This window comes from Danio aesculapii, chromosome 19, assembly GCF_903798145.1.
Source record: "Danio aesculapii chromosome 19, fDanAes4.1, whole genome shotgun sequence".
In the NCBI taxonomy this organism is placed as follows: Eukaryota; Metazoa; Chordata; class Actinopteri; order Cypriniformes; family Danionidae; genus Danio; species Danio aesculapii.
The window spans coordinates 25811255-25955433 of record NC_079453.1 but is presented as its reverse complement, the minus strand read 5'-3'; the positions used below and the strand labels follow the sequence as shown (position 1 = coordinate 25955433).

The following is a 144179-nucleotide window of genomic DNA, read 5'->3' as shown; positions in this document are numbered from 1 at the left end:
TTGAAAATAAAGCAATATGCATGTGCCATATGTAATATCAGTGTACAGTAAAGTTTATATAAACAATTATTTAAACTGCTTTTTTAAAAACTAAATAATATTATAATATTGCACTTTTACATTGTAAGCTTCTCTGATGTTAACTTATTATTATTTATAACAAAGACAAAAAACTTAATTAAATATTTTTTTTTATGTATAGGAAAAGTCATGAAATTTCATCACTCTTAACGGATCATCATATCATTTTATCACCTTTCACTTGTTCAAATAAAAAAATTCTGATGAACACAAAATATTTTGATGAACACACTAAACTATTTTGGTCCCCACTGGCCTCCATGTATTTTTATTTACTTTATGGGGAGCATCAACTTTTTGGTTACCAACATTCTTCAAAATGTCTTTTCTTTTCAGCAGAAAAAAATAACTCAAGCAAGTTAACTAGTTATTTAAGAATAAATGGTGAGTAAAGTTTACATTTTTTTGAATGAAAGTTCTCTCTAAGTCAGGGATGGGCAAACTCGATCCTGGAGGGCCGGTGTCCCTGCATAGTTTTGCACCAACCCTTATCAAACACACCTGCTTGTAGCTTTCTAGTGATCTTGAAGACACTAATTAGGGTGTTCAGGTGTGTTTAATTAGTGTTGGAGCAAAACTCTGCAGGGACACCAGCCCTCGAAGATCGAGTTTGCCCATGCCTGCTCTACGTACACTTAAGTCACCATTTTACATTTTATTATCTGCAAATACAGATTAAGCACAATTCTGCTTTATACTTTATTATTATTAATTGCAGTAGTAGTAGTAATTATCTAAAGTCATTCAGGACCAACTGACAAAAAAAATAATCAGTTGAACTTTTTTGTACCTGAAATGCATACTATTCACTCCTCTGTAGCTGTCTTTTGTAGAACAGGTGGGGCAGTTGAAGGCGATGTCCAACTGTGAAGGTCAAACAGGATCAGGTAAACAACTACTGACATTACACTGTACCTAAAATGGCTGCTGTAATCTGTTGAAATAGTATTGACATTCATTGATAGATTAAAGCCGAAACTTACAACACCAGTAACCTCTGTGTACATGTTCTTGTAGTACTCTGAGCCCGTGTTGAGGAGCGAGTCATTGAAGATCCGGTTGTTGATCTCCATGCAGAGGGAGAAAGAGTAGAGCGGTGTGGGGTAAACCTGAGCCTCTGACTGAAGCCCCTGGATGATGTTCAAGATGCTCAGGTTCTGGGCACCTACAAACAGCACATGTTTAATTGCCGTCTTATCTACTATATAAAGTATATCATGATTCATGTTTTACAGGTTTTATGCATTTCGTTTGTATCATGAAAATGTGATGTCTCCTCCACTGTTACGTCCCAGGACATATTTGTTTTCATTTTGTATTTTCTCTCTGCTCTACTCTAGTAGGAGATAATGACCATCACCTGTTGTCAATGAAGAACTGCTCACTGATTAGAGGATGAGAAGAGCTGTAGACATTTAAGCAGCATGTCTCCTCTAGAACAGTGTGTGTGGAGGCTCTTTTGTGAGGCTTTACATTTTTCAGTTGATCTTTTAAAGCAGGGATGTCGAACTCAATTCCTGGAGGGCCGCAGCCCTGCACAGTCTAGTTCCTGCCCTGCTTCAGCACACTTAAGCTGCGGTTACACTGGGCTTTTTCTTCCATAGTCTTCCATTCATACGCACTTGAATGCGTCAGACCGGAAACGAAGGGTCATGCGTTAAGTTTCGCAGTTCGCTGCGGTGCAAAGTTCAACCTTAGTGAACTCTGACCTGCGAAATCGCATCACTTGACTGCGTGAGACCAATCGAGGATCAAAACAGGACCTCTCTGGATAGAAATTTAAAACATGGAGCAATCGCTCGCTTTTTTATGTCTAATAATCTTGTTTAATCCCGCCCCTTTTCGTAGCGCCGTACGATAGAATTTTGCACACACAAACTCTGGTGTGACCGCAGCTTTACCTGTAGGTTTCAAACGAGACTGAAAGACTTAATTAGTTTGATCAGCTGTGTTTAATTAGGGTTGTGGCCCTTCAGGAATTGAGTTTGACATCCCTGCTTTAAAGTATTATATGTTGGTTAGGAGCTTTAATTTGTTTATGTTCTTTTAATGCTGTTGTCAATCTTATGTAGTTTTTGCCTTTTTCTTTTGTTTAGTCTGTTGCGAGGTTGCTTTTAGGACCTCATTGCTGACACACACGCACACACAAACTCCACTAACATTCTGTTGCATATCTGTGTTCACCTAGACCAGGGGTGTCCAAACTCGATCCTGGAGGGCCGGTGTTCTGGAGAGTTTAGTTGAGATCCTAATCAAACACACCTGAGCCAGCTAATCAAGCTCTTACTAGATATTCTAGAAACTTTTTAGCAGGTGTGTTGAAGCTAAACTCCGCAGGACACTGGCCCTCCAGCACTGGGTTTGGACATCCCTACCCTAGACAGAATTAAGGGAACGTATAACCTCCAACAAATCTGAATGTTGAAAAATGTACTTTTCAGGTTAAAAGGTTAATTAAAAGGCATTTTTTATAGTTATTTTGAGTTTTTTTTATTTTTTAATTTTAATAAATGATGGCAATGTAATGTTTTCTGGGTGTAATATTAACAAATAAATAAGCAGTACTAATACAGAACTACCAATGTTTATATATATATATATATATATATATATATATATATATATATATATATATATATATATATATATATATATATAGTTTTAATAAAAATTTAAACATCTTAAACTAATGCTATCTCAAATTTTTAAACTAGTCATATGTTTGAGAAACGAAAAGTAAGATAAATCATAAAGCCTTTCAACCACAAAAAACATAAAAGCACAACTTAAACTCTACAAATAAATAAATAAAAATTAAATATATTAATAAAAAGCTACTGACTCAATTATATATTTTTTACATTCAATATTTAGAATTTGACAATTTCTTTTAAATGTTAGTGTTTATGTTAGTTTGTGTAGTGTTTATCTTAGTTTATGTAGTGTTTATGTTCAAATGTTTTGTTAGTTTATTTAGTTTAAGAAGTGTTTCATAAACGGTTCATTGACAATAGTCCTACAGTACAATGCTGGATTATCTATTATTTCTGGATGTCTGTTATTTAAAATGTTTATTCAAATATATACAAATGTTATTAAATGAGACATTCAGACAAACTAAAATATATATATATATATATATATATATATATATATATATATATTTATTTTTTTTTTTTTATTTTTTTTTTTCTTTTAACTAAAATTCTTCACTTTAGTTTGAATTAAACAGGTTTATCCCTTTTAATAAGGTCTTGAAATTACTTTTGTCTTACTGCCTCTTTTTAAATTTATTCATTTAATACAATTTTTATTACCTTTTTTTTTACCACGTACGGTCTGTGACAGGTTAGCATATTCTTTATCTCTTTTGAAAAGTAACATAAGAATTATTGTCACTTCTAAAATCTAGAAGTGTGAAACAAGAAAGCGGGTTTACTCTTTTTAATGATTTCCCTCATTATTTACTCATTATTAATATTTTCCGGCATTTCTGAGTTTCTGATATTTTCTATTTTTTATTTACTTGACCTATTACAATCTGTGACAGGCAAGTATATTTTTTATCATTTATGAAAATATAAATAAATTAGAAATTTCTACAATCTACCCCTGTAAAATGAGAGAAAAAAAAGAGTAAAAATGTTTTCCTAACAGTTTGTCTGCATAACATCAGTGTTTTACATGGATATTTGATTGAACAGAAAAGTCGTAATGTACCTGTTGCAGAAAACAGCAAAAAGCACAATGCTGCTCCAGTGTAATGTACCCCAATGACCTTCATCCTGAAGAAACTGGAGCTGAATTTAATTCACTGAATGAAGAAGTTATTCCTCTGGCTCAACAATGTCTGTAATACAGTCTCTTGTGTCGAGTGATCTGGTGGCAAATGAAGTAAAAAATTTGATTTGCACAGCTTTTATCCAAGGACAGACTGTCAGCTGTCAATCAAACGTGGATGAAGGCGTGGCTTTATGGAACCTAAAGTTAGTAACGTGTGATGAATCACCTTAATCTTTCTGTTTCACTTCATCCACTTTTTCATTGTTATTCAACAAGATCCATGGATTGTTTGACCTGCACGCACTACACTGAGAATTCTGCTTGCGTCAAAGTGCTATGACTAGGCTGTGTTTGACCAGGGGTTAAAGCATCTACAATAGTTTGCTGCGCCTTCACCAGAGGGATACGCATGTTACTTCACTGCACAGGATGTGTTCTCATGGAAACACAGCAAACAATACTGGTTTCAGGGGGTTTTCATGATCTCTTCTGAAACAAAAAGTTCTGGTATGGTACATATCTATTGTGGAGACATGATTAAAGATTTTATTTTACTGAAAATATTTAGTATAAACTAAAATCTCAAACAATATATATTACTTCAAATGTATATATAAAAAAAGTATTTATGTATACATTTGCATATGTGAAATATCACGTCAAATGCTGAAAAAAATATGGGAATGTAAAATGCTAAACCAAAAATTTCAACTGAGGATTGTTTTTAAGTTCCACTCTACACCTGTCGTAATTGGAATTTGTTGCCATTTTGGAAGAAACGTCAAATAATTCAGCCTGATCTCACGAGAAAACGTAAGTATTTTACGTTTTGTCAGTTTAGTGGCTAATTCGTACGAGTTCAGTTGTACGAAATTGTACGATTTTAAAAAGGAGGCGTGGCACCTAACCCCCCCTCTAAACCCAACCGTCATTGAATTAGATTGTACGAATTCATACAAATTAGCCACTAAATCAAAAAGTTACGAATTGCCGTGAGATTGTGTTGAATAATATGTACTGCTAGAGAGAGGAATATGGGGCGGCTTGTGTCAAGAAATTTGATTGATGACGGCCACGCCCCTTTTAGGCGGGACTTCCGGTTTAAGCCCCGCCCCTTTTTAATATACATTTAATAATTCCGGTAATTAGATTCTTATCAGTTTAATTAAAATAATAATTCCGGTAATTAGATTCTTATCAGTTTAATTAAATGAATAATTCCGGTAATTAAATTATAATTCCGGTAATTAAATTATAATTTCGGTAATTAAATAATAATGCCGGTATTTATATTCTTATCAGTTTAATTAAATTATTATTAATGCCTGTAATTAATTCTTAATTGTAATATTAATTTAAAAATAGATATTATAATATTAATAATTAGATTTTAATCAAATGAAATAAAATATATCAACCGTTATTAAAACCATATTTTAATTATTGTACTACATTATATTATATTTTAATTATTGTACTACATTATATTATATTTTAATTATTGTAATACATTATATTATATTTTAATTATTGTAATACATTATATTATATTTTAAGTATTGCAATAAACTATTTATAATTATATACTATTATACACTATTATATTATACTAATATATTTTATTATATTTTAATATAATTAATAAACTATTAGTATCTCCCACCTGGTCTTGCCTGCGCTCTGGTATGACCATACTGGCTCGATGTGTGTGTGTCTGGTATGGGTGTTGGGCTGGGTCTTGGTAATTTGAAGACGTTTGAAGTCTGCTTGTGAAAGATAGAAGACATATCTGATGACTGTTACAATGCAATCGCTATATGCTACTATTTGATAAGAGAACGTAATGGTTCTCACCGGCTGTTTAGGCATGGGTGTGTCTGTGTGTGTGTGTGTGTGAGAGAGCGATGATAAGGTAAACTTATCCTTTAGACAGCATCCCGTCAACTATTTGTGAAAGATATATATATATATCAGAAATGGAGCATGTATCTGATTGATATGTTGATAGGTGATTAGAAAGTGTGCTGATATTGCATATCTATATATTCACATGCAGCCAACTGTGTGCAAGTGTGTGTGTGTGTGTGTGTGTGTGTGTATGCCTGGGTCTGGTTGTGTCTGCTTGAATTCATGACACAGTATTTAATGAATCTGCCTTTATTATTGCTCATTAATAGGTTATGTTGTTTTCACATTATTACTACATTAAACTAATACATATTTTAAGACAGACAAAAGACCATCAGTCATATCATTTTAATGTATCTTTTATCGAAACTATCTAATTAAAATATATTTACAATATTAATCCAGCAAATAACAAATCTTAATATGTACTGACGTCAAACTATCACACCTTGTAAAACAATTTATCTAAAAATGTAATGTTCTAAACTGTTGGTTGAAAAACACAGATGTAAAATCAAGTTGTCTTTGTGATTAATGAAAAGTTTTATTAGGAAAAACATTTTAAACTGAATGTTTTTCTTTTGACTAACACATTTTCAAGTATATTAACATGCATGTTCTGTATTTTATGGCACACATTGTAGTATAATTAATCTAAAAACGTAATGTTTTGCACACTGGTCATCACTGGTGTAGATTTGAAAATAAATGATTTAAAATAAAAGATTTACTAAAAGGTCTTATCAGTCTTTAGACAGTATTGTTCTTTTAGTTTCAAAAGGTAAATAACATGTATTACTCATAGTAATTGTACTGCTCACAATTGAAGCCAGGCAACTTAGTTACGGAATTTTAGATTCAAACTGATTTGAATTCATTGAAAATACTTGATAATATAAAGAGAAATATAGAGATTATTCCGAATATAAAACAAAAATATAAACAAAAATGATTTTCAGTTTATCTAAAACAGTACAGCTCCATCCCTTAGTTAACTTTACTTAATGTTCTACAGTAAAATGTATTAGTTTATCTACTGGATCCACCATTTATATGTTCACATAACAGTGTTAAATCAAGTAAGCCTACAAATTTGTCAAAATAAGTCAAGTTTAAAGGTAGTTCTTGAAAGTAGACAGAGCAAATGATGCTTTTCTTTTACCATTAGATTTAGATGAATCAAGATTATTGATACTACACACATTTTGTAGTGAGTGTATATGTTTCTTTAAATTGAAGGTTTTTCATTGACATACACATTTTCAACTGAACAATCTAAAATCGAACAATGTTCATTTTTTTCACTCTGAATATAAAACGTTATCACACGGAAAAGTGATGTTTAAAATACTATTCATTAACTTAACGCATAACTAGAGTTTTGTTTTTACAAGCCAGAAACATTGAGCTAATTCAAGCTTTTGATTTTGCACTCTGTTGCACTTTTTTTTTTCAACACAAAATGTAAGCTTTTTATGCATCTGCTAAAAATCTGTAATTTTGAGCCACTGTCAGAGTTTGTAAGTTACAAAGCATACATGTTTTTAAAACTGTCAGTTCTCAAAAGTTACTTAACGTTTCTTCTGGAGTTTTTAAGAACAACATTGCAGGGGCTTCGTCAAACATAAAGATAAATTTCAAATGTTAGATTCATACTGACAAACAAGACTTTGTAAAATTTAAGAGAGAAAATCACTAAGAAAAAGATTAAAACAAGAACAGTTTTATTTGGGGGGAAAAAGTGATAATATGAAATACATTGGTTACACCAATATGGTCTAATGGTTAGAATTTCGTGGTTTTATGATATGGGAATATTTTTAACCTCTAATGTGTCCCAAGTAACATTAATAACAACACTTAGCCACAGTTATTTGTATCGTAGTTGAATGCTACACGCTATACTGTCAACAAAGCACATTAATATCAAAGAGTAAATACATTTTATTTTAAGAATACTTTGCAGTAAACGTTAATGAATGAATTTTATCAATCTTTTAATGCAGAATGTTTTTGAAACATTTAATTATGTTTTATGACCACTGTCATCTGACCAAATTATTTGACCTAATTCAAGCTACTGTTTTCTGCTGCACTTTTTAACACAAAATGTCTTTGCAAACTTTTTGCATATGTGTTAAACTCTCAAAGCATCTGTTATGATGCATACAGTAAAAGACACAATAACCATTTCTACTGCCAATTATATTTTGTTAGTCTAGAACTATGAATCTACAAAACTAAATTGAATACTTGCCACTAAATCTGCATTAATATCTTTTTGCAACAGTGTCTAAGGTACAGTGTATTAGAAATGTATTCTTTTCAACTGTCGTGAAAGTTTGAGTTGTAAATGTTTTGGTTTTAAACCAGAGACAACCAACAATATATGTATACCTTTTGTTCATACAGTTTTTCAAATGAATGAGAAATTATGAAATTGTACGTCAGTACTTCTAGATTTAAAACTAAATTGGGTGACAGTTTTTAGTTTGTCTTTCTAAACTGACTACAAAACCGTTACACGTTAGAACTGTGTGTTGTTAGGGGTGTCTTAAACATCAACCAACTTTAATAAATGATCTACAGTTTATACCTTTATGCTTTAAACAAGTAACCACTCTTTGACACACTATGCAACTTTTTAATTTTCTAGATATTTAAATATTTGGCATAATTACAGGTCTTAAATCAATTTCGACAATGTTTCTATGATTTGTTTCATGCCATCATGTTTTGCATCTAGCTCATTTTCTAACTTTTTTACAGTAAAGGCATAGACACTTTTCAGAACAAGCAATAGGTCATTTATAACCGCTAGACTTTGAATGCACCAAATAACACATGGCCACTCTTGCAAGTTTACTTTAAGTTATAATTTTTGTATGTAAACCTGATCCTGTGTATGTAAACCACCTATGACTAGGTGGGGTAATAAAATGCCAAGCAGGTTATTCTTTTCTTTATAAATGCTTGTAGAATTTAAAATCTACTTAGTTACATTAAAACATTTTACTTGTTTAACACAAAATCATAAGTTTACTTAAGCTGATAAACTTTTTATTTCGAGCAAATATACACTGAAATAGAGTAGTACATAATGAACAAACATGGATTGCATAAATAATAAAGACAAATCAACTAAGAAAAAATATATATGTTTATACAGTCATACATTGAAGAAAAACAGGGTACACCAGAACACTGTAACGACATTACTGAATATCTAACCAGCAAAGAAATTCTACTAAAAGCATTCTGTCAGTGTTCAAGAATGTGGTTGGTCCATAACTTCTACAATCTCAGCAATATTTGCTATTTTGTTTTGTGAAAGCAGTGACACACAAATATCTGTTATATATGTAGACATGCATAGAACCTGCGTTACTCCCATCTCATCACTCCATCCAGTCAGCACCTCCAGAATTTTTGTAATGGTTGCACAGACAGCACCACTGCTACGAACACACAGGTGAGTCAATTGATTTATCGTATCGGCCCATGAGTTTAAGGCACCTCTCACAACGTCCATTTCTCTCTTGAGATTTTTCACACGTTTGCCATCTCCTGTACAATCATGATTAGAATCACAAGCATCATTGATGATCCTCTCCAGAAGAAAGACCATATGGTCCCTATAATGCTGTTTAAACATGTCGTCCACAATAGACCTCATTTGACAATCAAAAGCAGGGTCGTACTTGCACTCAGGCCTTTCATGCGCATCAGAGTCAGCATTTTGAGAACAATAGCAATCCGCCATCTTTGCGAGGGGCTGTCACAAGAAATCAGAAATATATATTTTTAGAAAACTTTTTTTTTATTAATCACAATACAAAGTTTGTACCATATTCTGTGTAGAAAATATGCAGTAGTACCTTTAAGATGCTGCTGGTGTCCTTAAGCAGCAATAGTTCAGTCCTAATAGCTTAGTGCAAACAAGACCAATAGGTAGTCCTCAAAGTTAGTACATTTTTTATGTCTTTAATCTTCTTTTTACTCCTGATCAATGGGTTCTTGTAGAAAGTTCTGGGGTCGGTGACTGTGCCCAAAAGCATTACTCCTTGGTAGCTAGAAGTAATAATGGGCGCTTTATCTACACATTCAATCAGGTCCGCCTTCACTCACTAGGGGCGGTACTATGAACATCTGCCATGGTGTCATAAAAGTCATGAATAAACATTTAGTTAACATCTTTTATTTAAGACGTAGGCGTGATGATGTAGGGATACCTATTTTGATTAAACAAAATAAAAAAATACAGGGTCATACCGTAAATATATTCACAATGAAATATTTTAGAGAACTAATATTATAGAATTTTATATTTCATGGAGGTTTTAGGCTGACAAAATATAATGCTTAGCTGAAGACATTTCAAAACTGGTTGCCATACAAATGGACAATCAAATAAATTTGAATGTTTTTACGCAAATATGTACACGCTTTTCAACATTATTCTGCAGTCTGAATTGTTCATTATAGTTGTTTATTTGGTTTCCTATTAGGGCTCAAAGCAGTCACATATTTAATTGAAAATTTGCTTATTTCATGATAGTGTTCTTTTTTTAAAGAATTAAGTATTGAGAAGAAATACGCTTACATCTACACATACATATTCATTTTGGAATTGAAAATGTAACGATACAAGACACGCTACTTATTTTAAGTGAAATATACTGGTAAGAAAATACAATTACATTTATGAAATAACCCATATTCCATAACTTATTGCAATGCCTTTGAGGTAAAGAAAGAGAGAGTTTAAGAGCCGTTATCCATAATTGGTTATTAGATTAAAGTTATTTTAAAAAGTCGAGTTTGGTTAAAAATCTAGGCCTACTTAAATTGGATCTGTTAAAACATAAAGAAATTAAAGTTATGCAGTATACGTTCTGGGGGCATATAAACATACACTTTAGCATCACTATAAAATAGATAATCTACGAGTACCAACATTCACCAATTTGATACAAACTGTACCAAAACTGTTTGCATATGTTTGTTGCCTGAGTAGCAATAAGTATTTTTGTTTTATTTCTATGTTATGTGATACTAAATCTATTTTCAGACCTATCATTTTAGTGATATACTTATAATAAAGTTGAAAAAACAAGCTAATAAATTTAGTTAGACATCATGTGCTTGACATTTTAGTAAATAGTTAAAGCTACTGATTGTGCTAATTGAATATTTAGCATTTTGAAAAGTAAATATGTGTCAGGGTATGTAAAGTTGTCGCCTCTGGCTTGTTTGGTTGTGATTGGTGGAATGTTTCCACAAACTGAAATATTAAAGTGTTTTTATTCACTATTCTGCAACTTTGATGCAATCTACACTGTAAAAGAAATATACAAAAGTACATATCATGCTGTTTTGTAAAAGCACACAGACATGTCGCCAAAAACATGCACTTCATGGGACAAACCTTTTGTATTGCTGAAAATCTGTAATATTTTAATGTGTTGGTCAGGATGTAAGCATACAGCTTGCAAATAACTGACTATTTGTACTATGTACAGTGATGTGACACACATTTCAAGTGTAATAGATGAGTATATAGCAGAAAACAACTAGTCTCATATGTCATGTTGGTGTTCAGAGGTTTAAAAAGTACTCAAAAATGCTACACAAGTGAAAGATTAAACAGGGTGGTGAAAATTGTACACATATAAGGGTATAATCGATTGGACGATACATACTTGAGTAAAAAAATTGTGCTAGATTTAAATAGTACTTGTGTAATAGTCAAAGTAACAGCAATAATGAATTTATAGATTGTTGTTTAAACTTGAAAATCTCTCACCACACAGCATGAATAGATGACATACAATGCTTTATCATGCTTTAGAACTGTCTGTGTTTAATTGTATTTAACTATCAAACTACAGGCACTAAATATAAATTATTCATCATGCTTAAAGTTGTAAAACCTTTGAATTAACTTGTCCAGATGTTGAATTGTTAGAGTCAAGCCTTTTGTGGGATCAAAAGCAAAAAAGTCAATATTTCCATGTTTATGGTGTTCTTTTTAGCATAGAGTATACTGTAAAAGTATATTTTCAAGTGTGACAGTAGTAAACATTAAGAGCACAAGTCGCTAACTATAACATTTTTATTTGTACATCCTGTTATCTTATAAGAATAGTCACTAGGGATAGTTTGTTATTGAAAACATGACATGCAATTTGTAGTAGCCATTTTGGAAACAGCTGAAGTAATCGCTGAGCATTTTTTCTCAGAATAAGTGCAATGTTCGATTACTTGTGGGTTTTGAAAAAGTTCATATTTATTTGTAATAAAAATAACGCAGGCTTCAAACATTGATCAAACATGTAATGAACTTATGGTCAAAATATACTTGTTGCTGATCCAATATAGCACATAAAAGTACTTTAAGTACCCTAGAGATTATGCTGTACAATTTAGTTACAATTAAAATATACTAAAATTAGTATTTCAAAATATGGCATTTCAAGATAGCAAATTGTTAAGTGCTTTGAAGTATACAGGCCTTTTGTCTAGCTGCAAGTATACTTTTTATGTTTTTGTGTTTTCATTTTATAATTTTTTCACTGCAGTAAGCAGTTACCTTTGTGTACTTATAAGAATACTGTCTTTTATAAAGATTTGACATTTGACATGTTCGTTGACAATTTAGGATTTTTCGCAGCAATTAATTTCAGTTAAGTCAACTAAAACAAATTTATTCTCTGTCTTAATACTTGTGTCTGTACACAAAAAATAACGTAGGCATATGTTAAATTTCCAATCAATCAAAAGGAGTACTTAGAACACATACTGTAATAACCTTGTAAGCATATGACAATGAACAAGCATAGGACAATAACTAAACCTTTTCTGTTTGTATAAATTTAATATTACTTAAGTGAGGTTTAATTGTTAATTGTACTCAAGTAGATACTTAATAAATACTTCAGTACACCAATCAGCTAACATTATTCAAGTACTTTACCTCTGTGATCTTGTAACTTTTTCAAAAACCAATCTAAAAATGTGACAATATAATTTAAACATGTTCATAAAGACTGTCATTTCATTGTGTAAGTTATTTATGGTCATATTTTGGTAATTTCATCAAGCAGGATTTTGACCCCGAGTAATATGATAAATGTTTACTTGAAAACAGAAATAATGTAAATAAATACCATGCCAGTTACAAATCAAATAGTAGACGATATCAGATGAGTGAATTTCTGTAGTTTGAATTGAAGCTGAATGTCTTTTTTTATGTAAGCTGTAATCACCATCACAGTGGCAGGGTTCTCGTGAAATGCTTTATAAGATAAATTTATGTACATTCTGAAAATTAAGTTTCATGTATATTATTTAATTATTAGGTTAAATGTTACATTTTAATTTTAATGACTTTAAAAAGTGAGAAACCCTAAATTACTTAAATGTGTTTGCTCCATAATCACTTGGATGTTCTGACAATATTGGAAAAAACAATTGTTCATTAATTCTTAAGAAGTTTGTAATAGATTCAATAAAAATAAACTTAATACCTACAGTACATTAACAGCTCAGACAGAATCATTTGCAATAGTGTTTGTCCCAGGAAGTGCATTTTTTTTGGCGGCATGTCTGTGTGCTTTTACAAAACAGCATGATATGTACTTTAGTATATTTCTTTTACAGTGTAGATTGCATCAAAGTTGCAGAATAGTGAATAAAAACACTTTAATATTTCAGTTTGTGGAAACATTCCACCAATCACAACCAAACAAGCCAGAGGCGACAGCTTTACATACCCTGACACATATTTACCTTTCAAAATGCTAAATATTCAATTAGCACAATCAGTAGCTTTAACTATTTACTAAAATGTCAAGCACATGATGTCTAACTAAATTTATTATCTTGTTTTTTCAACTTTATTATAAGTATGTCACTAAAATGATAGGTCTGAAAATAGATTTAGTATCACATAACATAGAAATAAAACAAAAATACTTATTGCTACTCAGCAACAAACATATGAAACAGTTTTGGTACAGTTTGTATCAAATTGGTGAATGTTGGTACTCGTAGATTATCTATACTATAGTGATGCTAAAGTGAATGTTTATATGTCACCAGAACGTATACTGCATAACTTTAACTTCTTTATGTTTTAACAGATCCAATTTAAGTAGGCCTAGATTTTTAACCAAACTCGACTTTTTAAAAAAACTTTAATCTAATAACCAATTATGGATAACGGCTCTTAAACTCTCTCTTTCTTTACCTCAAAGGCATTGCAATAAGTTATGGAATATGGGTCATTTCATAAATGTAATTGTATTTTCTTACAAGTATATTTCACTTAAAATAAATAGCGTGTCTTGTATCATTACATTTTTAATTCCAAAATGAATATGTATGTGTAGATGTAAGCGTATTTCTTCTCAATTCTTAATTCTTTAAAAAGAACACTATCATGAAATAAGCAAATTTTCAATTAAATATGTGACTGCTTTGAGCCCTAATAGGAAACCAAATAAACAACTATAATGAACAATTCAGACTGCAGAATAATGTTGAAAAGCGTGTACATATTTGCGTAAAAACATTCAAATTTATTTGATTGTCCATTTGTATGGCAACCAGTTTTGAAATGTCTTCAGCTAAGCATTATATTTTGTCAGCCTAAAACCTCCATGAAATATAAAATTCTATAATATTATATAATATTACTCTAAAATATTTCATTGTGAATATATTTACGGTATGACCCTGTATTTTTTTATTTTGTTTAATCAAAATAGGTATCCCTACATCATCACGCCTACGTCTTAAATAAAAGATGTTAACTAAATGTTTATTCATGACTTTTATGACACCATGGCAGATGTTCATAGTACCGCCCTAGTGAGTGAAGGCGGACCTGATTGAATGTGTAGATAAAGCGCCCATTATTACTTCTAGCTACCAAGGAGTAATGCTTTTGGGCACAGTCACCGACCCCAGAACTTTCTACAAGAACCCATTGATCAGGAGTAAAAAGAAGATTAAAGACATAAAAATGTACTAACTTTGAGGACTACCTATGGTCTTGTTTGCACTAAGCTATTAGGACTGAACTATTGCTGCTTAAGGACACCAGCAGCATCTTAAAGGTACTACTGCATATGTTCTACACAGAATATGGTACAAACTTTGTATTGTGATTAAACAAAAAAGTTTTCTAAAAAATTATTTTCTGATTTCTTGTGACAGCCCCTTGCAAAGATGGCGGATTGCTATTGTTCTCAAAATGCTGACTCTGATGCGCATGAAAGGCCTGAGTGCAAGTACGACCCTGCTTTTGATTGTCAAATGAGGTCTATTGTGGACAACATGTTTAAACAGCATTATAGGGACCATATGGTCTTTCTTCTGGAGAGGATCATCAATGATGCGTGTGATTCTAATCATGATTGTACAGGAGATGGCAAACGTGTGAAAAATCTCAAGAGAGAAATGGACGTTGTGAGAGGTGCCTTAAACTCATGGGCCGATACGATAAATCAATTGACTCACCTGTGTGTTCGTAGCAGTGGTGCTGTCTGTGCAACCATTACAAAAATTCTTGAGGTGCTGACTGGATGGAGTGATGAGATGGGAGTAACGCAGGTTCTATGCATGTCTACATATATAACAGATATTTGTGTGTCACTGCTTTCACAAAACAAAATAGCAAATATTGCTGAGATTGTAGAAGTTTTGACCAACCACATTCTTGAACACGACAGAATGCTTTTAGTAGAATTTCTTTGCTGGTTAGATATTCAGTAATGTCGTTACAGTGTTCTGGTGTTCCCTGTTTTTCTTCAATGTATGACTGTATAAACATATATATATTTTTTTAGTTGATTTGTCTTTATGATTATGCAATCCATGTTTGTTCATTATGTACTACTCTATTTCAGTGTATATTTGCTCGAAATAAAAAGTTTATCAGCTTAAGTAAACTTATGATTTTGTGTTAAACAAGTAAAATGTTTTAATGTAACTAAGTAGATTTTAAATTCTACAAGCATTTATAAAGAAAAGAATAACCTGCTTGGCATTTTATTACCCCACCTAGTCATAGGTGGTTTACATACACAGGATCAGGTTTACATACAAAAATTATAACTTAAAGTAAACTTGCAAGAGTGGCCATGTGTTATTTGGTGCATTCAAAGTCTAGCGGTTTAAATTACCTATTGCTTGTTCTGAAAAGTGTCTATGCCTTTACTGTAAAAAAGTTAGAAAATGAGCTAAGATGCAAAACATGATGGCATGAAACAAATCATAGAAACATTGTCGAAATTGATTTAAGACCTGTATTTATGCCAAATTTAAATATCTAGAAAATTAAAAAGTTGCATAGTGTGTCAAAGAGTGGTTACTTGTTTAAAGCATAAAGGTATAAACTGTAGATCATTTATTAAAGTTGGTTGATGTTTAAGACACCCCTAACAACACACAGTTCTCACTGTGTAACGGTTTTGTAGTCAGTTTAGAAAGACAAACTAAAAACTGTCACCCAATTTAGTTTTAAATCTAGAAGTACTGACGTACAATTTCATAATTTCTCATTCATTTGAAAAACTGTATGAACAAAAGGTATACATTATATTGTTGGTTGTCTCTGGTTTAAAACCAAAACATTTACAACTCAAACTTTCAATACATTTCTAATACACTGTACCTTAGACACTGTTGCAAAAAGATATTAATGCAGATTTAGTGGCAAGTATTCAATTTAGTTTTGTAGATTCATAGTTCTAGATAACAAAATATAATTGGCAGTAGAAATGGTTATTGTGTCTTTTACTGTATGCATCATAACAGATGCTTTGAGAGTTTAACACATATGCAAAAAGTTTGCAAAGACATTTTGTGTTAAAAAGTGCAGCAGAAAACAGTAGCTTGAATTAGGTCAAATAATTTGGTCAGATGACAGTGGTCGTAAAACATAATTAAATGTTTCAAAAACATTCTGCATTAGAAGATTGATAAAATAAACGTATTCATTCATTAAAGTTTACTGCAAAGTATTCTTAAAATAAAATGTATTTACTCTTTGATATTAATGTGCTTTGTTGACAGTATAGCGTGTAGCATTCAACTACGATACAAATAACTGTGGCTAAGTGTTGTTATTAATGTTACTTGGGACACATTAGAGGTAAAAAATATTCCCATATCATAAAACCACGAAATTCTAACCATTAGACCATATTGGTGTAACCACTGTATTTCATATTATCACTTTTTTCCCCCCCAAATGAAACTATTCTTGTTTTAATCTTTTTCTTACTGATTTTCTCTCTTAAATTTTACAAAGTCTTGTGTATCAGTATGAATCTAATGCTTGAAATGTATCTTTATGTTTGACGAAGCCCCTGCAATGTTGTTCTTAAAAACTCCAGAAGAAAGGGAACAACAATAAGTAACTTTTGAGAACTGACAGTTTTAAAAACATGTATGCTTTGTAACTTACAAACTCTGACAGTGGCTCAAAATTACAGATTTTTAGCAGATGCATAAAAAGCTTACATTTTGTGTTGAAAAAAAAAAGTGCAACAGAGTGCAAAATCAAAAGCTTGAATTAGCTCAATGTTTCTGGCTTGTAAAAACAAAACTCTAGTTATGCGTTAAGTTAAATGAATAGTATTTTAAACATCACTTTTCCGTGTGATAACGTTTTATATTCAGAGTGAAAAAAAATGAACATTGTTCGATTTTAGATTGTTCAGTTGAAAATGTGTATGTCAATGAAAAACCTTCAATTTAAAGAAACATATACACTCACTACAAAATGTGTGTAGTATCAATAATCTTAATTCATCTAAATCTAATGGTAAAAGAAAAGCATCATTTGCTCTGTCTACTTTCAAGAACTACCTTTAAACTTGACTTATTTTGACAAATTTGTAGGCTTACTTGATTTAACACTGTTATGTGAACATATAAATGGTGGATCCAGTAGATAAACTAATACATTTTACTGTAGAACATTAAGTAAAGGTAACTAAGGGATGGAGCTGTGCTGTTTTAAGATAAAAACTGAAAATCATTTTTGTTTATATTTTTGTTTTATTTTCGGAATAATCTCTATATTTCTCTTTATATTATCAAGTATTTTCAATGAATTCAAATCAGTTTGAATCTAAAATTCTGTAACTAAGTTGCCTGGCTTCAATTGTGAGCAGTACAACTACTATGAGTAATACATGTTATTTACCTTTTGAAACTGAAATAACAATACTGTCTAAAGACTGATAAGACCTTTTAGTAAATCTTTTATTTTAAATCATTTATTTTCAAATCTATGATGACCAGTGTGCAAAACATTACGTTTTTAGATTAATTAAACTACAATGTGTGCCATAAAATACAGAACATGCATGTTAATATACTGAAAATGTGTTAGTCAAAAGAAAAACATTCAGTTTAAAATGTTTTTCCTAATAAAACTTTTCATTAATCACAAAGACAACTTGATTTTACATCTGTGTTTTTCAACCAACAGTTTAGAACATTACATTTTTAGATAAATTGTTTTACAAGGTGTGATAGTTTGACGTCAGTACATATTAAGATTTGTTATTTGCTGGATTAATATTGTAAATATATTTTAATTAGATAGTTTCGATAAAAGATACATTAAAATGATATGACTGATGGTCTTTTGTCTGTCTTAAAATATGTATTAGTTTAATGTAGTAATAATGTGAAAACAACATAACCTATTAATGAGCAATAATAAAGGCAGATTCATTAAATACTGTGTCATGAATTCAAGCAGACACAACCAGACCCAGGCATACACACACACACACACACACACACACACACTTGCACACAGTTGGCTGCATGTGAATATATAGATATGCAATATCAGCACACTTTCTAATCACCTATCAACATATCAATCAGATACATGCTCCATTTCTGATATATATATATATCTTTCACAAATAGTTGACGGGATGCTGTCTAAAGGATAAGTTTACCTTATCATCGCTCTCTCACACACACACACACACACACACACACACAACAGACACACCCATGCCTAAACAGCCGGTAAGAGCCACACTGACTGATAGCCATGTAAGCGGACGCTCGCGTTTATTAAACAAGCGCAACCATTACGTTCTCTATCACATAGTAGCATATAGCAATTGCATTGTAACAGTCATCAGATATGTCTTCTATCTTCACAAGCAGTCTTCAACCGTCTTCAAATTACCAAGACAGACACACAGTCAGAGCCAGGCCCACACCCCTACCAGAGACACACACACATACACAGAGACGCACATTGAGCCAGTATGGTCATACCAGAGCACAGGCAAGACCACATGGGAAATACTAATAGTTTATTAATTATATTATAATATAATATAATATAATATATTAGTATAATATAATAGTATATAATTATAATAGTTTATTGTAATAATTAAAATATAATATAATGTATTACAATAATTAAAATATAATATAATGTAGTACAATAATTAAAATATGGTTTTAATAACGGTTGATATTTTATTTCATTTGATTAAAATCTAATTATTAATATTATAATATCTATTTTTAAATTAATATTACAATTAAGAATTAATTACAGGCATTAATAATAATTTAATTAAACTGATAAGAATATAAATACCGGCATTATTATTTAATTACCGAAATTATAATTTAATTACCGGAATTATAATTTAATTACCGGAATTATTCATTTAATTAAACTGATAAGAATCTAATTACCGGAATTATTATTTTAATTAAACTGATAAGAATCTAATTACCGGAATTATTAAATGTATATTAAAAAGGGGCGGGGCTTAAACCGGAAGTCCCGCCTAAAAGGGGCGTGACCGTCATCAATCAAATTTCTTGACACAAGCCGCCCCATATTCCTCTCTCTACTGCTGATTGGTTGATCAAACTGACCCTAATTTTACAAGTTAGATGTTTGGACATTCAAAAAGAAGGTGGATTGTCTGCAACACAGTTTACTTTAAGCAACAGTGATATGATATTCCAGCCTGATCTCACGAGAAAACGTAAGTATTTTACGTTTTGACAGTTTAGTGGCTAATTCGTACGAATTCGTACGAGTTCAGTCGTACGAAATGGTACGATTTTAAAAAGGAGGCGTGGCACCTAACCCCGCCCCTAAACCCAACCGTCATTGGAGGATGAGCAAATCGTACTAAATTGTACGAATTAGATCGTACGAATTCGTACGAATTAGCCACTAAAAAAAAGTTACGAATTGCCGTGAGATTGTGTTGGATATTCCGTTTCTGTTAATATAGATAGTCATATTAGTTTTTTTTTATATTTAACTGTTTTTTGATTATTCAGACCAACATAACAGAGAGTGTCATGTTGCTTTTAAAGGGCACCTATTTTACCCCTTTTTCAAGATTTAATATGTCTGTTGTGTCTCCAGAATGTCTCTGTAAAGTTTCAGCTCAAAACACACATTCGATTATTTATTATAGCTTTCAGAAGTTTCGAGTTTTCTGCTCTGAACACATTGTAGCTGTTTTTGTTGTCTGTGCCTTTAAAGCTGGTTCTCCTTGCCCACCGTTCCCACGTGCCTGTCAGAGTGTGCTTCAATCTCCGACTGCGTCAGATAAACAGCACAGTGACAGACATGAAGGAATCAGATCTCACGTAACGTTTTTGAGAAATACTTCCCCAATGATTATTTGATGTATTTGTTATAGGTTTAATTCAAGCTTTTCTGTGACGATGAGTCACACACAATGTCATTACAAAGTTCACACACACACACACACACACACACGCACACACACACACATACACACACACGTACAGCATGCATGTTTAACTTCTGCACTGTTTTTGCATGGCAAATGTAGCAGGATACATGTTAATATCCACTGCTGTATGGATATCCGTTATGTTAATGTACAAAAAATAACCTGATTTGACGTCTACAAACCGGGATTGAAGCATCTTCATTTATAATTGTACTGACATGCGGCTGCAGTCATAAAGACAGTAAAATTGCTGTAATTCATTACAAACATGCACTGTTTTAAAAAGGGTTTAAACTGTAAAATTCGTTCTTGATCACAGTTGATGATGATTGATGATCACAGAGAGCTGAACAGATCTTTTAATCCCAGCTGCTTTGCGCACATCCTGTCTTGTTGATATGATTATACGAGTAACTACGTGCTAACGTCAGGAAATTTAAAAAAGAGACTAATTGTCTTTATATCACCCAAATCTGACAGTGGACACCTGCACACAGTTCTGTCCAAACAACTCCCAAAAGATGATTTTCATCACAGGCGCCCCTTAAACAGTTTGATACCTTATTATTGATAACATATGACTAGATTGGCAGTTGCTTTTTGCTTCACCAAGAAGCTGCAAAATAATACACATGAAGTAAGCATTATATTTACCATCCAGCTATGGTTCATCATCCATTATCCCATTAGACCAAATATTCAGAAATTTTGTATTTCTGCAATCTCTGAATTTAACAAGCAAATGGCACAAATGTTTTTAATTTCCACAGATTTCCTGCAGATTTTGCCCAGCCAGGTCAATCTTAGAAATGTTCAACATATGTTTAAATGTTTAAGATGTGTTCAATTTTAAATCTAATCTGTTATATAATTTTTATTTATTTATTTATTTATTTGTGTGTTAAGCATACATTTTGGCAAAACTATAATTGTAATATTTACTTACATTTAATATTAACAATATTTAATAATATTTATTTGGATTAATGTGATATCCTGATTTTAAAATGGATGTTATGTCTTGCACTGTTTATGCTGGATTTTTTTCAGTGTGTTGTTAAAATTTCTTCAAATATAAAAGTAAAAAAAAATCCATTTAATTTTCTGTATTGTTATTAAATGTTATTCATGTATGCTAGATATTACAGTGCTCCCTTTTTTTACCACTTTGGATTTGTATATATGGCCTATGTGACCTCACACACCCACACCCACACACACACAAAACTATATAATGTATAGCATTAATTAATTACTGTAACTGTAGTTACAGTAAGCAGGGCAGGCCATGGCTGAAACCATAGATGTAGCTCAAAACTGTTGAAAGGCCCTCTTGTGGTAAACAAGAGGAAATGTTTGACTGGTATTACTTTGTTGGGTTCTCATTTGTTTAACCCTCTTGTCATGTCCCATCACCATTCTATAGCATTTTTAATGTATTTTTTCCACAAATAAAATAAAAAAGAACCGTTTTCTGTTTTCATATTTCTATGAAGACTGTATACATATAGTACACTGATTGTCTTAAGAGTCAAGCTGCGTCCCAAATCGCATACGCACTATTCTACGCCATTTTGTAGTATAAATAGTGTAAGTAGTGCGTTCACACTGAAAACTCTAAAAATAATAATGATAATAATAATGTCGACCTGCCTCCTCTAAAACATGCCTGTCCGGTTTTCAAAATAAGAGTTTTTATAATACAAGCTAAGATAAACTTAAAAATTGGGGGAAGAAATGTGATTGTTTTGATTTTATTAGGAAACGCTGCAGCCAGTCAGTGTTTTGTGCTGATTGGCCTATATTTCTTGGAGGTTGTAAGCTCAAAAGATTTACATGAGAACACAAACTCAACATGAGAAGTGTTTGAATGGTGTTACAGTGCTTTTTTCATGTACTGAACTTTTATCTATATCTCACAGCAAGAAGGACGCTGGTATATATATACAGTTGTCAGAATTGTTAGCCCCTAATTGAACTTTTTTTTTTAATATTTCTCAACTTATGTTTAACAGAGCAAGGAAATTTTCACAGTATGTCTGATAATATTTTTACTTCCGGAAAAAGTCTTATTTGTTTTATTTCGGCTAGAATAAAAGCAGTTTTATTAAAAAAAAAAAAAAAAAAACATTTTAAGGTGAAAGTTATTAGCCCCTTTAAGCTATATATTTTTTCGATAGTCTACAGAACAAACCATCCTTATACAATAACTTGCTTAATTACCCTAACCTGCCTAGTTAACCTAATTATTATTATTATTAAAACTATATTATGTTTTGAAATGTGCTGAAAAAATCTTCTCTCCATTAAACAGAAATTGGGGGAAAAATATAAAGGGGGGCTAATGATTTAGGGGGGCTAATGATTCTGACTTCAACTGTATATATACATACAGTTTTATTTATAAGTCAGAATTATTAGAGCCCCTTTTCATTTTTTTTTTCTTTATTATATATCCCAAATGATGTTCAACAGAGCAAAGAAATGTTTTACAGTATGTCTGATTATATTTTCTTCCAGATAAAGTCTTATTTGTTTTATTTCGGTTAGAATAAAAGCAGTTTTTAATTCAAAATTATTAGCCCCCTTAAGCTACATTTTTTTTTGATAGTCTACAGAACAAATAATTGTTATGCAATGATTTGCCTAATTACCCTAACCTGCCTAGTTAACGCAATTAAAAATATGATTTACTGTCATCATGTGTAAAGATAAAATAAATCAGTTATTGGAAATGAGTCATTAAAACTATTTTGTTTAGAAATGAGTTGTAAAAATCTTCTCTCCATTGAACAGAAATTAGGGGAAAAAAAACGGTAATAAAATATGTATGTCACTGTATATGTTTGTGTGTATATATATATATATATATATATATATATATATATATATATATATATATATATATATATATATATATATATATATATATATATATATATATATATATACATATATGCTTTGGGGCTCTTTTCACCAAAATAAAGGTTCGGTTTCTAAATTTTAATTGAAGAAAAAAATCAAACATTGACAAATTATTCATTAAATTATTACTCAGGAACAACCAATAAGTTTGAAATATGTATGTTCACAAAAGAAAGCAAATTTAGAGATTAAAATGTAAGTATCATGCACTGGTATTCTCATCTTCACAGTTAAAGGGGGATACAATTTTTAATTTATTTTTAAGATCATATTTGCCATATTCTAGAACTCCTTTATCTTCCTTTTAAATAACTCTTCACTGTAATTCTGAAAAACAGGAAAAATATCAGTAAAAAAAATCCCCGTAAAAAAACGGTTATTTTCTGGCAGCAGGGGCGCCAGAAAATAACTGTAAAAATACAGAAAAAAACTGTTAGAATAAAAGATGAAGATAAACTGTAAAAAAAACAGTATTTTCTGTTTTACAGTTACAGGTTATTACTGTAATTATACAGTTATAACTGTAATTTATACGAGTTATTTATGTAATTATACAAGTTATTATGGTAGTTATACAGTTATACTGTAATTATACAAGTTATTCATGTAATTATACAAGTTATTATGGTAGGTATACAGGTTATTACTGTATCTATACATGTTTATAACTTTAATTATACAAGTTATTTATGTAATTATACACGTTATTATGGTAGTTAAACAGTTATTACTGTAATTATCAAGTTATTTATGTAATATAACACGTTATTATGGTAGTTATACAGGTTATTACTGTAATTAACAAGTATTTATGTATTATACAGTTATTATGGTAGGTATACAGGTTATTACTGTATTATACATGTTATAACTGTAATTATACACGTTATTATAGTAGTTATACAGGTATTACTGTAATTATACAAGTTATTTATGTAATTATACAATGTTATTATGGTAGGTATCCAGGTTATTACTGTAATTATACAAGTTATTATGGTAGTTATACAGATTATTACCATACTTATACATGTTATTACTTTAATTATATAGGTTATTACTGTAGTTATACATGTTATTAACATAATTATACAGGTTATCACTGTAATTACACAGACTATTACTAAAGTATACATGTTATTAATGTAATAGGTTATTACTGTAGTCATACAGATTATTACTGTAGTTAGTTCAATTATTAGTCTTTAAATATTCCATGGAATGTAAAAAAAACAAAAACAATTAATTTCCTTTTTCTAAGATTACAAGTTATTACTGTAATTATACAAGAAATAATTGCATAATTCCATGAAATCTTTTACTTTTAACATAATTTTCAAAATACAGTAATATACCTTTAAAAACAACAATTATATTAAAAGTATGATGAACATTTAGCTTAGGTACAGATAATTACTGTTGTTAAAATAAAACCCTAAATTAATGTGTTATAATATGGTTTATATAACATAAGCTGTAAAAATTAAAAGACTAAACTGCAAAACGATTGGCATAAAATACACAGCTATTAATTACTTTGTGTTTTTTTATTATTGTTACTTGAAACAACAACATTTACTCATTTAACAACACCACCAAAGCAACATTACTGTTACTTTTTTTTTAAGAACAATTTTTTACAATTCTTTCTTAAACAGCTTTTAGAGTAATTCTATTCAATATACATCATAAAACAATTCAATGCATATTAAAAAGAAACATAAAAATGTAACTCAGGATACAGCTTAGCCTCCCAAAAAAATAATAACAGCAGAATGAACAGTTTAAACTGTACATAAAGAAAATTACTGGCAATGCAAGGTTACTATTCTTCTATCTCCATTCAAATTTGCAATGTTTGGCAATCAAAGAAAGAACCTTGGGATTAATAGACTGCGTCTTTTAGATTGCTTCTTTTCCACCTTGGTCCCTTGTCCGGATTTATCTTGAAAAGGCACCTGTGAAGACAGAATTACACCTCAATATAGTGCTACCAACAATTGTCTATATATATATATATTATTAGGCATGGGCCGATATAACATTCTGACGGTATGATAACCTTGGATAAAAATATCACGGTTCACGGTATTGTGCTCACTGCTCTAAAATATATTCTTTTAAATGTCTGGGTAAATTAAACTGCACAAACCAAAAGAAATTAACTAATCAACAGGATAAGAGTTGGCTCACTATAGAATAAACATGATTGGTTTTATTTTATTTAAGATTTTTGCATTTATGATGAAAAAGTGTCGTTTATGGATGTGACATCTCTCCGTTATGGATATGACAGATGTGAAATTGCAACTTGTGTGACTTTGGTAAATCAAATATGATTGTTTAAAAACACTGACAGAGACATTTTTGAGTATTTCCAAAGTACAGTAAAATACTTGCACAAAAAACAGTTTCCGTATTTTGGTGGAAATGTAATTTTTTTCATGACAAGGTTGACATTTGCATGGAATGCTCTTGTAATATTTTAACATGTCAGGCTAAAGAATTTAAATGAATCATTGATTTTTGCTGTCTTCATTTGTTTTAAAAACACAGATTTCTTTACAATTTAAAACTGCATATTTGTATATTTTTTTGCTGGAGATACTGTTGTCCTAAAAAAAAAAAAAAAAAAAAAAAAAAGGAAACAAAAAATCTTACACACACCTTAGGAACGGTATTAATAAAAATTTTGACAGTTTTAAAACCGTGACTTTTCCAAACCTTGAAAACGGTTATCGTCCCATGCCTAATATATATATATATATATATATATATATATATATATATATATATTATATATATAATATAATATAAAGTCTTATTTGTTTTATTTTCGGCTTAACCATTTTAAGGTAAATAGTATTAGCCCCCTTAAGCAATATTTGTTTTGGATTTTCTACAGAACAAACCATCATTATACAGTTACTTGACTAATTACCCTAACCTGCCTACTTAACCTAATTAATTGTCTGTGTGTATGTATATGTGTATGTATATGTATGTGTGTATGTATATGTGTATGTATATGTATGTGTGTATATATATATGTGTGTGTGTGTGTGTGTGTGTGTGTGTGTGTGTGTGTGTGTGTGTGTGTGTGTGTGTGTGTGTGTGTGTGTGTGGTGTGTGTGTGTGTTTGTGTATGTATGTATGTATGTATGTATGTATGTATATATATATATCGGCATATGAAAAGGTGTGAACCAAATGGCCTGCAGGATCTCAAGGGTTGTGAGCCGGGTTAATCTCCGGGGAGGTTATATCCTTTGTTATAAAGTACTTGGGTTAAGTTACTTGAAGACCGACGAGTTAACATCACTGCTGAGGAACTGCACTATTCATTGTCTTCAATAAAGTCTTCTCCCCATAAGAACTTTGGTCAGCTTACTTATTGTATGTATTAGAGTCATCTAATACATTGGCGAGCCACCCAAGAACGGTTAAGCCAAATACAGCAAAATCTAATATATATATATATATACTGTGCTACACTAACATTTTCATGTCTTCTGTAGGTTAGCTTGGATTGCAGACTGATTATGATGTGACATGGCCATACAGGTGTATCTCAATAAATTGAAATGTCATTAAAAAGTTTATTTTAGTAATTCATTTTATAAAAATTAAACTCATATATTATATACATTCATTTAAATTATAATATTACTTAAGACCTATAACAGAAATGTTGAGACTACTGAAAATTATGAACATGCACAGCACTCAATTTTTGGTTGGGGTATTTTTTGCATGAGTCACTTCAGTAATGTTACATGGCATGCTATGAAGCTTAAGGTTGCTCTGATAGCAGCTTTCGGAACTTCTTGCATTGTTTGGTCTAGTGTCTCACATCTTTCTCTACTTCAAATTTGAGCGAGTTTGGTGGCCAATTGAACACAGGGATACAATGGCAGGTGGGCAGGTGTCAAGTCCTGCTGGAAAATCAAATCAGCAACTCCATTAATCTGGGGAAGCAGTGAAGTACTTTAAATGTTCCTGGTAGATGGCTGCGCAGTGGACCAGCAGTGGACCAACACAAGCAGATGACATGCTCCTCAAACTACCACTGACTGGAAAATCTACACTGGACCTCAAGCAGCTTGGATTATGTGCCTCTCCTCACTTCTAAAGGAAATTTCAAGTTTAAAGGAGGACTTTGGCAAACTAAGAGTTTTTTTTGAGCAGTCTTTTGTCCTCAGCCCAGGAAACACACCTCTGATGTAGTCTAATGCTTCCATATGCTGACCAGCTTCATGGAGATGCTGATTTGGTTTTCCAGGAGGATTTGACACCTGTCCACACTGTCAGAAGGACAATATTACTGTGCTCAATTGGCCAGCAAACTCTGGCCTATGGAAAGAGAATCTATGAGGTATTGTGAAGAGGAAGTTGTGTCACTAAACCAAACAACGCAGAAGAGCTAAAAGCCATTTTTCAGAGCAACCTGGGCTTCAGTCTGTGGCACTGCTGAGGTGTGATCCACACCATCCCACGTCACATTGCTAAGTAATTCATGAAAAAATTGCCCCGACCAAGAATTGAGTGCTGTACATGTTGTTAATTTACAGTAGTCCAACATTTCTATGTAAAAAATCTTATTTTTAATTGGTCCTAAGTAATATTATATATTTGGGGTTTTCATTAGCTGTAAGCCGTAATCATCAAAAGTAAATTAAATAAACACAAATATATTAGTCTGTGTAATAAATCTATATTATATATGAGTTTCACTATTTAAATTGAATTACAGAAATAAATTTCATGGCTTTTACATGGCATCTAAATTTATTGAGATGTACTTCTATTTGAGTATCTCCCATTAGGCAATTGTGCCTACAATGACTTTGAAGCATCTGCTGCCAGTGTGAACACCGATTACTAAGGTCATGATGGCTGCACCACAAGATATATACATACACGAAGCAACTCTTTCTTAAATATTTCTCAAAAGTTGGAATATTGTAATTTATTGAAAAGGAATAGACAGTTTGTAATGTACCAATATATCTTCCCAAAATTGCCAGAAGAGCTCGTGTGAAGTTGCTCCTTAAACTCCATAAATGTATTATATGTTGTAAGGAATTTACCATTAAATAGCTTTTTTTAAATATGGACTATTCTTGTGTTATTTAAAGTCCATTCATTAAATGAGCCGATACGTAAATAAAGTTTATCATTTTATATATTGGTCACATATATAAACACATTTTCCCTACTAAGCATCTATTTTGTAGTTACACTTTGAAGGCTTACCTTTGCATGAACTCCAGAGTTGCACCAACTTCTAATGGATAACTGATGTTGAGACAGTAGTAGGTCACAAACATCATCAGAAGGGCATCACCACAATTTGTGACACCATCGTTCACAATGGTCTGATCCACAGCAATCATAAAGCGTCCAGCTGTCAGGGGAGAATTCCCTACATTACACAAACACACACATTGGTCAAATTTTAAAATGACAACAGTGCTTACATGGCTATTTCTCCTTTTCAGTTAATTACCCTGATGAAGAAATAATAGTAGAAAATATAAATTTTTATGGTTTACTAGAAACCCCAGCAAGATTTAATTTACCTGTTCATTAAAAAAACTTTACTTAAATGGGAGTGAATAATAATCATACCGCAAACAACGATGCAAGGTGTACTGGGCAGTTGATCAACTTCAGATGGCAGACTTGTCTCATCAACCATCATGAACATCTTGGACTCTTCTTCGTTGAAATATTTCAGAAGCAGCATCACACATCCAGGAAGATCAGAATCTACTTGCTTTGCTTTGGCAATTTCCATGCCTGCTAAGATGTCCTCGATTTTGCTCTTCTTCTCATTGGACGTTAGGTATGAAATGACTCTCCTACATTACTTGAAACAGCTTCTCTATCAACATCCAGTCCTGTTAGCTCTTTGAAGTGAATAATTAATCCACACATCTCGAACAGATATGGCCACTCTTCTACCAGAAGAGGTGTATCCATTCCACTTATTATGTTCCTTCTCTGATTGTAGAAAGTATCCATCATTTTTTTTTCAATATCTTTGGTGTTATTGCATTTGTTTTTGTGCATTGTCTTTAATTCTTCTTGTATGCATTTTTGAGATTCCTCAGTTTCACCTTCTGGCAGCTGCTTTGGCTGCCAATTTATACAGCCGTAGGTGTCTACTCTCTTAATCTTGAAAGGTGTGTCATCTCCCTCACTTGCACTGGATGTCTGTCTTTTCAGGTAAAGTGAGATTTTGCCCCTTTTCATGTTATCAACTCTACTCTGCAGCTGTTTGGTAAGGGAGTCATAACCGCTACCTACAACTTGATCTTCAATAACATCTTTGAACGATTGAGGATACATTGCAACAATCTTCCTGGCTATTTCACTGAGATGTTTCTTTCCTGGTGTAGGGCAGATGGTCAGGATCTCACTTACCATCAGCCGAATTAGTTCCCGTCTTTCACGTCCAGTTGGCCTCTCTTTGTTTTCCAGCTTTCTAGTAATTTCTGATGGAATTTTACTCCAGGGTATTTCAAAACTGAAGTGCCAGTTGTTGTCCACTGGAGTATGTCTGTAAGAAGCTGAGGCTTCACTTGATGATGTGGATGGAGGAGAGTTGGAAATATCCACACAGTCTGGAGTGAGCACAAAAAGTATTTGAACACAGCTCATTACATTTCAAAATTAACTAAAACAAACAAAATTGAACTTAATTTAAGCTTATTTACCTCTAATGCCCATAAATCACTATTGTTTAGTTCACAATTAAAGTATTATTTCTCCTCCCGAACAAAAAATTATAATTTACACCCCTCATTATCCAAGTTGTTCATTTCGGTTCATTATTTTTTGTTGGTTTCTTTTGAAAAACATTTAAAGATTGTTCTCCATATAGTTGATTCAATTGTGTCCACAAGTTTGTAATTTTACATTCCAAAATGCAGCTTTAAGAGCTCTAAATGATCTCAGCCAAAGAAAATCTATCTAATTAACAAAAAACAAAACTTAAATTTGGACTATACATTTTTTGTGCAATCCATTTCAATACAGCTAAAGTATGTCAAAAAAACTTCCTTCTCGTTTTCTACTCCAACTTCAAAATCATCCTACATCAGAGGTGCAGACCAAGTGTTTACAAAGTGAATGTGTAAAGAAAGTCAAAAGTCTTGTACTGTTGGACAATCTTAAAGTTAGAGAAGAAAATGAGATGGGAGTTCTGAAAGTGCACAGTGTATTTTAGGTCAATGCAGACCTAGACAACTTTTAAAAACTATATAAACAATTACAACAATTAAAAACTATATAAATTACCTCTTGTTTTGCTCAATTAAACATTTAAACTCCTTTTTGAAAGTTCAAACTATCTGGCACGAGTTAACTATAAGGAGAAAAAATCTGAAGTAGTTTCCTCAAAACAACTGAACAAAACAAAAACGCATAAACATTTTAGATTTAAATTACTCACATGTAGATGTATGCCCTTGGCATGGCGTTGCATTTAGCTGAGCTCTGGCAGGCAGATCAGGAACCTCACTGGCATCTTTTTCAGCTGAATAGAAGAGATGTAATAGGAATTAGGTTTGCTATGAATTTAATAGCTAAACCAATAGAATTGATACGTTATGCTATAAGGATATAATGTATTTTTTACTTAGATTTAATTACAATTAACTATACTTACACAAAGCTTTAATCCGCGCAAGGAATTTTCTAACTTCAATTGGCCTCAGGACATTAACAAGATCAGGCTCCTGGACATATTTTAGGTCTTCTAGGGTTCCCACTCCTAAGTTCTGAAGAGCCTCCAACACCAGGTCTTTTGAACTTGAATTTTGCAGTGCAAAGCCAACGAAATTGGCAAGATCATCATCTACATAATCCATTACTAAGGAAAAAGGGGTCAGATGTCAGTGTTAGAAGTCAGTGTTGGCTGAAATATTTCCCAAAGGCCTATTCCGTACGTCTTTGCATCTCTAAGAGCATATATATATATATATATATATATATATATATATATATATATATATATATATATATATATATATATATATATATATATATATATAAATAATCGCATGTAATTAATCGCATTTAAAATGAAAATTTGTATTTACATAATGTATGATTGTGTATTGTGTATATTTATGTTTATATAAACACAAACATACATAAACTGCACAAATACACAAAACATTTTTTTTTCATAAAATTGTATTCAAATATATAGTGCAAACATATATTCATAACACATAACACAATGCGTGTAACGTTTCGAGCACACCGGCTCTTCATCAGAAGCCTGAAATGTTACACGTTTTGTGTTAGCATTTTTAATGTAATAAATTGGTATTTTTGGAGCTCTGGTGTTGCCACTGAACTTCTTGCTGCTTGGCTGAGCACCCATTTAGAGTGACGTGCGTGCTTTTGAGCATTTTTTCATTCAAATATATAGTTAAATATATACATGCATGTGTGTATTTATACATAAACTTTATAAATATGCACAGTACATGCACATACAGTATATTATATAAATACAAACTTTTATTTTGGATGTGATTATACCAATAAAAAGGTAACACTTTACTTGAAGGGGTGTTCATAAGACATTCATGACACCTTTATATTCATGACATGAATGAAAAATGTATGAATGCTTAAGACAACTGTCATTAAGTAAATGAGTAAATCAAAACCTTTCCTAAAAGCTGGCGTACAACTAATTAACACCCATTCTTGTCTTAGGACAATTTTGGTAAACTTTTTGATCGACCTCAAATGTTGACTACTGTTTATCATGACCTGTCTTTGTCGTGGTAACTTGACATTATCAAGACAACATAACTTGTCATAAAACATGACTGTCATGAGGCCATTATAATGTCATAAATATATTTCTGATCACTGTTTTGACAATTATAAGACAATTATAATGACCTCATGACAATCATGTTGTTTTGATAATGTCAAGACAAGTAATGATGTATTTATTTTAAAGTGACATAACTGAGCAAATGACACTTAAAGACAGCTGTCATAAGAATACATACATTCTTCATATTCATGTATCACATTGATTATAAAGGATTCATAAAAGCCTTATATATACCCCCTTCAAGTAATGTTTTGCCAAAAAGAATAAAAAAATAACAAAAAAAAAATGCCATGCCAAGTGCCATGTCATTTTCCCCTACTCAGTATCTACAATGCTATGTTTGAGAGAAATGACTTTTGTTCCACAAAGCGAATAAGCAGGCAATGGATAGTAATCCAACAACAAGTCTCCATTAAGGCACTCCATGTTTCCACATGCTGTGTGAATTTCATAAAGTCCCAACTCTTGCAAATATGATGCACCATGAAGAGTTACAAGAAAGTACACATTTTTGTCCTTTATTAGCATTAGTTCGATTTGTGCAAACTCTGTTGGCATGCAAGGACTTGTGCAAAGAAAAAAGCTCTTTCTGTAAAGAGTGCCTTTCCACAGTATCTCAGTGGATGCTACAAGACCACTCTGATCATGCAAGCTTGCCTCTACTGCACCACGTACTGCATCACTGTACAAGACTGCATGGAAGGGAGTGGACTGCTTCACTTGCAAAGAAGGAGCAAAGACAGAACTGGAGGACAGATGTGCTTGCAAAAGTTGGTGGTTATGTGCAAGTGTCTGACAGACATTTTTGAAGTTCTGGGTTCGTCTCACACATCTTTTAAAGTAAGAATGTTTGCTCTCAAATCTCATTGTCCACAGTCTTATTAGAGGTCCAAACCTGAGGATTAAAGCTGGATAGTGGACCATGTAATGGTGCTTCGGCTTGAGTTTTCGGTCAGGAAACATCTCCTTTCTTGTCTCCAAATACTCCACAATGAAAACATTGAGCAAAGCAACTTGAGAGTGAGATATTTTAGGGGCACATATCAATTCTACAAGCTGTTTCAGCTGTACCATTAGCTGCCATATTGGATCATCAGTGTCTGTAATTTTTTCACCTATTAGAATAGGAAGAAGCCTCAGGAGACACCAGTTTTCTGCGGCCTTGCCACCTAATTTATCTCCTTTTTCTGCAACCACTGAAGGAGTGGACGTGGCATCTGATCCATGATAGCTAAACTGTTTGATTCTTCGGTTTAGCTGACTATAGGTGAAAAATTTCTTCACCTTCACAAAGTACTTGATGTAAATGGCCAGGTCATATGCCACAACTCCTTCAAATACATCATGAGCAATACAAGGTGGGAGGCCAGGCTGACATACATGAAAGTAAGCAAGGGAGTTGAAAACGGAATCACGTTTTACACCTCTGCTTTCTGTCAGGGAACCACTGCGTACCTCTTGTACTGCCTCATTGTAGTTTTGCACTGTTCTGGGTGGGGCACATTTTTGCAAATCATGGAGCTCATTTCTAGTTGCCAAACAATATCTACAGAAGTAAGTGGACACACTGAAATTCTCTGTGAAACCTCCAATTTGGTGGGACCCTAAATTATCTCCTGCAATGCAAAAAATAGTTGCCTTAACAACATGTCCAGAAATGACAAGCCCAGTTGTCTCCAGTTCCTTTATATCTGACAACATTGTGGAGAACACTTTGTCATGGCCAAAATATTTAAAGTGTTCCTCTCTACACAAGAGCACAAGTTGCAAGTTTTCAGTGCTGGAACGATAAAATGGGTCAAGGTTGGCCAGTGTAAAGTAAACTCCAAGAATCTTGTATTTTTTTTTTCGCTGACCCAAGTGGGTTCACAATCTCAAAAGCATCTTGATATAGTATGAGCTTTATGCTTATACCTGACTCCCCAAACAGAGCATTACTCTTGTATACAGAACCATCATTCACATCATTCAAAATGTGTGGATTGTCATGGACTGACTTTGTACATTCTTGCCACACAGTTGAGTCTTTCAACAAAGTCTGCAAAGTCTCTTTTATTGGGATATACTGAGCAAATTGTTCCTTTCGGTTTTCATCGGTACCTAAACTAATAGTTTGTGGATGCACATAGGAGAAGTTTTTCTTAAAATACTGCATCCTTGAATACTCAGTAGAAAGTGCAGAGCTACAGGATGCATGCAAGTTATTGTCACTTAAACTTGACACAACATCTTTAATTTCCGACTCACTCAACTGAGTATTTGCTTGCAGAGCACCTTGAAGTAGATCAACTACATACTGGTGGCACACAGAGTTAAGGCTGTCTATTTGTTCCACAATCATTTGAATAGTGGAGGAAGGTATAAGGTATTTGGCTTGTAACTGCATATAAAACAGAGATAAAGTCCTCATATATAGCCCTTTCATATCAGGTGGGCACAGGATATCCTCTGGCTCATCAATTCTTACCTCTGGTGCATTTTGAGCAACATCAAGTGACTCACTCTGCACAGAAGAAACAAAATGCACATCTGATACCTGTACAGATGTAGCATTTTTATGATATCTAGAGAGGTGAGCAGTAAAGGAGGACCTCAGTGAAAAGGTTTTGCCACACATTTTAAATGGGCACTTAACCTCTTCTTTCTTTGAAACATGTGATTTTAAATGATCTAAGAGATCTTTAAGATCATTGCACTGTTTCTGACAAAGTGGTTTTTGACATATCAGTGGACCCTGTACTGTTTCCCACTGCAATATGGATGACTGTCTATGGTGGCGCAAAATATGACTTTTAAAGGAATTGTACTTTGTGAATCTTGATTTGCAACCAGCTACACAACAGGCATATTCACTATGAGCTTCATTTTTGTGTAACTGTTGGTGATTAACATACCCTTTCAGTGTTTTTGAAGCAATGCCACATATAGGACATGTGAAAGTTTTTGAAACACTTGCCATGTTGCATACTCACTTCAGTGTAATAGAGATGTATTTGAGCTTGAAAATGCCTTCTTGCTTCAGGTAGTTTCACGTTTAAATTCTTGAATCAAACAACTGAGGATGAAAAAAAGAGACAGAAGTTTGCAAATGCTTGCTATGTAAAAATTATCCAAGTATAACTAAACACAAATCACTGAAAAAAAAATCACAAACTCCCGTTTTATACAGAAAAGTCAAATGCCTGTAATCTTTATGAAAAATTCTGTGAAATTTGTAGTATAGTTAAGCTTTTCTAAAATGAAATGCAGCTTGTAACGTTAATGTTTTCCCCTTACAATGCGACTATAATAGCACAGTATGAGTGACTATTTCCCCCGTTGCATTTCAGCTTTATATCAACTAATTTACGTTCAATTTATGCCAGACTCAACGCTGACTTGTTTTAAACCAAACCATTATCTTTTATAACACTTTAGACGGTATCTTGGTCGTTAAATAGCTCAACGAAGTAACGTATGGTTAATGTGGCATATTTCATTGCTGTTATTTTAAGCAAATCTTTAAAGTTAGCTTAGTTAACCAGCTAACTTGTGTGTCAAAAACACGGCCACAGAAAACAACAGAAGCATAAGTTTGTAATTAGGCAATTAGGATTTATTTTATTCGGCAACGTTGAATTTGAAGCAAAAACTCAGCTGCAACCTTAACGTTACTTATCAAACATAACGTATGTCCTACATTACTCGCCTTGTCTATCAAAACGTACACTTTGAGAGTTTTATATTTGAATACGTCGATAGGTACTTTATTCAAGTACTTTATATATCTATACTTTATTATATACTTTATGAGTCAAGCTTTTGGCGTTACCTCACAGATGTGGAGTTTCCTCTTCACAGCAGAAAAGTGAATTTGCGCGGCCGCGTCTCCGTTCAGATGGCGCGCTTTCTTCCCGTGTTCAGCACTGCCACCTTTCAGTCGTGTTTTGATGTCGTAAAATTATTGCTATGCTAATCGTGTTATGAACACAGAAGTAGGCCATGTAATGTTTAGTTAACTTTTTGTTGACTTCACATTGCAACTGTAAAGATTGATTAGAAAAAATGTTTACAGGTCATAACATGCATACACAAGTAATATGTGTGATTAGTCACTACGAGAAAAATAATATAATAGCATACATCATAAATATTATAGAAAATGAATATAATAATTAAAATGAGCATTTTTTGTATTTTACAGTGCATGTACTGTACAGTATGTGGCCTAAAATACTAGGCTATTATTTGACATTTGAAACTTCAATTTAATCTTCACTTTAACAGGCTACAGAAAAGTCACGTTTATCCACATAATATCCTGTGAACAGCTGGCAGTTGAAGTTGGACAAATAGTCTAACCCATGTTATAACATGTGGAGCACATGAAACCTATTCCAACATGCTCACCATATTGCATTTTAGCAGCTTTGCTATAATTTATTCAGCAACTGCAGTAATGTCAACCTTGTTTACAAATATTTATTTGAATGAGCTATTGTATAAAAATTGCATGTTCACATTTTGCAAGATTCAACATTCACATTAAAAAAGACATTCATGTGTATTTTCAGCCCACTATGCTACAAGTTTTTTACTTATTTATTTATTGTAAACCTCAACATCTTGGTGCTATTGGTGTTACTTTTACGTTTCATACTTTACAAAACAATACAACAAACCCTTACAAAAAAATAACTGCAGTAAACTGAAGTAAAACTGCAGTACAACTGTGGAACAATAGCAGTTTAAAGAATAACTGCAGTAAAAATATTTGCTACTGCTAAATTGCAATATAATGAAGTATAAACACAGTTCAACTACATTACTACATATTGAATTGAAAGTTCAACGCCAGTTTAATTTTCAGTACATTAAAGTACAACTATAGTAAAAGGTAAACTGCAACTTTACTCCACTTGTGCATTGTAGTGCTGTACAGTCTAATTTGCCAATGGTGTGATAATTGGACTACTATAGGCTACTGTACTTGTTTTTGTACTTATTTTTAGGTATTTTCTTATTGTAAACTAGTCATCTTCTAAATAAAATTTGAAAAGTTTATTTGCAAAAACAGATATGTGCAAGGCGCAGTGGGTAGCACTGTCGCCTCACAGCAAGAAGGTCACTTGTTCGAGCCTCGGCTGGGTCAGTGGTAATTTCTGTGTGGAGTTTGCATGTCCCCGTGTTGGCGTGGGTTTCCTCCAGGTGCTCCGGTTCCCACACAGTCCAAAGACATGCGCTATAGGTGAATTGGGTAGGCTAAATTGTCCATAGTGTATGTGTGTGAATGAGTGTGTATGGGTGTTCCCAGTCATGGGTTGCAGCTGGAAGGGCATCTGCTGCGTAAAACATATGCTGGATAAGTTGATGGTTTATTCCGCTGTGGCGACCCCTGATGAATAAAGGGACTGAGCCGAAAAGAAAATGAATGAATGATATGTGCAATTTCACATGCACATGTAGTCAAGTGAAACTCCACATGCAAAATCATGTGACATTTCTCTAAGGGATGATTATATCTTCAATGGTACTAAAATCGCTTTAAATGTGGTTCAATTTTTTTAACCTATTTTTACAGGAATAATCAGTAAATATTAATGTCAAATTACACATTACTCTCTGAAAATACAGAAAATTTAATTCATTAATTCATTTTCTCTTCGGCTTAGTCCCTTTAATAATCAGGGGTCGCCACAGCGGAATGAACTGTCAACTTATCCAGCATATGTTTTACACAGCGAATGCCCGTTCAGCTGCAACCCATCACTGGGAAACATCCATACAGACTCATTCACACACACTCATACACTACGGACAATTTAGCCTACCCAATTCACCTGTACTGCATGTCTTTGTACTGTGGAGGAAACCGGAGCACCCAGAGGAAACCCACGCCAACATGGGAAGAACATGCAAATGCCAACTGACCCAGCCGAGGTTCGAACCAGCGACCTTCTTGTGAGACGATCGTGCTACCCACTGCGCCACCTGAAAAAACATGTAATACCAAAATACTAACAATTATCTGTAAATTAAATGTTGGATTTTTTAAATACAGAAAATATCTGTAAAAAGTATATTTCACCGTATAATAAAAAAACAGGAAAATTCTGTAAAAAAAATACAGACAATTATCTGTAAAATAACATTTATTTTTACAGTTTATTTTTACAGGAATAATCTGTAAATATTAACGTAAAATTATGTGTTACTCTTTTAAAATACAGAACATTTCCTTTAAAAAACAGAAAAAGAATGTAATACCAAAATACAAGCAATAACTGTAAATTTAATGTAAGATTTTTTTATTACAGAACATATCTGTAAAACAACTGGTATTTACTGTATAATGAAAAAACAGAAAAATTCTGTAAAAAATTACAGACAATTACCTGTAAAATAACGTTTATTTTTTACAGTGCAGATTATAACATCAGCATACAATGTTTCACATAATTCAGGCACAAAAAAAAAAAAAAAAACTTTACTTTTTACCATTATTGTTTCGTCCTAAACTGATGGGATCCACAGGGTAAAACTAGGGGGAAATAGTAAATAATGATAAAAACATAATGTAACTAATAATACAACACATAATATGTATATACTGTAAATATACTGTATGTATTAGACTATGCAATGCTTACCATAACAGATGAAAAATCTTCGGTCACTGTACACTCTTTACCTATTAATAATTACTGTAATTTAATAAAACGTCACATTCAGTAAAATTGTGAAATATGTGTATATGAGTATACAGGTAGATGTAAACTAGCAGTGTAAAATCTAACCAATCTATTGCTGTTTAGTTGACTTAATCTAATGCAGGTTGCTCAGCTAATCTTAAATGTGTAGTTTGGCAAACAAAATAAATTTAACACAATTGATTACTTATTGATTTTTTCAATTATTATTATTCGAAGTAATTGGTATACATATTTTTTATATTGGCTAATTTGATTATACAGCATACATGCAACATACACAGGCTACATAATCTCATACAGCAATAATCCAGTTTACAGAAGAATAATCTATTACCATAATTTAGAAATACTTTCCCTTCATGTTTTTTTTTAATTGAATCTTATTTGAACTGTTAATTATGATGTCTATGCTAATATATGTTCAGCGTGTATGTTTATGAAAATTAGAATACAGCATGAATAGTATTTAGACAGTTATCCTGTCCTTTTACTAATTTTAGGAACATCTTTTCACATTTTAGTATTTTAGAACTATTTTCTGAGATTTATACATTTTTCAGTAGCCTGTGTTAAATTCTGTGGAGTAGTTAAACCAGACTCTTATCAGATATAGAGTGTTTCAAGTGTGCAGTATATGCATATATTTATGCATCATTTGCTTGTATAAATATTCATGTATCAGGTTTCCAGATTGATTTAAATCTTTACCTTGGCACAAACAAACACAGAAGGCTACAGCCATCCACATGAATACTGATCCACAACCCCAGTAGAGAAGCCAGGAAGTTCTTGGATTTAATCCTGAAATATGACCTACGATCAGAGCAAAATTAATAATGACAATTTAGTGAGTGGAGTTGGTATTTTTTTCATAGACCTACAGCAGGGGTCACCAATCTCGGTCCTGGAGGGCCGGTGTCCCTCCAGGATCTAGCTCCAACTTGCCTCAACACACCTGCCTGGGTGTTTCAAGTATACCTAGTAAGACCTTGATTAGCTTGTTCAGGTGTGTTTGATTAGAGTTGGAGCTAAAATCTGCAGGACACCGGCCCTCCAGGAACAAGTTTGGTGACCCCTGACCTACAGTATTGTGTATCTTGTTTAAATGAAGTCCAGTGTGGAAATATATTTGTATTGTTTATCTATCTGTATACCTGTTTATGTTTCATTCAAATATTTAGAAAAACTGAACCCAATCATGCGCTTTCCTTTGGCCTAGTCCCTGATCCCTCATCAGATAAGGGGTCGCAGAATGAATTAGCCAATTACTCTGGCATATCTTTAATGTAGCCGATGCTCTAGCCACAACCCAGCACTAAGAGTACACTAAAGCTCCAACTTTCCCAGTGCTGGGAAGCACGCATACATTCTTTAATATGTTGGAGTTTCTGTTCCTTTCAGAATCAGAATCAGAATCAGTTTTATTGCCAAGTGTGCTTCACACACACAAGGAATTTGTTTTGGCTACAGAAGCTTCCAGTGTACATAAAGTGACAAGTGACAACACAAAATAAATCTGAAAAAATAAAATAATAATAATAAAAAATGATGAACATTAAACAGATGCGGTTAGTGAGATGTGTGCCAATGTGTGCCAATGATTTTTTGTGTATGCCAATGATTTTTTGTTAAATGATTGCCCTACCCTGACAAAAATGACACTTTGAACGAACTTAAAAAACCTGACTGTAATTTGTTGCAGCTATTTTTGTTTGTTTGTTTGTTTTCCTCAAATATATAATTTAACTGTAGTTCAAACTTTGACATTTAATTTAATCTAAATCAAAAATATTTGTTGTGGTCAAGAAATAAATTACATTCACACAAAGTAACAATATTGTTTAATATAGTGTATAATAAACACACTAAATATATTTTTTGATTTTAGTACAAAGTATAAAGTTATCAGGTTTTATACACGATGAAATAATTGAATTACTTTGGTTCGACTTAAAATCCGAGTAAAGTTGTACATTGGACTAAATTATAATAAATACATATAATGTTAGGTTATTCTATTGCTATAGTTGTTTTATTTTCAGTGATGAGGAAAAAATGCATCTTCTGGTGTTTTTAGTATGGCTATAAAAATGGCACGCAAGACAGTAATCAAACTCACATTGTAAATACATTCAAAATTATTATAGTGTATGAGCAATATCTTTTTTCAAGTGGTCACATGACATGAAAACTGCTGGTGTAAAGTAAAAATATTACTTTGATAAAAACTAATGTTTTATGTTTATCTATAGGGGGTCATTTTTACCTTCAAGGCAAACTGAATAAAACTTTGAATGCGAGACACATTAGTTTCAACTCTTCAGTGTAAGGTGCTTGCTTGCTTTTATTTAGTTAGTCAGTCAGTCAGTCAGTCAATTAATTAGTTAGTTAGTTAAATTTATGACCCCATGACAACCAATTTTTGTAGTTCCATAGCTGTAATCCTTGGAGAGTGTTTTGTCTCTAAAACGATCCTCCTCACAGTACATCAAGATGATACAGACACAAGTGCTCTTTACAGTTAGACGTATACTTCAAATTTATTTCACTCATAAGAATTTTTTATTGGAGAAAAACTTTTATTTCATAACTCTCTGCCAACATTTTCCAATGAAAGATTAGATAAAAGAGATTTATTTTCACAACATGACAACATTCTTTGTCATATTCAACAAGGGTATCAATAATTTTGACTCTGGCTGTATTCATGAATTTAGACTGAATTTATTTCCCAACAGAGATTTAATCTAATCTATAAATTCTGAAATAGAGTAAAAAGGCATTTTTGTCCTGATGTTTCTCTAAGACCCTTATAATTCAGCTTACTCACCATATCGCTTCAGAGACTTTGAAAAGTTTTGTCCTTCATATTCAACACAGCACTGAATTTCCCCAGCTTCAGTCCACTCGTCTGCAGGAACCGAGAGATGAGCTCTGGTGCATTCTGTGGCTGAATCAGTGTCATTTGTCCAGGCTGACTCAGTCCATCCAGAGTGCATTTTCTTTCCAATCATCCAGAAAACCCGCACCTGAGACGGGACAACTCCTAAAACAAGACACTGGAGCTGGACTGATAGTGAATCAGCTTTTGGATGCGAGTATAATATGGACAGTTTTGGCACAGAGTCATCTGCAGCACAGAACATCAAGACAAAATAATTTCCTGTTAGTAGACTTTTGTGATGGTACAGTATACGTGTCAACAAGATTTCATTTCAGATTTACCTGTTACAATCACTCTGGATCCATTTCCGAATACAGCCATTGAGTAAAAAAAGCTAAAGCAATAAAACAAGCCAGAACCATAAGGAGTTAAGTTATTTAGAGTCAAAAGGCAAGTTTTACCATCAAATTGAGGGTCATTGTTCTCAGGTATATTCAGTACTCTCGTAAGTTCACCAGTACGTAGATTCATCTTTTGCCATGTAACAATGTTAAGGCAGTTCTGAACTTTCTGCTTCAATGTACATTTTAATTCTACACTGCCACCAACTTTGATGAGTTTGAGTCCCGGAGACTGAAACTGAATAACCGAATTAGCATCTGCAAATGAGAGAATATAACACAGTTACAAAGAATAGGCCTACTACATTAAATATTATTTATTAGAATAAAACATTAACCATTTACTGATGAGTTTAGACGAATGTGAGGAGATTCTACTTACTTTGAAAAAATGAAAAGCAAAAACAAAATCCAGCTGCACATCCTGGTAGCCATGATAACAATTTCAACCTGATGGACTTTCACTTGTCACAGTATGAAGTGAAGTCGATGCAACACAAGAAGCTGATTTTCAGAATACCCAAAGTGCAAAAAGTTTTTCAAAACTCTCTTTAGTGGGTGGACCCTCCCCGACTTAGTGTTATGAAGCATACACTAAAAAAGTGGAGCAAAGGTCTTTGTCATGCATTTACCATGCATGGTTCTTCACCTAATGAAGGGCTAAGCTATTAATAATGACTTCGGCAAACAAGTTGCATAGGCTGCTTCAGTTTCTATGCACAAGCAGTATTTCAATGTATCATCTACAATTCTTATTTTATTTCTTCATGTAGCAATAAATTAATGCAAATAAAGAAATCTCATTACATCACTAATGTGGCCTTTAGGCTAGATGACAAAATAAAAATATATATTTTTACACCAAAGCATAAGATCCACTATAACCAGTTTGATAAGGTTTAAGTATAAACGGATTCACTGCTAATGGGCTCCAAAATGGGCAGTGAAAGCAGGTGATCCTAGAGTTTCATGAAACCCTTGTCTCATTTAACATCCTGTTATGTAGCTTCTATTTAACCACACAAGCTCAAATGAGAAGGTGATTGTCTTGTTTCTGACATTGTGGTTTTCCAACCTATCACAAATATATGCACACAATATGATCACAGTCTCAAAGCTTATGTTGCCTGCATTATTATTTAATGAATTAAAATATGAAGTATGGACTCTTTTTGGTGGTCCTATACAAATATACTTGCTACATTACTCATCCGCACTAATCTTAAGTCTGATTCTTAACCCTTGTGAACTGGGTTGTCTACCCTTTTGCTATGTTCATGGTTGTTTTTGTCTAATTGACAATTATAACACATTTTTTGATTGCAAAGACATGACATTAAATAATCTTGCATTCTTGATTGTTGGTGTTTTTCCCTGTTGGGAAGAGGAACAACTTTTGTTTTCATCAGTTGGCACATTTAACCCTTTAGATAGGCCCGTGCAAAAATGTTTTCAATTTTTTAATGGAGTTCCATGAAGTAAAACAAATAGTGTGCGTGCAGAAATACACTTACTGTGTTTACTATGTTGAGTGAGAGCTGAGCGGCTTATTTTTTATTTTCTCAAACATATCAAGCTAAGTGTGAAAAGCTTCTCACACTCTCACACATACCCATGCACGCACACGGGGTTGGGCAAATACCTTTAAATGTATTTTAAAATAAAATACCAAATACCTCAATTTTCAGTGTATCAAAATAAACTACAAAATACAGCAGCCAAAACAAGTATCAGAATAAAATACTGTACTTTTGTATTTCGAAAATACTACAAAATATTTTTACAAGGAGCATGAAATTTCTTCGCAAACCTTCTTTCAACAGGCATATTCGATCAATCCCTTCCCCATTAAACTGATTTTCAATGTTTGATAGCTTCTCTCTGAGCAAGTTTAAATCTGCTTCTCTGCCACCTCATTCACCTCTACTGGTCATGAGGAGGTATTCATAACAATGTAACTTGTGTTTCTCTTTGATTTTAGTATAAATGTTGTACAAATTTCATACAGAAAGTCTTGAAGTTGATCTCTTTAATCACTGTAAAAACCTTAATGCAGATAATGAGTTGGAATTAAGCACTAAATCTCTTGGTTGTAAAAAAAAATTACGATTTCTGAAAACTATTAAAATCTCCAGTTTTAGTCATTTCCATAAATAATTTTTCAATTGCAATTGTACTCTTCAATACACAACATAAAACACGATATGTCAAAAAAAATAGCTCTTTGTTTTTGCTACCATAAAACCTGATTTGGAAGTTTTTGATCAGTCTGTAGATTGGAGTATCATTAAATATTTTTGTCTCATACTGATTAACTATGTCAAAGTTTGTAATTAATTATAAAGAGCACCTGCAGATCAGGCATTTGAAACAGCCAATTAATTTCTGTTGGTATCGCCACTGTAGGACTTTATGTTGTTTGTCTTATTTACCTGTTTTATTTTGACCATGCTCTCAAATCTACCCCTGCTAATTGTCAGTTACTTTCTTTATATGTGATGCATAATTTCCACCCTTACTACAAGCATTGATCAACTTCTTCAATATTAATCAATTTTCTGTTCTGATCTCAAGCAATCAGAGGCTCCATTTTTATGATGTCATCATGTACAGTTGAAGTCAGAATTATCAGCCCCCCTGTTTATTTTTTCCCCAATTTCTGTTAAACGGAGCGAAGATTTTTTCAACACATTACTAAACATGATAGTTTTAATAACTCATTTCTAATAATTTTTATAATATTTTTGCCATGATGACAGTAAAGAATATTTTACTACATATTTTTTCAAGACACTTCTATACAGAGTGAAGTAACATTTAAAGGCTTAACTAGGTTAATTAGGTTAACTAGGTAGGTTAGGGTAATTAGGTAAGTTATTGTATAACTGTGGTTTGCTCTGTGGACTATCAAATATATATATAAAATGGCTTTTAAAAATTGAAAACTGCTTTTGATCTAGCCAAAATAAAGCAAATGAGACTTTCTCCAGAAGAAAAAAATATTATCAGACATACAGTGAAACATCATTTAGGAAGTATTTAAAAAAGAAAACAAAATTCAAAGGGGGGCTCATAATTCTGACTTCAACTGTAGACTTCTTACAAAGTATTTTACAGTATTTTAAAAATACTAAAATGCAAGACACTAATGTGTTTCGATACAAAATATTAAGCCATTTTCATAAACCTTATCAAATACAAACTACAAAATACTGTTTTGCATTTAAAATACGTATTTGAAATACATGAATCAGAAATACTGCCCATCCCTGAGCGCACACGCACACACACACACACACACACACACACACACACACACGCACACGCACACACACGCACACACACACACACGCACGCACACACACACACACACACGCACACACACACACACACACACACACGCGCGCGCGCGCGCACACACACGCACACATACACACTATTTGTAGAAAGAAAACACTTTTCTTGCATTTTTATGCTTTATTAAATGCCTTTGTATGTTGAATTTGATATGCTGACACCAAAATGGAGCATTTCCTCCAACATCTTTAAACCAGCACTTGAACTGTTTAGTTTTGTATAGTTTGTATTGATCTAACTTCAAAAAATAAGGTTGCCACAGCTTTTAAGAAAGCTACTCTTAATATATAAAATATAAAAATGAACAGAGAGATGATCCAGATTAAATAATAATGGCTTTTCATTATCTATGTAGCACTTTAGTTTGACTATTCATTATTTTGACAATTTCACAAAAATCTACCACAGTTCCACAGAAAAGTAGCACAAAAGAATGAACGAACAAATAACGAGTTAAACTAGAACAATAATTATTTATACTCATGACACCTGATATTCAACACCGTGCGTTTAAACAAAGCGCATGCATCGTCTTTTTAGAAATGTAATACACTTTAAACCATTACTAAAAGCACCGGCCACAAAAAAGCGCAACACGTACTGTACCGACGCGCGATTTCCCACAACACTTAATTAAGTAAAATCTCTCAGGTATGTATACACGCAGTGTTCATAAATAATACAACTAACATATATATTATAATCCTCATAATAACCGTTGTAATAGCTATGTAATATATAACAAAGCGTGCTGCCTTTGCTAGGAACTCTTTAGGCAAGGAGTCTTTCTAGTTGGACTGTAAACCGAGACGGACCCCACGTGGATTTATGCCTGATGTAAACACAACTACCACGTGTCCAAGTCCATACTGTACCTCATACATTGGCATTCGGCAGGCAGATGTCGATCTTTGCGGATGTCTAAGAGACTGTGCTGGATCCACGACTCCATCAATTACAGAAGATATATCCACTGAACCTGAAAATAACATTTCGAGGTAAACTGTACTTTTGATTAATCTAAAATGACTTCTTAATGTCACCCTAGTGGTTGTGAGTTTTGTTGGTTTCATTGTGACTATTAATGTTTAATTGCTATTAGCTTGTTATTTGAATGTACCTATTTTAATAATCGTATTAATATACAAAAATATTAATAATCCTATTGATTTTACAGGTGTCGTGATGGCAGGGATGAGCAGAGGTCGAGGAAGGAACCAGTTTACCTTTAATGTGGACGCACTAGGTTTCGGAAGGGGTGATTCTTTACCTACAACTACTCATACGCCTTCTCCTCTTTTTCCTGTAAGTGTTTAACAGTTATATAAATGTCTTTACATTGTAATATAACTACAGGGGTTATTACACATATATTAGTGCACTGTCAAAATGTTAATTAACAGATTCCTGTATTTTGTGACTCATGGGTGTTTCGCATATTTAGGCTTTTAAATCGCATATTTTTAAGCTTTTTAAGATTGTGGTGACAAAGTTTAATAAAGTGACTTTTATTCACATATTAGTAGTGTGAAATGATATATTGCTTGGGGTTCATCATGTACAATACAATACAAGTAATAAAAGGCAGGTAATGAAATCAGGTATATTCAATAATATGTATTACATGTAACAGTAATATTTTGTTACTAAAAATGACAAAAAAAATACAATGTTAAAATTTCTTATATTAACACTGAATTATTATTAACTGCTATAGTTCATAGCCATGCATACCAAAATAGAAATACATATTCTACATTTTTTGTGTAAGCAAGTATTTTACAGTACTTTAAAAATGTCTCTGTCAGTGTTTTCAAACTATTAGATTTGATTTAGCAAAGTCACAAAAGTGCCAATTTCACATCTCTCACATTTATAACAAAGCTTTTTCCTCATAAATGCAAAAATGTCAAATAAAATAAAATCAACAATTTCCGTTCCATTGAGAGACAACTCGTATCCTGTTGATTAGCATCATTTCTTTTGGGTTGTGCAGTTTAATTCATTTACATTTTACATTTACATTTAGTCATTTAGCAGACGCTTTTATCCAAAGCGACTTACAAATGAGGACAAGGAAGCAATTTACACAACTATAAGAGCAGCAGTGAACAAGCGCTATAGACAAGTTTCAGGCGTAATTCACAGAATTTCTACAAAGTATGTTGTATATTCAATTCAATTCACCTTTATTTGTATAGCGCTTATACAATGTAGATTGTGTCAAAGCAGCTTCACATAAAAGGTCACAGTAAATAGGAACAGTGTAGTTCACTCGCAGAGTTTTTTCGTCACATCCATAATGCATGTTTATTTTCCTCATTTAAAATATAAAAAATGTTTACAGATTGATATTTTTCTGATTCGATAACTCTGTGGTTAGTTGTTTTGTAAAATATAAACAGTTGCTTTAATGTAATGTTAACATATACTTTCTATGTGAATTTATGTTTTAAATTTTCACTGCAAATGTCACATCCATAACGCTGGAATTGCTCTCTAATGCAATCTCGAAAAGCTTACATAAATGGAAAAAATTTGAGAATCCAAAAATACTGGAAGCTGTTAATTAACGGATATTTTTACAGTGGGTTTAATGGAGCATTTTCATATTCCCCATGTTTCTAGAAGCAGAAGCCAACACACCTGGGTAAACCTATATAATGGTGTTTAGGAGGCCGTAGCAATTAAATTTTATTATCATTTCCAAATAAGATAAAAAGCTGTTTCTGAAAACATTTTCTGAGATTTTGTTTATAATGTAGTAACATTTAAAATATGGTGTCTGTGTTCAAATCAATATTATTTGGGACTATTGTTACTAACATGTTTTAATTTATTCATTTTTGTATATTTACTGTTTGGATTAAACATTTTTTCTTTCAGCCTATGCAATTTCAGCCAGTGCCTCTGCATACAGGTGAAGAAGTGGAATATATGCTCGCTCTCAAGCAGGAACTGAGAGCATCCAGCAAGAATCTGCCTTTCCACATTAGAGCAGCCAGAACAAAGAGAGGTACAATTGGTTACCCTAAATGCATAAATGTAAATGGTTGATTTATAAGCAGTGGGCAATTCTGAGCACAAAGGATGAAGATCCTGCTTGACTTGATTTCATGCTGTTTCTGGATTTGCATTTGAATTGTGGGCAGTGACTGAAATATTCAAAACCATCATCAGACACAGATGGTTGAAGATCAGTTTTAAACGGCTCTCTTTTTCCTTTATTTCTTTTGTTTTTTAGATGTGTCACGTTACTCTGATAAATATCAAACTGGAGAGCCAAAAAACAACACCATTGAATGGAGTCCAGGTGAGACATGAGGACAGATGAGGAGACAGATAAGGATCCTTGCAGTTAAACATGGAAACCTGGAATCTGAAATCAACTATATTCAAAACTGTTTATTTTAAATTAGAGGATTCATTTCTGACATATTAAAATAAATAAAACCATCTTGAGAAGCAATAATAAATATATAACATTTAAGACTAAACTGATTAAATTTAGAAACAAAAGTTTAAATAAAATGTTCTGAATAAATTCATTATATTTTTAGAATTGAGTCGTTCATTTACGAGAAGAAAAACATGGAAAAGTCTAAGAAAAATGTAAAAATAAAATGTTGAGAATTCCATGAAACAAAAGTAATTTTTTTAGTAATTTTAATTTGAAGAAAAAAGTCTGAATATAATTTTGGCTATAAACTAATTAAATTAAAAAAAAAAACAATTTTTAGCGAAAAAAAAGGCTTTAAGATTAATGTAAATATTGACATTTAAATATTTGCATTTTTGAATAATCTCAGGATGTAAAGATTTTTGTTCTCAAAAACTATGGATGTTTTGGATTTTAATGGGTGATTCTCAACTTCTTATTTCAATCTTTTTTTCTCAAATTTAAGCAGTTAAATCTTGCAGAAAAATACTTTTATTTTTTATTATTGCTTGGCTCAAATCTCGAGATGGCTTTATTTTTAATAATAACGCTTGGCTGTAATACTGTTTTGTAGACATAGACACTGTAAAAAATTACTGTAGAATTTACAGTAACGTATTGGCAGCAGTTTGCCAGTAGCTTACTGTAAATCTAATTACAGTATAAATACTGTATTTGCACTTACAGCAAATTTAAAAATACGGTATTTTTATGGCTCCAAGAGGATATTTCCCACAATGCAACTTTAAAATACAGTACAATACTGTATAACTGTTCTACAGTAAAACAGAGCTCAATTTACTGTTAAATACTGTGTAATTTCTACAAATTGTTAACAGTGTAATATCAAGTTTAGGGATTTATTAATATTTTTAAATGTATTTGGTAATTATGCATTTAGATTTAGTAACATTTACATTGTTCCAACATGCTTGTTTGACTTTTCTATTCATCAGAAAAATGCTGAAAATTAAATATTGGCCTCTACAAAAACGTTAAGTGTAAAGAATATCTATCTGTTTAACCATTGTAATTCTTTGTTTAACAAATCCTTATTCATAATTATTCATTATTTACTATTTATTATTGATTATTGTCATATTGATTATTATAGTCATTAATGCCAGTTCTCTCTATAAATGTTCTGATTGATTTTAGACTGGAGCCGACTGCCGAAAGAGCTTTGCATTAAAGTACGAAAACCCCGGAAAACAAGTGAGAGAAACTCTTATTATTTTAATTATTAGTATTATTAATATGTGTTGGTTTGCACCACACCTACTAAATACTTCCTAAAGTATGTTAAAACAGCAGTGGCTTATGGTTTGAATATGATTTTAAGTCATAGGTGCCAAGCAGCAACTCAAGCAGAGACCAAAAGTAACTGCATCCAAAGAAGAGTTTCTTCAAAAACTAGAGGTACGAGTCCACTGAAAACATTACATTTTTTATGTTGTAGTTTATAAATGAACTGTAAAAAAGACCAAATAGAGGATTAATGATAAGCTGAAGTAAATTGAAACAAGTGATCAGTTATCTATCATGATAGCTATTTCTTCTACCCTGAACTTTTACATTTATGAGAAGTGCCAAAGATTTTCCACACTTAATTCTATTTACTCAGTGTGTGACCTCTCTCTCTCTCTCTCTCTCTCTCTCTCTCTCTCTCTCTCTCTCTCTCTCTCTCTCTCTCTATATATATATATATATATATATATATATATATATATATATATATATATATATTTATTTATTTATAAATATATATAAATATATTTAGACACTTGAGAAGGAAGAAGTGCATTCTGAGGAAGAGGAGGATGAGGAGAAGAAGAAGAAGAAACAGAATGATGACGAAGAGGAGGATCCAGAAGTGGAGGAAGATTATGATGAAGAGGAGCTTGAGGATGTAAGAACAAGATCTCAATCTTTCTCATTATATATTATCAAATCATATATATATATATATATATATATATATATATATATATATTACAGTTGAAGGCAAAATTTCAGCCCTCCTGTGAAATTTTTATTTGACTTTTTCAAATATTCCCAAGTGTGTTAAAGGAGAGTTTTTTATCATGGTTGTAAAAACTACTTTGTTTCGTCTTTGACTTGATGACAGTACAAAATATTTTACTAGTTATTTTGTGAATATTCAGCCTAAAGTGCCATTAAAAGGCTAAACTGAGTTAACTTAGCTAACTAATCACTCACTTACTGTCCTTTGACTTAATAACCTTGACTGAATGAACTGCAATGAATGAAATTACACTGGCATATGTTTTATGCAGCAGATGCCCTTCCTAGTACTGGGAAACTTTTTTATTAACACACACACATACATGCACTACGGTCAATTTAGTTTATTCAATTCACCTCCATTGTATGTCTTTGGATTGTGGGAGAAACCAAAGCACCCGGAGGAAACCCACGTGAACACTCCCCGAACATGCAAACTCCACACAGAAATGCCTCCTCGAACCAGTGACCTTCTTACTGTGAGCCATCGTGCCACTGTTAACTATTCAACTTATGTTAATTAGGCAAGTCAGAAAAAAACTATGTATAATTTAAAATAGTGTGACAGCGACGCAGTGGCACAGTAGGTAGTCGCCTCACAGCAAGAAGGTCGCTGGTTCGAGCCTCGGCTGGTCATTTGTCGTTTCTGTGTGGAGTTTGCATGTTCTCCCTGCATTCGCGTGGGTTTCCTCCGGGTGCTCCGGTTTCCCCCACAGTCCAAAGACATGCAGTGAAGGTGAATTGGGTAGGCTAAATTGTCCGTAGTGTATGAGCGTGGTTGAGAGTGTATGGATGTTTCCCAGAGATGGGTTGCAGTTGAAAGGGCATCTGCTGCGTAAAACATGTGCTGGATAAGTTGGCGGTTCATTCCGCTGTGGTGACCCTGGATTAATAAAAGGACTAAGCCGAAAAGAAAATGAATGAATGAATGAATGAATGAATGAATGAATGAATGAATGAATGAATAAAATACTGTGAATATGTTCTTGCTCTATTAAACATCACTTGGGAAATATTTAAAAGGAAAAAAATTACAGGAATAATAATTGACTAACAAGTTGCCTTCAACTGTACATTTTTTGCAGCATCATTATCATTGCACAAAAGCATGTTTAAGTCACATGATACATATTTTACATATAAGGTTACGTGTTTATTTGTAGAGATTGAGTTTTAGGAACATGATGCAGCAGACATAACAAGAGACCCTATTGCATTTCACAACTCAAAAACCTAAGATCTGTTCATCTGGAAAATCTCAATCCACAGTTCCTCTGTGAAATCACAAACTGTAACCTAGAGCCTTTCACAGTCCTCAAATTTCGACCCTAGCCTAGCCCTGGCCACAGCTATTAAAATAGTCTGTATTTGGTGGGATAAAAAGTAGGAAATAATATTTTTAAGGAGATAATTTAGAAAATGTTTGAAACATTTTTCTCTTTGGATATTTGTTCATTTATTTATATTTTTAAAATGACGATCAAGTGGACCGTGGATGACAGTTGTTAGTTCAGCCGATCAAATCAACACTTAACAAGACTACAATAAAATTCACAGCGATAAAGCACTTCAAGTATATCATGATGTTAAATTGAAGATTTTATTCTCAACATTCAACCTCTCAGAAAATGCAACAAAAAAAAAACTGAGACATAAATATACAGCCGGAACGCTCTTACAAAACATTGTGCAGAAGAAAAGCAAAGCATCCACAATGGAAGGTTTTAAACCAGTCTTCCTTTTACTCTATAATTCTTCCAGCTGTGCTGAAGGCACATTCACTGCTGCTGCATTGAGCACCAATCACACATGAGCGTACCCTGCAAAAATGCTTTTCTTACTTGAATTTTTGTCTTGCTTCTAGTCCAAATATGTTTTCACTTTAAAATAAGATTATCTTGCTTGCTTTACGGAAAAACTCACTTATTCATTTTTCTTCGGCTTAGTTATTTATCAGGGGTTGCCACAGCAGAATAAACCTCAGACTTCTCCAGCAAATGTTTTACGCAGCGTATGCACTTCCAGCCGCAACCCAGTACTGGGAAACACCCAAACACTCTCACATTAGCAGACACTCATACACTACGGCCAATTTTGTTTACCCGATTTACTTATACTGCATGTCTTTGGAATGGTGGGGAAAACGGAGCACCCGTAGGAAACCCACGCAAACACGGGGAGAACAAGCAAACTCCACACAGAAATGCCAACTGACCAGCCGAGGCTCGAACCAGCGACCTTCTTGCTGTGAGACAATTGTGCTACCCACTGCGCCACCGTGACGCCCTGTTTTTGTAATCAAAATTTGTAATTTAAGTGAAAAATATCCAGAGCAGGACTATTTATTTAGGACTACATATATATTAATTTTATATAGTTCATTCTTTTTTTCTATGCTGTTGGAAACACTGCAGGTGCCCGAAGATGCTCTGTTATGTTCTGTCTATTGTTGTTTACGTTAAAATAAATCAGTATTTTAAAATGCAATATTTAATGTGTCACACAAAATAGACACGTCAATCATTTTTAAAAATTAAATAATATTTTAATATTAATCTGACCAGTTAACGGTTAATATTCGGTTAACGAGTGGCGGTTGTCTGTAGGCAAAATTAACCGAAATGAGCATGCCTAGCAGATACTTCATGATCCTAGAAATAGTCCTTGCAAAGCATTTTTAACATTGGAATATGTGCACTCTTTCAGGAGACAGACTACATCGTGTCTTACTTTGACAACGGAGAGGATTTTGGAGGAGATAGTGATGACAATATGGATGAAGCTGTCTACTAATACATTTCAAGAGGCCTTTTATTTAATTTATCACTGTGGGATGCATAATACTGAAAGTATGTCTTCATAATGTAAGTGGCTGAATTGAATTTCACAACTAATGTTAATAAGATCCAGAGAGTCTGTGCTGCTATTGAGATGCTCTTCTGTGATTTCTGAGCTCTTTCACATAAGCTGTGTGATGGACATACAGATATTGCTGCTATTCACACGTGTGCTGGAATTTTACTGAAAGACAATCTCAGTGTGCTTTTAAGCGTTATTACTGGAATTGGAAAACTCTGAATTAAAAGGGAACATACGTGATGATTCCTCTTTGTGAGATAGGAAATGACACTACAGACTGTTTGCCTGCATATTAAAGGCATCTCATGTTTACACCTGATAAAGCCTTGAATAGTGAATTACAGCTGTATGCGAGTATCTATTTCACGTGTTTTGAGCATGTGAAATATTTGTTATTAACAACAAATAAAACCGAATAAAGGATGCAGAGATGATCAATTTGATCCATTATTGGACATTCAAATATATTGGAAGAAATATCAAAAAGCTGTATTAACAATCAGCTATCTTTAAGACTTTAAATATAGGTATGGTATATACTGAAAATCAAATCAAATAAAATAACTGAAATAAACAACCTATTGGCTGGTTATCTATTTTATTCATTCATTTTCCTTAAGCTTAGTCCCTTTATTTATCAGGGGTTGCCACAATGGAATGAACCACCAACTTATCCAGCATATGTTTTACGCAGCAGATGCCCTTTCAGCTGCAACCCAGCACTGGGAAGGTTATGTATTACTTACCCAAATATTCTGACTTCTCCTTTTTTCCCTGACCCTTTTGTTTTCGTTTTACAGGGGAAGATTTTTATTAGGTAACGTGTAAAGTCGTTTGAAGTACTTTTATGATGCTTTCAGTTTCAGTTTGACAGATTGAATTTTTTTTCTCTTCCCTTTTAATGGAAAATATTATCTAAGAGATTCTTCTTTTGTATACGACAGAATTAAAAAGTCTCATATGTTTGTATTGATATGGATATGAATAATTGATGATATTTCCATTTGAGCTTTCTTGAATGCATTCAGGTTGGTTTTGACCCAGAAGAGATACACAAAACAATCATTAAGACTCCCCAAAATACATATTAGAAGTAAATATTTTTTTTCTACCACACTGAAACTTAATTTTTACATTGACTGACAAACCAGCATAACCAACATTGCAACATAAAAATGTAGTGTAATTACATAAGCACACCAACCAAACACACACAAAATCCAGAAATTTGATGACAAAATATTGTATTTTATGTGTGGTTGATTTTTTAAAATGATAATAATCAAAACATTTGCTTTATTATATTAACCTATAAGGTTTTAGTTGGTTTAAGAGGGGTTAAAGGGATAGTTTGTCTTAAAAAATTAATTCCTGACTATTTCATCATACTTAAATGGTTGTAATCTTTTATAAAAAAATCTGCTGTTGAACACAAACAATATATTTTGAAAAATGTTTAAATAGCAGAAATCCATAGTATAAGCATTAAATACCATAAATTCACTTACTATGAGTTCAGTACACTCTCAGAAAAAATAGTACAATGTTGTACCAAGGACGGTACAAACCCTTATCACTGAGACAGAATTGTACGTTAAGACAAAGAAACAAATTTGTACCATTTCAGTTTGTACCTTTAAGGACATGAATTGTATCATGGGAAACCAAAATGTACCTTTGGTTTTTAAAACCTGCAAATACAATATTGTATTCATCAAAGGAACAAATCTGACCCATAAAGGTACCACCACAGTGACAAGACACTTTGAACCTTAACAGTGTCAAAAATGCTTATCAAACATTTATTTAAAATGCCGTAAATGTTTCCTTTACAATAACTGTAGTTTTATGTTTTATCAGTTGTTTTGTATTATAGAACTTAATAATTAGTGTTTATGAGTTTCTTTAAACATATACTTTTAAATGATGATTTATGTTTTAATATGTAAATTATTCATGAAATCATTTAGCCTTTCCAGTAATATTTATTTTCATAGATATTGTAATAAATGAGTTGTTTTGTACCTTTTATATGAGAACAATTGTGTACACACCTTTCAGTTGTACAATAAAAGGAACAGAACAGTATCATAAGAGCTCTTTTCTGTACCAAATAAGGTACAATTTCAAGAACCTTTTTTGTTGAGAATGTACTAAGAATTCAGTAACTGGCTGTTGTTGTTTTTTCTTCCTTTGTGTTAAAAAGAAGAAGAAACTCTTACTCAGGGCTTCCCAAACTCGGCCCTGAAGGGCCGGTGTCCTGCATTTTTTAGTTCCAACCCCAATTAAACACAACTGAACCAGCTAATCAAGCTCTTTCTAAGTATACTAGAAAGCTCCAGAGAGGTGTGTTGAAGAAAGTGGGAGCCAAACTATGCAGGACACCGACCCCTGCTCTAACAGGTTTGGATGGGTAACGATAATATTTATTTTCTATTTTTGGGGTGATTTACCTCTTTAAGAGTAGTATATATCATTAGCAACCGGCAGGTGGCGATATTTCTCTTTACCATGTGAACTGAATTCACATGAGTTCTGAGTTCAACTTCATGCAATAATAAAAAGTCACATGATTTTGAAGCTTCAACATGTTTTACAGTGCATCAAGATTACGCAAAGCAGCAACGTATTAATATATATATATATATATATATATATATATATATATATATATATATATATATATATATATATATATGTTTCACATGTTCAATATGTCATGTAGTATGCTTTTGTGTGCTAATTAAATGTATATTTGTCTTTAACCTTTCTATAGTTCTTATTAATGCCTTAGGGTGTATTAAGTTCGACAAGTCTTGATATTCGTCTAATATTCTGGGAGCAATGTGTAAAATTTGTTTATCTCTTTAGGGACTGCAACATTTTGCCTCTTAAATTTACAGATGTGCTACATTTTCAGCGCTCTGAAGCCACAAATATCATTGAATAACAATATGCATCGTGCTACAAACAGATATTCATGCATTTGCAAGAAACTGTTAACTCCTCAAACTGCCATTTTCCAATGACCTGCACTGACTTTACAACTTACTTCCTGTATACTGCTTCACGTCTTTAAGTTGTAAACAGACCTGCAGCGCTACATTTTCCGTCAGCGCCTCAGAAAACATGTTATTCGACGTTATGTCACGCGAAGGACAAGGCTGTATCAACAAACTGATCCAAATCCAGAGATTTCACCTGAGGGGAGAGCACATCCTAATGTGAGGTGACCGAGACATCAACAAATGTCAACGAGTAGAAAAACCTGGTTTACATATTGGGCGTCTTGATTTGCGGTTTTGTTGAATAAACAGATGGACTGCTTATAGTTAAATGCCTGCAGTGCCAAAAGGGAAAAATGCACATTTATCTGTTACAGCTGTAATGTTATTCACAGGAAAAAGTAGTCAGAAAAACATACAGTATGTTTCTCTTTTAAGCCATGTGTTTTGTTTTAATATTTAGATAAATAAAATTAATTAAAGCAAATTTATTACAGTTTGCTCACATAATGGAAATTGATATTAGTTGCCACTATATATTTGGGGAAAAAAATAAGAGCCAGGTTAAAAATTTCTAAAATAACATTAGTTTCTTTTCATTTAGTTTAAAATAAAAGGCTTTTTTATCAAATAAAAATCATCTGACAATATGTCTTTGTAAGATTTAATTTAAATGCTTATTTAATGATATAATATATTGCAACACAGGGAGAAACAAACAAACATTTTGCTTTATTTTTTTATTAATAAATGAGTATGTATACACAATATAAAAAAATAAGAATAAATTGAGAGTTTATATGCAAAACCCTCTAAATACCATTTGATATTTTCTTTTAAAATTAGCATTTTTCTCAGACTCCTGTTTGTAGGCTCAGTCATTTTTTTTTTTTCTTCTATAGTAGCGAATAAGCTCTTTTCGTTGCCTTTAAAGTGATATAACGAAACATAAACATAGCAGGCTGAAATAAAGCTCATTTTAGAAGAAAATGGTTCAGAGGTTTTTGCATCTGAACTCTTCAATTATAATAAAATAAAAGCATGATATATTCACACAAACGTACGTTGTTTCTGTAAATGTGTATCTAAAAAATGTAAAGTTCTTATGTTTACTTTTTAAAAACCCTCAATTTAGGATTTGAGGGAGAGAAAAAAGCAAGCATAGATGTTTTTGCAGTTATACTGAAAGGACTTTTACTTGCTAAAATGTATACCAGAAAGGCATTTAGTACTGTAGATTTTGCGCAACAGGTTTTTTAACAAAGTGTTTATTATTTAAAGGCTTTAGAAAAATGCTTAGTAAACATGATGTAGACTTTATGGAGAGGCATTGCATCTGTGTCTGTGTTTTTTAATTCATGATGAAATGTATATGTACGTTTCATGTAAAAAATATATTAAATCATAAAAAATGCATAATCCATTTTATACTTTATCTATTACTACACTGTAAAAAAATTATATGATCAATTAGTCCTGACAGCATATGTTTTTAGGTCATTGTAACTTATTAAATTAAGTTAATCATGTTCTAACTTAATTTCATATGTTATGCAGGCTGTTTTAAGTCAGTTTAACTTAATATAAGTTCAATGGACTCATAAGGTTAATTCGATTCATCTTAAAACTTTAAGGCAACTGGATTTTTTACAGTGTGTAAAGCTTTTATCATTTCAATCATCAAAGCTATGAGTGATACATTTTTGTAAGCACTGAAGTTTTGCTGTGCAGCAGGGATTGGAGAATTTATTGCTTCCTGGAACATAATATATTTCACTATACTAAGCAGAGTTAATATAAAAGACGCCAAAAACATGTCTCAGTGCGCATGCATAACATAAACAATATTTATCCACACAAACTACAGGCAGCTTTGACAATGTGAATTTTAGAGTTTAGTGTTTGTTACTACGACTCATGATAGGGAAGTGTGGATCATTTGGTTACATAAAGAGGTGATACTGTTGACACACAAGTGAACATGTAGACGTGCAAATGTATGATTTCCTCCTCCCCATGAGCTCAGCGTGCCTTTGTGGTGAAGCAGAGAGAACACAGTGTCCTCCCACAAACGTTACACGTGTTGCACTTTTGGTAGAAGTCACTTTTGTTTTGTCAGGCTCAGCAGATCATACTGTACATCTGAGCTGATGTTGACGCTTTCTTTCTTTCGTTCTTTCTGCATTGACTATCATGTAGAAATCAATTTTATTGTATATCGAAATGTTTTCAGTTTAATTGATTTAATCTTTTGTGAGGAAAAACAATTATTATAATACATTTGTACTATGATTTATAGAAGATCTATAAAATATTGTGAGCTATATCTTGAAGAAATATGTTATTTGATGAAATATTACTCAATTGAAATGGCATAGTCCGCCCAAAAATGAAAATGTACTCATTATTTACTCACCCATACTTTATGATAGTTTGATATTTTTTGTTAAATGTTTATTAAAATCAATAGTTACTTTTTAGAATAAGTCAAGTCCAAGGCACTCGAAAAGTGAAAATTAAAAAGCCTTTATTAACTGGTCAATAAAGATTTTTTAATTTTTTCACTTACTTTTTGAGTGCTTAATAGAGTTATGATTTTGTTGTTTATTTTTATGAGTCCCATACCCAAAGAGCAGGATATTGTGATTTTACCAAGTGGCACATGTTCCTGAATTAATATCTACAGTTGAAGTCATAATTATTCACCCCCCCTGTTTATTTTTTCCCCCAATTTCTGTTTAACGGAGAGATTTTTTTTCAATACATTTCTAAACATAATAGTTTTAATAACTCATTTCTAATAACTGATTTATTTTATCTTTGCCATGATGACAGTAAATAATTTTTGACTAGATATTTTTCAAGACACTTCTATACAGCTTAAAGTGACATTTAAAGGCTTAACTAGGTTAATTAGGTTAACTAGGTGGGTTAGGGTAATTAGGCAAGTTATTGTATAACGATGATTTGTTCTGTATATCGAAAAAAATGTAGCTTAAATGAGCTAATAATTTTGACCTTAAAAAGATTTTTAAAAAATGAAAAACTGCTTTTATTCTAGCCAAAATAAAACAAATAAGACTTTCTCCAGAAGAAAAAATATTGTCAGACATACTATGAAAATTTCCTTGCTCTGTTAAACATCATTTGAAAAATATATATAAAAAAAAAAAATCAAAGGGGGGCTAATAATTCTGACTTCAACTGTATATTGATCCTGGAACAACATTCCAATCAGCCAGTCAGAATTAAGGCATATGTTTACAGTTTATGTACTTTTACACGATTGTTATGGTTGCGTTTAGAGTTAGGAATTAGGTATAGATGACATTTTCCAACAAAATTTACCTTCCAGGATCAACATAGATATTAATCTAGGATCGCATCAAACTTGGCAAAATCACACCCACCCAAAGATCACCAGCATATTAATGAACCCTGAAGCACTTTTTGTTTGATTTTGGATTTTTTTGTGATTGGATTTTATTCATTTATTTTTATTATTATTTTGTGCTTTTCTCAAACAGGTTTGTGACAAGTGAAGGGTGAGTAAACGATGACAGAATTTCAGTTTTGGGGCAAACTATCCCTTAAGGATCATATGCATCATGTATACCAATCATTTAATTTTTTTATATATTTACCTGTCTTTGAAACCACTAAGGTTTGTGCATTTGTCAGAAAGACATTTTGTTTTGTTTTTTTAAATTAAATGCAGTATTATCACCTATTCTTTCATATATTTTGATACCTACAGGTCACAATAGTGATGTTGTATTTTCTGTAAGGTCTCTCTGTTATGCTGAATGATAATGGAATATTATTTTACCCATATTTAAACATTTTATTTTCACCAACATAATTCTAAATATGAATGTAGTAAATATACTTACATTTTATAAGCTTTCCGAAGTTTTTAAATATAACTCTCAACAGTTGCTGTATCTTGTGATTCATTGGTGTTTTTCGTATTTACAGTGGGTACGGAAAGTATTCAGACCAACTTAAATTTTTCCCTCTTTGTTATATTGCAACCACTTGCATTTAAGTAAATTTTTTTCCACATTAATATACACACAGCAGCCCATGTTAACAGAAAAACACTGAATTGTTGACATTTTCGCAGATTTATTAAAAAAGAAAAACTGAAATATCACATAGTCCCTATTCAGACCCTTTGTTGTGACGCTCATATATTTAACTCATGTGCTGTCCATTTCTTCTGATCATTCTTGACATGATTCTGCACCTTCATGTGAGTCCAGCTGTGTTTGATTATACTGATTGGATTTGATTAGGAAAGCGACACACCTGTCTATATGAGAGCACAATGTCAGAGCAAATGAGAATCAAGAGGTCAAAGGAACTACCTGAAAAACTTTAGACAAAAAAAAAGACAAAATTGTGGCAAGGAACATATCTGGCCAAGGTTACAAAAGAGCCTTCCTTTTAAAGCAAGATGTTTGGGACGACCAGAATCCTTCCTAAAGCTGGCCGTATGGCCAAACTGAGCTATCGAGGAAGAAGAGCCTTGGAGAGAGAAGAAAAGGACAACCCAATGATCACTGTGGCTGAGCTCCAGAGAAGCAGTTGGGAGAAAGTTGTAGAAAGTCAACCATCACTGCAGCCCTCCACCAATCAGGGCTTTGTGGCAGAGTGGCCTGACACAATTAAGCACACATGGAGTTTGCTAAAAAACACCTGAATGACTCCATTATGGGATAAATAATAAGATTCTCTGGTCTGATGAGACCAAGACAGAACTTTTTGGCCTTAATTCCAAGCAGTATTTGTGGAGAAAACCAGTTACTGCTCATCACCTGTGCAATACAGTCCCAACAGTGAAGCATGTGGAGCATCATGCGGTGGGGGTGTTTTTCAGCTGCAGAGAAAGAACGACTAGCGCCCAAGTACTGGGATATCCTGGGCGTAGATCTTCTCTAGACTGCTCAGGATTCAGACTGATAGTTTACCTCCACAACAAGACAATGACCACAAGCACACAGCTAAAATGATGAAGGAGTGGCTTCACAACAACTCAGTGACTGTTCTTGAATGGCCCAGACAGAGTCCTGACTTAAACCCAATTGAGCATCTCTTTGGAGACCTAAAAAAAAGACTGTGCACCAACATTTACCATTGACCCTGACAGAACTGGAGATGATCTGCAAGGAGGAATGGCAGAGGATCCACAAATCCAGGTGTGAAAAAAGGGTGCTTCTAAATACTGAGTAAAGGGTCTGAATACTTAGGATTGTGTGATATTTCAGTTTTTCTTTTTTAATAAATCTGCAAAAATGTCAACAATTCTGTGTTTTTCTGTTAATATAGGGTGCTGTGTGTACATTGAGGTAAAAATGGCTGCAATATAAAAAAAAGAGTGAAAAATTTAAGAGGTCTGAATACTTTCCATACCCACCGTATGCTGTGAATTGTGCTATTGGTCCCTGTTCTTTAATCAGAATAATTTTGTAAGAGTCTAAATTATCATATGCATTTGTTTATATGGCAAAACATGTCTTTTTCACCAAAGAAGGTCCATACAGACTCCAAAGCCAGATACTGATAAGATCAGGGTTTGGTGTGGGGTTTTACGATGTGGTCACATGTTGATTGGTCAGTTTGAATGTCTCAGTATTTGTGCTTTGGTCACATGGTCAAGAAAGATCCAAAATATCATCCAAAATAGTTGGTAAACTTTGCTCTGTCTCTTTTCCTGGTCTGCTTCTCTCCTGTTCTGCTCCTCTCCTGCCCTGGAGTCTATCTTCTCTGACTCTACTGCTATCAGGCTTTCTTTGAGGCCTACTTACTCTCTTTGCCTCTCCTTACCCGTCTCTCCTTCTACCACTGGTAACTTTTTTACATTTAAGCTGGGTACAAATAATATCATGTTTTTATCATTTCATATTTTATCATTTTTACAGTTATTTGTAATTAATTCAGTTGTAACCATAGAGAATTATTGTCATTAAATCACCTCATATTCAAGTATTTGTGAATTACTTTTGATTTAACATCAACACTTAATTGCTCCATATCGCAATACAATACAATCACATAGCAAAGCTCTCCCACGCTTTAGCTGTTAATACTGCCTATTATTTCCGTTTTTGGTATAAGATTGCAGAAGAATGGTTTGTCTAGAAATGTACAGTTATTTGTACCATCATACTGGTAACTTTTCAGTCATTCGGCAGAACTACAGTTCAAACCGCTGTAGTTAAAAAAAAAACATTCCTAAAATTTGTTGTTTATAATTTAACTCTAACAATGTGACTTTTATTGATATTTTATTAGCTTGGAAATCAGAAAATGTACTCCGTAAATTACCACGCTGTAATTAACAGGATCAACCCAAAACTACCAAAAAATGTCATTAAATGTCATGTTGTTTGCCTTCTTTTTGTCATCAAAAGTTGTCAGAGACCAAAGTACCATATTGCAATTTGAAAGCGTAGGCCCAAATACACTGAAAACACCCATATGAATCACAAGTTATGCACAACTGTTTATTACCTTTTTTCCTGACACTATATTCATATATTACTGTCTTTTTATGCTAAAGATAATTATTTATGAACTCCTTACTTTTTTATGTTTCTGTCTGCCTTACCCTTTCCCTTTATGGTCATGTAGTGTCATTGTTACTCATTTTGACTAAATAAATTGCTACTAAAACTTGGATCAAGTTCTCAGGGAGGTACTGTAAACACTATTATGTAACTCCCTGTTGTTATTACAGGTATGTAATTGTGAGATTAGTGTTGGCGAGACAATGTCTGCTCTTCAGTTGGCAGTCGATGTGTAACATTGTAGCTCATTGCTTATATAAAAAGAACTTGTTGCACTCTTGCTGCTTTTTTTACTTTAGTGATGACCCAAAAAATGTACAAAACTGCTGAATTTTAAATATAATTAAACTCAAACATTGTGCATTTTTAATATGAAGGTGAAAACAAATGTAAATTAAACAAGTGCACCTAATTGCATTGCATGTATTAAAATTATATTTCTAAAAATAATAAATAATTCAATTATGTTAATATGATGATGTTTCCCAGTACTGGGTTGTCGTTGGAAGGCTGCGTAAAACATATGCTGAAATAGTTGTTGGTTCATTCCGCTGTGATGACCCCTGATGAAAAAGCGACAAAGCTGAAGGAAAATGAATGAATGAATAATATGATGATGAATAAATAAACCTTTATGCATGTCCATATTCAGGACTGTTTTAACACATATTAGTACACCTTTATTTTTAAGCATACTTCTGTTTTGACTAACATACTAAAGCGCACACATAGTTCATCTTAGGCTATTTATTATTAGTATCCTGTGTTTCATTATGTTAAATGCAAAAATTAAACTATATCAGATGTACAGTATAATTACAAACATCTTTTAATACAAAACATAGAAATTTCAGCAGGAATTGCTATGTTAGTTACGTAAGTATGTTAGTTAATTGGTGTAATACTCAAATTACTGTAATTGAGTAGTTTTTTCTCAGGAATTGTAGTTTACCAAATAGTTTTAAAATGTGTACTTCCCTTACTCCACTACTCTCCTTTAGCCTACAGTCACTACTTTATTTTTTCATGTTCATGGCGATTAGCTGAGTAAAAAAAACTCAGTCCTGTGATTCCTGTCCTATCAAATTGCACATAAAAAGTAAATCTCATCTTACTGAACAACCTGAAGACACAGGCGCTTTATAAATGCAGCAAACCGCTTGAAGGTATTAAAAGTGTCCAAGCAGATGTCCAAAATCTTTACACACTATTAACCAGAGACTGCATGTCACTGATGAGAAGATGGCAGATGTTTACTGTGTTGACTGAAATCACCAAATAGTCTTCAACAATAATTAAATACACTATAGAATGTTACTTTTACACACACATACGCAGAAATTACAATTAAATGCATCAGCTGTTCACATATTATTGGGCGCGTATTACTCAATACTCACTGCTTCTGAGTACTTTTAAAAGGGCTACTTTGTACTCATATTTTAATATTTACAACAGATACTTTTAGTCTACTTGCACTACAGTTTTGGGCTAGTAATAGTACTTTTACTTGAGTATGATTTTTCAGTACTCTTTACACCACTGGTTATTGTAAATAAACAGTTAGTTCAGCTGCTCAATTTAGTCACATTTTAAATACAACAGAAGTGATGAACTTTAAAGAATTAAGATTTGTTTAGCTCTTAATTAAATGGATAAAAAAATATGCTAGCTAGCAGTATGCTAAATTAGGTTAACAACTTGCAACACACAAGAACATGCTGGAGATAAACTGTACGAAATGCTAGGCTGCACATAATTCCTGCATGTTTTCCTAACACAAATCGATTAAGTTAAACTTAACCATTAAGTTCTTCCAAAAATCTTATAAATTATGTTGTTTCAACTCATTTTAGTAGTTTGAACAAGCAGCAAATATACATTTTTGAGTGTATGCTAAAAAGCATGTGTTTAAGCAATAGTAAATTTGTTTTTTTATGTTTTTTATATTATGTTTTGTAAATGGCAGCGATTGATATTCATGGTAGAAAAAAATACTACTTGGGTTTTCAACATTCTTCAAAACAAAACCCCTAAAGCATTGGAAAATATGGAGAATAATTAAATGAGAGAATTTCAATTTCTGGATGAACTATCGCTTTAATTATTGTTATTTTAAAGTGTATCCTTTTTCTAACAAGTATTCTTATTGTCACTATAGATGACAGAAGCTGAATTAGAAAACTGAGTCATTTTCAAATGTCTTCTTAATGTAATGTTTTCATTAGCTAGCAGTTTGCCTGTTCTCTGTGTTTCGTTAACCTTATTTAAAAGGGAAGTGAGGAGAAAAGATTAGCTGCTTGGATGCTTTGTCACTTTTTTCATCACCTGACCTTCCTCCCCCAAGGCCACTTGTGGTGAAAGTCAGTGTATCACATGCTCAGGTCAGCTTCAGGGCAGCAGGCCAAAATGAAGCCAGGCAGAGCAGATTGAGACCATCATGCTGTGCTGCATTAATCCTGTTAGCGAACTTAATATAGAGGATTCAGGTTTGGCAAGAAAGAGAAAGGCCTGGGAAACTGGCCCTTTTGTGTGTGTGTGTATGTGTGTGTGTGGTACGGCCAACACTGCAGTGTAAACGTCTGGACAGACTTGAGCTGAGATTAAGTGCACTTTTATATACTTTAAATGTAATTCAAGGCATATGAACAAGATCAGAAAGGCTAAGTACATACTTATCTACTGTTCAGTCGTTAAATCTGGCTTCAAGTTTACAACTTAAAGTTTAAAAGAGAAGAATGGTGTAGGCCTACCATAGACCACAAGCAAAGATTTAGTCAGATAGTTTCCAAAAGACGTGATGAAACAATTAAAACATGTTAGTAATGTGTTAACACAAGACATGCTACATGCTAACAACATCCAACATGCTACACCTTTGCTAAATGTGCTTCCAAATGTTAGAAATCTAAAATTATGTTAGTGGCTTGCTAAAAAGTGTTATCAGCAGGCTAAAAAATGGGGGGGAAATGGAACATAAACTGGTTCTGCAGGACATATGCTAGCATCTATAGTTTAAAACCTACCTAACCAGCATATGCTGTTTTATTTTCAGCAGGGGCGGAACAAATTATAATATCTAAGCTAGAACATCTTAGCCACATGCTACAGTTGTTATGTTTCAATCCAAAGATGCTAATTAAATTTATGCGCTAGACTGGAATAGCACTTATAGACATGCAAATAAAGCAGCGTTTGCATCCAACAAGGCAAAGAGAAAAAAAAAATCATCACTTCCTGATTAACTGCCAAATATTCATTCATTTTCTTGTCGGCTTAGTCCTTTTATTAATCTGGGGTCGCCACAGCAGAATGAACCACCAACTTATCCAGCATATGTTTTACGCAGCGGATGCCCTTCCAGCTGCAACCCATCACTGGGAAACATCTATACACACCCATTCACAGACATACATTACAAACAATTTAGCTTACCTAATTTACCTATACCACATGTTTTTGGACTTGTGGGGCAAACACAGGGAGAACATGCAAACTCCACACCGAAACGCCAACTGACCCAGCTGGTGCTCGAACCAGCAACCTTCTTGCTGTGAGGCAATTGTGCTACCCACTGCGTCACCTTGCTGCCCTTGGTGACAAATATCAAAAGTAAAAATTGAATTTTCTGCAGTAGGAGAAGCTGCGTGAATCTTTTATTTTATGAAATACTTGCACCTCATAAGACAAGGAGGGATGAGATGCAGAGCACAGATACTGATGCTCTTGACAGTTCTGGAGGTAATTAACACTAATACTGAAATGGTTAAGGCATTTTAGAATGACAAAACAACATTTCAGATAGTTTACAATGTGCTCAGCCTGCTGGTTTGGCCATTCACACACATTTTATCATCACATGATCACTGGAATGCAGTTTTGCTTGTTGATGATTACCCAGGCCTTGTATAGCTCCGTCTTTTTTCCTTGTCTTTGGCTAGGCAGAACCTACAATGTTTTGAATCTGGTAATCATGAAACATTCTTAGGCATCCAAAGACTCGTAGGCCTTTAACTTCTCTCCTGTAAAATCACTTGGAGTTTCAATGAGATAGTTGTATATTCCGGGCTGGATACTAGACCATTTCATCTTATCCAATATCCATTGGGAGGGTGCTATCACAAATTGACCTGTCAGACTAACGCCGCTCACTTTAACGTTAATTTTGCTGAATAACTGCTTATCACTGGGTGACAAGCTGTTTTAATATGCTGAAAGCATAATGTAAATTATTTATATATATATGTAATCAATATAATTTATTATTTCTAAGACAACAACAAACTCTGTACCGCATGTCATTCCCTCGCTGTAAATGCTAGCGCTCCCGTTTTTTTTCCTGCAACCTCGAATGTTAACAAACATGGTAATTCATCATCTATAAAGCCAGAAAAACTTAGCAGCTGCCTGATGTGAGGCTATGTTAGCAGTTGGCTAAAACATGCAGTGTGCTAACATTTTGATAACGTACCGAAACAAAACATGCTAGCAACATCCTGAACTATGTTGAAGGTGAAAATGTACTTACAAATAGGCAACAGAGAGTATGTTCTATTAAATGGACTTTTTAAAATTCATAAGTTACCTGCAAGCATAGGAAAGTGCACTTTTAGTTCAGTTATGCTCATCTTTTTTTCACAAGGGTATTTAATCTGAACAATCACTGACTGAGCTCTGACAGCTATGAAATCCTCCCCTCTGCTTAGTATAAATCAGATCACATGTTAGTCATGTGCTGCATCATTTCATTACCCTGGTAATTGCTTGAATTTACTTTCTCTCCGCCAGAAACAAGTAAGCCTACATCCCAAGGACACCATCAAACAAGCAAACATTAATGTTGATGTCCAGCAATCTGTTATCTGCATATATTTGCTGATTCTTAGAAATGCATCTAACCCCTGACTCCCATGGAAGAGCTGAGTCAGCGCCACCCTTTTCCTCTTTCTGTTGCGCATATTCTGAGCTCTTTTAGATCCAGGATCAGCCTCTCTATTGTGTTTGCAGGGAAGGTGAAGTACTGCGCAAGCTTCCTCTGTTTGGTTAGTTAGCAGCTCTCACTTCCTCCACACTAATGATCTGTTATTGATTCTATTCAGCAACACAGTGTTCTTGTTACTGTAATAAACAGTCCAGTTCATGAAACTGAAGTGAAGCAATAAACAGACACAGTGTGAGTAAAGCTTTATAACCATTGCTTATTTCAATATTTGATTGTAATTTAGGAGGAAATTTAATACGAAACTGTATAAATAAAAATGCTGTAAGCACTATAAATAATAAGTATATATATTTGACTTTTAAGGCACATATTATATTTGCTGATTTGCTCAAATTTGAGGTTTCAAATGTGTAATTGTGTTTTATGCACAATTGCTTGCTATGAACAGAAATGATTCTTCAAAATAGTAGATCATTTAGGCAACATAGGCTCATTCTGAAAGTGTAGCACTATATACATTTCTAGAGATCACAAATTATGTAGCCAGAGCTACATATGGCTGCATTTCATCTTTAAAATGAACACTACGGGGCGGTATAATGTACTTCCTTTTCGTGCTTACCAGCAGACGCTGAATTTTGAATGGACGACTTTTCCGCTGTTACCAGTTTGTCCGGTAGTTCGACACGTACATCAATGGACTTGAGACGCAGCCAAGTTGACCACGACACCAGGGTTTGAATCTGGTAAAGTGCGTTTCCAGAAAGCAGGTAAGACAAAAACAATAACTTAAAAAATAAAATAAGTAAATACCAGGGTGAGAATGTGGTAAAATCCAAAAAACGTGGTAAAAATCAGGAGAATTTGACTGCTTACCTCCATATGACGGCTTTGGCGCTGTTACCAGTTTGTCCAGTAGCTAGAAACATACATCGGTGGACTTGAGATACAGAGCAGAGTTGAAAGCGACAACTGGGTTCGAGTCTGGTGAAGAACGGTTCCAGAATGCAGGTAAAACAAACACAAAAGCTAAAAAATAAAATAAACAAGTAAATAACAGAGAGAAAATGGGGTAAAATCTGAAAATGGGGTAAAAATACGGGGGCTTTTATGGGTTTAGGGAAGGGGGGACTATCGTTTTTTTCTTCAAAACACTATTGGTTGGGCCCAGGGAAGGGGGAGTGTGGGGGGATCAGTTGGTCAGTCAGTAAGTTGACAGCAACCTCTGGTGGATTTACGTGAGCAAGCCAGTGGCGACAGCGGAAAGGAACAAACTTCACCAATTGACGAAAGTGAAGGCAAAAAAACCTCGAGAGAAACCAGGCTCAGTTGGGCACGACTATTTCTTCCCTGGCCAGACTTCTTGTGCACAGTTGCAATTAAGGCACTGGAGGCTGGAAAAGCTGGATGTCCATCGTCGAGAAGTAGCAGGTGTTCAGGTTGGCCCACAGGATCAATGCGAAGACTCGTCTGTCACTGTAATATTTCAGGAATCAGTCTTATGCTCTCCACTCCTCCATGACCGCCACAACATCTGCTCAAGATACGACCTGGTCCAGGATTATGGATACCTCTCGAAGTCTTCTATGGTTGGCATTATCTCTTCACAGGTCTTGGATCACATCAATGGTGCTGCACAATCCGCAGATGGAAATAGAGAACAAAAAAGGAGATATTAAATATCAATGCAAAATGTAAGTGTTTTAAATGAAAATATTAGTTATATGAACAAACGTAGAAACAAATATGTAAAGTATATGAGTGTTTCTAAAAAAATGTCTGGTGCACTAAGACAGGAGGAGTGTGTCCTACAGGTGGTTGTCAAGCTCACTCTTTGAAATATGATTAAAGTAAACTGCTGAATACTGACAAGCTTTTATGTTTAACTTTATTGTAATTTCTGTTGAAAGTTGCATGTTATAAATAAGAACACAGTTGTGTTTACACATTTGTAAAGATAGAAAAACGATTTAATACATTTAAAATACAACTGTTTAGTGACCCTCCTCAGTTAAGATAACTAAGTGCTAATAGGCATAAAGCTTTATTTTAAACACTACAACAAAATGCAACAAAGCCCTACTGAAAAATCCACCTTAAACCAGCCTAGGCTGGTTGGCTGGTTTTAGCTGGTTGACCAGCCTGGTTTTAGAGGGGTTTTGGCCATTTCCAGGCTGGTTTCCAGCCATTTCCAGCCTGGTCTTAGCTGGTCAGGCTGGGAGATGACCAGCTAAAACCAGCTTGACCAGCCTAGGCAGGCTGGGAGCCCAGCCAAAACCAGCTATGTCTAGCTTAAACCTGGCTGGTCAGGCTGGTTTTAGCTGGATTTAGCTGGTCATTTTCCAGCCTGACCAGCTAAGACCAGGCTGGAAATGGCTGGAAACCAGCCTGGAAATAGCCAAAACCCCTCTAAAACCAGGCTGGTCAACCAGCTAAAACCAGCCAAACCGGCCTAGGCTGGTTTAAGCTGGATTTTTCAGCAGGGAGTGCAAAGTTATTGACATTATACTGTAATAAACATACTGTAATTAATTTCACTTCAATTGGAAAGAATCATGCTTTTAATAAACTGCATGAAGGGACTTTTTATTCACACACACTAATAAGACTGCGTTAGAATTCTCATGTTAAAAAGTCACAACAATAACAGGTCTTTCGGTTACAGCAAACAACGATGGTGAAGGGAGATGTGGTTACTGTTTGCGTAGAGCACACTGATTAGAGGATTGGAGGAGAGTCAGCAAACTTTAGACTAAACACACGGTAGAAGACAGACGTAAGCAAGGGCATAATGCTGCACAATATCTCTGACATTCTCAGTCATTTCAATGTTCTTACAGAATCTGCACTGCTAAAGTGTTGACATAACTTCAGCAGAAAATCACACACTGCCCATAATAACACTGTACCAAAACATAACACCAAATGAAACCAGTAACAACAACAAAAAGCATGTTCTGGGTCTTGTGGCTTTCTCATTGTTTCCCTGGGTATGTTTATATGGATACCAGCAATCTATTTATTATTTTATTTATATATATTGTACATTGATTAAAGAGCCCCTAATGTGGGTTTTTGAAAATGACCTTCTATGTAGTGTGTAACAGCTCTAAGTGAAGTGAAATATCCAGCTAAGGCTTAAATCTGAAAGTGTGAGGGAAATGGGCGATACATTCGTTTGTTAAAGGAAGGATCAGAAAAGACTACTGATGTATGAGACTTGTGAGACAAATGGACAGACAATACACCAGGGGTGCGTGCAAAATAAGGCCAGTTTGTTGGTTTGCTGCCAAAAAAAGGCAGCCTGCTGCAGCTGAGGAGGAGCTCTGGTGAGCGCTACAACCCCCTGGCTGGGCATGTGATCTCTGGGCAAAGCAGAGTACAGGTAAGCCCTGAGAACATATAACACTTCACGCAAGAGGTGCCACAGCAATAATTGCAAATAGAAATTATCTAAGTTACAGCTGAGAAGGGAGAAAAGCTCCAAAATAAAAGATAAAGAAATCAGACCTGGCCCAGGACAGTTCATAAGTGTAAGTAAATGGCTGTCTCCTTGTTTACTCTAGCTTGCAAATGATGGATTTGTGTTTTGTTACTTGTAACTGCTTTTACTGTATAAGGTTAACTCTTTGTGTTCTCATATCGGGTCTAATGCCATGTTGAAACACCACGGGTTCTGCTTTGTTTACGGATTTAAATACGTTTTTGAGCTCATGTTCCACTGCCGTTTGTCGTTGCTATGGCCACCGTCAGCTGTTCCTACACACGTGCAGCGGTCAAGGTTCAGAATAGTTTAGCTTTTGCTGCTGTGTGGATTAATACTGAATGTGTATCAAAGTTAGGAATGGCGCAATATGCTGCTGTTTAACTACACTGCTTTTGGTGGTAAGGTGTCTGAATAACACTGTTGATTTAGTTTTACTATGAAGCGTGTTTCGGGAGGCCTCTGCAATCAGATTTTATACCAATGTTGGTGAACCGGGGGCTTGACAAACCGCGCTGGGCATTTTTCTGTCTCGCACTGAGCGCTGTCGACCAATCACAACAGGCTGTCATCATTCCAATCAGCAAAGATTAGTTTCGTGCTAAGGAGGGGTTTGGGAACAAATGAATCGCTAAACGATTCATATGGGAGTCGCTGGGATAATTAGGTAAAAATAAATTCATATTATAAGACCATGAAAGTGTTTTTTGACCTTGCATGCATATCAGTATGTTGTTGGAGACCCATAAAACCAAAACATGACCCTTTTTAATGTATAATAGGGGCTCTTTAATGTTACACCTGATTATGTCTACATGTGACATTATTCGTCATTCGCGCCATGTGTCACCGTAAAAAGTGAAAACTTGAACAAATTCAACTTACACCAAAACAAATGAAGTTTTTTCAACTTAATAAAAATGAGTTCAATTCGTTTTTACATTTAACCAAAGTGAGTACAATTTTTCATACTATATGCACAAAAATGATGGCGTATACAAAGCCATGTTCTATTGATTTCTGTTAAACTGTTGAATACTGCCATGTGTCCGAGAATCCTGTTGCAAAAGGAGAAAATTTCTTACACAACAACATGATAGTGGGATTTTGTCTATACGTCTATGTTCACAGAAGTTCACAGAAGTTTTAATGGTTTTAGCTTCAAATGCCATTAAAAAACATTGCAAAACATCGACATTTTACCATTAAAACCAGTTCATATTAATTGGTTTCTAATGTGCTTTGGGTTATACTCCATTTTTGGTTGCATTCCACTGATAGAAAGCAAAAGAAATACCTTTAAAATTTCTATTAAAACCATTAGAACTGTTGTTTTGTTTTATTTTGCAGGAACTGTAATATATTATTCAAGGATCTGTCTTCACGCTGGGGCTTGTCAGCAGCTCATAAATCTATTGTGGCATCTTTATAAATGAAGCCGCAAGTTTTGGCAGTCACTGCTGTTTCTTTTATTAGCCTAAAGGACTGAGTCAAGGCTTATTCGACATTAGAGGTGACTGTTGACCTGTGATCTTATATACTGAATATCAGTGACTTTTGAATATAGAGGAAATTGAAAAATTGCACACAAACTAAAAGTTATGTTTTAACAATTTTAGTGATAAAAGTTAGCAGCATACTTAACATGTTAGCATTAGCAAGATACAAACTTGTGTGAAAAAAATGACATGATAGAACATGCTAATAATTATATGCTAAAAACATGGTAGCGATATTTAAAAAAAATTTTAAATGCTAAAAATAATGCAGAATTTGTGTTAACATCTTGCTTAAACATTTACTGTCCTGCAAATGTTTCATGCTAATGTTCTTTTTCATGATAATTTTTTGTTGAAGAAGTTTACATAGTTTATGATTGATTCATCTGATGCAAACACAACGCCAAATGCACCTCAACACTTAACATGTGATACAATAATAACTGATGACAGACTCTTTAATCAGAAGATGGGACTTTACTACTTTGTAATATTAGAGTATGGCTTGGTACATCTTAGGCCTTTGATAAAGGTGAATTTGCTGAAAGTGTTTCCAAACTAGTGCACTGTGGCCCAAATAAGCCAATGTGTGGATGTTCTGCACTGTAAAACCCTGCTGTTGTCATTACTAAAGATATTAAGTTAATGTAACTTGACATTACTTAAAATACCAAGATGAATTAATTCATATGGGCCAACAGGTACATAATGTGCAAGTTTGCAGAACACAACAGGTGCCAAATCCTGTAACCAAGCCATTCTGGTTATGATCCAGAAGAAGCTGTGTTCCAGTCTTCAGTCGAGTGACCCAGAAACTAAGCGTAATGTGAGATCTCACTCCTGCCGTCTCACCAGACTCGTCAAACAAGGGTTTCCTCACCGTCTGATGAACTCCTTTGACACATCACTGAAGCGACCCAGAGGATCTGCAGATTCACATTTTGACCCTTAGAAAATAGTGGATGTTCTACTAATTTAAGCCCTTCATAACCTATTGATCTACAGCTTTGTTTTAGATTATACTGTGCATGAATGCCTGTAAATGTGTACATTAGAAAGCAGAATATAAAGGAAATGTTACAAGTTCATGAAGATGAAATAGACATCAATAGTTCTCTTTTAGTCCCAGGATGCTACCTGAACTCAACCGAGTGAGCTGACAAAAGCTGTGATCTGGACAAAGGGTGAGACAATGTCCACGTTGTTTAACATGTTTGGGATTACTTCTTTATTTCCATTCTTCCCTTTCTAATTTGGGAAATCTATGATTATTAATAGTTTATAAAAATTGGCTGTATGTAAGTTTTGACTCTACCATAAAACCATACTACAGGGTGGGCCATTTAAATGGGTACACCTTAATAAACATATTGGGAATTTCACAAAAAAAAAAAAATGGTGTCTTGGTTTTAACATAACTTTATTCTTTCATGAGTTATTTACATGCCCCTCACATATACTAATGTGCCACAAACAAGACGTTAATATCACCAACCATTCCCATTTTATTAAGGTGTATCCATATAAATGGCCCACCCTGTCTATTATGTTTGAAGATATATAAGAAACATGCTAAGTGAACACTTGTTTATCTGAAAAACAATACTAAAATCAGTTATTCTACTTTGAAAATGTGTATTCTGTGTCAGAATGTCTGTCTTTGTTTTGTCTCTATAACCCACCCACGGATAGTTTAACCAATTATATTTCATCACTCTGGGTTGCCTTGATGGAAAATACACTGTATTTCATTTTAAACTTGAAAGTGCATCAATGTTTTGAAGTGCGGCCTTCAGTGGACAGTAGGAGCCTCCGAAATGAGACGCAGATGTAGTAGTCCTGAAATGAAGTTTTAAAGAAGAAAGAAATAAAACACAGCAGTGAAGCACTCTTGTGATGTCTTCATTTACTTAGTGATGTCATTTACATTTACATTAACTTTATTGTCATTACACATGTACAAGTACAAGGCAACGAAATGGAGTTTTGGTCTAACCAGCATTGCAATAGCAGCAAGTGCAGGATACACGTATAAGTTATAAAGTGCAGTTATAGAAAAATTATGGTGATATTTACAGATGGATGTACTATGAACATTATATACAGGTTGTATTAGCCTCTAACAGATTTACAATAAATGAATATATGTACAGGATGCTATTAATAATCAGGAGTGGCAGATAGATAAACATAATTACAAATGTTCATGTGCAGTGGGTATGTACAGTTCAGATAAGTGAATCAGTGCAATGAATATGTGCAAACTTTAAATGTGCAAATGTTAAATAGTGCAGTGATTGTGAGGAGTATAAGTTAGAGGAGTGTGGGGGGGTGTATTGGGGGGCAAAAGAGTCAGTGAGGGGCAGAGTTCAAAAGGAAGACAGCTCTGGGGAAAAAAGCTGTTCCTCAGTCTGCTGGTTTTTGTCCGGGGGAGCCTGAAGCGCCTGCCGGAAGGCAGAAGAGAAAACAGTCTGTGAGCAGGGTGAGAGGTGTCCTTAAGAATACTGCATGCTCGGCGCAGACAGATGTCCTCAAAGTCCCTGTGATGCGTTGGGCAGTTTTCACCACCCGCTGCAGTGCTTTACGCTCAGCAACAGAGCAGCTTCCATACCAGACTGTGACGCAGTTGGTCAGGATGCTTTCTATTGTGCAGCGGTAGAAGTTCACCAAGACAGCTGATGAAAGCTGGTTTTTCTTAAATTGCCTCAAGAAGAATAGGCGCTGGTGAGCCTTCTTGACCAGGCTGGAGGTGTTGGTGGTCCAGGAAAGGTCCTTTAAGATCCCCAGGTCCCCAAGGCCCCCAAGGTCCCCAGGAACATGTGAGCCTGTTCATCCCTTCCTGAAGTCCACAATGAGCTCCTTGGTCTTGTTGGTGTTAAGGAGCAGATTATTGTCGGTGCACCAAGTGGCCAGATGCTGTATCTCCTCCCTGTAGGCAGTCTCATCATTATTGCTGATTAGATCAATCACTGTGGTGTCATCTGCAAATTTGATGATGGTGTTGGATCTGTTCACAGGCCTACAGTCGATGGTAAAAAGGGAGTAGAGGAAGGGGCTCAGCACGCAGCCCTGTGATACACCAGTGTTGAGTGTGACGGTGGTGGAGCAGATGTGGCCTGATCTAACATTCTGAGGTCTGTTAGTCAGAAAGTCCATAACCCAGTTGTAGAGAGACGTGTCGATATCCAGGTCTCTGAGTTTGATCAGTAACTTAGAGGGTATGACAATGTTGAATGCTGAGCTGAAGTCAACAAACAGCATTCGTGCATAAGTGTTTTTATTGTCCAGGTGTGTGAGGACAGAGTGCAGTGCTATGGAGACGGCATCTTCTGTGCTCCTGTTGCCACGGTAGGCAAACTGATGTGGGTCCAGTGTGGATGGCAGAGAGTCTTTCAGATGTGCCAGGACCAACTGCTCGAAGCACTTCATGATGATGGGTGTGAGTGCTACAGGGCGGTAGTCATTCAGGCATGTTGGGCTGGAGTGTTTGCGCACTGGCACAATAGAGGTGGTTTTAAAGCATGTTGGCACAGTTGCTTGGTTAAGTGACAGGTTGAAAATGTCTGTGAATACCCCAGTGAGCTGTTCTGCAAATGCTTGGAGGACGCGCCCAGGGATACCGTCTGGTCCATCAGCCTTACGCACATTGATCCGACTCAGTGCAGTGTAGACTTCTGATGAGGTGAGTGTGATAGGTGAGTGGTCGGTTGAGGAAGTGTTCCTGGTGTAGGGTTCTGTATTGTCTCTTTCAAAGCGGGCATAAAAGTCATTTAGCTCGTTCAGGAAGGAGACATTTGTGGCTGTGGGGGTGGACTGGCTGGGTTTATAGTTGCTGATGGCCTGGATGCCCTGCCACATGCGCCGAGGATCAGAGTTGAAAAAGTGCTCCTCTAGCTTTAGCTTGTAACAGTGCTTGGCCTTTTTGATGCCCCTCTTCAGATTAGCCCTGGAAGTGCTGTAGGCCTGTGCATCCCCTGATCTGAAGGCAGTGTTGCGTGCCTTCAGCAGGAGGCGCACCTCCTTGTTCATCCATGGCTTTTGATTTGGGTATGTGGTGATCTGTTTCTGGGTTGTAACACTGTCTATGGTGGTGTTGATATATTATAGAACAGAGGAAGTGTAACTATCAATGTCTGTGTGAGAGCCACATGTGGCCTGGAAAGCAAACATACTCCAGTCTGCATTCCATGTAAAATATATTTCTTTCCTGTAATACAAGTAAAAAAATTTCAGTAGCCAACAATTAAGTTTATTTGATGTTTAAGAAATATCTCATACTGTTTACTAAAATATATTTTTGATTTTTGTAGAGACCATAAAATGTTGCTTTGATGTGCACAAATTCTGAAAGAACTGCATATGTTTGAAATCATATTCATCATAAATGCCTTTAACTGTTGCTTTTGATCAATTTATGGATTCTTTTGATAGATTTTTTTACATCTGACACCAAATTTTTGAATGGTAGAATTTAATTCAACTAAAATTGAAAGTTATATTTATTTTATGCAATTAAATTTAGCTTAATTACTGGAACTACTCCACACAATCCGACAAACCTCTTGCAGTTCCATCATAAACCTCCAGGAGTTCTCAAGACTTGAGTTGGAAATCCCTGAACATTGTTTTCCAGATGAGTGTGTTGTATTTAAAGACACTGTCTTCACAATGATAACTATGTATCTGTTTCATTTGAAACTATTTTTTGAAAGGTTTGTGTCTTTTGTGCAGATGTATATATATCTCTATGTACATGCACCAGGCAGTGAACTACAGGTCAAGGATAACAGAAGAGATATTCCTCTTTTAAAAGTGTTGTTTCTCGGCTCACTGTAAACAGAACATTCTGATCTGATCTATTTGAGCTAGTTTGTGTGCGCATGCGTCCGTGTGTGTGTCTTCTGTTTTCACAAACGGCCAGTAGAAGCTCTCACAGCACACACAAGAAAAAAAAATGTCTGTGTGCATTTCTGCAGCTCTTGCTGAGGCCTCGGGGTGTTGTGATCTTGTCACATGTGAAATCTGACACGGTGTCAACTGATGACAAACAACAGTAGTGATGCAACACTGCGAGTCTGTGCAGCAGTCAGAAAAAACCTGGTATCATTTTACAATAATATTGTATTAGTAATGTTAGGTGATGCCTTCACTAACATGAACATGAACAAATGTTAGTTAACATTTTAAAATGAAAATACAGTTCATTGTTAGTTCATGTTACCTCACGGTGCATTAACTAATGTTAACTAGCATGAATTTGGATGTTAATAATGCATTAGTAAAAGTTCATACTTAGTTCATGTTAGTAAATGCATTAACTAATGAACCTTATTGTAAAGTGTGACCAAAAATCTTGTCTTTTAGGAATTATGTAAGAAACTTAAAAAAAAGAAGATTTTGGGGTCTACTAATTGTATGACAGAAATGTGTAATACACTCAAAAAAAAAAAAAAAAAAAAAAAAAAATATATATATATATATATATATATATATATATATATATATATATATATATATATATATATATATATATATATATAATTTTTTTTACTTGTTCAAATTACTTAAATAAAATGAGCTAAAACAACACATTTCTTGAGACTTCATTAGGTCAACTTAATTTTTTTTTATGTTCGAACCACATAAATTTGTTAAATGTGTTTAGTTAACTTAATCAATTTGTGTTGGGACAACATGAATGAATTGTGTGGAACCCTGCATTTTTTACAGTGTTAACACTTTAAACAAATTTATGTGGATTGAACATTAAAAATTAAGTTGTCCCAATGAAATCTCAAGAATTGTGTTGTTTCAGCTCATTTTAAATAAGTAGTTTGAACGAGCAAAAAAAATGTTTTTGAGTGTACAATGTTGTCTGTCAGCAAGTGTGCATGAGTGTTTGGAAAAACAACCCTTTGCTGATCTGGACAAATATCATTTCCCTGTTTTAATCAGATTCATAGCTTGAATTTGCTGAGACAGCTATTTAAATGGAACTGCACATTCACTTCCCCATTTAAAACAACAACTTGGATACACTCAAAAAATAAGGCTTTCTGTTTGTTCAGCTACTTATTTAAAATGAGCTGAAGCAACACAATTCTTGAGTTTTTATGGGGACAACTTGATTGATTGCCCTTAATTTGTTAAAACTACACGTTTACTTCAGTCACCTCATGTTGTCCCAACACGATTTGATTGTGAGGAACCCATCATTTTTACAGTAGATTCTGACATAATGGTATTTTTCACAAAAAGAACTGGACACTTTAAAACGTGTTTATTATTAAATGTGATTACATTACAATCTTGTAATTAGGATTTCCTAATCATTCTAATAATGCAGTATAGGCTGCTAATTAGATTATGTAACATTTTAAGATGCTCATAATCAAATTATATTTATTTTTTTAAGGCACTTTTAAGACACTTGCTTACAAATCATTCAAATAACAATTCTCTTTAGCTTTGAAAATTCACACTATAAAATGTAAATGCTAATTAATTTGTGATGCATCTGAATTTTTTCAACCTTGAGGAAGCAAGATATGTTCATGCCAAAATACTATGGAAGTCAATGGGCATCAGCTATACCAGAATTTGTCAAAATATCTTTTTATTTTGTATTTAAAGAACTCCTATTTTGCATTATAAATGGTCATATTTTGGTTTTGGGGGTCAAAAACACTTTCATTGTCTTATAATATGCATTTATTTTTTCCTAATTATCCCAACGACTCCCATATGATTCGTTCGATTACAAAATATCACACGCAGTTAAACACATATTTTGCAAACTACACAAAACAAGGCATCGATTTTAATTACATTTACATGTTATGATCCGGAGGAAGAAGAAAATGGTCCATATGAACTGTAACAGTTACTGACAAAATCCCTGTCAAAGTCTGACAAAGTCCCATAAATAATAGTCTCTGCTGCTCCTTCCTTTAATAGCAAATGGCTGACAAATCTCGCGTTGCAGCGTAGGTTATTGTATCAATCATCAGAAAAATGACAGGAGCACACAGCACTAGGTTGGCTATACTGTGGTATTGTTGTGAAAATTAACTTTAACCCTTTATTCCCCGCAGCCGAATCTCCATCTGTCAGTGATCGTCATTTTCGCGTCATGATCAGTCCCGTGATCCCCGCGCTCTGCTAATGTCTAGAGGGAAAGCGTGTTCACATTTTACCGCATGTGGTACTACATATTTGGTGATGTACCGTATCGACGTAGACGCATTCAAGCAAAAGATTCTAACCCAACTCGATTCATGTAATCGACTCTGAGTCAGGTTTATTCGAACGTGCAGGTTTATTCAAAGTCAGGCAAGCAATGGTCAACACAGGTGCAAACAGATGTAAAAAGGCAGTCCAGAATCGTGGTCAAATGTAACAGGCACGAGGTCAAAAGGCAGGCGGCAAACAGGACAATAAGATAAACTAGGCTAAGGTCAAAACACGGGAAAACTAGGCTAGGAGAAACACGTTGTAATGTGACTTTACAGAAAACAAGACTCAGCAATGGACGTGAGAGTGTGTGCTGTTTAAATAGTGTCTGTAATCAGTCTTTGACAATGCTCAGGTGGTGCGAGTGTAATCAGTAGAGACTTGGAGCAGGTGTGAGTATGTGTGTGGCATGACTGAATATGTAGTCCATTAATGGCGGAATTGTAGTCCATGTGTGTTTGTGTGTGAGATCCAGCGATCTGGGAGTTATGATCGCTGGTGATCGTGACACACTGCATGGAAGCTCTGTTAAAAAAACTCATAATAGGGGCTCTTTAACAGAAAAAAAAAATTTAAATAGATTTTGAACAAGTAAAAGGTGAATAAACGATGACAGGGTTTCCAATTTTAGGTGAACTGTCCCTTTAAAATTAAATGTAAATTCAATTTCCAGCAGTCATTACTTTTGTCTTCAGTGTCACATGATCTATCAGAAATCATTCTAATATGCTGTTTAGTTGCTTAAATATTTAATATTTTTATATTCCTAATTAATATTTTAAGCATTAGTTAAAACAGACATCTTCGCTAAGATTTTAAATGTTTTTACTATCAGTTTTGATTTAACAAAATTATTTCTTTATAAAAAATACATATTTGAATGGCAAAGACCTTGCTAATCTTTATAGTACTTTACTAGTGACTCAAAAGAAACCCAATAACTCAATTTCTATTTACAAACAAAACAAGTTGATAAGTAATGAGCTGTTTTAGTGTCCGCATTTAGATTTGCTCTGATCCAAATCCCATAAAATGGCAACACAGCTTCACAGTCCTTAAAAGGCTGACATCTACACTTTACACAGAACAGAGAAGAGTCAAACACATGAGCCAACAGTCAGAGATGCTGCCATGCGTTCTCAACGTGATCACAGCATGCTCTAGCCAGCCGGCCAATCAGGAGGAGCATGATCACAGTCAACCACCAATCAGACACCAGACACTTTTTAGCTGCTGTTGAGACTGATGAGTGTTCAGTCTTGTAGAGGAAGTTCTGTTCTCAGCCTCGGGTAAGGGAAGGATGACGTGGGTGGGGGAAAAAACTGATATTTGGCAGAACACAGGAAGTCGAAAGCGAGGAAATGGCACATTTAGTGGAATCTGTGGGTTTGTCCAAATATGCGAGTTTAAGGAGTGTGGTCTCAACAAGCTCAGATTCCTTCCCTTTGTCCTCTAAAGTAGCTGATTGTTAACAGTTATTAATAGAGATTATTGATTATTATTAATGAATATGAAAAATGTTTTATAAATAAACACAAATAAAATAGATTACATTATTGTTTAATACATTTTATTATGTTATATGCTTGTATTATATTATGTGATCTATATTTCACACAGATGTAGTTTTAACACAAATTGACATGATTTAGTTTTTTTTACAATATACTTATTATTCAATCTAGGCTCATTCTGAAAGTGTACCCCTATATACATTTCTGGAGAGTGCCAAATACATCCCAGGAAGTATGTTTTTTGCAGCTTTTGTTTTCGAGAATCCACCAGAGGCTGCTGTGTAAGTTTTTTGAGATCTCAAATTTCTCTAAATCCACCAGACGCCGCTGTTGACCGACTCACTTACTGACTGATCGACTGACCCACCCTCCTCCTTCCCTAAACCCAACCAATATTGTTTTCAAAAGCACTGATTGACCTGCCCACCCACTTCCGTAAATCTAACTGGCTGTGTATTCAAAAGCAATCCCGAAAAAGAAAGCCCCCTGATTTTTACCACGTTTTCAGACTTTACCACATTCTCACCCGGTTATTTACTTGTTTATTAAATTTTTTGGCTTTGTCTTACCTGCTTTCTGGAACTGTACCTCACCGAACTCAAGCCCCATCGTCGCAGTCAACTCCTCTCTGCATCTCAAGTCATCATACCGCCCTGTAGCATTCATGGTAAAGACGAAATGCAGCCATACATACTTCTGGCTGCATCATTCGCACTCTCCAGAAACATATAAAGGGCTACGTTTGTAGAATGGGCCTATGTTGCAACTATTTTTGGCAATTTATCTAACGATGGAACCTTAAGTACTTAAACATTTCAAGAGATCTTTTACACTAAATAAATTCTTACATACCCAAATCGTACATACACATATACAGTTGAAGTCAGAATTATTAGCCCCCCTGAATTATTAGCCCCCCTGTTTATTTTTCCCCAATTTCTGTTTAACAGAGAGAAGACACATTTTTTTAACACATTTCTAAACATAATAATTTCAATAACTAATTTCTAATAACTGATTTATTTTCTTTTTGCCATGATGACAGTAAATAATATTTGACTAGATATTTTTCAAGACACTTCTATACAGCGTAAAGTTACATTTAAAGGCTTAACTGGGTTAATTAGGTTAACTAGGCAGGTTAGGGTAATTAGGCAAAATATTGTATACTGATGGTTTGTTCTGTAGACTATCGGGAAAAAAATAGCTTAAAGAGGCTAATTTTGACCTTAAAGTAATTTTTAAAAGATTAAAAAATGATTTTATTCTAGCCAAAAAACAAAAAACAAATAAGACTTTCTCCAGAAGCACTGTGAATTTTTTCTTGCTCTGTTAAACATCATTTTGGAAATATTTAAAAAAGAAAATAATTCAAAGGGGGCGAATAATTCTGACTTCAACTGTATATTTACAAAAGTTCATGATTTTATTTAGTTTATTATTAGGTGTGCATTGGTATATATACAGTAGAAGTCAGAATTATTAGCCCCCCTTTGAATTTTCTTTTCTTTTTTAAATATTCCCAGATGATGTTAAAGAGAGTAAGGAAATGTCTGATAATATTTTTTCTTCTGGAGAAAGTCTTATTTGTTTTATTTTGGCTAGAAAAAAATCATTTTAAGGTCAAAATTATTAGCCCCTTTAAGCTAATTTTTTTAGACTGTCTACAGAACAAACCATCAGTGTACAATAACTTGCCTAATTACCCTAACCTGCCTAGTTAACCTAATGAACCCAGTTAAGCATTTAAATGTCACTTTAAGTGTCTTGAAAAATATCTAGTCAAATATTATTTACTGTCATCATGGCAAAGATAAAATACATCAGTTATTAGAGATGAGTTATTAAAACTATTATATTTAGATTTTTTTTTAAGAAATCTTCTCCCCTATAAACAGACAGAAATTAGAGAAAAAAAAAGGGGCTAATAATTCTGACTTCAACTCTCTGTATATATATATATAAATATGTGTGTGTGTGTGTGTGTGTGTGTGTGTGTTTGTGTGTGCATGTGCGTGTGTGTGTAAATATACCCTTTGTGTTTAAGATATGTGTATCTTATGTTTATAAGTATGCATATATTTTCTGTTAGTTATTTGTCTTGATTGCAATATTATTTATGGTATGTACTTTGGAACCGCTGGGGGTTTGGGTGGGTGTTTTTCTGGGTGGGCTGGAGGGGTTGAGCAATGGATCTCGTTTTGTTTATTGGTAAGAATATTTTAAAGATGCTGTGACCACTCACATGTAAAATCAATAAAAATTGAATAACAAAAAAAAGTTTGATTATTGATATTACTGATATTACAAAGCATGATTATTAATATTACAGTTACTTTATATGGATTTCATGATCACAAATTCTTCTAAACATGTGAATTAAATAAATTAGACTCTGCCTTATATCTATTTTTTCTTTCTTCATTTTTCTGTGCTAAAAGCTCTGTTGTGTAGCTTTGTATCAGCTTTGAACATTCATGGAAATTAATTTGCTAATTATGTTCTGAATGAAAATAAATAAATAAATTAAAGCTTTAAGTCAAGCATAAAGTTAGTAAAATCATAAAATCAACTTGACATTTTGTGACCTTAGTGTCTCTTTTAAACAAATGTAATTAATTCTCGCTGAATACATTTTTAAAAGATTATTAAATAAAGATTAATGACATATATTGTGACCCAGAAAATCTTTCACAACATTTTTCAGAAACTTTTGTTTATTTCAGTATGCTATTTGCTGTTTATTTGTACAATTACTAGCAATTTCTAAATAAAAAAAAGTTTTTAATACTCAAATCACTTTTGTGTTTTAGTGTTGTATGCCAGAAAAACAGCTGAAACCAAAACAAGTAGTGACGTATATACTGTATGAGGGTGACATTTCAGAACAGGAAACCTCTGAAAACATACTGAACCCAAGTTCTTCTGTTATCATTTTCTCACACAAAACAATGTTGGCAAGGGACAAACACATGGGAATCCTTCTTCAAAATGAGATTCAAATTACGACTCTGACCTTCTAACTTGTACTATCTGTACTTTATTTGTAGAAAACAAACGAGGTGTGACTGAAACCAAAAGAGAAAGAAGAGGAAGAAATGGTAGGAAATCAAGAGCATGCATCAGAGGAATGAAAGTGGAATGAACACTGCCTTCGACCAATGAGAATATGCATGATTTATGTATTTGGCCAATCAAAAGAAGGTACGGTTATGCTCGGCAGCCAGCCAGGAAAACTGCTGTCATGTGTTCACAATGCTGAAGGAATTTTGAAGATGGACAAATATTGTATTACAGGGTGACTTTATGATTACTGCTGGTGTAAATTGAAAATAAAAGTAAAAAGTTGTTTCTGAAAAGTACCTAGTATTCCCACTCTAGTTTAGACAATGCGAGAAACTGAAATTGTGGCTGAAATGGTTTATTCTGTCTATCAACCATTCATACACCATACATATTCATTTCAGATTCTGCTTCTCTGAGTGCAAAGAATAGGCAAGTACAAATAATTTCCACTGTTCCTCGAAACCATTTTACGCATGTGAGCAGTGGAGCTGGGGATCGTTTTGTTTTTTGTGCCTGTAATACTGCCAAGTAAGCTCAGAGTTCAGGCATAGCAGAGCTGTTGAGTTGGAAGGCTGGAAAGGCCATATTTAGCCTGGCTGGGCTGCGGGTTGCTTTAAAAAAATTTGTTTACAGTTTGGACAAAACAATGCACCCAGTGATTATATTATGAAATAGTCATCTCATATTTCCTCCATTTCCCTTTTTATGAAATTGTTAAGTCTGGATTGAACATTATAATAATTATTTGTTTTAAATTTAACCACATAACAAATTTTCAAACATATATTTTGATTTGTTGGAGAAGCTCTAAACACTGAATATTACTGTAAGGATGGCTATATCTCTCCATAAAATTAAACCCTGAAAACTTTTATATGGAACTCCACACGAGACAAGACCACAAGAATGGTCAGGCACTAAAACAGTAAACTTTCTAATCTGAGAAGAAGATCAGCTAGAAAACCAGTTGTTCAGGTTGTCTCGATCATGCATCCTGAGCCCCCCTCTTTGCCCTGGACTTTACCTTTTAGTCTCCACCAGAGCAGCTCACTCACATTCCACACAGATTGTTTACATTTTTAATATGTTTATCTTGTGGCTTTATATTCATGTTTGATGTCATTTTAAATGTCTCTGTGTGATTGGTAAAGTGGTCCTAATTTCAATGTAATATCTTACAATCTCGCTTATATCAGTTAATTTGGGCTTTGACTTTGATAAGATCTTTGTCAGATGCTCCACTCCAGGGAAAATGGTCTTCGCATCAACTCATGACCAGGCAAGAGTCTTGGTTGAAGCTTTAAAGGGTGCAAAAGTGTCTGGGGGATTCAGTAGACAGGATACCCCATTGCAGCTTGTGAATCTCTGAGCTCTGCATCAGGACTTATATGCTGCAATGTATTTCTACATGTTCAGGTATTCATCTCTAACTCTCAAATGTGCCTTTGAATAATTGATGTTGTACAATCTTGATTGGCTTATCTGGTTTAATTATGTGAATTGGAATGGAAAATCTTTACCTGACAAATAAATGTAAAATTCTAGTTTAACTCTAATATCTCCTGAAATCATGGGCACAGCATTAGAGACCTGTTGATTTCTGACAATCACTGACTTAGTATGATATAATCTAGGGACTAAATCAAACTTTCTTTAAGTATGTGCAAGCATAGGGCGGCCTATTGTTACTTAAGGGAAATTAGCTTCCAGTTATATTCTCTGACTAAGCTAAATCAAACTTTCTTTAAGTATGAGCAAGCATGGGGCGGCCTATTATTACTTAAAGGAAATTAGCTTATCTGCTAAGAATCAGAACTGGCGAGGATGTGTCCATGAGCAGATGAAACTGGCCAGCATACTGACTCTAAGCGACTTCGGGTAAACGATGAACCATTAATTGAAAATAAGGATTTATTAGGTTAACCAATCTAAATTAGACCTAATCACAACCTATAAGGTAATCAGCTTGAATTAGATGAATCTAAATCTAAAATTATTATAAATTGGAGTCAGATTAAAATTCGAAGCTGGAAACAAATTAAAATAAATTTTAACGAATAAAAAATATTTCTTTTCACATGTGCTAAAAGGCTTACACGCATTTAACCTTCACCCATGCTGTTAATTCCGTCATAGGACTAATAGATGGACCCTTACATTACAATATACAGTGCTCAGCATATATGAATACACCCCTTACAAATCTCTCATTTAAATTAATATTTCCTATAGGGTGCTTTACAATATTATATTTGTGCATATACATTAGATTAGTTGCTACTGAAGCCAAATCTGATGCTAAGCTAAAATAAATGGTAACACTTTATTTTGATGGTTCATTTGAGTATTAGTAGACTGCTTAAGATCTGTTGATACTGCTCCTTCAACAGACATTTAATTCCTTCAACAGACATTTAACTGACTATAGAAACTTTGCAAGTACATGTCAACTTACACTAACCCTAACCTAACAGTCTACTTACAATCTAATGAGAATTAGTTGGCATGTAGTTGCAGTGTAACTTAAATTCAACAAACGGACCATCAAAATAAAGGGTGACCAAATAAATAACTTATGATTGTCCAAAAAATTTGTAGTCCAAATTTCAAATTTCAATTTAAAAATAGCAAAAATCAACAAAAACAAAAAAATATATAAAATTTTGTTTTAATTTTGTTGTTTGTAATATTTTTGCAGTTTTTGGCATGAATTTAAATATATTGAGTTTCTATTTTAAACATGTTCGAAGACTAAAATGTTATTTTAATAAATATATCTGTTTAATAAATGTGTTTTGTTTAAAAGCCCAAAACGTTATTACTAATAATCACTGAGAAATGGATAAAAATTATTCATTTTCAAAATGGGTTGCACTTATTTATGCTGAGTACTGTATATAGAACATGATGGTGATTATGTTTACATCCACATATTTTTATATACATTTTTGGTCTCATAAAAAACTACTGAATGGACATTCAGATGAAAAGTATAATGAAAAAGTAAAATAGAAAGAAATTCAAGTATTATTTAAACTGAGATGTTTATTTTATTACATCATAAGAATACGTGTAATTAATAAACTCAAGTATCCAGTGGACCAATCTCAGTGCATTCCTATTTAAATAATGTTTTAGACATTCTGAAATGCCTGAGCTAAAGTCTGTCATTAAAAAGAATGATTAAATGACCTCCAGAACTGATTAACAAGAGTGTTCACTGGCATCAACTATTTAAATGCAAGAAAACAAGGAGATCCGTGTCATTTTTACTTATGTAATAAATTACTTGCAGCTCAGAAGATGAAACAAAATGAATGTGGGATGGCTTTGGAGACAGGAGACTGTTCTTTTGTCAGCGAGGTAATAATACCAAACAGTTTGGTAACAAACTTTGGCTAAGGCATTTTAGACTAACCAAAGCAACATTTCATATATCTTACAATGTGGTCGGTCCACTGGTTTGTCCATTATTGCTTTCCCATTGAACCCAGGTCTTTTATCACGTGATCTCTTTAAACAAAGTCACATGACTTCTTAAAAGTGCATGCAGAAATCCATTCTGTAATTGTGTTTTCATTAAACTTTATGTATATTTTTCTCATAAGATAAAAAGTTTATTATACTCAGTTGTGCTTTTTTTTTGTTTTGTTTTTTTTCAAAGAGATTAAATGCTGAAATTGAGTGTTATTAGAAATACATTTGAAACAATATGCTTTTCACATTCACACACAATCAACCCATCTGAGGGAAACATTTAGATGAATATGCAAACAGCATAAACAATAGAAAAAGGACAGCTGTAATGAAACAGTAGTTCACCTGTTCATAGTTTACCAGCATCATATAAACAGATTAAGTCATTTAAATTACACTGTTATTAATAATTAATAAAAGAAAATACATGCACATATAACCTGCAATGTGTTTGTGCAGAAAGAAAGTCATTTGTTAAATGAATAACTCTACGTGATTACAGTAACTAATCACAGTCATTTATACAGTCTTATTAGAGTTTACAGTACCATATGTAATGGTTACACACTCCAATTGACATGAAACACATAAACATAAATACCATAACATTCATATTCCTTTAAATTAACAGCTTAGTCAATGGGAGTGTAAAGAATTTGTTCTGAATTTTACACAATGAAACTATGACTAATGTGAAAATTAGTCAATAAAATGTTTTTATAGTGTTTGAGAAATTCCTAACTGAATTAACTTGTAATTCCCTTTACTTACAAAGTAACCGTTTTTTATTTGGCTTCTCATATGACTAATTTCCCCATCATTGGCTGCAGGCAACAGGTATTCTCATCTGTATCCATTGGTTTGCTCACATATTTAATTCCAGCCCACAGTTCACACTTACTGGTGATGAATTATTAACACAGCGGTAGGTTTAGTCAGACTCTCAGGTAAGAAGATGCTTCCCCAGGTGTGATGTTACATAATGACGCACAAGTTCAACCTCAATGGCAATGGGAAGCAGTTATAACAATAAAACTATTCTTACTGAGTTTTTTTTTTTACATAAATCAATCTAAATAATAGGTTTCTTTAGTCTGAAATGCTTCCATTAGAGCTGAGTTGAACTGTTATTAAAATAAATTCAATACAATTTAGTAGTCAATGTTTGAAACTAAATTTCCTCATACAGAATAAAAAAAAAACTTGCTCATAGGTGAAAATTTATTGGTTAAGCAGATAAACATTCATGGTTTGTTATCTTAGTATATTTCAGAACTTTTAACTGTGTACTGTACAGGGTGTAATCCCTGTTCTTCCTATTCTGGTCTTTTAAGTTACCCTCACTCGTCTGCGCTATATGGGTGATCGGGCTTTTTCTTCGAGTACTCCAAAACTCTGGAACTCACTTCCTTATAATATTAGGCAGGCAGAATCTTTTTAAGAATTTAAAGAATCACCTTTTAGACTTGCCTATTTATGAGGTGTATTTTTTGATCGGTTCTATATTTACAATCTTTCTGACTTGCTTTACTTTATATATAGATTTTTTTTATTCATTCATTCATTCATTTTCTTTTCGGCTTAGTCCCCTTATTAATCAGGGGTCACCACAGCGAAATGAACTACCAACTTATCCAGCATATGTTTTACACAGCGGATGCCCTTCCAGCTGCACCCCATCACTAGGAACCACCCATACACTTCCATTCCCACACCTACACTACAGACAATTTAGCTTACCCAATTCACCTATGGTGCATGTCTTTGGATTGTGGGGGAAACCGGAGCACCCGGAGGAAACCCACGCCAACACGGGGAGAACATGCAAACTCCATACAGAAATGCCAACTGACCCAGCCGAGGCTTGAACCAGCGACCTTCTTGGTGTGAGGCGAGAGTGCTACCCACTGCACCACCGTGCTGCCCTATAATTTTAGAATTAAGTTTTAGAGGTGCTATGCAAACAGAAATAAATAATTATCATTATTATTATTCTTACATTCCTTCATTTTCCTTCGGGGTCGATCAGTCATGCCGGTTGAATGAATGAATTTTTTCGTGCATCTTCTTATGCATTCACATTGGTATGAACCGTTAGAGAAGGTGAAATGTATATTTATATTATCGTTTATTTTAATTAATAATATTATTATTTAAGAAGGCGTCACAGTGGCGCAGTAGGTAGAACGATCACCTCACAGCAAAAAGGTCACTGGTTCGAGCCCCGACTGGGTCAGTTGGCATTCCTGTGTGGAGTTTGCATGTTCTCCCTGTGTTGGTGTGGGTTTCATCCGGGTGCTCCGGTCACCCCCACAGTCCAAAGACATGCGCTATACTGTAGGTGAATTGAATAAACTAAATAAGTTGGCGGTTCATTCCGCTGTGGCGACCCCTGATTAATAAATGGACCAAGCCGAAAAAAAAAATTGAATGAATGACTTATTTAAGAAAAAGATAAAGGAAAAAAAATGCCATGTAATTCGCACCCTGGTTGAGAGTATTTATCATAGAGAAATATCTTAAATGCCTACATAATGTGTCTCTCACATGTGATCTTACACTCTAAAAATGCTGGGTTGTTGTGTCATCAAAAGTGTCATTTGATTAAAAAAATTTGCCCAAATGTTGTTAATATTTGATCTAACCTTGTGTTAAGACAACCCAGCATTTTTAGAGTGTAAAATCACATCAGATACAAATGAATGTTTTTATCTGACATGTTACATTCCATCCAGTCACTCAATGAGGAGTGAGTAGATCTTTGAACCACAGTTGACATAGTTTGAACTACAGAAGTTATTAATTGTTGTGAGTGTGCATATTAAGGTTTGATCTGTATATGGCATTATATTGATGAACGTCAGTTTAGTAGTATCATGTTCTACCAGTTGATCTACAGAAACAGGCTGAACACCGGCTGAACTTGATATGGTTCACCTTCAGTAATCCAAAACGAAGAATACTGATCCTGCAAGCTGGCTCCGTTCGACCACTGTTTTACATGTCAGAAACTTCAAGAAAAAGATCTAAAGAAAATGACTTTTCATTAATCAACAAAGCAGTGAAAACCTAAAGACTCTTATGTTTATGGTTCTTTTTTAACAAAACTGTTATAGAAAGCATATTTTGGGTGTGTATTGTATATAATGTATTTCCTCACACTCATGTCATGCTGTTTTACGCTCTTTGTTCAGCAAAACACAAGTAAAGTTAAACACTTCTACAAGGGAAGTGTAGTTTTAATAGAATGAAAAGCAAAGAAACCAACTGTAAATGCATTATTATTCAGCACATAAAGTCTTTATGTGACCTTGAGAAGTTTCTGTGATGGTCATCATTGGTATTATCAAACCTGTGTGCACCACTTTAAGAAGGAAATTGATATTGAAATTTATTTACACACCTAGGTCATCATTTTTTCTCCATAATCACATTAATGCCTTACAAAATACACTATTGTGAGAAGTCAGACAAACAAACAGAGGAAAAAGACAGCTGATGGACTATTATCGAACTGGAATATGAGATGAGTTTCCATTGCAGAAGTACAATGGAGACTTACCTTTGCCCCATGTGGCCTGATGCCAAGCTTGCATAACGTGACATCAAGGTGGAAATGCCAAGCCAGCACTGTTGTCACTTCTCAATACCCGGTATTACATACAGTACTGGTATTTTAATTAATTTATCGCACTTTTTACACAAAACAATCACTTGCACAGGACTTGCTGTTTGTGATGATATCTTCAAAACAGTGAAAGCATTATATTGTGATAAGAAAGAAACTAAATTATTATAAATATGAAACAATCTTGAATAGGAAACTGCCTGACAATCCAATTAGATAATACTTGTAATAATAAAAACACATGATTTTAAAGGATACCTTTTATGTTTTTTTTAATATAACTGACCTTTCCTTACATAACAAAACATGATGTCCACAGCCAATTAAGATGAAGAATTTTTCCAACAGAAAACACCTGCCTTGTTTGTAGTCCTGCCATTAATGCTGTGACTGAGTTACGTCAATAATGACGGTCATGTTTCAAGAGTCCCCACTTAGATATGCTTAGAGTTTATAGCAGGTTTGACATGCTGTCCCAGGAGAGAACCCTGAGCTCTGAAATATTTGAGCCCAAGGCTCCCGCCCGATCAAATAAGCATATCTGGAGATCCGAGATCAGGTAGGTCTCGAGAGCTCCCCCTTGGAAAAGGGAGGAAAAGGAGGAGGTGGGGTGGAAGGGAGGATTCTTCCAAAACGAAGATAGAGCAGTAGGGAGAAAACGATTGAGTTATTGTAAACAAGGATCACTCTGATTGGATTATTACTGATTACATATGAGCAGCCAGACTGCTCAATCATATCTCAAAATTACTTAGGGAAGAGGAACACAAAAATCAGCTCAAATTTAACAATTTTTAATACCCAAATAACTATATGTATTATGTGAAAAAGCAGATTGTACCTACTAGCGGCACAATACTTTGATGCCTCTTACAAAATAAAAATAAAAACATTACTGAAGTGCTTACAAACGCCACACATGCACACACACAGAATTATAAATGGTTATAAATGAATCCTAAGATGTTGATTGTTAAAGGGTCAACACACCAAAACACATATTTTGAGATGTCATAAATATGTTAAACGTTGCTTAAAACATTATTCGGACACATATATTTCATTAAAAAGTAAAAAATTGGTTGTTTTTGCATTGTATAGAGCAAATTTGTTCATCCGGTTTAAAAAAGAAATTTTGAAGCTGCGTCACGGCCATGCGATCATTGTGTAAATTCCAGTATGGAAATTGGATGTCTGTACATGCTGGTACAACGTGACGTCTTTGAGTTTTCAGCAAGTGAAAATGTACATTTCTGGTAGAATGTCCCTTAATCACTTCTACTAAGTCATTTGTTTTTATATGTTTTATTTAATGTAGCATCACAAATGCTTTGCCAGTAATGTAACACCTGTCAAAGCGAGTGGCAGTACCTAATGTATGACAGCTGTACACAAAACACACCAAACATAAAAGGTCTAAGTCTGGTCCTGTCTATACAAAAGAGATGGCCAAACTAGGGACTGGTGGCCAAATTTGGCCCATGGTCATCTTTGATTTGGCCTACCATCCCATCTGAAAATAGAGGGAGGACGATGGGTATCGCGATTGTCAATTCAAATTTAATGTAGCCCTTTGTTTATTTCAGTTAAACGCTGACTGAAATTAAATGTTCTAATTAAACGGTGTAAATGAATCAGATTTTATTTAAATGTACATACTGTCACTCAACAATCCAGAGACTTTGGTGAGTAAATCAAGTCAATGGCAGATTCTGCTCGACTATTGTATTCAGCATTGAACTCCATTGTGTTATAAATATGATTGTTTATGGGTTTTATTGCAATCGGTTATCATTTAACAAGTTATACTGCATTTGTTAACAACATTTAAAGAAAGGTTTTCTATTTATTTTGAAATATTATGAAATAAATTAGAAAATCACCCATGGCAACTTTATGTAATATACTGTAGTTTGGTATATTTACCTTCGGCCCATGGCTAAAAATGATATTTGGTTTTATGCCCTTCATACAAAAACGTTTAGGCACCTCTGCTATCCACTATCATTGCTACTACTTTTTTCAGAGCTCCTTTGTCTGGACTTAAGACTGTCATCAAAGAACAGTAAACATTGTAAACAACAGACTCCTAGTATCAATGTTGTAACCTCTTCTAGTCTAATACAATTTATTGCTCACAAAGCCTGTGGAGCTGAAACCGGAGTATATTTCTGACACATAGTTTCTGACCAGTCACAACAGGCTGGGTGAACAAACCAATCAGACATTTTATAAAAAAAAAAAAAAAGGGGGGGGGGGGGGGGTGTGTGTAATGTAAATCATATGAATGAATTCTGGCTGAGCCCAATAATAAACAAACTTTTCAAAATATGAACATGTTAATTCTAAGATTGTAGCTTTCTTTAACAGACAAATAAAGACAAATACCTATGCAGCTATACACATCCCAAAGCTTAACATACAGAACATACAGTCTATAAATAGCATGTGTAGAACTCCCTGGCTAACTGGCATGACTTGAAAGGCTAATGATGGAAACAAACTAAACAGTGTACCCATGGTGATTAACAAGACGTGAGGAATAACGTTAAGATCTCCTGAGATGTTTGTTGCTCAATTTGTTTTCGAGCTTTCTAATGGAACATGAATTGAAATGTGCAACAGGTTTAAACAGGCAATGAAGCATCTGATGGTGAACAAACAATATGTGCATCCGTGTTTATTTATAAGTCTTTTGCATGCGATCATCGAAGAGCTTCCCTATTTATAAAGCAGGATGGAATAAAATCAAGTGTGCCGACCTTACAGTACTGTGTATGGTGTGACTTGGCATGGTTTTGATTTTTCCACTCGTCTGTGAATGACGGATTGAAGTTTTTACTAAGTGGCAGTAAGAATGAGGGGAAAGGTGAACGGAAGGGAACAGTTCTTATGGCTTTTAAATGTGACTTCCTGTTTTTAGAAGCAGCTGACAGCCGTCTACACAGCAAAGCTAAGGTTTCTCATGATGGACAGACTGGAGTAATAGATAGACTGCAGATTAGGCAGCTGACTAGACATCTTCCAATGACTTTGAAAGCAGTATTTGTGCATGAACATCCCTCAAAAGACTGATTTTGTACCAAAGACTGATGGTAAACAAAGACATTTCTTTGCAGTACTATGAATGGCAAACAGTCCAACACTCAGCACGGCTACCCCAATTAAGGAAGATTGTACGAATGTGTATGTTATTGTTATTGATTGTAACAATGTAAGATTGTTCAAGTTCCTTAAACATAAAATTTCAGCTTTTGCCATCAGAAGGCATTTTAGGCAATCAAGTACAAAAAAATATGCTCCAAATGTCATTTGTGCCAACTGCCATTAGAGTTTTAAGCACTGGGATTAGAGATTGAGTAAGGCTTATTGAGTATATATATATATATATATATATATATATATATATATATATATATATATATATATATATATATATATATATATATATATATATATATATATTATGGGCTCTATTTTAACAATCTAGGCACGAAGTCTAAAGCGCATGATGCAAAAGCATTAAGGGGCGTGTCCGAATACACTTTTGCTATTTTAATTACGTTGAAAAATAGGCTCTTGCTCCAGCGCATTGTCTAACAGGGTTGAGCTTATCCTCTTAATGAGTTATGGGAGTGTATTGAGAATAAACCAATCAGAGTCTCGTCTCCCATTCACTTTGAGAGTCAGTTGTGTTGCACAATGGCGCATTTGCTATTTACATGGCAGACTTTGTAAGTGTAAAAACTGAACTCTTCACTAGCGAGAAAACAGTTAAACAGACCATATGTAGTGGGAGGATAAAGAATGAGCCTCCTTTAATTGGCCTTCACTTTCACTTTCTCTTTCTTTCTTTCGTAGATAATGAAACAATGTTGTATGCACTCCACTGAAGACACTCGATAGCCTACATAATTAATTTAATTTGTTAAGCGCAAAGATTTGTTTCAAAACTATTTCTAAATTCAGTTCTAATTTCCAGCAAACGAATAAATGAGCAATAATAACGAAGTGTGAGTTATGTCCAAACATACATCCTATGCCCCATATGGTCCAAACCTGACAGGTGGACAAATCTAAGCTTGTTTTTAATAAAACAAATATAAATATGCATATAATAAATAATACTGCTAATAATAATAACATTATACAAAAGCAAATTGTCGTGAATTAACTGAAAAAAGCCCCCCGAGATGAAGGTATGGAGGCAGTTGTTTTTATATTTATGTAGAAAGTAATCATTTTTGTAACATTTTAATACTTTTTTCATTTGTAAAGATATGTGCGTATTGTTGTACATCCTGTGTGTTTTAAGCAATAAGCAAGGTGCACAACTAACACGCTATGCGCTGGACTTTAGACCTGCTTTCAGCTGGTCTATTGCACAGTCTATTTTAGTCCCTCAAAATAGCAACGCGCCAACAAAATGCCTTAACACACCTCTTTTCTAGACAGAAACACCCATGAGTCCACAAAATGGCGCAAATGGATTTACTTGTTTTCTATGCGACATATGTGATGATGCTGAATGTAATTATGTGGTGAAGCCAAAAACTTGTGCTGACTTTGTCTTGAGAAATGACCAACACAGGCTCATTGTGAATCGGTAGCCCTGTATACATTTCTGGACAGCGTGAATTATGTAACCAGAGGTACATATGGCTGCATTTCATCTTTAATGCTACGGGGAGGTATTCTGTTTCTTTTCGTACCACCAGCTGACCGCTTTCCTACATGTGGACGGCTTTTCCGCTGTTATCAGTTTGCCTAATAGCTCACCACGTATGTTGGCGGACCTGAGACGCAAAGAGGAGTTGACCGTGACGATGGGGTTTGAGTCCGGCAAAGAAAAGAGTTCTAGAAAGCAGGTAAAACGAAAGGCAATTAAAACAAACAAGTAAATAACAGGATGATAATGTGGTAATATCTGAAAACATGGTAAAAATCAGGCGGCCACAAGGACTTTTCTTTTTGTGGATTGCTTTTGAAAACACTGTCGGTTGGGTTTAGGGAAAGAGGTGGGTGGGTCAGTCAGTGCTTTTGAAAACACTATTGGTTGGGTATAGGGAAGGGGGATGGTGGGTGAATCAGTCGGTCAATCGGTCAGTCAGTCGACAGCAACCTCTGGTGGATTAATGTGAAAAACCAGGCGCGAATGGATCTCGTGAGAGAAATTTGAGATCTAAAAAAGCCTACGCAGTGGGTTCTGGTGGATTCGCAAAAACAAAAACTGCAAAAAAGTGTCTCCTTGTACTTATTTCATGCTCTCTAGAAATGTATACAGGTGTACATATCTATAATGCCTGGGTTGAAAATGACATCAAATGACATCCCATCATGTATAGCATCACTCTGGTGCATTCCTCAGGTCTTGCTTTGGGTTCTGTCTTTTTTCATCAGTGTTTGTAACCATTTCATTTGGTTACCAATGAAATAGCCATAATGGAGATTGGTGTTGTAAAAAACTTGCAAATCTTTGTGCAAACAGTATATACACAGTAGCTGGAGCAGTGGAATTAATAGGTTTTAAATATATCTCTAGCTTAGGCAACAAAACAATAAGACAGGTCACTTGAGATTTTGTTGCTGATTTGTTATATGTAATTTAGTTGCAAGTTTAATTAGCAGCTTTCAAGATTTCTGGATTCCTGGATTTGATAGGACAAGGTTTTGGATGAAATGGCTGGAGGTGTTGCAAATATGGCGTCTGAGTAAATAACATAACATATAAATAGCATATAACAGTCATCTTCAACAAAATTGATAGAGCTTTGGGGGATAACTGCAAATTTTGATAAACTATAATACAAATGTTTACACTAAAATTATATTTAAAGAGGAAATATTGGCAAAAACATAAACTGATCTCATTTCTGCTACCTAATGGGTTTTGGATACTGAATGCGTTTCCTGAGGTAAATGTAACATTGCGTCTATGGTGAAAATGAACTAGTTTTACTACAGCTTCAAACACTTACAAGCTCACCTGTTAATACCAGTCCTATCTCCACTAACTGCAACCTGATCTATATAGAAATGTGATTGACGGATAATTTTGTTTATCAAATATATGGCAACATTGGCTAGCATGGCTTAGTGGTTGGCATGGTAGCCTCAGTGCAAGTAGATCCCTGGTTCAAGTCCCAGCTGAAGGAGGCATGCTGTGTGGAGTTTGTATGTTCTCTCCATGTCTTCGGGGGGTTCTTCTGGGTGTTCCAATTTTCCCAACCGTCCCTATACATCAGGGGTGCCCAAACTTGGTTTTGGAGGACCAACCCCAAACAGACACACTTGGGCTAGCTAATCAAGCTCTTACTAGGCTTCCTAGAAACATTTTTGCAGGTGTGTTAAGGTAAGTTGGAGCTAAAATCTGCAAGACATTGGCCCACCCGGACCGAGTTTGTACACCCCTGATATACATATAGTATAAGAACATTGTATAAACTAAATTGGCCATAATGTGTAAATGGGAGAGTGTGTGGATGATTCCCAGCACTGAGGGTTGTGGCTGGAAGAGCATCTGCTGTCCAAAACATATGGCAGATTAATTGGAGGTTCATTCCACTATGGTGACAAAGGAAAAGTGAGTGGGTGAGTGATTGGCTACCATTTATTAGACTGTTTGGAGGTGACAGACGGCTGGTGGTCAGAAATTAAGGAAATATTTCATTTATTTTGGAAAAGTTGAATAGTGGACAAAAAGAGTTTTCCATTAAAAGTCAGAAACTAAAAATAGATCTAAAATAAGTGACAGTCCTGAGAAAAACAGGATGTCTGGTCACCCTAGGGAGGAGAATAGTTATATAAATTACACAATGTGATTAAGGTTCACCATAATCAGATCACTGCCACTGTGTTGTTGTTAGTATTATATAGCTTATTATTATGTGCTCTGCTACTTTTCAGCATAATGCACAAGTTTTTGTAGGCTACAGCTTTGGACATTCTGAAAAAAAATGGCTATATCTGTCTTAATTAATTCATGCATTATTACTGTAGATGACTGTCCCACTGTTTTAGTGCATTTGTCCTCACCAGTCCAGTAATATAGACCTCTTCCCTGTAAGTTGTATGGTTTGAGGTAACATTCATTCTCACCCTAGAATTGATTAACTCTCTGTAGAAAGGAGTTCTCGGTATGAGTGTGTTTGTACAGTACATGTCAGTTGTTTGTGTGCTAGCCATCAAGCTTCAAGGAAAGGCGGAACTAGTTTCCATGTTCAGCTTGGCTTATTGGCTCCATGAATAGCATTTCCATGACGGGAAACGAATGGAGCAAAATATTTGTAGTGAGAAAGATGGAGAGGGAATGTGTGTGTACAAAACATTTAAACTGATTAGTTAAGATATTCCCCTAAATCTTATTCACATTTGACATAGTCATAAAGTTAGAGAAAACTTCCTGTCCAGTTTGGTTATAACTTATCGTGATATATTGCCTGCCACTTAGTGCTGTATTTCCAAGAACTGATAATGACACAAGCGAAGGTCCCTCTGCGTCGATGCCAACGCTGTTTACTCACGTACCCCCACCACAGAACATTATCCACGCACATACTTTTAGGAGAGAGGTAATTCTAGCTGGACAAAAAATAAAAATAGAGGGGTGTGGTCAGATGTTCTGATATTTCATACGATGTACTGTATGCATACTAAATGACCTATACAGTTGAAGTCAGAATCATTAGCCCCCCTGAATTATTAGCCTGTATATTTTTCCCCCAATTTCTGTTTAATGGAGAGAATATTTTTTCAACACATTTCTAAACATTATAATTTTAATAACTCGTCTCTAATATCTGATTTATTTTATCTTTGCCATGATGACAGTAAAAAATATGTGACAAGATATTTTTCAAGAATAATTTTCAAGATATTTTTAAAAAAAGAAAAAGAAAAAAATCAAGGGGGGCTAATAATTCTGACTTCAACTGTATGTATATCTATCTATCTATCTATCTATCTATCTATCTATCTATCTATCTATCTATCTATCTATCTATCTATCTATCTATCTATCTATCTATCTATCTATCTATCTATCTATCTATCTATCTATCTGCCTGTCTGTCTATCTAAATGTATAAACATTCAGTACATTGTACATTTTGATTGATTGATTAACAGGGTTTGCTAATTAACCAGCCCTCAGTCTCAGCTGGTATTGTTCATATTTAGGGTTTGATCAAGAACAACAAAAAGAAAATTAATCATCTTATGTTTGGACTAAAGTCACGAATGACCCTTCAGATCATGTGGTTTACAAGGAGAGGTGTGCTTTTTTAAGGAGATTACTTCCTAAGCCGATGGATTTATGCTTATTACATGAGGAATGTTGTTCTGGCAACCACCCACAACACATTGGTAACATGGCAGCAATATGGTAGCATATATCACCTATATTCTGTAACACATTCAATTAAGGACTTATTCATTAATGTTGTTCAGCGCATTGACTAATATGGATCATCAGTGAGAAATATCTTTTCAAAGCATTTATAATTAATTATTTACTATTTGCTCAAATACTTTGGTCTGTATTAGCATATTTAAATGTTTCGGATATTGGTAAATACACCAATTGTGTTTGCCATCAAAAAAAGTTATCGCATATATCTGTTAACTTTTGTGGTGAGATTTCTTTGAATTTCATTTCTTTTTTATTAAACTTGCCTTTATACATGGGGAAAAAGACAATAATATATTGCTGTTTAATGAAAACTTTAAGACCCTCCAGCAGACATTAATTGTATATAGGCTAGCTACACTAAAATATTAACTTTAATACCTAATGTTTTTTTTTTGTTCATTTACAGTATACTCAGGGGACATTTTAGCAGACATTTTAAAAGTGGGGGGAAGCGGCTGTATGAGATCATATGTTCATATAATTATTAATCATCTGTTTCTAAATGGTCTGTCTCTAAAAGTGAGGGTTGCTACGCCCCTGAGTATACTGAATGTATACAGCATATGTCCTGATCTGTGTTGTACTTTTAAGTGTTTTGACAGTAAATCAAAGGGAGATACTTTTATGCCAAAAAATCATTAGAATATTAGGTAAAGATCTTCTTCGATGAATATATTAAGTCTTTTCTACTGTAAATATATAAAAAAAGTTTTAAGTATCTTACTTGACGCACTTCAGTTAGATGACTTTGAAGCAGATTTTTTCAATATGTTGTAATTTTTGCACCCTCAGGTTTTCAGATTTTCAAATAGTTTGACCAAATATTATCGTACTCCAACCGTATTTAACAAACCAACTTAGTTATTCAGCATTCAGATGGTGCTAAAATCTAAATTTCAATAAACTGACTTTTATTATTGGTTTTGTGGTCAATCCAAGGCCACATATACTAAATAAATGTTTATAAATTAAACCTAAATTGTAGATCAACTGTAGTGTACTGTTGCTACTAACTGACATGTCTCAAGTAGTCTGTCTTTAACAATATATCCTCAGGCTTAATACCAGGTGACGGAGTGTTGGTTTTAACATGTCTGGCTGAATTGTATGCTTTAGGCAGCATGAAAGTATTAATATGTTATTTTATTGTAATCACCTGTAATCCTGTGCTGAAATCATCTCAAGGCATAACAATTTGATTCACAGTGCAGGGTTTTAAACAACAAGTGAATTCAGTTGTTAAATTCATTTGATTTTCGTTTAAGACTTGTGACAAAAGTGAAGTCGTTTCTCTCTTTAAATGACTTTGAGAAGGTGATTCATGCTTTTATTTTAGGGAGACTTGACTATTGCAACTCTGTATGTGGGTATCATTCAAAACGCCTCAATAGACTGCAATTAGTCCAAAATGCAGCTGCGAGACTTCTGACAGGGACTCGCAAGCATGAACACACACCCCCAGTTCTGTCCTCTCTAGGCTGGCTGCCTGTTAGGTCACAGATTAATTTTAAATTATTATTTTTTGTTTATAAATCCTTAAATGGACTGGCACCATCTTATTTATTAGATCTCCTACATGTTTAGAATCCTGGTAGGTCACTACGGTCATCTGATCAGTTAATTCTTTGGTAACACTTTATTTTGAGGGTCCATTTGAGTTAATATCTTAATATTAATCTGCTTAATATTTGTTGATACTGCTCCTTCAATAGACATTTAACTGACTATAAGAAACTTTGCAAGTACATGCCAACCTACACTGACCCTAACTCAAACATAACAATCTACTTATAATCTAATGAGAATTAGTTAACATGTAGATGCAATGTAACTTAAATTCAACAATCGAACCATCAAAATAAAGTGTGACCAATTCTTTCTGTATAAGGTCCTGGTGTGAGTGAAGTGGGGATCGGGCTTTTGCTGATATCGCCCCAAAATACTGAAACAAGCTTCCACCCCACATTAGTCACACTCCAACTTTATCTGTTTCCAACTTTAACTGCATCAATGTTCTTTAGCATTTGAGCCTTTTTAATGTTGATAGGTTCGTCTGTTTTAATTGTTATGTACAGTTAAGGTCAGAATTATTATCCCCCCTGTTTATTTTTTTCCACAATTTCTGTTTGACAGAGAGAAGATTTTTTTCAACACATTTCTAAACATAATAGTTTTAATAACTCTAATAATTTCTAATAACTGATTTATTTTATCTTTGCCATGATGACAGTAAATAATATTTGACTAGATATTTTTCAAGACACTTCTATACAGCTTAAAGTGACATTTAAAGGCTTAACTAGGTTAATTAGGTTAACTAGGCAGGTAAGGGTAATTAGGCAAGTTATTGTATAACAATGGTTTGTTCTGTTGAGTCTCAAAAACAAATATAGCTTAAAGGGGCTAATAATTTTGACCTTAAAATGTTTTTTTTTAAATTAAAAACTGCTTTTATTCTAGCCAAAATAAAACAAATAAGACTTTCTCCAGAAGAAAAAATGTTATCAGACATATTGTGAAAATTTCCTTGCTCTGTTAAACATCATTTGGGAAATATTATAAAAAGAAAAAATAATCAGAGGGATAATAATCCTGACTTCAACTGTATGTGCTAGACTTGTTATTTTAATTAGTATTGATTGTGATCAGAACTTTGTGTTGTAAAATATGTGCTATATAAACTAACTAACTAACCAACTAACCATAAAACCCTTGATTTCTATTTGCAATACTAAAGTAAGAGTCAGTAACTGCTAGTGTAAAAATCAGCAGAAGTGATTTGTCATCATCAGCATATGAACTGCGTCACATTGTTCTAAAGAGCTTTCTAAATGCTTTATAAGGTTATTGACTTCTCATCTGAAGAGCTTTCAGTGAAGAGAAAGGACTTGCTTCCTGCCAGAGGTCTAGAAAATATTGGCCTGAAGTCAAAGGTCAAGCATGCAGGACCTGTGTGTCTAAATATTACCACTGGAGTAGCTTTACAGTCATGACATAATTAATCTGTTTGCTTTTTGGAAGTAGATGCAATCAACATCAAAGGGAACACAGAGAAAAGGGATATCATGGTAAAACCTAACTATTTCATGTCCTGGCAACTTAATGGCTGATTTTAATGAATTTCTAGTACTTTGTACATGCAAATGTACAACTATTCTAAAGAATGCACTGTTAAACTTTTCTGGGGGAAGCATATCAGACCAAAATGATTTCCCATATAATTTCTCACTAGCATAAAATATATTACGAGTTGCCATGAGAATGTGTTGGAAAAAGAAGTGAGTTTAATTAGCAAATTTAGCAAAAATAGCTTAAATACATATCTTATAATTATGTCAGGTGAAAAGATTTATTTTATAGTGTATTTATAAATCATTGTTTTTCATAAACTTCCCATACACTTATTTTGCTATGTTGATAACACTCTAATGCACATTAACTATAATTCTAACTAATAGACAATGTAAATGCTTTAAAATGCAACGTGATCATTACAAATTATAAACACATTGCATTGCATTTAGTAGAGGTGATATTATATACTATATAAAAAAATTCATTCAATTTCTCTTCGGCTTAGTCCCTTTATTAATCTGAGGTCGCCACAGCAGAATGAACTGCCATAATATATAATTATATATAAATATAATGTAGTAGGACTGCACGATATTGGAAAAATCTGACATTGCGATATTTTGTTTCTGTACGATATATATTGTGATATGAATACAATTTCACCAGATGGCTTGTATAGCTCTATCTGGAAAGAAATTCTTAATTTAAATTATTTTGTAGGGGTGTGAATCTAGGATAAAAATAACAATAATTACAATAGAACAAAGAAAAAAGTTAAATAAACAGTGCTTTGTGGTTTTTTGGAGAGTCAAACAGTATTCAAGCACAGAAACTGAATGATGAATTATAAAATAACACTATAGTCTTCATTGTATTAATAACTCAGTCAAATTAGTCTTCATTAAAGTTAAAAAAAAAAATTGTTTGTTCCCAAATATTTTAAACTCTCTTAAATGCCTTGTAAACATGCAAATGGTCAACTTTTAGTCTGTTATGGTTAGTCTTTGCAATGACTCCACATATCTTATGCATTCTCTACATTGCATATTCTGCTATGTGACTATTGTGTAGTCCTATATTGTAGTTTACTATACAGTTGAAGTCAGAATTATTAGCCCTCTTGAATTATGAACCCCCGTTATTTGTTCCCCAATTTCTGTTTAATGGAGAGAAGATTTTCAACACATTTCTAAACATAATAGTTTTAATAACTAATTTCTAATAAGAATTATTTTATCTTTGCCATGATCACAGTAAAGAATATTTGACTAGATCCTTTTCAATACACTTCTATACAGCTTAAAGATACATTTAAAGTCTTAACTAGGTTAATTAGGTTAACTATAGGCAGTTTAGGGTAGTTAGGCAAGTTATTGTATAACGATGGTTTGTTCTGTAGACTATCGAAAAAATATATAGCTTAAAGGGGCCAATCATTTTAACCTAAAAATGGATTTAAAGTAAATTAAAACTTCTTTTATTCTAGTTAACATAAAACAAATAAAACTTTCTCCAGAAGAAAAAATATTATCAGACATACTGTGAACATTTCCTTGCTCTGTTAAACATCATTTGGACAATATTTCACTATCAATGACCATGCTACAACCATTGCTTGAGAGACTTTATTAGTAGTTGTTTGGGAGAAGTGGGTAATGGTTATGAAGATTGAGAAGAGAAGTATGGATGATCCTTGAACTGGCTGATCAGGGAGTCTTGACCAGGGAGACTCAGAGTGGGGGCTTTGTCTTGTAGGTTAAAGTGGAACCTTTAGAAGACCCCCCTGATGCAGCCTGTGGAAGAAGAGAGGGATGTTAAGAGGTATAGGGAGGGGAGGGGGTTGTATAGGGGATGAGTGAATGAGTTTTAGAGGGAAATTGGGTAGGATGGAGCGAGAATCTGAGACGAACGGTTTAGGGAGGGTCCACTTCATCTAAATAGTAGACGAGGGAAGCTGATTGGTTAAGGCGTGGCCCCGCTACTGAACTTTGTTAATTCATTAACTCCATTTTAAAAAAATAAAATAAAAAAATTCAAAGGGGGGGCTGTTATTACTGATTTCAACTGTATATTCTTTTCAGCACATTTTGGAGTAGTTTAACCATACTGTATTTTAAAGTCAATGGTAGTGATGAATATAATGCAAAAACAGTGCATGTTTTCATGTCAGTCTAAATGCAGGAACAATGAATCTCAGTGTCAGAAAGGCAGATCCTGGTCTCTAAGCACGTAGCACAATCATCTTGTGCTCCATGGGCTGTTTGCGTGTTGTAGTTTTAGTTAATCATGAAAAGCGTCTCCCACTAAGCATGTAAAAGTCATCAAGCATTCAACATAGCACTGACCACATGACAAACCGTGTCTGCACCTGGTCACTCTGCATGGGGATTGGTCAAGGACACTTACCCTACCCCTGCATGTGTTCATACATGTTTGAGCTCAAGTATCACACAAGCTATAAAATCTGATCTGTTTCCATATCTGGTGTTGTTAGTAATCACTGTTTGCATGTGAAGATCCCGATTAAAAGCCTCCTCTGAATGGCATGTGTATGTGTGCTGCAATGCACTCGTCAGTCAGTCAGGCATCACTGGAACAGAGCCACCGTTTCCAGTGGATGACTGTTAACATGTGGTACTCACTTTCATACTACGAAATGCTTTGGGCAGCTGATCATATCAAGAGCTCCTGGCTACTCCTGTGATAAATAGTACTATGACAAAATGAGGATTTATTATGAAAATACATTATGCAAATAATAAATGATAAGTAAAATACAATTTATGTTAATACTATTTAATTGTAGAATGATCATATTATTCTTAGAAAACCTGTGAAAACTCTATTATATTATCTATCTCTGTTTTTATTTTATTTTAAGATGGAGTTTAAGATTTGAAATATCAATGTCATGTCCACCATCTCAGTCGTGGTTTTCCATAACATGAAATTACTTTTTGGGACATCATATTTGACAGTGGTGTAACACAGGGGTTTACTGTAGAGTCCATTACTGTATGTGCTGCTGACCCTTGACTGTGCTGCAAAATATAAAGACAATGACCCCATTTATTTTGCTGAAACTCCTACATTTTATGAACATAATAAAGAAGAGGGTGTAGAGTTTTTTTTACCCATTTGACTCCTAATTTCTGGAATAGCCTTTCTGATATTGTTAGAAGCTCAGAAATTCATCCTTTGTTCTAAGCTAGAAAACTAAACAAGCTCTCACATTTTATCTCTCATTGTACTGCTTTTAGTAAATAATGGGTAACAGTAACAGTAAAACAGTAACACTTAATTTTAATAGTCCATTTGAATATTCTTGAGTAGACTGTCTGCTTAATATCTGCTGATACTGCACCTTTAACAGCGCTATTTGAACATTGAAGAATAAGGTCAATACATGCCGTATATACAGATTAATGTAAGTTGAAAGCAATGTGTTTGCTACTTTTGTATTTTTGTCATATTAGTTAAGTAAAATCACTGTCCATTGAGACTATAATCCCCTTTTCTTCCATGTGTTTAAAATACTGAGAATACTTCCATCACAAAAATGTAAGGCTCCGCCATCTTGCTTTCTGTCTGATCCCACAGAGAGCTCATTCTCTCATTGAGAGTGATTCAACGTGACTACACTAATTTTAATTCAGCAAATTATCTTTTTAAAGCTAATTCATTCATCTAAAAAGTTTTTTAAAAGGTAACTCAAATAATATTACTTTACGCAATAATATTACTTAGAAATTTTATATTACGCACCTTGTGTTGTTACACTGGTAATATGTGACTTTACCTGACTATATGTACTATATTAGCCTAGCTATAATTTAGGTTAGACTGACACACTTGTCTCAAGCTAAGCTAATAACAGAATACTCCCTAAACTGTAACTGTACTTTCTATGCTGTTTTGAAACACTATGTTTAATAAAAATTCCTATACACATTAACATAGACTGAAATAATCAACTCTTTAACTCAAGTCTAAAAAATTGCTTTATTAAAATATACAATGAACTTACCTTTTAATTGTCGCTAACTCGCTAGTGGTTTTGATGCTAGTATGCTACTTTTGCAGAAGGCTGCTAAACTAGATTGACTAGCTTAAATTGCAAGATTTTTTGGTCAACTTGCTTCACTTGTTACCTCACCCTGTTTTATATGAGAGAGCACAAGCTCCTAAAATAATTCAAGTGACTTTCAATCAAACTTTGTGGACATTCACTGAATGGTACTGCACTGTATAACATTGGAATGTACAATAATATCATGTAATTTAGAGAAGAAAAAAAAATATCCGAAATAATCTAGCACACAATCTAGTTTTGTGAATTATACAATGTGGAGAAATGGCTAATAAACATTTAATTATCGGACTAACCAATTCAGGACAAAAAACTTTTCATGTCGGCAGCTACTTTTCTACAACTCTTACATGGTCACCCACTGAAGCTAAGCAGGGCTGTGCCTGGTCAGTACTTGGATGGGAGACCACATGGGAAAGCTGGGTTGCGGCTGGAAGTGGTGCTAGTGAGACCACCTGGGGTGCACAACCTGTGCTCTGTGTAGGTTCTAACACCCCATTATATTGATGGGGACTCAATACTGCTCAGTGAGCGCCATCTTTAGCATGAGACATTAAACTGTGGTTATTAAATATCCCAGGATGTCCCCCCGACATCCTGGCCAAATTTGCCACTGACCTCTACCTATTATGGCCTCCTAACCATCCCCATATCATAATTGGCTTCATCACACTGTCTCCTCTCCACCATTCAGCTGGTGTGTGGTGTGCGGTCTGGCACAATATGGCTGTCGTTGTGTCATCCAGGTGGATGCTGCACACTGGAGGTGGATGAAGAGAATCCCCCCAAAAAATGTGTAAAGTGATTTGAGTGTCCAGAAAAGCACTATAGGAATGTGAGGAATTATTATTATTATGAATTATTATAACTAGTGTCTAATATGGACATTGGATGTGGATTCATCTCCTATCACACACGTTTAATACACATTTAGATTTAGGGAGAGAGATTGTGAACTGAGCTGGGACTTTAAGCATGGGAGGATTTCCTGTGGCAGGAAAAGAGAAAACGAGTTTGAGTGCAAGATGAACTGAACTGAGAGGCACTCATTAAACACGTGCTTTTCACAAGATAAACAGTTTTGGCCTTATCACTTGCTGCTTTACCAGAGCAGGGCACGTCTCAACAGATGCTTCATGCGCACAAAAAAATTGAGCAGCACAAAAATGACGCAAATGACTCGACCACTCTTCAAAACATGACTACTGTAAGCAAAGCAGCTTTAGCAAAAAAAAAAAAACATAGCAGGGTCTGATCTATGGGTTGTGTAGGCTGACTATTAGGAGTTTAATTTGGGCTCAAAAAAATCAGATCAACTGTATTTTACCACTTTTGCTGTAAGAGTACAGTTGAAGTCAGAATTATTAGCACACCTGAATTATTAGCCCCCCTGTTTATTTTTTCCCCAATTTCTGTTTAACAGAGTGAAGATTTCTTCAACACATTTCTAAAGATAATAGTTTTAATAACTCATTTCTAATATCTGATTTATTTTATCTTTGCCTTGATGATAGGAAATAATATTTGACTATATATTTTTCAAGACACTTCTATACAGCTTAAAGTAACATTTAAAGGCTTAACTATAGGTTAATTAGGTTACCTAGTCAGGATAGGGCAATTTGGCAAGTTATTTTATAATGATGGTTTGTTCTGTAGAGTATCAAAAAATATATATATTTTGTATGTGTATTTTGTAAAATATTTTGTATGTGTTTTCCCAGTACCAAAGCTCCCCAAAACAATAACAGAAGGCCTGGTTTTATTGACAGAGCTTTGCTATCTGTAAGAGATCAGATGACGGTGTTTGCCTTAAACAAATATGAACATCCATGTCTGTTTGCCTTCCATTGATTCTAAACTCACTTTTGGTGTCCAGTTTCCACATTTAAGCCTTATCTGTAGGTTATTGAAAATAAACAATGACTTTCATCAATGAAATGCAGCTGAAACTACTTTCGACCAGTCTACAGGAGAAATGGAAATGAAAATCATCAATTTAAATCATTCATCTAGTTTTTGGAAATGGATTTGCAAGCTATTTCTATCTGACACTTTGTGTTTTGTGTGTAAAATAGTTTTCTGCATTTTCTGAAGAAAATGTGAAAACAAAGCTCCATGAAAATGACTGGCACAATGTTGTTGCCAAGTAGGTGTCAATTACCCACCTACACTCTCAGAAATAAAGGTACAAAACTTGTCACTGGGGCGGTACCTTTTCACAAGAGGCACTTTGTATCCTACAGGTTTACGTTATAGCCAGGTTCCACTGAGTGGTATGGTACAGTACGGTTCGGCTCGGTTCGGTACGCTTTTATGGCCATTTCCATTATCAAAAGGTACCTAAAAGCAAACCGTACTGTACCACTTTTTGGGAACCCTTTGCAAACTTCTTGAGCTGGTGATAATAACGTGTGTGATTATTAAAGTGCTTCTAACATTCGATCCTGTCAGAAATGAACACGCGAGAGTGAAGCACGAAAAAACAAAGGAGAAGCCGGAAAAACAAAGGAGCAAATGATTTTTTCAGCAAACATGAATAAACTGCCATGTTTAACTAATATCATCACCTTTTGGAGTATTATGATCTGGGAATGACACAATTACTTTCTAACAGAGGTTACATGTGCTGGTGAAGATTAAATATACAGATGAGAGGTTTGCACTGACTGTGAGCTATACGTTGTGTTGTTTTTGAACCCTAATAAGGACTAAATGTATCCTGTGTGTAGTTTTTCTGTAATTGGTAACATATCAGAGACTGTAAGGGTCTGTATGTGTTCATATATGTTGCATTTATTTATTTACTTTATATAATCACAGACATTACAGTAGGCAATTTCACACTGTCATTGATCTGCAGTTATAATCAAATCATGTTTATAAAAAGGTTAGTAATGAACGTTTATACACACGTGTGTATGAGTATAAAGCATCTGTTTTGTGAGAAGTGCTTCTCATTTGATATGTGAACGACCCGTAAAGCTTTACTGTACACATTTTGTCAAGCGAGAATGGCGTTTACTGTAACTTTCTTGTCGTACCCCACACCCACCAAAAGGGTACCATTGGTACCTTTTAGCAGTGGAAACGCAGCCTGTTAAAGGTGACTCGTACCGACCTGTACCATACCGTACCGTACCACTCAGTGGAAAAGGGCCACTCTCGATCCTTAAAGTTATTACCAGTATTATTAATATCTACGTTAAAATGTTCAAATGTGGACATGCATGGTACAAAATTGTACATTTTCAAAAGGTACTGCCCCAGTGACAGGTTTTGTACCTTTATTTTTGAGAATTTAAGTTTTGAAATACCTTCTCTATAAATATACCTGCAGGGTAAAAATATGGAAATCATATGTCTGATTGCCTAAAGCAGGGGTGCCCAAACTCTGATCTCCTTCAGAATTTAGCTCCAGCTAAGTTAGAGCTTGATCAGAATAAAACGGATTGTATTTAGGTGTGCATAATTGGAGCAGAATCTAAACTTTGCAGAACACCGGCTCCCCAGGACTAAATTTTGCTTTAATGCATGAGCTCTTTATAGTGGGGTTGATTTTAATTGGCTGTCATTAGCTGGTTTGTTAATCACAAAATGGAGAAATGCTCTGAAAGTCAATCTTGTATTCTTCTATATTAACTTCAGTTTTTTCATGTAAATATAGGTCTTGGTAATAAAGGGCTTTATAGTGATACGCATTTCATCTTTAGTATTGTTAATTAAAAACAATAAGTATAAATGTGTGCATTAAATACAATATATAACCAAATATAACACAATTATACTTGTTTGAATCCTTTAAAAACATTTCAAATTAAAGAATGCTGAAAACGATAATGACATCTTAAAACTTTTATTAAAAATGAATTCTCATACAAAAACTCTTTAAATTACATACAAAAAAAGGATATTTGCACGTTTTGCACTGTTTATAATAACAGTAATATTTCACTCTATAAAGAAACAAAACACACACAGTCAACAAATTTCAGGAAGATCTCCACAAGTGAAATGTTGATCAAAATGTCTTCAGGATTAACTACACACAGTGCAGCTTCTGGTCTCGCAAATCAACGTGGTCAGGTCTCACTTCCAAACAGACCCCAATTTTGGCACTTGGAGTGTCAAGTTCTCTTTTTTTGGCCTAATGCTCAAGTCCACAGTAAAAAAAGACAACATCACTGGAGCCCTTTCTTAGGACAAGGTTTTGAGTGCATTACAGTACAGAGTCTTGAGTTGGGATTGCAATGCCTGATCCCTTAACAATTTTGGAAGACAAGAGAAAGACAAAAAGAAAAACATAGGAAATCTCCCTGGAAGTAGTTATACAGCAACTTGCATCCATAAAAAGTGCATTCAAATGAAAAAAAAAAACTGCCTCAACACTGTTACATGACAAACTGACACTGTATGATTTTTCCCTTGATGAAAAGTATGGTATACCACAAATCTTCTTTACATTCAGTATATATATATATATCTCTGGTTAGAACACCTAACCTCATGACCAACAAACAAGTTGAAGAATGTTTCTACAAATGAAATCTTCCATCCCCACAAAACAATTATGGAATGATATCGAAAACGATGCACTAAATGCTAATGAATGTCATATTGGGGGACTATTGGAAAGTACATGACCACCATTTGGGAAAGTCTACGTGTGCTTAAATGGCTATAACGCGACACAATCAGTTTGCACCTCAGCAGTAATCTCATAATAAGAAAGAGCAGCTCAAACATAATGAAATACAGCACACCAAACAGCCCTTGTGCCCTCTTTCAGGCCCTGAAACAGCATCAGTAATATGACAAAAACACATTTAACTTGAGTGATGCATGATATAAGATGGCTGTCAGCAATGCAGGCACAAGAGAGCTCAAACTACACGTCTTCTTCCTCTGAACTTCGACTAGCTCATCCTGCAGAAGGTCCACTCGGGGCCCCGAAATCCTCCGCTTCATCTTTACTTTCACACATCCATACGACACTTCTCAAACAGACTTTGATCCGCATGGTGAAAGCCCGAAGAGCTTTTGAGTGGGAAAATAAACCCTTTTTTGATGGGCAACAGTTCAGTTCTAGTGCTCTGCTAAGGTTGGTTCAGCAGACAGGAAGCATGCGGGCGTTCCCATTGAACTCCTCCTCCACCTAAACGACAGAAGAACCAAAAATTGGATTAAATTTTAATTGATTTGCAATAATGGTTGGATTACAAATGGAATGAAGATGTTTCGTCAATCTGATCTAATGGATGATGCTAAATACAAGTGAAAAAAAGGGTCTAAAATGTTTAGAGCTTATCCAATTTGGCTTATCCAATGAAAATGCAATTGACTGGACTGCTTTCGTAGTTTAAATCCTAACGTGATGTAGTCCGTAATAAAATAAGAGGAAAGGGAACACCACAAAGAGAATATAGGGAATCAAAAACACAAGCAGTCACAAAAGATTCATTTAAATGTAGAAGTAAAATAAATCTTAGCTGATTACTTGTAATTAGAAATGTATGAACCAAAAACGTTACATAATGTTCCATAAATAAATGAGTCACTTATGTCGAAGGTCAGCCATTTACCCCTATTGAATTTTATCAATGGTCGGTGTAACTGTATATACTTCGACACTCACCTCAGAATAAGCAGGGAGTGGAGGGAACTGGAACTGGGCTGCATTCATGAAGATGGGACTGTCTCCACCATCATAGTCATCCAGCAGAGGGGTAAGAGGTTGGTCTATGCAGCAATCACGTGTAACATCACAGTAGCTTGGTGGGGCGGATGATGGCATGCGCAGGGACACCCAGCTATTCGATGCATTGCTGACCGAACCATCCTGACTGCTCATGCTGTTGGTGCGGCTTCCAAAACCATTGTAGGGTACGGTTCCAATGACCAGGGGCAGCTCCAGAATCAACTTGTCGCTGCCTGGGATGTGCATGTAAATCTGTCGATAGGGAAGAAAACAACTTAGCGCCTACTTTGTGGATGCCACAACATCATGCAACTATAACAATGCAAAAGAGCAAACACTCACCATAAGTGCATATTCCACTCGAATTATGTTGCAACACAAGATAGAGGGTTTGATTTTAGGCACACGGATGCTCTTTCCCTGCCAGGCATCGCACATGCCGGAGATGATGTGGTTGCCACGCACTGAGGAGAGTTTTTGCCTGAAGACCTTGGTGCGGCCATTGGCTTGGTAGGTCTGCTTGGCCACAATGGCTGCTTTGGGTACCACGATGCGAGAGCAGGTGTTCTCAAATTTGGCATCGATGCAGATCTCTTCACCTTCACAGAAGCCACGCCTGTCAATCTTGGCGTTGAGAGAAACCTGGCCGTCAGGGATGAACATGCAGGTCACCTTCTTCTCCTTCATGCCACCAGTTGGAGACTGTTGAGGGATGGAAAACAAGAATGATAAACATGAACTCCAGCTTTTTTAGGACGTAGCTTATTTTTGTCATCAAAAAGGATGGAAGTCAATGATCATCAGTGTCTAGAGTCTGAAAAAGGCTCATCAGGAGTGTATGTGTACAGATTACTCAACTATGAGGAACTCACCAGCAAGTCTGGAGTGTTGACATCCAGAGGCTCTTCAACCTCAAAGTGTTTCTTGCACTCCAAGGCGGGCTGACAGGGTCTTTCCATCAGAGCCTTCACGTAGTACTGAACAAATCCAAACTTGCCCTTGTAGGAAGACACCAGCTGCCTGTTGGTATAATAATAGTTTTATTTGACTGACCAAAAAAACATAAACTGAAATGAATGCGAACAGTTTGTCAATCGGAATGCTTACCCTTGGGCAGGAAGCTCAAAGCCAAATGAATATTCATACTTGTTGCCAGGACGGAGAATGACTGAACCATCATTGTCTATGAAAAACACAGATAAATGTATTAGTTTGGGACAATTCCACTAGATTTAAAGCACATGCTAAAAAAAGCATACCAACTTATAAAATAAGCAAAATAAACTTTGTTTTTGGTTGTTAATGTTGAGATTTTTTATTTTAGCATATGACAAGATAATTTCAACACTATGAATGTTACTTTGCTTTAAGTTATAAGCATTTGTTGTGACGGTTTTTTCACTTGAAAAGACATGATAAACCACTTTCATTGGCTACCATATTAATGTAGTTTATGATTTAATTCCCTGTACTGCCACATTCCAACATCTGCACCACATCCAATCCCGTCAACATAAGCAAAGCCAAATTTAAAAGCAAAGATCAATCTTTTTAACTCACCTGTTGGATGTTGATCTAGTTGGACAACATCTTCATACTTCAGATAGTCCACTTCTTCGCGGCATCTCTGCTTGCCTTTCGCGTACTCCACCTTAGCGCAACCGACTCCCAGGACCTTCATGGCCATCACTCTGGTCACCTCCGACACCTCCACCAATACCTTTCCAGCCACTTTATCTCCACTGCAGTAAAATGTCTTGGATGGATCATTGAAGGCGATCTCGAAGACCTTCACTCTTTTTGTCATCGCCACCATTGTGATGTTACAAATTTCCAAACCAAAAAGAAAACACACGTCTCGATCTCAGCGACAAAAAGTTGACAAATCGATAAAATATCGAATAGTCCTTCAGAAGTGCATCCGAGCTCAAGCCAAAATGAATTAAATGTGTGAATAGCAGTAAATAAGTGCTTTATGCAAATGCACTATTCACACACTCCAGGCTCGCATGGTTTGTATAGGAGCTTTGTGCACGCTGGGCTAGGCTAGGGTTTTATACTCAGACGCTTCTACCAGTGAGTCAGTAGGCTTGTTTACCACTTCAGCTGTTCATGTGGAAGTGGTATGCACAGCATGGCTCAGCGCATGCACAGCGCACCCATTGGTCGAAATTCGGTGTTTGTGTCGTCACTGGCCAATCAGCGAGCAGAAGCGGCGCGTGGACACCTCGTGGCTGAGAGCGCTGAGCGAGTGCACAGCAGCTGCAGGAAGGGAGGAGGCGGCTCCGGAGGAGTGTGGGACTTTACGATGAAACGTCCGAACAAAGGAGCGGGATGTTGCAAGGACATGCCCAACAATTTGGAGAACCAATAAGAAATTCAACCAAAAAACTAAATGTGTGTTACGTGCAACGGTTGGATGTTGATGAACGCTTGAAGGAACAAACAGTTCAAGGAGAGAGACAAGCAGGAAGAAAGGCGGTATTTCCCTGGTCTTGCAAAATTTGGGTGTGTTGGATGAAAGTGATGCCTCTGCCGGTACAAACTAGGTTAAGAGACAATGACTAATAAATAAAGCAGATCTTGAGTAAAAATAGTAAGCATGAGTAATAGAGTTGGACCTATATGTCACTAGCACATGTGACTTCTCTACAACGACTATTACATAGAGTAATATTAACATTGAGTAATGTTATAGAGCAAGCATTTGTATATGCTTCATGTTCTATCATATGACATATGACACAACAAATTAGTGCAGTTTTGTTAAAAGTATGAATAATTTCGTTTAACACCATTTCACGTGGTACAGTAAGATGAAAAAAAGGCAAATGCATGGAGTTTTGGGCCTAATAAACACATGTACATTTGTTGCTCACACTCCATCTTGTGTTTAAAGTAATACAACAATATTTGAACACGTTTTGTTGGATTATGATTAGTAGCAAAGTAATTAATGGTACGTTTACACATAATAAAACAGCTTAAAACTACCCATACTTGCTAGAAGGACATTTTAAAAACAATACTGTTAATAACGTAACTTCTCAATATAATATAATGCAATAAGCGTAATATAACAATCATTCATTCATCACCTGATCAGACATCCACTTCTAGAATGCTATTTTAGGCTATAGGGAAGTTTTGTTTTGGTATTGAACTAGGCATTGAACTATGTGTTTGCGATTTGAACAAAACATTGCCCCCCTCTGCTGGTCAAACAAAACGTAAAACACACTTGATCATACAAAACCATTTTAATGTAATAAGTTGTTATAAAGTTGGCGCCAGTGGTTAGTGCGTCGACACATGCACTCCGGTGATCACGGTGACCTGAGTTCGATTGTGCCTCGCAGTATTATGCTGATCCTTCCCCTCTCTATGGGCGAGGCCGTGGCGCAGTAGGTAGTGCTGTCACCTCACAGCAAGAAGGTCGCTGGTTCGAGCCTCGGCTGGGTCAGTTGGCGTTTCTGTGTGGAGTGTGTGGTTTCCTCCGGGTGCTTCGGTTTCACCCACAGCCCAAAGGCATGCAGTACAGGTGAATTGGGCAGGCTAAATTGTCCGTAGTGTATGTGTGTGAATGCAAGAGTGTATGGATGTAAAATCCGCTGTGTAAAATATGTGCTGGATGAGTTGGCGGTTCATTCGGCTGTAGCGACCCCGGATTAATAAAGGGACTAAGCCGAAAAGAAAATGAATGAATGAATGAAGTTATTACAAACGCAATTAATTAAATTCACATATCGTCACCTTAGAATTATAAGGTTCTATCGGACATTTTTGTCAAAATTGAGTTATTCATATTAAATGACAATTTATTTACAATACGATTTTTTTTAGAATTGTTTACATTTTAAGACTTTTTATTTAAAATAACCTAATTTTACACACATAGTTTTTGCTATATGGAATGCTAAAACTTTGAAGCTCAATATCTCAAATTCATTCAGAATGCAGATAGAACCTTATAATTCCAGGGTATATGACGATATATTTCTGTGCCTTTTCAAGAATTTGTTAATTATCTCATAATTAAAATATAATACAACATAATGTTACTTATTCATGATAAAAAATAAGTAGTCTTTAATTAATTTTAAATACATTAAAACAAAATTAATATTTTTGGTTCAAATAAAAATTTTATATCTATCATTTAAAAAAAAAAGAATATAAACAGATTAAGTGTGTGCAGTTTAAGTGTTGAGTGTTGATTTTTCTTCCAAAGTAGATGGACTGATTATTAAATAAACTTATAAATAATAAAACATAGTTTTCTATTTAAAAAAAGATTTTTCTCACAATATTTCGGGTGGGTTGGGGGAGGGGGTATTAACATATAACTGAATGTACTTGTGCAATTCTTTTGAAAATTTGAATTTGTTTAATAATACAGTTTTAAAGCAACTTTTCTTGGGTGTTTCCTTTATGAACTTGATAAATTCACTTTAAGCAAGTAGCAAATGCACAGGCAAGTAAATGTCTGGACCTCCATGAACACATCCCTCAGGCTCCATCTAGTGTTTAAAGAAAAACATCACAACAATAGTTTTGGAGAATTTGAGAATAAAATGTTTATTCCTTTCTCGGATAGTAAACAGCAGACTATATTCTATTCTTTAAAAAAATTATTTTGTTATGTATGTTTTGTTTTTCACCCCAGGGCTAAAACATTTGTGATTGCATAATAATAGACTGTTAGTTTCACATGACCTTGAGCAATCTAGTATAAATAATTATGAATTTAGTATAAATAATCTAAATAATATTAATAATAAACTATAGGCTTATAGTAATTGTTAGAATATTTCAATATAATTGGTGGGTTAGACTTAAATCGCAAATTTTAGGATTAAAAGTTAAGACTTGAGAGCTGGGTTTATGTGACTTCTCTACTATACGATTATTATTAGCTTACTTGTTTTGTTGAAGGTTGCCTCCCTCTGCTGGGAATAGGATATCAGGCAAAAAGCATTTTAATTTGAGAAGGTATAAATTTCATAAATGTCATTGCTAATAGTTAAAGGAACCATGATGTGATTTATGTAGTCATTTTTGTATTTACCATATATAATAATAATAATAATAACCATTAGTCTAATTATGTAAAAAAAAAAAAAAAACATGTTGGTTGTTTAATAAATTGGAAAAATAAATCACTCACATGGAGATCAAGAACCTTTTTAGTACATTCAAATTAACATTACAGAAAACATAATGGTGTCATTAAAACGTTGAAACTAAAGTACAATTAACGTTAATTAGATTAATATTAAATTAATCTTTGAGGACTGGTAAACACATTTACATATTATTATACAAACACGTTAAACTTGATTATTATTATTTATTAATGTCATGTTCGCGTTTTGTATTAGTAATAAGCCTGGGTTGTTCGAAGTCGTTTAAGGTTCCCTGTTGAATAGTTTAATAAAAAGAAAGACATCAAACTAAATGCATAATTTTAACAGTTTCCAGTAGAAACGGCACAACGCAGTGCTTCCAGGTTAAAAGTCAGTTAAAAGTCTCTCAAACATGGCTGCTCCCTTGGAGTTGTTCTGTTGGAAAGGCGACTACGGATTACCTTCAGTAGACGTCGACTGTTTAGCCGTACTGGTAAGGGAAAATCTGGTCGGATGTCATTGTAGTTTTCGCTGTTTTATGTGTGTCGGTATTTGCCGTAAATGTGTGGTTATTGGAGGTCAGGAGAGATGAGGTGACTTACAGCACGCCTGACAGATGCTGTCAAACCCATTCATGTCTGAATGGAATCGTGCTTTAAAGAGTGTATTTAATTCAAAAGATATTGAATTTGAATTTCCGGTAATATTTCGGAGCGATCGTCCGTTTGCTTATGTTGATGGTTGTGGTCATGACAGTCCTTTAAGCATCAATAATGAGATTACACTTGATCAGATACACTACATTAGGTGTATAGTATGTTAATAGTCACATTCATGTTACTTCATTATCAAAAACTTGCCTTTATTTTTGATTTATAGAATCCTCAATATTCCCTCATTTTAACAATTACATTGTTTTGTGCAAAATATAGAAATATATATTTCAATGTTATTTTAAAGGCTTCGACTAAAAATAATTGTAAAATATGGTGTTACCTAATAATATATATTTGGTAACATCATATTTTACAATTATTTTTAGTCGGAAAAAATTCTAAAAATTATTTTTAGTTTTTCAATGGTCATTTTATGTTTTAATAATTTTTAACGGGTTTCTTATTTATGAAAGTCACCACCTTATTAAACAAAACATTATTTACATATCCTTGTGTCTTTATAAACCCATACAACTTTTGACTATCTTCAGTATAAAATGAAGGCATTGTATATAATATCTGAGGGTTACATGTTTAAGGTGTCCTTGTTATAGTGTTACTGTTTATTTAAGTGCTGAGTATTAATAATTAATTACATGTACTTACTATATGGTTAAGTTTAGGGTTAGCTCAGTTGCATAAAATGCTGCATAATTAATTGTAATTACTATAGTGTGTAACAAAGACACCTTGAAATTAAGTGATTCTTCAGAAGTTCAAAATAGATTTATATGAATAAATACAACATGATCATAATAAAAATAAATATAAATTAGCATTTTGGCTTTTAATTCTATGTAAACACTGGAGTGTGTGTATTTTTGTTTTTTGATCAATTTAATGCATCAAACCTAAACATTTGTATCATGGTTTCTGTAAAAAAATAGGCAGAAATAATCTAATTATACATAAATTATTAATAACATAATGGATTATGAGCAGCAAATCAGTATATTAAGATGATTTCTGAAAGATTGTGTAAAAACTGGAGAAATTATGCTGCAAATTCAGCTTTGCGTTACTGGAATACATTACACACTGTGTTATTTTAAAAGGTAGTTATTTTACATTAGTAATATTGTGAAGTATTTGTACGATTTTTACAGTGTTTTTAATAGGATGAATTAAACTTTTTCTAAAATGTAATTATTGAATTATTCCAAAGTTTTGACCAGTAGGGTGTGTGTGTGAGTGAATGGGTTATATGCACAGCTAGTGTTTTTCTTCTAATGATGAACTTCCGGTTAAAGGTTTATGGGACTATTTTTAATTTCATTGGGTTTCTTTTAAAGCATCGATGTTGTAATGTAATTCAAATATATTTAGTTAAATATACTTAAGCATCCATTTGGTTGTTAAAGCGTAAAAAAAGGCAAAAAAAAATGTTTGAACGCGGGTGACATCATTAGCTGTAGGCCAGCACAGAAACTCTAGCTCAGAAATTCTTTAAAGACATGATGAGGAAAAATATGATTTAATGCAGTGCTTCTTGTCTGATACACACTTTATATCTCAGCCAGGCAGTAAAGATCGCTGTTTTTTTGAAGAAATCAGATCTTAAACGCAGTGATTTTGTATGAAATGACAATACACCGGAAGCCAAACTGAAATCAAACTGAAAAATCTGAATTGGGTTACAAGCACACAAACTTTTAATTTCGGTCAGCCAGCCTGATTTTTCAGTTTGATTCCAATTCACAAATTTGATTAAGATCATTCGCTAATTTTTACAGTCAATCCAATAATATGCCTTCACAACCATTAGGAGAAAGATTATGAAAACAGAGATGCTTCTCCTATGAAACTTCCTTTTTTTCAAGAAAGAACGAAGACACCAATAAGAGTGTTTGGTGTCCATGTGTGTCATTTATCAGTTGTCTTTGTTTATGTAAACTCAGTGTGGATGACGGTAGAGAAGGACAGGATTATCTGGCTGTCCGGCACAGCTGTCTAAACATCCAGCAGTTAGTGGGAGTGAAGGGTCTCTCAGCTTGGAGATCCAAACTCCCCAAACACTAATACAAACAGTAATCGAAAGCTTCTCATGTGTCTCCACAATGACAGGAAGGAAAACGAAACTTAAGGACAAGGATAATCACTGAATTCAGACTTATTTTAAGCATAAATTGCCATGCGTTCTCCCTTTATTTGTGATTGCGTAACTTGATTCTCCTTTTTTGACCTGCTGTTTTTTATTTGTGTTTGGTGGTAGAAACGCTATAGGCAGCAGGTTTTTGGTGTGGTGACAGTTTTCTTCTCTTGTCTAGCCTAAACATTTTCATGGAGAACGGGTGGTTTATGGTTTCTGTGTCTACAGAAGCGTCATCGTTGAGGCTCCACTTACCACTTATGTTGAGTAAAGCTGTAGAAGCAGATGCTGAGGATTGGAGCTATATTTACTGAGAAATGTGGTTATATCATCACATTGGAAATTGTTTTGTTTGGTTAATATACATTTCTTTTCTAGTTAGATGTGTGGTTATGCTTGGACTGTGCTTTTTTTAGACACGAAGAAGTCCAAACTTTGCCATTAACTGTTTTATTATAACTATTTCATGTAGCCTCACTCCCTACACACAACATGAACAAAAATATAAATAAAAATACATAAAAATGTAGCTGTGGTTCTGTCTTGATTTCTGTCATTAGTTCATTTAGTTGTATGGTAGTTCATCCATCCATCCATCCATTCATCCACCCAAGATTTTCATCTATACATATATAGATATTTGTCTGTATCTACTTTCTATTCCTTCGACCATTCCTCCGTCAGTCCATCCAATCATCTATTCATCATAGTCCTTTCATCTATGCACCAGTCCGTCCAGCCATTAACATTTTTGCCCATCAAACCCATTTGTTCATCCATTTATTCCTCGATTTTTCATCCATCCATCTGTCTTTTTTCATTTGTTAGTCCATCAGTCTGTTGTTCACCAATTCATTCACATATCATCTCTTGTTTCTTCCGTCCATCCATTCATTTTTGTCCAATACCTTCATCTATTCATTATCTAACTTTCCATGCATCAATCGAATATTCCATGCCCATCTGTTCATTCTCCTGTCTTTCACTCAATCCATCCATTCATTTTTAATCCATCCATTGCTTGTCCATCCATCCTTTTCCTTCTTTTGTCTATTTATCCAACCTTCGTATATCCATTCTTCGTTGGTCCATTCATCCTTCATCCAACCAAACTTTATTCATCCATCCATCTTTCGTTCAACCATATACTTCGTCCAACTGTACTTAATCTATATGTTATCTAATCATCCGACCATCAATCCATCCATCCAACCATATTCCCCCATCCTTCCTTCCAACCATGTTCATTCATCTATTCTTTGTCCAACCATATTCTTTCATCCATCCATCTATCCATTGTCCAACCATATTCATCCATCCATTGTTCAATCTTATTCATCCATCCGTCCATTCATCCTTTGTCCAACCATATTCAATCATCCATCCATCTTTTGTCTAATCATATTCATTCTTCCATCCATCTATCCTTTGTCCAACCATATTCATCCATCCATCCTTTGTCCTACCACATTCATTCATCCATCCGTCTATTCTTTGTCTTACCACATTCATTCATCCATCCAACCATATCCATCGAGCCATCCATCCTTTGCCCAACAATATTCATTCATCCATTCTTTGTCCAAGCATAGTTCTTCCATCCATCCATCCATCCTTTGTCCAACCATATTCACTCATCCATCGACACTTTGTCCAACTATTTTCATTCGTCCATCGATCCTTTGTCCAACCATATCCATCCATCCATCCATCCTTTGCCCAACAGTACTCCATCCATCCTTTTTCCAACCATATTCATCCATCCATCCATTCTTTGTCCAACCATACTTCATCCACCCATGATCCATCCATAGATTGTCGCACAATACTTCACCTATTCATTTTTATCTGCCTATCCAACCATTGATGCATCCAGTTTTTGTCTATTAGCTATTGATTTGTTTGTTTATTCATTCATCTTTTCCTTCCTTTCACTCAATATTCATCCAAGCATCGCTTCATCGATTGTTTGTCAATGCATCCTTCATCTTTTGTTCAACTGTCTGTCTTTATATTGTTCATCCATGCACCTTTTTTCCCATCCTTCATGATGTATTGGCACAAAAAAATAAAATAACTAGCAAGAAAACAGTCAATTATTCTCTTTTCAAGGATTCATTCATTCATTTTTACAGTTGTTTTTCTGGCTGACAAACAGTTCTATTCATGTAAAATTAGATGCCTTTACACTTTACTTTTCACTCAGTGTCCCATTGCTGCTTGATATTCAGAGCACCATCGGTTCAGACCGCAACATAAAACCTTCATATATGTGTTTCTAACATCATCTGCACTTTTAAGACCAGTAGCACATGGGGCAGCTGCACGACTGAAAAACATGAGCATTATTTTAACTGCAGCCAGATTCTTTCTCAAAGACCCTTCTCAGGTTACCAGCAGTGCATGCAGCCATTTAAGAGAGCCACCTATTTTTTTATCACTTTATTTTTTGTCCCATTGCATATAGTTTTTTTGGGAATGCATAATACATTTCTGTGACAGACATGCTATTACGCTTCCATAAACAAAGAAAAGATAACACTATGAATTCCTTCCCTGCTAAATGCCTTCTCAGCATAGCAATCAAGACCCACAAACCACACTGGAATTTACAGAGCAGCAGCGCCGCCGTTTGATCTTCTTTAATGGTACGTTCGTGACTGGCTAGAAATAAAATGCTTCAGAAAGAGACTGATCTCAGGTCTCATCTGATTTTCCTCCTCCACCTTTGTTTTGGCTCATAATTTCCACTGAGTGTGAGCACTGATTCACGTATGGCCATTCAAGTTCATGCAGCTGAGCACTAAATTTTGCTTGCTAACATAATTTGGAGTGAGCCCAGATTTTGATCTCCCCCCACTGGCAAACATAAGACCCTTCCAGACACTAACTCAAGTCAGCACATTTTTGGATGGAGCAATTACTGACTTGATAATCCCCACAGAAATGTCTCAATAGCAATGAAGCAATGCTTGGATGATCTAGCCACAACATTACTCAACTTTATTGTATTTCTACTGTGAAAATGTAATGACTACTGATGTATTTTTATTGTAAAATAATGTTTATCATTATTTTAAAAAGGTTTTATTTCCCAAAAAAGCACAAGTATTGGATGTTGACTGCAGTATACAAATTGTTTTAATGTCAGCTGCATGATGGTTTTTATTTTATTTTATGCTATTTTATTTAATCATTTCCCATTTTCTCAATCATTTTAAGCTGATGTACTAAACTAGTTTTAATAAAAATGCTGAAATTAAAATAAATAAACATGCAAATTAATTACAAATTCTTAACAAAATATAAATCACAAAAACCTTATTAAAAAAATTGAAATGTGATGGGGACACTGACAAGGGAGTGCGGATTTAAATGCAGCTATATTGAGAATGGTCAGGCAAGTAATCAGGAGCAAACATATGTATGCAAGCAAATCCAAAGTCATGGTCAATAAACAGGCAAACGGTCAGTGCAGACGGCAAGGTATCAAAACGAGAAAACAAAGCAGAGATCAAACACAGAAGGACAAGATGAGGAAAACACATCGTAGTGTTCACAAAGACAGATAAACAAGACTCAGCCAGTCTCAGAGTGAGCCGTATATACAGTTGAAGTCAGAATTATTAGCCGTTGAATATTATTTTTTTTTTCCTCTCTTTTAAATATTTCCTAAATGATGTGTAACAGAGCAAGGGACATTTCACAGTATGTCTGATAATATGTTTTCTCCTGGAGAAAGTCTTATTTGTTTTATTTCGGCTAGAATAAAAGCAGTTTAAAAAAAAAATTTTAAGGTCAAAATTAGTAGTCTAGAGAACAAACCATTGTTATACAGTTACTTGCCCTAACCTGCCTAATTAACCTAAGTTAACCCTTTAAATGTCACATTAAGCTGTATAGAAGTGTCTTGAAAAACATCTAGTAAAATATTATGTACTGTTATTATGGCAAATATAAAACAAATCAGTTATTAGAAATGAGTTATTAAACTATTATGTTTAGAAATCTGTTGAAAAAATCCTAGAACAGAAATTGTGGGAAAAACTGGGGGGCTAATAATTCTGACTTCAACTGTAATCAGTCCATAAGCAACATCAGCTGTGTGAGTCTAATCATAGGAGGCTTGGAACAGGTGTGTGTGTGTGGTGCCTGACAGGATTTATAGTCCATATGTTGGTAGGATTGTAGTCCATAAATGTGAATGATCTTGACAAAAATTATTAATGGGTAATAATAATAGTAATAACTCACTTATGATTTAGTAACTGTGATTTGTATATATAATGTCTAAAGTAGGGCTGCACAAAATTAGAAATAACTGACATTGCAATGTGTAGTTTTCTGCGTTTTTTCTTTTCTTTTTTATTTGCATTTTAGATGCATTTGAGTGCATCTGCATAGATAGATAAATAGAATAGAGTATAGAACAAGGATAAAAAAGAAATTAACTGCGCTTCATGGTTTGTGGTGCAGTATTGAGCTTCAGAAATTCAGTAATCAAATGTAAATTAACACATTATAGTCATAATTGTAAAAATAATTGAACAATTTTAATTCAGTTGAAATTACTTGAGATCCTGGCACATGACTATTCCTGATTCACTCATTGTGATATCGACGCTGAAATTATTTATTGTGCAGTCCTAATGAAAAGTGATTTTTTTTTCTTGCATGTAGTTTTATAGTTAGATTTATTACTGTATAATAATGGACAACTTTCTCTCTTTTTAATGCTGCTACTTGATTTTATTCTGACGCTGGACTATAAGCAACCTTTTATGAATAATGTTTCTTTCTAAATGCAGCACAAGTGACGATCACATTTTATTTTGATGATCCGTTTGTTGAATTTAAGTTACAGTGCATCTACATGCCAGCTAATTCTCATTAGATTGTAAGTAGACTGTTAGGTTAGGGTTAGTGTAAGTTGACAAGTACTTGCAAGTAAATGTCTGTTAAAGGGTCAGTATCAGCAGATATTAATCAGACAGTCTACTAATACTCAAATAGACCATCAAAATAAAGTGGTACCAAGTGACACATCTGTCTAAGTTTATTAATTGCTTTATATAATTTCTGTATAGTTGTTTATTATTTCAGTCGTTATTACTGTAATATTTTTCCCTTTTGATGATGGTTTCCCCTTACTGATGTTTGTTGACATTGAAACTGCTCTGCAAGAACAGAATAAGGGGTAGGGGTCATTTTGGGGGTTTTATTTACTAGGGCCTCCTCACAGAATTTTGCCCTCAGGAGTCATGGACCAACACTGCTTGCTCTTGTTTTGACACAAAGAGTAAAGGATTTCCAATTTGCTGTGTCGGGTGTAGACACCTTAGAGCTATTTCAACATCAGCGACTGGCTCTGTTTAGTATACACACAGTTCTGTTTATTTGTTGAGCATTTTAGGGTTTGCATGAATTATGTTTTTTACATTTGTCAAATTGCAAATCACATTTAGCAAAATGGCTGGATACTTTTAGAACTGAAAATAACTTTTATACACACGCGCACACACACAAAAGAGCTTTGAAAATACCAAGGCCCATTTCAGCACACAGGATTTACAACATAATTTTATGACCCCAGGGTTTTAATAATTTATGGTTGGTTTCAGTACGTTGTAAGAACAACTCATGTTTACATAAAAACCCATTTCTCTGTGGAGGAGTGATTGGGAGTTTACTACCAGAACTGTTGCACTCTGTTGCTTAAGACATTTTTAATTTGTGGCTTGGCGTGGCAGAATAACAGGGTTAATTCAATGTTTTCTTTCTCTTTTTTTTCCTATGTAAGGCCTATGCCAAATTTGCCGGTGCTCCTCTCAAAGTTCACAAAATCACCAACCCATGGAGAAGCCCTACAGGTGAGCACACTGATAGCGAAAAGATAAAGGTGCTGTATGTAAGTTTTTTTTTGAGTCTTTTAAAGCATGAAAATACCATAATAAATTTGATGTCAGATATTTAAGAAACATGTGAAACACTAGTGAACATTCTTGTTTACCTGAAAGACAATGTTAACGTCAGATATGAATATCTGGCACATTTTTCACACATGCTGCTGCTGCTGATGTGACAATAAAAGTGATTTGGAGATATTCTGCTTTTGAAAATGTGTTCACCGTGCCGGAACGCTGTTTTTGTTTTGGTCATTTAAACCTGCCCAATACCAGTTTAGCCAATTATATTTCAACCCCTCCGGGTAGCCCTGGTGGAAAAACACGCATTTCATTCATTAATACACAGGGGCCCTTTCAAAGTGTTAAAAGTTGATAAATCAATTATGAAGAAATTAAAGCCCTTAAAAGGTATTAAATAGTCTTTTTTCAATTCACTTTTATTTGTATAGCGCTTATACAATGTAGATTGTGTCAAAGCAGCTTCACATAAAAGGTCATAGTAAATGGGAACAGTGTAATTCAGTTTGTAGTGTTTAAGTTCAGTTCAGTTGAGCTCAGTTCAGTGTGGTTTAATAATCACTCCTGAGAGTCCAAATATTGAAGGGCAAATCCAACGATGCGCAGCTCTACAGATCCCGAACCATGCAAGCCAGTGGCGACTTTCGAGTTTTTATGAGGTCTTAAATTTTGTTCAAGCTTTGTTCAAAGTGTTTGACTGCAAAAAAGCATAAATATGTTTGTTTTCCTTCTAATATTAACAACGGCGTGCCCAATCCACGTGATTGGTTCAGGCCGGGGCGCGTCAGGCCAAGCTCCTCCGTCTGGGTGATTTCATGTAATTTGCGACAAATGCTGGAAGGTGATGTGACGATCTCCACATGTAGCAACCATAGAGCAAAACAGACGGCAAAATGGGAAAATGTAAGTTTACGCACCCCTGGTTGGAGAAAGACAAGTTTAAACAGTGGCTAAAGCCTGTTGCTGAAAACAACCATGTAATTTATTCTTTCATGCTTTGTTTCTTCCAAGCTTATCTGAGTTGTGTTGCATGGTTGTGCTCCACTGATTTATTTAACTATAACTATTTATTATTAACTGTTTATGAAGTTAAAGGTTGATGCTAATTAGAACTTGAAGTGGCGATGAGGTCTTAAAATATTCTGAGAAGGTCTTTAAAAAGTCTTAAAAAGGTATTGAAATTACCTTTAGGATTCCTGCATATTCCTTGATACACAGAAAATCTCAGAAAGAATGCGTCCATGACCGAAATGCGACCTCCGGTGGCAGTAGCATACTCCGAAATGAGATGCAGATTCAGAGTTCCACATGAGGTTATTAATTAGCAAATAATATAAATATTATTAAGGTAAACAGTAGTTGAGCAGGCTACATTGTAACCCCGTGTCCTAACAACACGCAACGTGACAAGATACGCAGTGATAAGTAGTTGGGCTATTTATACCAGACGAAACACCACTGAAATTTAAATACAGCCATTCAGCACAGAATATGCACTCACTCACGTAATGGTAAGGTTTATAATCTAATTAATACATATTAACCCTCTCTAACATTATTAAATATACATGCTTAATCACTCATATGTGTTTAGTTTTAAAGTTCAGTTTCAGAAGGTTTATTTTATTTTTAAGATCTGAGGTGAACTATCTGCTACTGCTTTCAGTATATGGCAATAAATGTCATGTAAAATGACATTCAAACTCACATTGTTAGCATTTAACACTGAAAAAAACACATGAGGTGTACCATTGTCATAGTTTTCTGTTGTTCAGCTGTGAGAAATAGAAGCCGTTTCTAATATATCAATTCGAGGTGTTGGTCAGAACAAAGCTACTTTTAATATAGAAAATATTCCTTCTATTGGGTGCTGTTGCTTTTATTTAGAACACAGTTTAAATCACTCGCTCCTGTCCTCAATCTGGCAACCTGCGCATGCGTTTGGTTTGTTCCAGGAGTGCAATACCTTGTTCAACCACTGGGTGTCAAACTTACATACTGCACCTTTAATATCTAAATAGAAACTTTTAAAGTAAATTTGACGTCACAATATGGCATGTTACATAAGAATGATCTGAATAACTGCTATGATGAATCTAGTAGTTATAGAATTCTGGTAGTTTCAGCAAGATCTGAAAAAAATGTGTGAAAAGTGTACATCAGTTACAACTTGTTCCTAACTAGTAATTTTTCTGAATGACATCATAGCGGTTCATTCTTTGACTATATATTGGAGCTTTCAGATTTCAGTAGTCAGCTGATTTGTGAGTATGTTAAAGTGGCAAATGCTGAATGACAGCTTGTGTATTTGCTGTCTGGGGGGACTTTAGAGCACATGTTACACCCTCTTTTAGTTCAGAGCCGAGTTCAATGGGTCACTCATTCAGAGGGTCAAGCATCCATTGAGTTCTGCAACCCTGTCTGAAGAGCATTTAGGTTTGAATAAACTTGTGTTTAGTTTAATGTGAGATTTCTTTTCTCTCTCTTTCCCTAAACAGGTTCTCTACCTGCTCTGAAGACAAGGGAGGAAGGAAGCATCTCCCAACCCAGTAAAATCATCATTCATCTCCGGAAACAGGTGAACGACTCCTTCTTAACTTTCAGAGGATAATGACCTTTGAGGGCAAAATGAGTTCACACTCTTTCTCTTACACAAACACACATGCGCGCACACACACACATACACATAAACACACTCTCTCAACAGGTGAGGATTAGTCCCTAAACTCCTCGGCATCTAAATCAAGATCTACATCCTCTAAAAACAGGTGAAGGATTTTCCTTGAACCAGTTCATAAGCAGAGACTAAGCAGGTTGTGAGAGGGTGTTGAGGCCGTAAAGACAGCTGTTCTGAATCTCTTTTTAAAGGAAATTGTTAATGACTTGGAAACATGAACCATGATGCTAAACTTACTCGTATTTAAAATGTAGTCTGTAAATAATTATAAACAGTGAATGGTTATTGAATGAAAAGTGTACCGTAATGTACACTACACTGTACAACCCAAAAAGTTAAGGTAACTTAAATTATTTGAGGAAACCAATTGCAACAAACCATTTAAGTTCAAAAACTAATCTTAATGAGTACTGTGAACTTAATCCATTTGAGTAAACGAAGCAATTTGAGCACAGTAAAACCCAATAAATGAAGAGAACTCAAACCAACTGAGTACTGTAAAACCCAATAAGTTAAGACAACTCAAACCGATTGCAACACACCATTTGAGTTAAAAACTAATCTATATGAGTACTGTGAACCTGATCTCCTTGTTTATAGTAAAGTATTGTCAGTAACAGCAATGGCATTGTAATGGGAGGAAACTAATTTATTTGATTACTCGTTACTGAAAAAAACTGTGCTGTTTATTTATAGTGCCGTTATTTCCATCACTGATAGTAAGACATGTTTAGGTATTAGAAGGACCCCTAAAGTAGAGATCTGCTGAAATTGAACATTTTTTATTTGAATATATTTTAAGGTTTTATACCGCACCTGACCGCTCCCGCAGAATATTCAGCCTTTGTTCACCCGCTGCCTGGCCCGCCCCGTTTTCTACCTGACCCGACCGTTCCCGCTAAATTTATATCTGGTTTTCAAAATCTCACATTACAATTGGGCACTACCAAAAGAGAGAGATAACTGAAGTGTAGGTTCTGCAAGGTTTGTAGGCTAAATGTCAGTTTTGTTTGCCCCTTTGTGATGAGACATGAGTGCCGTGTGACGTGCGGTGAGGTTTGTGGCTACTCACTCCAAAGTCAGATTTACTAACATATCCACTCAATATATTTGTCAACTACCGATTGTGTTTCATATATCATATCAGCATTATTTCTATACTCGTAGCAGGTACATATTGGGCCAAGGAAGAATGTATAGCGATTAAATAGGCCTTCCAAAAAACGCCCAGCTAGATGTTACAGAGTCCACTCAGCCTATTACAAGCAACACATAGCAGATGACGGCGCTCTCTCTCATTCACACACACACACACAAACACACACACACAGATAGAGAGAACACACCACGGCGGATGTGCGCTCACATTCACATTTAGGTGCTTTATTGGCATGACAAAACACTGTACATTCGTATTGCTAAATCAGTGCAGCGTTGCTTTGTACAAACAAGACGGTGCAAAAAGGACAGTAGTGCTCTCTCATTCTCTCTCACACACACAGAGCACTACAGCGGATGCGCTCTCTGTCTTGGTAGCGCTATATTGTTAGACCACCCCGTTCAAATTACATCAAAGTTTCCGACCGCTACTGCGTTTTATTTGGGAATGTATTCCCACGCCTCAGGAAAACTGGTCGGGATGCAGACCTCTACTCTAAAGTTCTTAAAAAAAATGTAAAGATGGGTAATAATTCTGAAACTTCATCTTTGCCACACATCATAAATTACATTTTAAATATATTAAAGGCAAATACATTTATTAAACTTTCAAAAAATATATTTTACTTTCAGCTCCCAAATAAATTTTTGGCCTTTAAAAGCCAAAAGGAAATTAAAATAAATCATTTTAGATATTAGTTTCAGTCTGTTGGTCTTAAGGATATTTATTTGCTAGTGTGCTCCAAAACAGTGAAAAAATTGCACTTAGAAAATATAAAACTGAAATAAACATCTAAAGCTTGCAGTTTGTCACTTCCCCATAAATCTATCAACATTTTTTTTCATGACACTTCATACTTAAGTTTATTATAAAATCTTGACCAATCGAATGCTCTCTAGTCTGACATGTCCCGCCCTCTTCATAATGCTTCTCATTTGCTTTCATTTGATCTCAACCAACCTCACAGGCAGATCTGTGATTAAAAACTAAACAATTTTGGCTGGTTTTTTTTTTAAAGGGGAGGAGCTACTGTAGTAGAGTGGCTCCCTTAATTTTACATCAAACATTGAATAAAAATGCACATTTAAAAATACTTCACAGGACTTTTATAGAAACTTCTTTCCAAACTACTAAAGCAAAAACAAAATGGGAAATATATCAGTAACACTTTCTATGAAACCCATGCTCATAATGAATTATAACTCTGTTTGTAATTCTTTATAACCTGATTGACTAATTAATACTTAGAAATCAGTGTATAATGTATTATGAAAGTATTAAAATGCATCACTAATTGCACTGTTATAAAAGTAGCTATATCTGTCATTATAATTCAGTATAGATCTTGTGTCTTTATAGATTCATTTAGAGATGTGCTTCGTTAACAAATAAATATAAACAGAGTTGTAATTCATTATGAGCATATCCAGTACCAATATTTCATCAGCTTTTTGTGTAGATAAATGACATTGTTTCATTCTTTTGCCTGCTGAGTTCTCCCCAAATTCTATTGTAATAAGTATATAATGTTATCATGTATTTACCGTCAATAAACCCAAAAATCCACACAGAAATCTTTAGTAAAATTATTATGATTTAAACATCCACATTTTTAAGAAATTATCACTGGATATGAAACTTCAAGTTAAGCAGAAGGCCACGTTTTCCTCTGCTCAACAAAAATTTGCAGGCTACCTAAAATAGAAGTACTTGACAGGCTTTGTCAGTTTTCACTATTAAAAAAACCCACATCATCTAATCCTAGCCATTGTTGGTCATGTTAGCTGTCAGGATCACGGTTTCCCAATAGCAGCTGCTGTGTCTTGTAAAGGCAGTGGGTATGGCATGAGCTTTTATAGCTTGTTAGTGGTGAGTTAAGAGCATGAACAACATGTCCAAGTCGCTCTCATGAAAGAACTCTGGAAACTGGCCCATTTTACTGCTAAAAACCTTGTCCTCATTGTATCCGTTTAATCCTTGAGAGAGTTTTTTGGCATTGCAGTAGACAAACTTACCATGTTTAAGCACATTATGGCCCGTTACGTTCACTGCCAACAGTCACATTAACAACTGCTGTTATACTGGAGCTGCTGCTGGTATTATCAGACACTGCTTTTCACTTTTACCATCAATTCAGAGTATAATTCAGTGCACATCTGATAAGTGCTCTTGGCTAATACATTTTTTTGTTGTTGTCTATTGTAGAAGTACAATGCAGACTATGATTTATCAGCAAAGGAGGGTGCAGATACGCTTGCCTTTGTCTCTCTACTGGAGGAGAAACTGCTACCTGCACTGGTGAGTAATGAGCTGTAAATCACAATCATCTAAATAAACATAATAAAGCATATATAGAAGCATATATAACACAATAAAGCTAAACATCAATACTAATCCTCTGCATTGCATTTTTTTTTCAGTTATTAGTAGGCACACACGGAATCTGCGCGCACAGAATTCCGCAGATTTTCTGCAGAATTCTACAGATTTTTAGCCCATCATTAATTTTGTTTATTTACTTGAGTAAATGTGTGTAAATCTAAATTTATTCAGTTTTTAAATTAATTACAGTATTATTATTGACTAATATAAAGCTGTTCATCTGATTTATGTACAATGCAGTTTGTACAGTAATATTTTCTGTCTTTTAGTAGATATATTATATGAGAGACATGCTTTGGTTACCAAAAGGAACTGAATCTTATTGGATTTGCAATTTAAACATTAAATAAAAGTTAAAAAGGTATTGCATTTTATTTCACATATTAAGGCTTTAGTTATGATACTCCCAAAATAATTCCACAGAAATCTGCAGATTTTTACCAAAATTCTCAGCAGAAATAGCAAAAAACGTCGGCAGATTCCGTCTGGCCCTGGTTATTAGTTTATAAAAAATTGACGAACCAGAACAATGTTGGAATTTTTAATCCATTTCATGCGTGTTCAATAAAAAAAGGTAAAAATATTAGTAATTTATTTATACAAATATACATATACAAGTGAATAATTCAATGAACAGAATACTGGGATCCTCAATGCAAGAATTACATTCAGGAGGAGCGCAACAATTTACATTTCCTGACTCCAGCTTTTATACGCAGCTGATATTAACAGGTTGAGTTTAGTGGAATTCGTCCCTTGTCAATCATTCTCCAGTTCTTCATTGGCCGCACCCATACATACATCCTCTTTTTCTACAAATTCTCTGCACAATGTTAAAAGCAAAAGACTTCTCAACTGCAAATATTCTGTGCTTAGTTTCAACCCATCTCTGCTCACAGAAAGTTTAGCTGCAGAGCTCAAGTTAATTTTAGACAATCAGGCCTTTGCATTTCCATCAGCTCCTTCTACTTCTGCAAAAATGCTTCATTAGTATGCAAGGCATATCACACTCAGAGAAGATGTTTGGTTTAGCAATAAAAATACAATTGTTTAATCAAAAGAAAAAGAGACCAAAAATTTTAAATATGTGCTGCAGGCTTTAATTCATCCTAATAACAGAATATGACAAAAATGTTAGTGGTGAGAAAACAACAGTAAAGGAAGCATCTTGTTTTGTGTAGTCATTTTTTTTCTAGCACTTCATACATTAGTTAAAGGGATAGTTCACTCAAAAAAGAAAACTTCCTGTTAATTTACTCAACCACAGGTCATCTAAAATATGGTGACCTTTTTTTCTTCAGTAGATGAAAGCACAAAGGCTAGTGACACGCAGCAAACTGCATCACCTGACCTCCCGTCCAAGCATGCCCTCGTCATCATCAAAAGAGATCGGACTACATTCACACATGCGCTGAGAACGGTTTGACCTGGCTGTGAATTAAAGCTAATAATATTGTAAATGAAGTTCAGTTTCTTACACAGACTGATCGTTTCGCTTCAAAAGACCTCAGTGTGTTACCTGGAGCCATGGGTGGCTAATGATTTGAACCTGTTTGCATGTGTTAATTTTTAATCTAAAAACCTTCAATGCCATTATATGAATCACCAAGGATCACAGATTCAGCTCAAAATCTTCTTTAATATTCTACCTACCTCTTGGATGACCTGTGGGTGAGTAAATTAACAGGAATTGACATTTTTAGGGACGTTTTCTATCCTTTTAAAGCAAGCAGCTTTAGAAAAGATAAAAAACACTGGGTCATATTCAGTAATAAATGCATAGATTATTCATGTAACTTTTTTACAAAAAAAGATTTTAATCTGATATAAATAATATTGTAGTATATAATGAATAAATAAATAATATTATAATATTAATATAACATAATAATATAACATAATATTATAATTAGTTTATTATAATTCTGCCCTAAAAAAAAACCTTAACTCGCTAAATTGTGGATCTGAGAAAAATCCCCTTTTGTTCTCCAGCCAAATTAATTATAGTAAGGACACTAGAAATCTAGCAATTATAGAAAAACCAAGATGCATATCCATATGATAAAGAAGGTAGTGAAAATCTCAAAAATAGAAATAACAAATTTTGGGTTTGTGCGTTTTGCCTTTGCGCAGCAGAATTATAATGTTAATCATCACTGTATAGAAGTTGTACTTATATGTAATTATGATAGTGTTAAGATTAAGTATAACCTCTAAACACTGATTATAAAACGTCTAAGAGTTTTTTAAATTTATTTTTTACTTAAAGTAAATTTAAATATGAAGATTTTGGTGAATCATGATTTGTTTTATGCACACATTTGTGTGTATGCATGCCTTGAGAGGCCTAGTGGCATTAGTTGTGTTTGCAGTTTAAAGAAAAATTGGATAATTATACAAAGAGGCAAATAATTATTTGTGAATAAAGCACAATTTACATCCTCTGTTTTCTAAACAACTAATCGACTCTGTTTGAAATGCTAATATCTGTAATAATAATAGAAGTTGCTGCGGTGAGGGAAACCACTGTAGTTCTTTTTTTCTGACATCATAAATGATTAAAAGTGGCAGATGACACAAGCAATAACAAATGCTATCATGATATCATGCGTTCAGATACGTTATGTTTTGGAACACAGGCTTGTAATGATAAGATTGACTAAAGGAGCATCTGAAATGAGCCAAATCTTCAAAAACAATTCCACACAAACCTATTACATGATCACTATGGATCAATGGTTGTTCAAAGGCGTTTTCCAACAGCAACAAACTTTTCTTAAAAGTTTCCTTTAGCAAGCTGTTTCTTTTACTTTTGTTTTATTATAGCTTGATTTTGTCCAAAAGTTCCCAACAGTAGTTAATTTTAGTTTCATTTTTTAGTAGTTTCATTTTATTTAAAGCAATAGTTCACCCAAACATGAAAATCTCTCATCATTTATTCACATCATTTACGTTTTTCAAAACTTTAAGATTCTCTAGTTGCTGTGTTAAACACACAAGAAAATATTTGGAAGAATTCTGAAAATCTGTAACCATTGACTTCCATAGTATACTGTGGAATAATGTGGAGGTCAATGGTTGCATGTTTTCATATCTTCTTACATGCTTAACAGAAGAAAGAGATTATTTAGAGCCATGTGAAGTTGAGTAAATGTTGACTAGATTTTTATTTTTGGGTGAACTATCTCTTTAAAATAGACTGGACCTGTACTGTCTACTATAGATTTTTGTGCTTTATGATGATACTATTCAAATTCTTTTCACTGTTCCCCTGAGGACATCTATCATGTTTTACTGACGTGCTGCAGATCCTGTTTTCCACTTAAAACTGTAAAACTGAGACTTTAACAGTCTTAGAGGAACTCATCTGGGGTTCTGAGAAACTTTCTGATCTTTTTTCTTTCCATGTAGGTCTACACGCTGTGGATAGACTCTAAAAACTATGTGGACGTTACACGGTGTTGGTATGCAGAAAACATCCCCTTCCCTCTCAACTTCCTGCTGCCCAACCGCATGCACAGCCAGCAGCTGGAGAAGCTGAGACTGGTGAGGGGAGACCCAGTGCTGGAGCCTGGAGAACAGCTGGAGAAAGAGGTGAAGTGAGGGGGGGAAGAGAAAACAATGAAGAGTTCACTTCAGAGAAATGTGCTCTCCTTCATTATTTAAAACACCTTCATTAAGGAAGTGTATGGAAGGAATGAGGAAAAAAAACATTATATGGTATACACTATTGCGTATTTGCTTATGTATAAAACATTATTATAAATGACAGGAATATATAAATCACATCTGTAAATCGCATGCCTTATGTGATATTTAATAAAAAAAATAGCTGCCAAAATAGAAATAAAGTATCTTGGCTTTTATAGAAATATTAAGCTGAAAAACTATTTTAACCTTTGTGTGCTGTTGGAGATGTTTTCATCCACTCTCAGGTGATTTTTGAGGCTTAATTTGGCCACAAATTTCTCTCTGTTTCAGCAGATGCAATGGTTTTTGGTGACAAATATTAGTTTGACACAAATTTTGGAAAAATACCTTGGAATTGTTCAAAATCTCAACATTACACTCTGGCCAAATTTACAATTTGGTTATGTTAGTGGCAGTTTGTGCCCCATTGATGTCCATTATAAAAAGATTTTTTGATTGTAAAGTCTTGACACCATGGGCCCTATCATACACCCGGCGTATGACTTGTTTGGCCCGACTTGTTGCTATTTTCAGAGTAGCACAATCCTAATTTTCCCACTTTGCGCCACATTGTTTAAATAGTAAATCAATTTGCGCCACTCATGGGTGTTCCAGTCTAGAAAGGAGGTGTGTTAAGGCGCATTGTTGGCGCGTTGCTATTTTGAGGAACTAAAATAAACTGTGCAATTGACTAGCTGAAGGCAGGTCTGAAGTCCGTTAGTTGTGCGCCTTAGACACAAGATGTACAGCGATATGCAAATATCTTTACAAATGAAAAAGAATTAAAGGATTTAAATATTTCAAAAATGTTTATTTTTTACAGAAATATAAAAACCACTACCTCCATGCCTTCTTCATCTCGTGGGGCTTTTTTTAGTTTATTCATGACAGTTTGCTTTTGTATAATGTTGATGCTGTTATTATTATTAGTAGTATTTATTAAAGGCATATTTATATTTGTTTTAATAAAAACAAGTTTAGATTTGTCCACCTGTCGGGTTTTGGACACGACTGCATCACCATATGGGCCATAAGAATAGGACGTTTGTTTGGATATAACTCAGTTTTTTGACCACACTTCGTTATTATTGTTTATTTATTTGTTTACTGGAAATTAGAACTGAATTTAAAAATTAGTTTTGAAACAAATCTTTGCGCTTAACAAATGAAATTTAAATATGTAGGCTTATGGATGTCTTCAGTGGAGTGCGTACAACATCGTTTCTTTATTCACGACAGTAAAAAGAAAGTAAAGAGCACAAATGGAGGAGGCTCGTTCTTTATCCTCACGCAGATGGTGTGTTAAACTGTTTTCTCACTAGCGTTCAGTTTTTCCATTCAGTTTATTCACACACAGTCCACCATGTACAGTAAATAGCAAATGTGCCATGGCACAGCACAACTGACTCTTTAAGGGAATGGGAGATGAGACTCGGATTGGTTTAAAGCACATTATGCTCAAAACACACCCAGAACTCATTAAGCACAACCCTGTTAGACCATGCGGCGCAGTGCAAACTGTATTTTTCCGTCCTTAAAATAGCAAAAGTGGATTCGGACACGCCCTTAATGCTTTTGTGCCATGTGCTTTAGACCTTGCGCGTAGATCGTTAAAATAGAGCCCCAAATCATCATGCATTCTTGATTGTTGGTGGTTTTCCCTGTTGTGAAGGCGAAATTTGTCATTTCTATTGTTCATCATTAGTTACTGTGCAAAAAAAAAAAAGCATAGTTTCTGGTTTTTATATAGAGTATAGTGTGTGTGTTGTTATAATGGAAGTAAATGGGCACTAACATCATGAAAGGGTTGTACATTTTAACAATACAGAAGGATTAAATGATATTAATAAAAAAAATTTATGAGCAGCCACTTGGCATGATTTCTGAAGCATCATGTGACACAGAAGAATAAAGTATCGATGTTGAAAATCTTTGAGATCACAAGAATCAACTTATTTTTTCACTGTAAATGAACTAAAACAGGAATAATTATTTTAAATTGTGATAATCTTTCGCCCACACCTTTTTTTTTTCTTTTTTGTTAATTGCGTAATTACATCCTTGTTGAATATACACTGTCAGGTCAAAACCAAAGTTATTGTGATACTGCAGAGTTTGTGATAAAGCAATAAACCCCTAGAGGCAGTGGTTCATAGTGATTTTATTATAGCTAAGGTGTATTGTAGGCACAACGTAAGCAGTTGTTTCATAATATTTATGTTCGTAAAAATTTGTGTTATTTATTTACTTTTGCACAATAGGTAATGTGATTATAAACGAAAGACATGCTAGTCCATTTTGCCTACTGTAGCTATAGAAATGGATAATCCCCAGTCTGAAGCTGTGAACAGCATGGGGTTGAATGTCATGTGTTTTTATCTTGGACTAATGATAATTACAACATGTGTACACAGCATTTGAGTCAGTAATTATAGCGGAATGGTTGGCGTATGTTTGTAGCGTTAGAGTATTTTACGACTCAGAACGCAGCTTAACCAATCAGAATCAAGAACCAGAACAATGCATTTCATCCATTCATTCATTCATTCATTCATTTTCTTTTCAGCCCAGTCTTTTTATTAATCTGGGGTCACCACACTGGAATGAAACGCCAACTTATCCAGCATATGTTTCACACAGCGGATAAACATGGGGGAAACACGGGGAGAACATGCAAACTCCACACAGATATGCCAACTCACCCAGCCGAGGCTCGAACCAGCGGACTTCTTGCTGTGAGGCGACAGTGCTAACCACTGCGCAACCGTGCTGCCCAACTATGCATTTTATAATTGAATATTTATTCCTGTCTGTGAACAATGTTTCAGGCTGATGTTCAGGTCAGTTGGTGTCCAAGTCATCTATGAAAATGACGCCGTCTTTGACTGTTTTAAGGCTGATTAATCTTCTTATTGTCATCCTGCAATATGGCCATGAGATATGTGCTCTGACATATTTAAGAAATAAAAAGCTACACACTGCATCAGTTAGGGTTAGAATTACTGCCAACAATACAACAAGCCAGAAACGCATGAATCACTGCAATAAAAATCCAGTTATACACTCATGCATTTGCTTACATAACTCTAAACGGTACGCTTTTTTTGTTTTGTTTTAGGCCAGACAGTGCATTGGAGAACCATTTCTCTATCTATGTGTGTGTCTGTGTGTGAATATATCTTTGTTTTTGACAGTCTCTTGGTGGTCTACATTTTCGCCCCTGGATGGTTTTGCTGGATCTCCATCATGTGTTTACACAACATAGAAAGAATTGGGTCAGATGACTCCTCGCCATAGCAACATGTCTTTGAGTTATCTTTAGTGGGTTAAGAAGAAGGTTAAGGCAAATAAAGTTTGATTAATTTTGACTTTGAGTGAACACAGATATACATGTGCTTTTTTACAGTGACTGCCAGCAGTTTTGATAGATTGTTTTTGGAAAGTTGAACTGAATGTGTGTTTGTGTTTCTGTTCGGCAGCTTTATCGTGATGCATTTGAATGTATGACTCTCCTGTCGCAGAGACTGGGATCACAGAAATTCTTCTTTGGAGACTCGTGAGCAACACCCATTTTGTGTTATTGCACATGTACTTGATTGTTTTTAAGAGAAAGAAGTGTGTATGCGACTGATTTGTGCGTGTGTATGTGTGTGCTTGCAGTCCCTCGTCTCTGGATGCGTATGTGTTTGCACACCTAGCTCCTCTGTTGAAGATCAAGGTGCCGAATGGAAAACTCCAGCAGCATCTGAACTCCCTGAACAACCTGGAGCAGTTCTGCAGCAACATCTTACTGCTCTACTTCCCCTCTGATCAACGAGGTGGGTATTGTCAAAAAAGTTTGCTACATTTTTTTATTAATAGTAGCAGTAGTAGTAGTTGTGGTACTTGTAAATAATTTACATAGTTTTAGACATTATATATAGTATTATAAATGTAATACAAATACAACCCCAAATCAGAAAAGGTCGGGACAGTGTGGAAAACACAAATAAAAATGAAAGAAGTGATGTATAAATGTATTTAATAAAAAAAAAACATGTATTCCAAGTTTGGTTCTTCATTTAAAAAAAAGTTGGAACAGTAAAGCATTTATCACTGTATAATGTTGCCATTCCTTTTTACAACACTTAATAGTTATTTAGGGACTGAAAACACCAAGTGATGAAGTGTTTCGGGTGTTATTTTGTCCTATTATTCCTGCACTGCGTTAAGGTGGGCAACAGTACAGGGTCTTCGTTGTTGCATTTTAAAATGTGCTACACATTTTTATTGGATACAGGTCGGGACTGCAGGCAGGCCAGTCAAGTGCCTGTATCCTCTTCCTCCGCAGCCAGGACTTTGCAATGTGTACAGAATGTGGTTTTGCATTGTCTTGTTGAAATATGCATGAGCGTCTCTGGAAAAGAAGGAATTCATATTGTGCTCTAAAATCCCGATGTCATTTTCAGCATTAAGGGTAGCATTACAGAAGTGCAGGTCACCTTTGCCAAGGCCACTGACGCAACTCCATGTCATGACAGACCCTGGCTTTTGGACTTGTTGCTGGTAACTGTCTGCATGATCCTTTTCATCTTAGGTCCGGAGCACACAGCGTCCATTTATCCCCCAAAAATACCTGTAATAATGATTCATCTATCCACAGTACACGTTTCCACTGTGTGATCATCCATCCCAGATGTCTCCGAGCCCAGAGAAGTTGGCTGCGCTTCTGGACACTGTTAACATAGGGCTTCCTTTTGGTACAGTACATATTTAACTGGCATTTGTGGATGTAACTACATATTGTGGTTCTTGACTAAGGTTTGCCAAAGTAGTTCTGAGCCCATGTGGTGAATGACTATTCTTGATGCAGTGCCACCTGAGGGATTGGAGATCATTGTTGTTCAGATTTCCTTTATGCACTGAAATTCTTCCTTGCGCACTAAGATTCCTTGAATCTTTCAATTATGCTATGCACTGTTGAATGTTAAATCCAGATGTCTTCCTATCTTTCTTTGAGTAACATTGTTTTTAAGTATTTCAATAATTTTCTGACGTAGTTGTTGGCATACTGGCGATCCTTGGCCCATCTTTAAAATGACTAGATCTTTCTTGGATGCTGCCTTTGTACCAAATCATATTTACAATCACCTGTTGACATCACCTGTTTCAAATCTAGTTATTATTTAGCCCTAAATTGCACCTGTCCCAACTTTTTTTCTAATTGTGTTGGAAATTGGAATGTGTTTATTTTGAAAAAACAAAAACAATAAAAATCATTGCACATTAAATAATGTTTGTTGTTTTCCCAGTGTTGGGTTGTGGCTGGAAGGGCATCTGCTGCGTAAAACATATGCTGGATAAGTTGGCGGTTCATTCCGCTGTAGCGACCCCAGATTAATAAAGGGACTAAGCTGAAAAGAAAATGAATTAATGAATAATGTTTGTTGTATTGTAAAGTCTACTTTACATTTTTTTATTTGCGTTTTCCATACTGTTCCAACTTTTTCTGATTTGGGGTTGAATAAACTTTTTTGAACTGTAAAATGAGATCTGAACCCCATTTTGCACCTGCAGTATGATGGTGTGAAAGCAATGAGGTTTTTTCTTCTGTTCACTCATTGGTCCAAATGAAGGGATCTGAATTTAAGTTCAGACATCGAAACTATTAACTAAACAACTTAAATATTACCATCTCTTTTTCAGAGGCTCCAGCTCGTAAGATTCATGTTCAGTCTGACAGTAGTGACTTCGACAATGAGCCCCACATGCGTCGCAACCAGATTCTGTCTGTTCTGTTTGCTGTGGGGGCGATGCTGGGTTACGCTGTCCTCACCGGGATTATAACCATCAAACGTGAACGGCCACAGCTGAAGAACTCCAGCCATGAAGATGGGGATGAAGAAGATGAGGACTAAATAAAGAAGCAAACATGGCATTGGTGCCACATTCTCGCTCCCCGGCCATTCAGACTAGAGCTGCACTCCCAGATACCTCAGTTCTTTTAAATCTCTTTTAAACCATCATGCTTCAGTGCTCTCTGCCTGAATCGCTCACTTGAAGTAGCATCAAGCGAGCCCCATATTGGTGCTTTTATTGGAATTATTGTTAATATAATTGTTACTTTAATATATACCGATCTGTAAGTTGTCAGGTCGCGCACATGCAGGAAGTTCGACTTGATTTTCAGGTCATTAAAATATCCCTCACTGTTTTCTCTTTTATCTCCTGGTCTGCATTTAAGCTGGTCTTTTTAGCAAAACCTTCAAACTGACATCTACTGAGGTCTAAGGCTCTATTTTGACGATCCATGCGCAAAGCGTGAAGCGCAGGGCGCAAACACATTAAGGGTGTGTCAGAATCCACTTTCCTCAAAATAGCATTGCGCCTCAACACGCCTCCTTTTTTAGACCAGAACGCCTATGAGCGCACATATGAGCGCAAATGCATTTGCTATTTAAACAGCGTGGCGCAAAACGACTCTTGCGCCAAGCTGAAACTAGCAAACAACAATTGCGTCAGGCATTGCGCCGGTTTTATGATGGGGCCCCTAGAATTTTTTTGCAGCTTTCATTGACAGACATACAAAGCAGCCAATCACAGTTTGTATATCCTGGGTTTTTCTGATGACTGTTTCAATGGGTGCTTTATAAGGGGTTAAGGGTGTTCTAAAAAATAAAACGGAAAAAATGTTCATGTCATAAAATATGCATCATTTTCAAACCTAGCATCTAT

At 34.5% G+C, this 144179-nt stretch overlaps 4 protein-coding genes and 1 long non-coding RNA gene across 6 annotated transcripts; 3 read left to right on the top strand and 2 right to left on the bottom strand.

Moving 5' to 3' along the window:
* Positions 1-29327: 29327 nt before the first annotated feature.
* Positions 29328-35285, bottom strand: LOC130246305 (uncharacterized). Its single transcript, XM_056479189.1, has 8 exons — positions 35247-35285; positions 34820-34855; positions 34600-34732; positions 33808-33968; positions 33468-33723; positions 31159-31362; positions 30943-31026; positions 29328-30112 (listed from the first exon to the last, which is right to left on the bottom strand). The coding sequence occupies exons 1-8, from the start codon at positions 35283-35285 to the stop codon at positions 29328-29330; spliced, it is 1698 nt and encodes a 565-aa protein (XP_056335164.1).
* An 11243-nt stretch (positions 35286-46528) lies between these two features.
* polr3gla (RNA polymerase III subunit GL a) lies at positions 46529-54447 on the top strand. Its single transcript, XM_056479971.1, has 8 exons — positions 46529-46684; positions 46864-46991; positions 48573-48702; positions 48931-48999; positions 50284-50340; positions 50468-50544; positions 50906-51034; positions 53857-54447. Exons 2-8 carry the CDS (start codon positions 46872-46874, stop codon positions 53941-53943), a joined length of 669 nt encoding a protein of 222 aa, XP_056335946.1. The 5' UTR covers positions 46529-46684; positions 46864-46871; the 3' UTR covers positions 53944-54447.
* Positions 54448-71925: 17478 nt separating this feature from the next.
* LOC130247009 (uncharacterized) lies at positions 71926-85617 on the top strand. Of its 2 annotated transcripts, XR_008839483.1 has the most exons (3): positions 71926-72061; positions 73363-73525; positions 74213-75334. It is a non-coding gene; the product is annotated as an uncharacterized LOC130247009 (long non-coding RNA). The 2 variants fall into 2 exon arrangements; XR_008839482.1 differs by lacking the exons at positions 73363-73525; positions 74213-75334 and adding an exon at positions 85309-85617.
* A 26227-nt stretch (positions 85618-111844) lies between these two features.
* Positions 111845-115752, bottom strand: txnipa (thioredoxin interacting protein a). The gene is made up of 6 exons (XM_056479362.1): positions 115263-115752; positions 114810-114885; positions 114575-114722; positions 114045-114404; positions 113640-113954; positions 111845-113159 (listed from the first exon to the last, which is right to left on the bottom strand). Exons 1-6 carry the CDS (start codon positions 115516-115518, stop codon positions 113112-113114), a joined length of 1203 nt encoding a protein of 400 aa, XP_056335337.1. The 5' UTR covers positions 115519-115752; the 3' UTR covers positions 111845-113111.
* A 3475-nt stretch (positions 115753-119227) lies between these two features.
* Positions 119228-143668, top strand: mtx1b (metaxin 1b). The gene is made up of 8 exons (XM_056480457.1): positions 119228-119321; positions 127434-127503; positions 130056-130135; positions 133599-133691; positions 137187-137369; positions 140945-141021; positions 141126-141283; positions 143151-143668. Exons 1-8 carry the CDS (start codon positions 119241-119243, stop codon positions 143360-143362), a joined length of 954 nt encoding a protein of 317 aa, XP_056336432.1. The 5' UTR covers positions 119228-119240; the 3' UTR covers positions 143363-143668.
* The last annotated feature ends 511 nt before the right edge of the window (positions 143669-144179 follow it).

Bases quoted from the DNA above. Each gene is read 5' to 3' on its own strand.
- LOC130246305 (XM_056479189.1), bottom strand. From the start codon at position 35,285: ATGTCCTATATGTGGCATTGCTTCAAAAACACTGAAAGG. The intron at 31,363-33,467 runs GTGAAAAAATTA...CTTTTTCCTTAG, and splicing joins GCTTCTTCCTATTCTAATAG to TAATGGATTATGTAGATGAT. The intron at 31,027-31,158 runs GTAAGTATAGTT...TCTTCTATTCAG, and splicing joins TGCGCGGATTAAAGCTTTGT to CTGAAAAAGATGCCAGTGAG.
- polr3gla (XM_056479971.1), top strand. From the start codon at position 46,872: ATGGCAGGGATGAGCAGAGGTCGAGGAAGGAACCAGTTTACCTTTAAT. The intron at 46,992-48,572 runs GTAAGTGTTTAA...TTTTTCTTTCAG, and splicing joins CGCCTTCTCCTCTTTTTCCT to CCTATGCAATTTCAGCCAGT. The intron at 50,545-50,905 runs GTACGAGTCCAC...AAATATATTTAG, and splicing joins AGTTTCTTCAAAAACTAGAG to ACACTTGAGAAGGAAGAAGT.
- txnipa (XM_056479362.1), bottom strand. From the start codon at position 115,518: ATGGTGGCGATGACAAAAAGAGTGAAGGTCTTCGAGATCGCCTTCAAT. The intron at 114,886-115,262 runs GTGAGTTAAAAA...TGTTTTTCATAG, and splicing joins ACTAGATCAACATCCAACAG to ACAATGATGGTTCAGTCATT. The intron at 114,723-114,809 runs GTAAGCATTCCG...TTATACCAACAG, and splicing joins TTTGAGCTTCCTGCCCAAGG to GCAGCTGGTGTCTTCCTACA.
- mtx1b (XM_056480457.1), top strand. From the start codon at position 119,241: ATGGCTGCTCCCTTGGAGTTGTTCTGTTGGAAAGGCGACTACGGATTA. The intron at 127,504-130,055 runs GTGAGCACACTG...TTCCCTAAACAG, and splicing joins CCCATGGAGAAGCCCTACAG to GTTCTCTACCTGCTCTGAAG. The intron at 137,370-140,944 runs GTGAAGTGAGGG...TCTGTTCGGCAG, and splicing joins GAGAACAGCTGGAGAAAGAG to CTTTATCGTGATGCATTTGA.